General features: G+C 46.9%; 1 protein-coding gene across 1 annotated transcript; it reads right to left on the reverse strand.

The window, feature by feature from the left end:
• Positions 1-2970: 2970 nt before the first annotated feature.
• ADAMTS15 (ADAM metallopeptidase with thrombospondin type 1 motif 15) lies at positions 2971-93609 on the reverse strand. Its single transcript, XM_063943630.1, has 8 exons — positions 91874-93609; positions 48142-48274; positions 39010-39177; positions 27018-27301; positions 13023-13200; positions 11881-12056; positions 11073-11248; positions 2971-8246 (listed from the first exon to the last, which is right to left on the reverse strand). The coding sequence occupies exons 1-8, from the start codon at positions 92834-92836 to the stop codon at positions 7505-7507; spliced, it is 2820 nt and encodes a 939-aa protein (XP_063799700.1). The 5' UTR covers positions 92837-93609; the 3' UTR covers positions 2971-7504.
• Between the last annotated feature and the right edge of the window lie 50570 nt (positions 93610-144179).

Genomic DNA, 144179 nt, shown 5'->3' on the forward strand with positions numbered 1-144179 from the left:
GGCACAGTATCCTAACTGAGGCTTGGAGGAGGGTCATGGGGGGAGGAGCCAGTGCACACCAGGTAGTTCTAAAGCTTTACTTTTGTGCCCAGTCTCCTGCGGAGCCGCTATCCCCCATGGTCCTTACGGAGTCCCCAGCATCCACTACGGACTACGAGAAATAGAATTATCGGTAAGTAAATTCTTATTTTACTTAATTGAATATTGGGCCTAATTCAGATCTGATCGCTAGCAGGCGATTTTTGCACTGCTGCGATCAGATAGTCGCCGGGAGTGTATTTTTGCTGTGTGCGAACGCCTGCGAAGCAGAGCTGTACAAACAGCGCAACCCAGGACTCGCTCAGCCGCTGCGATCACATCAGCCTGTCTGGGACCGGAAACAGACGTCAGAAACCCTCCCTGCAAACGCTTGGACACGCGTGCGTTTTTCCAACCACTCCCTAAAAACGGTCAGTTGACACCCACAAACGCCCTCTTCTTGTCAATCTCCTTGCAAACGCCTGTGCGAATGGATTCTTCGCACAAACCCATCGCTGAGCGGCGATCCGCTTTGTACGCGTGTGACACGCCTGCGCATTGCGGTGCATACGCATGCGCATTTCTGACCTGATCGCAGGCTGTATGAAAACGCAGCCTAGCGATCAGGTCTGTATTAGCCACATTGTTTCCTGAATTTCTCAATAATAAACTTTTGGTCTAGGGGCGCCGTGAAAACAATTCTGACAGTCTAGGGCGCTGTGATTGAAGAATGTTTGGGAACCACTGGAGAATCCCTTTAAACATCTACTTAGAATCTTCTTTCCTGTGGTAATGCAGATGGCAATGTGAATAAGTAACCAACATACATGTCTGCAGCATGTCCCAGCCTATAGGGTAACGGATGAAGTACCATCTTCTCTTACCCCGTGCCAACAGTGGCACTGAATTGTCTGTCTTAACCGGTGCTACCTTGTGGGTATGATGACTGTATATGCGGGTGTGCTATATTATGTCATCATTCACAGTGTTGACACTGACGATTTAGACATTGCCAGAATATCAACATTGTGAATACCGACAGAATGTCATCAATGGGATTTTAAATGTAAGCCAAACCCTAAGCGTAATCCTAACCCTAATTGCAGCCTAACCCTAAAATAAAGTGTTGACATTTTAACTGTAAACATGTCACTGTCGACATTCTGAATGTCGACGTGATGACTGTATACTGTAGATGCAGCAATGATTATATAACTTGTATCCTCCCATGCCCTGCGCTGTTTAGAACTGCAAGTCCTTAGCACGGTGTAGTATGGTATGCCAGCGGCCAGGATACCAGCGGCCAGCATACCGGCACCGGGATCCTGACCGCCGGCATACCGGCAGCTGGGTAAGCGCAAATGAGCCCCTTGCGGGCTCGCTGCGCTCACCATGCTGCGGGCATGGTGGTGCACTGAGCGCGCCATGCTATTTATTCTACTTCCAGGGGGGGTCGTGGACACCCAAGAGGGAGAATAGGTGTCGGTATACCGGGTGTCTGGATTCCGGCACCAGTATACTGAGCGCCGGGAACCCAACAGCCGGCATACCGAATACCACTCCTTAGCACTGTATCTGTTTCTGCACTGTGTAAGGCGCTACGGACCTCTTGTGGCACCATATAAAAGAAGAATGGGTGTGGTTCATCAAATCGACAGTGTCTAGGTCGACAATGTTTAGGTCGACCACTATAGGTCGAAAGTCACTAGGTCGACATGGATGGAAGGTCGACAGGGTTTCTAGGTCGACATGTGCTAGGTCGACAGGTCTAAAGGTCGACATGAGGTGTGTTTTTTGTGTCGTTTTCTTCGTAGAGTGACCGGGATCCCAAATTAGTGCACCGCGTCCCCTCGCATGGCTCGCTTCGCTCGCCATGCTTCGGGCAATGGTGCCTTTGCTCCGCTACCGCTTCGCTCGGCACACTTTACCGTTCCAATCGTAGTCCACGTGGATCATTAAGTATGAAAAAATTCAAAAAAAGAAAAAAAATTCAAAAACTCATGTCGACCTTTAGACCTGTCGACCTAGCACATGTCGACCTAGAAAGTGAAACCCTGTCGACCTTCCATCCATGTCGACCTAGTGACTGTCGACCTATAGTGGTCGACCTAAACATTGTCGACCTAGACACTGTCGATCTTCAGACCGGATCCCAAGAAGAATACCTGTAAAATTATGGACACAACGATGTCACTAATACCCCTTCCACACAAAAAATGAAATTCCCAGGTGAAGAAGTTCTACCCGGTAATTTAATGAAAAACACGGGTCCTTTATCTGTGTGAAAGGGTCACCCTGCGCTGATATTCCCGGGACTTCAACCCAGGACTTTACCAGGGTTGAAGGCCTGGGATTTTCGACCTGGGTTGACCCTTTCACACAGACGAAATACCCGTTTTGATCCGCAAATTACAGGGTACAAATTCTTGACCCGGTAATTTGCTTCTCTGTGTGAAAGGGGGGGGGACAATGTTTAGGTTGACCACTATAGGTCGACAGTCACTAGGTCGACATGTTTTCAAGGTCAACAGGGTTTCTAGGTCGACATGTTCTAGGTCGACAGGTCAAAATTAGTTTTTCACATTTTTTTTCAACTTTTTCATACTTAACGATCCACGCGGACTACGATTGAGAACGGTAACCTGCTTCGCTCGCCTTGCCCGGGGACACGGTGCACTAATTGGGGTTCCCCGTCACTGTACGGAGAAAACGACACCAAAAAAACGTGAAAAACTCATGTCGACCTTTTGACCTGTCGACCTAGAAACCCTGTCGACCTAGGGACTGTCGACCTATAGTGGTCGATCTAAACATTGTCGACCTAGACACTGTTGATCTAATGATCCACACCCAATAGGCATCCTAGCATAGTAATCACAAATCATGTTTTATATAGCAGAAATGGTCATTTTTGGTCAAAGTAACAACAGAAAGAAATAAAGTAACAGAGACTTTGTGCAGTGCATACACCAAGGCTTTACTTGGGTCTGTACGTGTTTATTTCTCCTCACACATGCCTATAGAGAGTATACACAGTATACATATTTATATACATACAGCCTGTACCTTGGCTTGTCTGTGTCATTTGTTGTATCAAAATAATAAAAAATAAATGTACAAAAACATATAATACAGAGGAACACAGCAGTCCCATGTGGGATTAATCAGCCCTTCTCTGCCTTCCAACATCAGTCAGTCAGTGATTGTTTTATCCATAGCAGGTGATATCTCCAAATGTCATCAGTGTCTATTGTCCAGGTTGAATGAAGACTCGCTGCAGATCTGGGTGATCTGACATTCCGTAGGTTTTGGGAAGAGTAGAAAACATGTATAATGCAGGGTTGTCCATCTAGGTGCTCTAGAATTCTTCTTGTCAACACATAGTTATCAAGCCCTAGACGGCCGTTTTTGATAGAACTTGAAAGACCTTTTTTTTTTTAACACCATAATAGTAATTTTTTTGCTCGTAAATAAATTCTCAATCTTGCTCCTTATATGTTAGATTCGCTTTCTCCGAGCGTGCATGTCATAACATATGTAATATATATATATATATATATATATATATATATACATATAGCATGTAATAATAACGTGTTTGCTTTTGCTCTCCTTTTCATTGCTAGCCTAAAATAAATGACTGTACATTACAGGCCTCACCCTGCATCAGTTTGTCCCAGAGTAAACGCTTTCTATCCTGGGGAAAGCTGACGGACTTGGGGAAAAATGGAGCGCGTGTCGGCTGGGCCTGTGTGCATTGTAAATCAAATTTCAACTGGTAAAGAATCTGCAGATAAACATGCTGTCCGCTATAAAGACTTCTAGGATCAGGTGTGCTGGTAAATGATTAATTAAGAGGAAGTTCTGTAGGGGGGTATTCAATAAGAGGTGTAGAGACTTCTAGGATCAGGTGTGCTGGGAAATGATTAATTAAGAGGAAGTTCTTTAGGGGGGTATTCAATTAGAGGTGAAGCAATATCGGGTGTGAAAAACTGCCATTTTTCTAATTTTTTCCCGATGTTTCACCAATATTTTTTTTACAGGCTATCCAATTTGGTCGTCTATAAAAAAAAATTAAAAATCTCCCGAAAACACATGGGTTACGTGAAACCTGTGTGTTTTTTCGGTTGAAGCAGCATCTGTTTCCAGGGATTTGGAATCCCCGATAACCACGACGACCTGCAGTGTCCCATGCCCGCCACATCAGCAGCAGGCTGGGACTGCAGGGAGGGTGGCACTTGGCGCTGTGACCCGTGGATGAAAAGCCGGGGCAGCGGTCATGTGACCAGGGGAGCTGGAGGTGCAGTGCTGCATCGGGAGCTGTCAGGAGCGAGTACTCGATGCAGCAACCCCCAATAAACCAAACGCTCATGCCGGCTTATCGGGGCTTATAGGATATCCCTGGGCGATATCATTACCCGCGGTAATGTACTGTGGGTAATTGGATATCCCCCTAAGCCTGTATTATACCACAAAGGTAGGTTTACCATTCTATCCCTTTAAACTGGGGCACTCATGATGTACACTGGTTCTGTGGCTGGCTGACTTCATACCTTCATTTCACCTGGTTTTAAGCAGCCATATTACCTGTGTAATTCATGAGTGTTCCGGTTTAAAGAGCTAATATGCAAAAAAATGTGACCTGACAGAGATGCCTTCAGTCAACCATATATCGTGCACAGAAAAATAACTGTTTATGAAAATGTTCTGTATCTGTATATAAGATATAGATATAAATGACTGATAAGTTATCTCCTGGATGTTTTTAGTACAATCATTATACAGTAGCTCTTGTTACAATGTTATATTTGTGCCTGACAATGGAAAGCCTGAATAAAACATGCAAGACACTAACGGGGGAATCCAATTAGCCTTGTTTCACACCCAGACCTATTCAATAAAACAGCCTTTTCCCCACATGGAAAACACAGTATTAGCACGCGTTAACACGTACATATGGTGTAAAATGTGATATGTGTGGGTTTCCCTGTGCGTTAAAGCCCCAGGTATGCTTTCTCGCAGGCTTTTCCCAGCTCCTGAGGCTGCAAGGAAAAGTTTTCCATTGGTTCTTTATGTGCAGGGTAAACCCCGCTAATTGAATTGCCCGCCACTAGTAATTAGCTGTGGGGTAAAACCCTTGGCTAATGGGATTCCCCCCTTAGTAGCCTATTTATCAATTAATATTTGCGGGATATACCCCGCAAATATTAAGTGTCCTCAGCATTTATGTACAGGGGACTGAAGCCCCCTTAGGGTCTATGGGGGCTTTTTTTGCCAAATGTCCCAATCTCCCTTGGCCCAGGTTGCTAACACCATCTCCAAATGGCATTAGCCATTGGAGCCTGTGAGCTACATTACTGAGAGAGGGATCTGTCGGATCCCTCCCCGGCACTCTCCACTGACCGTGCATGCGCAATAGTACACATGCCTCCTGAAGGAGATGTGAAGGGATCACATTAGCAATTGGCCCCTGTCACTGCGGGTTCTTCCCAGTGATCTTTAATGTCATGAATAGCGGCGGTAAGAAATTAGAATTATTGAGTCTAGGACTTTCAACATTTATCAACATGGTCAAAGATTAATACCAAATACCTGACTATGTAACGTTACCAAATGCCTGCTTATGTAATACAGTATATACAACTGTTTAAAGTCCTAATGCAGAGGTTCCCAAACTGTGTGCCGTGGCTCCCTGGGGTACCTCGGGACACTTGCAGGGGTGCCCTGGGTTGGTGGTACAGGACCAATTCAAATTATTCATGGTCAATATAATAGGCAAAACCAGTGCTGGTGGCTGCCAGTCATAAAATATGTGGCCAAACAGAAGCAAATCTTGTCTCTCACCACACAACTGACCCTAAGGATGACATATAAACGCAATCTACTTAATGTAATATTTCTTTCTAAATTTCTCAATAAGAAATATTTGGCCTAGGGGTGCCGTGAAAAAAATTCTGATATTCTAGGGCGCCGTGATTCAAAAAAGTTTGGAAACCACTGTCCTAATGAATTTTGCTATATATTAATGTCATGACCCGGATCCCAGTGCTCTTAGCAGTCAGTATGTTCACTAAACACAACTGTCTAGTAGAGGCTCAAGTAGTTTAAGCTATTTACATTTCTATGAACTACAAGCAACAGCAAACTTTGAAATATCAGAGAGCCACTCATGTAAAGTAAGTCTGATCTGATTTATGTAGGTTGACTAATGTCTAGAGGAACCTAGCTGGACAACTCTGTTTTAGCACCTTTTAAAGTAAGAAACAGTACGATCAACAGAAACTCTTCATCCCTGTAATTTCATTGAGTGAAACGCGTCAGCTGATTATGGCTCATTATCGAATGTGAATGAGAGACTTACTTCCATGCCAATCCCAGGACCCATACATACCAATATCTAAAGCCCCTCGCCTCTCCATCATCCCATAGAGGAGATACATAGAGGTAGATTATCTCGGAGGATTGTTTAACCCCATAATTGCCACACAGCCCTGCTGAAACTCGAAAGTAGATCTAAAAACATATTTTTTGTAGAAATCTTTGACAATGTTGCTCAAGTGACAATTCTAAATATAAAACTTCAACACAAAGGTTTTAGGGCTGAATCGCAATTTGGGGATATGTGTGGCTCAATATAATAAAAGATCCCTGCAATTTTTTTAATCATTTTTTTTCCACTTAAATGACTCCCTATATTTATGCTTGTTTTGATCATATATGACCAGTCGTCCAAAGAGTGAAACATGCCATAATAGTAAATAGCTGCATTGGCTGAATGTCAGAGTATAACCAAAGTATTGTGCCTCCTCCTCACCCTTTCTTCTGCTTTATTCTCCTTCATATCTGAATGACCTCACCTTAGTTTCTACAAGGCCTCTCCAACCCTCCTGCTACATTAAGCTGCATTAAGCTCTCATCCATTGACCGAAGTTCCCATTTTTTTTGGAAGGATGGTGCAGTACACAGTGCACTGCAACGAATAAAGAACATCATGGAGCTACTGAAATATGGCTAGTACGTGAGGCATAGTACGTGAGGCACGTTATCAAAGTCCCGATGTCCAAAACTCAAGTGGCAAAAACGTAAAGCGACAAGACAAACAGTGACGTAACTTTTTCACAAACCCATTGGCAAACTTTCCACTACCAAAGAGTTGCACCATACAACTGACCTTAGGAAAAGCCAACTCCGCTTTGCAGCGAGTGTCATATAAACACTGCCAGATTATCCTTTCTTGACACTAATAAAAACATTAGACACTAACTAACACAAGAAAACACGCTAATAAAAAGTGCAAAGCATTAGCCTTCAAATGTCCCTTTGTTTGAAACCGTTGCGATCATTACTCTGGTTTCAGACGTAAACTTTTTGGTCCTTAAAAGGGTCCACTGGTTTATAGCACATCTCCATAGTTCAGTGCTGGATGTAGACATGAGTGCTGCTCTATACAGTACTTGTCACCCGTTCATATTCCTGATTCCATGAGTTAACATGGCCGAAGGATGCAAAAGTCCAGTTCCTGAGGCTTTTTCTTCAACTTGCAGTGCTCTCTAGGTAGAGTGGCTTTCCCACCCGCAGTGCACCGCACCGGCCGCCTTTTAAATCCCCTGCCGCAGGTCTTAGAGCAACCTGTCCATTCTCCAGCCTCCCACATCGGACATGGGTCACCACAGGTCCTTATCTCTGGTGGCCTCAGGGCTGCTTGGCAGTCTGACGCCAGTTGTTCCCAAGGGTCGCGACATTCCACTAGCCGGGTCTGCTGTCCATTACCACAGCTAACGGAGCACTGTCCCCAATTTCCTGGCGTCCAGTGAGACTGGTGTCTGGACCGGGGAGGAGGAGGTGGCAGGGCAGCAAGGCTATTACTTATCACTTCCCCGGCTTTACCATCCTTCTTTTCCCGTGGGATGTAAAATGAGTACCTGAGCCGTGGAGGAGTCATTTTTCCAACACATAGCACCTCTACAGTCAGCGGCTCTTGAATCACACTGACAGCCTGTAGTGCCTCAACTGCGGTCCCTGTTCCGGTATACTTCAGGAGACTCCCACGTACCGGAATATCACGCTCCACTGCAGACACAATGTAATTCCCGTTCAACAGGTAACGTCCTTGGCCATTCTTTACTGCTAGGTAGTTGTCATCATTAATCAGACCTTTATACCCACGTTGCCTCACATCCAAATTACTGGCACCAGAGGGAACCGTAACGACAAAATTATATCCATGTCTGTAAAGAAGGAGGAATAGAGGAGTTAAAGAAATAATAGGAATATGAAAAATTCTAAATCTTATTTTAAAAACCAGCACACGTGATAAGCCCTGACACAAGCAAATAACCCATATTCTGTACTTATTGTCACGCCTTTGTGCAAAATAAACCTAAGCCGACCGAGCCAGACCAGCTGAGACAATACAACATGAATCCTGGCCTTCATGGCACTAGACTGGGGTAGGGAGAAGTAATAGAGTTGAGAGAACCAGGAAGTGCGGGACTTTGGCCAAGTTCTCACATATTTTTAAAGCGGCAATCCGGTACACAGCAAAACCAACCTTGTTTTAGCGTGTAACTGATTGCTGCTTTAAATCGGACACATCCCCCCGGATCTCCTGACACTCTTATAAGGGTATGCAATTAGCTCCGTTTTTTTCACCTAGGCGAAAAAACTGAGCTTTTCACTATTTTTAGGGCGAATGGGGATTTGCCCTATGCAATAGCAGGGCCAGATTTTCACCTGGGCAAAAAATGAGACAGGGTCGGAATACATGTTGATTGGCCAATCCACATGTTTTCCGTCGAAAACGTGGGCCATTTTTGACGATTTTGAGGCATTTTTCGCCAATGCCTTTTCACTTAAAAAAAAAAAAGGTGAAAAGGCATTTGCAAAATTGCCTTCAAAATGGACAAAAACAACCCTAAACTAATACTTAGTGGGGCGAATTCATTAGCTCCGAAATGATCGGAGCTAATTGCATACCCCCTTAGTCAATTACATCACTGTAGGAAAGAGCCTCAGTATACCCTCAATTGTATCACTATTAACTGCTCCAGTTGCCTTTAGCCTATATAATCTGGTGTACTGAGAGGTACATCCACAGCAAGCCCACAGAGTCAGAAGAAGGCGGAGAACCTTCAGTTGCATCCTGCAGGTGCTGTAATATCAATTATAGAAGGCGGAGAACCTTCAGTTGCATGGTACAGGTGCTGTAATATCAATTATAGAAGGCGGATAACCTTCAGTTGCATGGTACAGGTGCTGTAATATCAATTATAGAAGGCGGATAACCTTCAGTTGCATCGTACAGGTGCTGTAATATCAAATATAGAAGGTGGATAACCTTCAGTTGCATGGTACAGGTGCTGTAATATCAATTAGAGAAGGCGGATAACCTTCAGTTGCATGGTACAGGTGCTGTAATATCAATTATAGAAGGCGGATAACCTTCAGTTGCATGGTAGAGGTGCTGTAATATCAATTATAGAAGGCGGATAACCTTCAGTTGCATGGTACAGGTGCTGTAATATCAATTATAGAAGGCGGATAACCTTCAGTTGCATGGTACAGGTGCTGTAATATCAATTATAGAAGGCGGATAACCTTCAGTTGCATGGTACAGGTGCTGTAATATCAATTATAGAAGGTGGATAACCTTCAGTTGCATGGTACAGGTGCTGTAATATCAATTATAGAAGGCGGATAACCTTCAGTTGCATGGTACAGGTGCTGTAATATCAATTATAGAAGGCGGATAACCTTCAGTTGCATGGTAGAGGTGCTGTAATATCAATTATAGAAGGCGGATAACCTTCAGTTGCATGGTACAGGTGCTGTAATATCAATTATAGAAGGCGGATAACCTTCAGTTGCATGGTACAGGTGCTGTAATATCAAATATAGAAGGCGGATAACCTTCAGTTGCATGGTACAGGTGCTGTAATATCAATTATAGAAGGCGGATAACCTTCAGTTGCATGGTACAGGTGCTGTAATATCAAATATAGAAGGCGGATAACCTTCAGTTGCATGGTACAGGTGCTGTAATATCAATTATAGAAGGCGGATAACCTTCAGTTGCATGGTACAGGTGCTGTAATATCAATTATAGAAGGCGGATAACCTTCAGTTGCGTCCTGCAGGTGCTGTAATATCAATTCTTTTCTGCAATGTGTTGGTAACACAAATAAGTGGTAAAGTATTTTGCTCATACTCGGCTCTTTAGTGTAGAGTGTGACATATGGTTTCCCGAATTTGTGGGATCTGCAGTTTACTCTTCCATATTTTCCTGGCCTAACATAAATGCATTTATCTGCAAGTCAAACCTGCACACCCCCCAGTTTTCCTATCACCTCATACATAGCCGCAATGGTGGGGAGGACCACCTACTCCATTTATAGGCAGTTCTAAGGCTAGAATCCAGAAATGAAAGAATTTGTTATGAAACATGTGGCACGAAACGCGCCAGGTGGACTCAGGCCATTACAGCCATTGTAGCATGACGTTACACATTTCCACAAGGCCAACATTTGCTGGGTGTCCCTTACTCCATCTATATTTCTCCTTACCAATGCTTCCAAATACTAAGCAAAAAGGGGCTACTGCGTCAATTTGACAGAATGTAAATATAACGGGCACTAGTTCCTTAGAGCACAGGTTCTCAAACTCGGTCCTCAGGACCCCACACAGTGCATGTTTTCCAGGTCTCCTCACAAAATCACAAGTGAAATAATTAGCTCCACCTGTGGACCTTTTCAAATGTATCAGTGAGTAATTAATACACCTGTGCACTCGCTGGGTTACCTGCAAAACATGCACTGTGTGGGGTCCTGAGGACCGAGTTTGAGAACCACTGCCTTAGAGGGTATGTAATATTCACAATATTCATTATACATTACCCCAACAGATGTAGTCATAAGCAATAAAAGTCGGAATCATTTTATCAGCAGAGATTTGGCTAATACGATGGAAGATACTGTATGGCAGAACTTTCCATGGAATGCTGAGCTCTTGTGCGCGGCAGCTTCAGCACTCCATTCCATTCATAGCTGGAGACTCACATAGGCTTAGTGAAAAGACCAGAGATCTTCTTGCAGCTTTTATTGTCTCCACCACACACTCGGCACTTGTCAAACTTCTTCTTGGACCCCAGTTGGCCATCACACCCAGCTTTAATGCACTTGCCCTGCACACACACGGACGTGGAGTCGGGAGCACATGGGGTGCCATCCACCACCTGTGTGGTACGGAAATCACAGTGTCATACTTTGCTGCAGCTGTAAGCACACTCACGCTCATAATGCATGGTGTAAAAACAGTCAGAAAATGCGGTAGAGCATGCGTTTACAGAAGGACCCAGGAGTAAGTAAAGCATCACATGCGTTAAATGCGATAACCAGCATAACAGAGGATGGTTCACTTTTGCGCCAAAATAACATCGCATTTTCATATCTAAAAGCCATGCAGTTTGTTCATTCATGTTTATAAGTAAAGCAAAATAGGCAAGCAACTGGGCAAAGCCATGCTGCACTGCAGGTGGGGCAGATGTAACATGTGCAGAGAGAGTTAGATTTGGGCGGGGCGTGTTCAAACTGAAATCTAAGTTGCAGTGTAAAAATAAAGCAGCCAGTATTTACCCTGCACAGAAACAATATAACCCACCCAAATAGAAATCTCTCTGCACATGTTACAACTGCCTAACTGCAGTGCAGCATGCTTTTGCCCAGTTGCTTGATCATTTGCTTTACTTACAAACATGAATTAGACCCACATTGTTGTTGATATATTATATTATAAAGTAGTGCTCAGGATCTCTTGGGAATGCATGTCTGGCTGATGGTGGCAGTGCCTGGCAAGTACCATACTAACCTTTCGTGCCAGCACGTAAAAGTAGCCCGTTCCATTTGCTCTGCAGATCAACTTGCATTTGTCTCTTGGTGACACCCCTGAGTATTTAGGGACCCACCCCACAGTGGAGGTTAGTCGATTTGTGCTCTGGTTGAAACCATTGAATGCTTCACACTGCTCTTCCCGAAAACCTTTACCTGCAACACAGAACAAGAGGACTTTCTCTGTAAGTAATTCTATATAATACACATAGTATATATAATATATAGATATGTAAGCTCTCTCACAGACATAGGGGATCATTCAGACCTGATTGCTCGCTAGCTATTTTTTGCAGCGCTGCAATCAGATAGTCGCCGCCTATAGGGGAGTGTATTTTCGTTTTGCAAGTGTGCGATCGCATGTGCAGCCGAGCGCTAGAAAATAGTTTGTGCAGTTTCTGAGTAGGTCTGAACTTACTCAGCCGCTGCGATCACTTCAGCCTGTATGGTCCCGGAATTGACGTCAGGAATCCGCCCTGCAAACGCTTGGACACGTCTGTGTTTTTCCAACCACTCCCTGAAAACGGTCAGTTGCCACCCACACACGCCCTCTTCCTGTCACTCTCCTTGCGATCGGCTGTGTGAATGGATTCTTCGTTAAATCCATCGCACAGCAATGATTCGCTTTGCACCCATACGACGCGCCTGCGCATTGCGGTGCATACACATGCGCAGTTCAGACCTAATCGCAGCACATCAAAAAAACCTAGCGTGCTATCAGGTCTGAATGACCCCCATAGGGTGGGATGTAATGGCGTCCAAGATCACCGGTGGTGCAAGATGATGGCCGATCACTTACAAGGCAAGTTGCTAGTTGCTGCTATACTCTGGTCCTGATCACATATACTGTACTTACTGCCCTTATGGCATCTCACTTACATGCTACAGTGCACGTCCTGTACCCCACTGTCATCTGGTGACTCACTAGTATTGGGGCAGGATCAGTGTAATATACACAGCACTGTACACCACTGTGATCTGCTCACTCACTAGTATTGGGGCAGGATCAGTGTAATATACACAGCACTGTACACCAGTGGGATGTGGTCACTCACCGGTATCGGGGCAGGAGGTCAGTGTAATATACACAGCACTGTACACCAGAGGGATCAGGTCACTCACCGGTATCGGGGCAGGAGGTCAGTGAGCAGGATCGGTACTTCACCCGCAGCCCCTCACAGTAGGTTCCTCCATGTGACGGCTCTGGATTGTTACATTCGCGTTTGGCCAGCTGAACGCCCCCACCACAGGTCCTGGAGCATTGTCCATATGGACTCCACTTTCCCCAGGAACCATCCACCTGCAGACAGGATGTGAGAGACAAATAATAAAGTGAGATTTGCACCAATTATATTGTTTACATTTAGCATTAAACATAATTGTATCTGTCCATCAACAAGTGACTATTCTATACCCGCTGTACAGCGCTGCAGTGTATGTGTGTGCCACGCAGGGACATTCCGCAGTGCACGGGGCAGACAGCCGGTTACAATAGGATCACTGTGTAATAACGGAGAGAGAGTGGCTGTTGCTCCTCAGACATTCTGAATGAACCTGAGAACAAGTGCGAGCAGATCCACAGGAGGAAGTGTTACAGGAAGACGGCTCAGGCATTTACTCTCAGAGGTGCCAAGGACTTCGCTATGGAACGCGCTAATCTGGCATCTCTAGCTCAGACTGAGTAATACATCCTATTTATACCTGGAGTTTAATTTACCTTACATGGGCAGTGATTTATACAGACATATCCTTTCATTTATACCTATATACACGCAATGTCCTTGGCATTGGGGATAGATTTGGCCAAAGCAAAAGACCTGAAAACAACTTCTGTCTGTAAATAAAGGGGGTCATTCCGAGTTGATCGCTCGCTAGCTAGTTTTAGCAGCCGTGCAAACGCTATGCCGCCGCCCTCTGGGGAGTGTATTTTAGCTTAGCAGAAGTGCGAACGCTTGTGCAGCCGAGCTCTGCAAAAACAGTTTGTGCAGTTTCTGAGTAGCTCTGAACCTACTCAGTGCTTGCGATCACTTCAGCCTATTCGTGTCCGGATTTGACGTCATACACCCGCCCAGCCACGCCTGCGTTTTTTCAGACACGCCTGTGTTTTTGCAAACACTCCCTGAAAATGGTCAGTTGACACCCAGAAACGCCCCCTTCCTGTCAATCTTCTTGCGGTTGTCAGTGCGACTGAAAACTTCGCTAGAACCTGTGCACAACCACAAAGGGCTTTGTACCTGTACGTCGTGCGTGCGCATTGCGGAGCATACGCATGTGCAGAAGTGCCATTTTTTAGCCTGATTGCTGCGCTGCGAACAACGGCCGCTAGCAATCAACTCGGAATGACCCCCAATGTACTAGCCATGTGTGCACACCCACTATCCACCTCGTCTCACCACCTGCCCTGAACTAAAGGAACAGGTGAGAACAGAGGTGTCTCTGGGTCCGCAGATCGTGACCTAGGCCTGAGGTTAATTGGTGATCTCAGATGGTAGGCTCTAAAAACGGGTTGGGTATGCGTGACCGGCCATCAGGAGACGGCCGGTCGACATACCGACGCCGGGATCCCGGCTTTTAGATGCAAAGCCCCTTGCAGGCTCGCTGCGCTTGCCACAGGTTATATTCCCACTCTATAGGTGTTGTGGACACCCACGAGTGGGAATAGTCCCTGTCAGTACGGCATGCCACGTCCGGACTGTAAGGGGGTGGGATTCAGGAGTCGGTATTGTGACCGCCGGCCACGTAACTACCTCCCACCAAAAACGTGTGTATATTATACTTGCCTAGCCTACTTTCCGAGGAGAAGATGCAGGTGGGTGGTGATGGGGGCAGTGGTGGGCTATTTGTGTCATTTGCCCCCACCACCGTGGCAAAATGTCTTGAATACCACATATTTGCATAGGAGGTGGGGCCAAATTAACACGATTACCATAGAAACGTGTCATCAGGCCACGCATCCTCCTCAGTGATCGCAGATTTCTGTTATCATTCTTACCAATCTGCCCACTACACTAGGAGTGCCTACACTTCCGGGGGGTGCGGGGGATTACCAGAGAAATTTGGAGTCTCCCGCATGCTCATGGAGACTAGAGTAGGCAAATAAGGTGTATATTTGCCCGTACACATAGTTGTGCATAAGTGTAGATACAACTTTGCATCACCTGTAGTTGTGGACGTCTGCCCCAGAGCACGCGCATTTCCAGTACACGCAAAATACAGACCTAGTTCAGCTCAGCATTAAGACTCTATAGATTTTCATATACACAACAATTCTGCATATAGGGGTTTTGATTATACTGTAGGTTCCCAGATTATGCTCTGTGACACAAGATAGCACTGTATCTGTAGCTCCAGGGTCTTGGTTCTCCTCTGTGACACAAGCTGCTCTGTGACACAAGTCTACAGCCATCTCACTAGCTACCTCTCTGACAACTCCATCCTTTATCCACTTCAATCTGGCTTTCACCCACTCCACTCCACCGAGACTGCCCTGGTGAAAGTCACCAATGACCTGCTTTCGGCCAAATCCAAGGGCCACTTCTCTCTGCTCATCCTTCTGGACCTCTCTGCTGCCTTTGACACCGTGGATCATCCTCTCCTCCTCCGCACACTCCAAAATGTTGGCCTCTCTTGCACTGTCATTGACTGGTTTACCTCATACCTCACTAACCGCTCCTTCTCTGTGTCTGCCTCCGGAACCACCTCACAACCTTCCATCCTTCCTGTTGGTGTCCCTCAGGGTTCTGTCCTAGGCCCCCTTCTGTTCTCCATGTACACCTCTTCCCTGGGTGTGCTCATTAACTCCTTTGGCCTTCAATACGACCTCTATGCTGATGACACACAACTCTACCTCTCCTCTCCTGATCTGTCCCCCTCTGTCCTCTCTCAGGTCTCCAGCTGCCTCTCTTCCATCTCCTCCTGGATGTCTGAGCACTCTCTGAAGCTCAACATGGACAAAACTGAACTCATTATCTTACCCCCAGCCAGAGCAACACCCCCTACAAATATCTCTATCACTGTTGACAACACAATCATCTCCCCGGTTCCCCAACTCAGCTGCCTGGGCGTCATTCTTGACTCCTCCCTTTCCTTTGCACCCTACATCCAAGCTCTGGCGCAATCTTGTCGGTTCCAGCTACGCAACATTGCTCGCATCAGGCCATTTCTCTCCCAGAGTGCAACTAAACTTATCATCCACTCACTGGTCATCTCACGACTCAACTACTGCAATGTTCTCCTCACTGGCCTCCGTGCTCCCACCTCGCTCCCCTCCAATCTGTCCTCAACTCCGCAGCTAGGCTCATCTTCCTCTCCACTTCTGCCACTCCCCTACGACAAAATCTACACCGGCTCCCATTCCCCTACAGAATCCTCTTCAAACTCCTCACCCTCACATACAAGGCCATCTCTAATTCCACTGCTCCCTACATCTCCAACCTTCTCTCCCTTCATACTCCCTCCCGCCCACTATGGTCGGCTGATGACCGCTGCCCTTCCTCTACCCTGGTCACTGCTTCCCATGCACAAGTTCAAGATTTTGCCCGTGCTGCACCCCTTCAGTGGAACGCGCTCCCTCGATCCATTAGACTCTCCCCAACCTTGCAAAGCTTCAAACGGCACCTGAAAACCCACCTATTTATCAAAGCGTATCCCCCCGATGCATAACCTAGTCCTTAGGCTGCTCCTCCATCCCCCTGCCCCATGCCTTGAACATCTCTGCTTTGCCTGCATACTGCCATCAGTCTTCCTCCTGCTTGCTTGGACCTCATGTCATCTGTCTGTCGCCCCTCCACACTAGATTGTTAGCTCTTCAGAGCAGGGCCCTCTTTCCTCTTGTTGTCTAAGCCCTCTTCTCAACACATTTCACTCAGCGACCATCTTTACCTGCTTTTTCTCCTACTGGTAAAGTCTCCTCTCTATCTATGGCCGTCAGCCCCAAGTAGTACAATGATTACTCCCTCGCCACTTACATATAAGCTGTATTATGTTTTGAGAATTGTGGTGCTCTTTATTACCGGCACTCTATTTTTTATGTATTAACTGTTATGCTAAGTTTTGACTCCCTGTACTGTCCTTTGTACGGCGCTGCGAAACACTTGTGGCGCCCTATAAATAAAATGTAATAATAATAATAATAATAATAATAGCACTGTATCTGTACCGCCGGGGTCTGGGTTCTACTCTGTGACCTAAGATAGCACTGTATCTGTACCTCCGGGGTCTGGGTTCTGCTCTGTGACACAAGCTAGCACTGTATCTGTACCTCCAGGGTCTGGGTTCTGCTCTGTGACACAAGCTAGCACTGTATCTGTACCTCCGGGGTCTGGGTTCTGCTGTGTGACACAAGCTAGCACTGTATCTGTACCTCCGGGGACTGGGTTCTGCTGTGTGACACAAGCTAGCACTGTATCTGTACCTCCACGGTCTGGGTTCTGCTGTGTGACACAAGCTTGCACTGTATCTGTAAGAGTGTGGGTTCTGCTGTGTGACACAAGCTAGCACTGTATCTGTACCTCCGGGGTCTGGGTTCTGCTCTGTGACAAAAGCTAGCACTGTATCTGTACCTCCAGGGTCTGGGTTCTGCTCTGTGACACAAGCTAGCACTGTATCTGTACCTCCAGGGTCTGGGTTCTGCTCTGTGTTACAAGCTAGCACTGTATCTGTACCTCCAGGGTCTGGGTTCTGCTGTGTGACACAAGCTAGCACTGTTTCTGTACCTCCGCTGTCTGGGTTCTGCTCTGTGACACAAGCTAGCACTGTATCTGTACCTCCAGGGTCTGGGTTCTGCTCTGTGACACAAGCTAGCACTGTATCTGTACCTCCAGGGTCTGGGTTCTGCTCTGTGACAAAAGCTAGCACTGTATCTGTAGATCCAGGGTCTTGGTTCTGCTCGGTTACACAAGCTAGCACTGTATCTGTACCTCCAGGGTCTGGGTTCTGCTCTGTGACACAAGCTAGCACTGTATCTGTACCTCCAGGGTCTGGGTTCTGCTCTGTGACACAAGCTAGCACTGTATCTGTAACTCCAGGGTCTTGGTTCTGCTGTGTGACACAAGCTAGCACTGTATCTGTACCTCCGGGGTCTGGGTTCTGCTCTGTGACACAAGCTAGCACTGTATCTGTACCTCCAGGGTCTGGGTTCTGCTGTGTGACACAAGCTAGCACTGTATCTGTACCTCCGGGGTCTGGGTTCTGCTCTGTGACACAAGCTAGCACTGTATCTGTACCTTCAGGGTCTGGGTTCTGCTCTGTGTTACAAGCTAGCACTGTATCTGTACCTCCAGGGTCTGGGTTCTGCTGTGTGACACAAGCTAGCACTGTAGCTGTACCTCCGGGGTCTGGGTTCTGCTCTGTGACACAAGCTAGCACTGTATCTGTACCTCCAGGGTCTGGGTTCTGCTCTGTGACACAAGCTAGCACTGTATCTGTACCTCCAGGGTCTGGGTTCTGCTCTGTGACAAAAGCTAGCACTGTATCTGTAGTCCAGTGTCTTGGTTCTGCTCGGTTACACAAGCTAGCACTGTATCTGTACCTCCAGGGTCTGGGTTCTGCTGTGTGACACAAGCTAGCACTGTATCTGTTCCTCCAGGGTCTGGGTTCTGCTCTGTGACAAAAGCTAGCACTGTATCTGTAGCTCCAGGGTCTGGGTTCTGCTCGGTTACACAAGCTAGCACTGTATCTGTACCTCCAGGGTCTGGGTTCTGCTGTGTGACACAAGCTAGCACTGTATCTGTACCTCCGGGGTCTGGGTTCTGCTCTGTGACACAAGCTAGCACTGTATCTGTACCTCCAGGGTCTGGGTTCTGCTCTGTGACACAAGATGGCCCTGTATCTGTACCTCCGGGGTCTGGGTTCTGCTCTGTGACACAAGCTAGCACTGTATCTGTACCTCCAGGGTCTGGGTTCTGCTCTGTGACACAAGCTAGCACTGTATCTGTACCTCCAGGGTCTGGGTTCTGCTCTGTGACAAAAGCTAGCACTGTATCTGTACCTCCAGGGTCTGGGTTCTGCTCTGTGACACAAGCTAGCACTGTATCTGTACCTCCAGGGTCTGGGTTCTGCTGTGTGACACAAGCTAGCACTGTATCTGTACCTCCAGGGTCTGGGTTCTGCTCTGTGACACAAGCTAGCACTGTATCTGTACCTCCAGGGTCTGGGTTCTGCTCTGTGACAAAAGCTAGCACTGTATCTGTACCTCCAGGGTCTGGGTTCTGCTCTGTGACACAAGCTAGCACTGTATCTGTACCTCCAGGGTCTGGGTTCTGCTCTGTGACACAAGCTAGCACTGTATCTGTACCTCCAGGGTCTGGGTTCTGCTCTGTGTTACAAGCTAGCACTGTATCTGTACCTCCAGGGTCTGGGTTCTGCTGTGTGACACAAGCTAGCACTGTATCTGTACCTCCGCTGTCTGGGTTCTGCTCTGTGACACAAGCTAGCACTGTATCTGTACCTCCAGGGTCTGGGTTCTGCTCTGTGACACAAGCTAGCACTGTATCTGTACCTCCAGGGTCTGGGTTCTGCTCTGTGACAAAAGCTAGCACTGTATCTGTAGCTCCAGGGTCTTGGTTCTGCTCGGTTACACAAGCTAGCACTGTATCTGTACCTCCAGGGCCTGGGTTCTGCTCTGTGACACAAGCTAGCACTGTATCTGTACCTCCAGGGCCTGGGTTCTGCTCTGTGACACAAGCTAGCACTGTATCTGTAACTCCAGGGTCTTGGTTCTGCTGTGTGACACAAGCTAGCACTATATCTGTACCTCCGGGGTCTGGGTTCTGCTCTGTGACACAAGCTAGCACTGTATCTGTACCTCCAGGGTCTGGGTTCTGCTGTGTGACACAAGCTAGCACTGTATCTGTACCTCCGGGGTCTGGGTTCTGATTTGTGACACAAGCTAGCACTGTATCTGTACCTCCAGGGTCTGGGTTCTGCTCTGTGTTACAAGCTAGCACTCTATCTGTAGCTCCAGGGTCTTGGTTCTGCTGTGTGACACAAGCTAGCACTGTATCTGTAAGAGTCTGGGTTCTGCTGTGTGATACAAGCTAGCACTGTATCTGTAGCTCCGGGGTCTGGGTTCTGCTGTGTGACACAAGCTAGCACTGTATCTGTACCTCCAGGGTCTGGGTTCTGCTCTGTGACACAAGCTAGCACTGTATCTGTACCTCCGGGGTCTGGGTTCTGCTGTGTGACACAAGCTAGCACTGTATCTGTACCTCCAGGGTCTGGGTTCTGCTCTGTGACACAAGCTAGCACTGTATCTGTACCTCCGGGGTCTGGGTTCTGCTGTGTGACACAAGCTAGCACTGTATCTGTACCTCCAGGGTCTGGGTTCTGCTCTGTGACACAAGCTAGCACTGTATCTGTACCTCCAGGGTCTGGGTTCTGCTGTGTGACACAAGCTAGCACTGTAGCTGTACCTCCGGGGTCTGGGTTCTGCTCTGTGACACAAGCTAGCACTGTATCTGTACCTCCAGGGTCTGGGTTCTGCTCTGTGACACAAGCTAGCACTGTATCTGTACCTCCAGGGTCTGGGTTCTGCTCTGTGACAAAAGCTAGCACTGTATCTGTAGCTCCAGTGTCTTGGTTCTGCTCGGTTACAGAAGCTAGCACTGTATCTGTACCTCCAGGGTCTGGGTTCTGCTCTGTGACACAAGCTAGCACTGTATCTGTACCTCCAGGGTCTGGGTTCTGCTCTGTGACAAAAGCTAGCACTGTATCTGTAGCTCCAGGGTCTGGGTTCTGCTCGGTTACACAAGCTAGCACTGTATCTGTACCTCCAGGGTCTGGGTTCTGCTGTGTGACACAAGCTAGCACTGTATCTGTACCTCCGGGGTCTGGGTTCTGCTCTGTGACACAAGCTAGCACTGTATCTGTACCTCCAGGGTCTGGGTTCTGCTCTGTGACACAAGATGGCCCTGTATCTGTACCTCCGGGGTCTGGGTTCTGCTCTGTGACACAAGCTAGCACTGTATCTGTACCTCCAGGGTCTGGGTTCTGCTCTGTGACACAAGCTAGCACTGTGTCTGTACCTCCAGGGTCTGGGTTCTGCTCTGTGACACAAGATGGCCCTGTATCTGTACCTCCGGGGTCTGGGTTCTGCTCTGTGACACAAGCTAGCACTGTATCTGTACCTCCAGGGTCTGGGTTCTGCTCTGTGACACAAGCTAGCACTGTATCTGTACCTCCAGGGTCTGGGTTCTGCTCTGTGACAAAAGCTAGCACTGTATCTGTACCTCCAGGGTCTGGGTTCTGCTCTGTGACACAAGCTAGCACTGTATCTGTACCTCCAGGGTCTGGGTTCTGCTGTGTGACACAAGCTAGCACTGTATCTGTACCTCCTGGGTCTGGGTTCTGCTCTGTGACACAAGCTAGCACTGTATCTGTACCTCCAGGGTCTGGGTTCTGCTCTGTGACAAAAGCTAGCACTGTATCTGTACCTCCAGGGTCTGGGTTCTGCTCTGTGACACAAGCTAGCACTGTATCTGTACCTCCAGGGTCTGGGTTCTGCTGTGTGACACAAGCTAGCACTGTATCTGTACCTCCTGGGTCTGGGTTCTGCTCTGTGACACAAGCTAGCACTGTATCTGTACCTCCAGGGTCTGGGTTCTGCTCTGTGACAAAAGCTAGCACTGTATCTGTACCTCCAGGGTCTGGGTTCTGCTCTGTGACACAAGCTAGCACTGTATCTGTACCTCCAGGGTCTGGGTTCTGCTCTGTGACACAAGCTAGCACTGTATCTGTACCTCCAGGGTCTGGGTTCTGCTCTGTGTTACAAGCTAGCACTGTATCTGTACCTCCAGGGTCTGGGTTCTGCTGTGTGACACAAGCTAGCACTGTATCTGTACCTCCGCTGTCTGGGTTCTGCTCTGTGACACAAGCTAGCACTGTATCTGTACCTCCAGGGTCTGGGTTCTGCTCTGTGACACAAGCTAGCACTGTATCTGTACCTCCAGGGTCTGGGTTCTGCTCTGTGACAAAAGCTAGCACTGTATCTGTAGCTCCAGGGTCTTGGTTCTGCTCGGTTACACAAGCTAGCACTGTATCTGTACCTCCAGGGCCTGGGTTCTGCTCTGTGACACAAGCTAGCACTGTATCTGTACCTCCAGGGCCTGGGTTCTGCTCTGTGACACAAGCTAGCACTGTATCTGTAACTCCAGGGTCTTGGTTCTGCTGTGTGACACAAGCTAGCACTATATCTGTACCTCCGGGGTCTGGGTTCTGCTCTGTGACACAAGCTAGCACTGTATCTGTACCTCCAGGGTCTGGGTTCTGCTGTGTGACACAAGCTAGCACTGTATCTGTACCTCCGGGGTCTGGGTTCTGATTTGTGACACAAGCTAGCACTGTATCTGTACCTCCAGGGTCTGGGTTCTGCTCTGTGTTACAAGCTAGCACTCTATCTGTAGCTCCAGGGTCTTGGTTCTGCTGTGTGACACAAGCTAGCACTGTATCTGTAAGAGTCTGGGTTCTGCTGTGTGATACAAGCTAGCACTGTATCTGTAGCTCCGGGGTCTGGGTTCTGCTGTGTGACACAAGCTAGCACTGTATCTGTACCTCCAGGGTCTGGGTTCTGCTCTGTGACACAAGCTAGCACTGTATCTGTACCTCCGGGGTCTGGGTTCTGCTGTGTGACACAAGCTAGCACTGTATCTGTACCTCCAGGGTCTGGGTTCTGCTCTGTGACACAAGCTAGCACTGTATCTGTACCTCCGGGGTCTGGGTTCTGCTGTGTGACACAAGCTAGCACTGTATCTGTACCTCCAGGGTCTGGGTTCTGCTCTGTGACACAAGCTAGCACTGTATCTGTACCTCCAGGGTCTGGGTTCTGCTGTGTGACACAAGCTAGCACTGTAGCTGTACCTCCGGGGTCTGGGTTCTGCTCTGTGACACAAGCTAGCACTGTATCTGTACCTCCAGGGTCTGGGTTCTGCTCTGTGACACAAGCTAGCACTGTATCTGTACCTCCAGGGTCTGGGTTCTGCTCTGTGACAAAAGCTAGCACTGTATCTGTAGCTCCAGTGTCTTGGTTCTGCTCGGTTACAGAAGCTAGCACTGTATCTGTACCTCCAGGGTCTGGGTTCAGCTCTGTGACACAAGCTAGCACTGTATCTGTACCTCCAGGGTCTGGGTTCTGCTCTGTGACAAAAGCTAGCACTGTATCTGTAGCTCCAGGGTCTGGGTTCTGCTCGGTTACACAAGCTAGCACTGTATCTGTACCTCCAGGGTCTGGGTTCTGCTGTGTGACACAAGCTAGCACTGTATCTGTACCTCCGGGGTCTGGGTTCTGCTCTGTGACACAAGCTAGCACTGTATCTGTACCTCCAGGGTCTGGGTTCTGCTCTGTGACACAAGATGGCCCTGTATCTGTACCTCCGGGGTCTGGGTTCTGCTCTGTGACACAAGCTAGCACTGTATCTGTACCTCCAGGGTCTGGGTTCTGCTCTGTGACACAAGCTAGCACTGTGTCTGTACCTCCAGGGTCTGGGTTCTGCTCTGTGACACAAGATGGCCCTGTATCTGTACCTCCGGGGTCTGGGTTCTGCTCTGTGACACAAGCTAGCACTGTATCTGTACCTCCAGGGTCTGGGTTCTGCTCTGTGACACAAGCTAGCACTGTATCTGTACCTCCAGGGTCTGGGTTCTGCTCTGTGACAAAAGCTAGCACTGTATCTGTACCTCCAGGGTCTGGGTTCTGCTCTGTGACACAAGCTAGCACTGTATCTGTACCTCCAGGGTCTGGGTTCTGCTGTGTGACACAAGCTAGCACTGTATCTGTACCTCCTGGGTCTGGGTTCTGCTCTGTGACACAAGCTAGCACTGTATCTGTACCTCCAGGGTCTGGGTTCTGCTGTGTGATACAAGCTACCACTGTATCTGTAAGAGTGTGGGTTCTGCTGTATGATACAAGCTAGCACTGTATCTGTACCTCCGGGGTCTCGGTTCTGCTCTGTGACACAAGCTAGCACTGTATCTGTACCTCCGGGGTCTGGGTTCTGCTCTGTGACACAAGCTAGCACTGTATCTGTACCTCCAGGGTCTGGGTTCTGCTCTGTGACACAAGATGGCCCTGTATCTGTACCTCCGGGGTCTGGGTTCTGCTCTGAGACACAAGCTAGCACTGTATCTGTACCTCCAGGGTCTGGGTTTTGCTCTGTGACACAAGCTAGCACTGTATCTGTACCTCCAGGGTCTGGGTTCTGCTCTGTGACAAAAGCTAGCACTGTATCTGTACCTCCAGGGTCTGGGTTCTGCTCTGTGACACAAGCTAGCACTGTATCTGTACCTCCAGGGTCTGGGTTCTGCTGTGTGACACAAGCTAGCACTGTATCTGTAAGAGTCTGGGTTCTGCTCTGTGACACAAGCTAGCACTGTATCTGTACCTCCAGGGTCTGGGTTCTGCTGTGTGACACAAGCTAGCACTGTATCTGTACCTCCGGGGTCTGGGTTCTGCTGTGTGACACAAGCTAGCACTGTATCTGTACCTCCGGGGTCTGGGTTCTGCTGTGTGACACAAGCTAGCACTGTATCTGTACCTCCGGGGTCTGGGTTCTGCTGTGTGACACAAGCTAGCACTGTATCTGTACCTACAGGGTCTGGGTTCTGCTGTGTGACACAAGCTAGCACTGTATCTGTACCTCCAGGGTCTGGATTCTGCTGTGTGACACAAGCTAGCACTGTAGCTGTACCTCCGGGGTCTGGATTCTGCTGTGTGACACAAGCTAGCACTGTATCTGTACCTACAGGGTCTGGGTTCTGCTGTGTGACACAAGCTAGCACTGTATCTGTACCTCCAGGGTCTGGATTCTGCTGTGTGACACAAGCTAGCACTGTATCTGTACCTCCGGGGTCTTGGTTCTGCTGTGTGACACAAGCTAGCACTGTATCTGTACCTCCAGGGTCTGGGTTCTGCTGTGTGACACAAGCTAGCACTGTATCTGTACCTCCAGGGTCTGGGTTCTGCTCTGTGACACAAGCTAGCACTGTATCTGTACCTCCAGGGTCTGGGTTCTGCTCTGTGACACAAGCTAGCACTGTATCTGTAGCTCCGGGGTCTGGGTTCTGCTGTGTGACACAAGCTAGCACTGTATCTGTACCTCCGGGGTCTGGGTTCTGCTGTGTGACACAAGCTAGCACTGTATCTGTACCTCCGGGGTCTGGGTTCTGCTCTGTGACACAAGCTAGCACTGTATCTGTACCTCCAGGGTCTGGGTTCTGCTGTGTGACACAAGCTAGCACTGTATCTGTACCTCCAGGAAGTCCTGACGAGCATGTAAATCAGCATGTAGTGAACATTAGTAAATACTTTGATGTTATAGACTGAGAGTGTGATGGACATCTGAGTGCAATACTGTAGGAATTACGCAACTCTCATCATCGATCATAACTCATCTTAATGACTGTGACAGCGAATACAACCAGATGTGAGGCTGCAGACCACTTCTGATGGGTGTGCATAATGCAGGTTTGTATACAGTGACACTCATAGGCTGCCCGACCCACAGATAGTAACATACAATTACAATCTCAATCCTTCATACAGATCTGATTTTGCAACATACGGAATGTATAATCCTGTTATTCTCAATAGCAGACTACATGTTTTCTGGTTTGGTCTGTATGACATCTAATTATCATGGTGCTGTGGTAATTAACATTCTGTATCTCCACTTATTGCAGAAATACAAAATGTCCCATCACAGCAATTTACAACGCTCCCAGGCAGATGTGTTCTCCCTCTCACTGGCTGCCTAATGCTGCCGGCAAAGGGGTCAACAGTATGCACATCAGTGAAGAGTTGGGTTTTGAGAGAGTGCTTGGAAGACAGAAGGATGTTTGAGAGTCTAGTCCAAAAGTGTGGAGAAGCACAGAAGAGAGGTGGCCAGCCTTGAGTACATCATTGGTCAAGGTGATCAGTTCTGGCAGTCTTGATGGGGTGTATAGGGCAGATGCCTGATTGCAAGAGGGTAGAGAACAGAGTGAGTAGAGAAAATGTGGGTCAGGCAATTGTAGACACGGAAGTATTTTGGAAGCAAACTTTGCTCCCTTCCCACCACTGAACTCCCGCCTCTAAAGTAGCTCACCTCTTCAAGCGGTCTCTCCACTGGCACATTTCCATCATTTAAATACATGCGTATCTCACCAGTTCTAGTATGGCCAAGCTATTGCACTCTTCTCTGCTTACCCTGACTTAAGGTCATGGTCAGATACGGTCGCTTGGCCTGATCATGGAAAGACCAGATATCTTCACTTTTTCATGGACGCATGGGGGGTTATTCAATTGCTTGAAAATTCAGTTGGGTGAACTGAATTTTCAAACAATTGAATATCCCCCATGGAATGTCCTTGCCACGAACAGTTGGCAACACCAAACATGCGTCATTGGCCAACTGGATTCTCCATATCAAATGATCCAATCTTGGTCAGACACAATGGTCACCTGACTGACTATACATCCTATTAACCTAATTTGCTGGTTGGTCAATCTTTATATACCTTAAAGACAGAAAAGATATATAAATCTCCTCTCATAGTTCTGATAAGCTGCGGGGACGTTACATTACCTTTCATGTTATGTTTAGCTAAGCTTTCTATACGTAGATGTATGTGTTACAGTAACTGAATGCACTCTGTAATGGTTACGTTATGGATCCCTCTCTTTTCCAGTAATTAGCACGGTGCACCCAGCCATAATGTGCTGGACGTTTCACACTTCCCTGTGGTATTTTCTGGATTAGCCGGTTCTGTGTTTCTCACAATATAAATCACACAAACTGGCACAGTATGCCTGCTAGTATCCAGCGCTATCACACCGTGCGTCATCCGGAGAGCACAGAGCTCATTGTTTTCATTTGACACACTGTTGCACAGTCCTGACGGGGAAAGAAATGTTCCGATTAGTCAGACACATGAAGGGAGTTATGTGGCCGGTGCGAGAACTGCGACTCCCCAGCTACCTCTCTTGTCACTGACTCTGCTTAGGAAAGGGGAATGTAAGTCCTGACCAATAACATTCTTACATTTTACAATAGGGGAAGATTGTCCAATACCTTAATGCAAGTTACAGGTTGAAGGGTGGACACATACTGTCTATGGAACCACGTAGCAGGCACCGTCCGTTCTCACCTTATACCGCTTGGTGTTGTGCTTCTCCACACACGCCCCATTCAGGCAGAACTTTCCATCGCTGCAGCTTGTGCCATCCGCCCAAGGAAAGTGTCGCGTCTGGCACACAAGTTGCCCCCGAGCTCTGCCCGTGCACCACAGTTTGGTGCAATACTGCATGTAAGGGCACGGCTTGGATCCCAGGCCAAATGCCAACTCGCACTGTCGGTTCAGGCCGTAAACCGCACCGGGCAACTCATCAGGCAAAGAGATAGGCTTCGCTGGCTCATCCAAGAGGCACTCACCTAAACACAATATGCAACAGAGCACAGGGTTAGACAATTCCAACAAACCTGACAACTACTGTACAAAGCTGGCTGATCCAGGGCACAGCAACCTCCTGTCCTGTGGGTGCATGAAATAGTCAACTGAGTATGTTGCAGCTTTCTGCATTGTCACCAGATGGCATTCCATTGTGTCACACATTGCAACCGGTACAGTAACTGTCATTGATGACAGCGTTAAACACACTGGGGGAGATTCAATTCTTTTCACCCCTTTTCACACCCATTCTGTTTCTGCCCTCAGGGGCGTGGTATCATTGGGGGTCATTCCGAGTTGTTCGCTCGGTAAAAATCTTCGCATCGCAGCGATTTTCCGCTTAATGCGCATGCGCAATGTCCGCACTGCGCCAAGTAAATTTGCTATACAGTTAGGATTTTTACTCACGGCTTTTTCTTCGTTCTGGCGATCGTAATGTGATTGACAGGAAATGGGTGTTACTGGGCGGAAACAGGCCGTTTTATGGGCGTGTGGGAAAAAACGCTACCGTTTCCGGAAAAAACGCAGGAGTGGCCGGAGAAACGGGGGAGTGTCTGGGCGAACGCTGGGTGTGTTTGTGACGTCAAACCAGGAACGACAAGCAGTGAAATGATCGCAGATGCCGAGTAAGTCTGGAGCTACTCAGAAACTGCTACGAGGTGTGTAATCGCAATATTGCGAATACATCGTTCGCAATTTTAAGATGCTAAGATTCACTCCCAGTAGGCGGCGGCTTAGCATGAGCAAATCTGCTAAAATCCGCTTGCGAGCGAACAACTCGGAATGACCCCCATTATTTCAGCTTGCTACCTCCGGAGTATGGAGGCACCCAACCCTTTACACAGCTAAACCTGATCACTATGGGCGCAATATGGGCAATAACGGAGATCGTTTTAGAAGGAAATTGGGCGTGATATGTCATTTGAATCTCACCCATAATGTATACACTGCAGTTTGCACCTATTTTTTTTATACAGGTGTTGCCAGGTGTGCACACCTTTGCATCTTCTTATAGTATATCATGCCTGTCTATGTTGGCGGTGAGTAAATCTAAAGACTTTACATTTCCTGATCATGGAGGTAGTGCGTTATCTGCTTCCAGTCCCCGTCCTATAACCCTTTAACTCCTGGTACACACACGGCACCCATCCACTGCTGGTCTGCACTGCTGGTGACTGGGACAATGCAATAGCGAATGTGACAGCAGGACAGAACTCTCAGATCAGGAACGTCCTGCAGAAATGCTGCTCGTGTGTGAATGCACCTAGCTATACAAAAGATGACAGGTCACATTTTTAGGGAAAGGTAATTTCAGTGAAATTGGAGGGGTGGGATAGGTGGAGAGTATGGTTGCTCCCTGTTTAGTGGGGAGGGGGTGGCAGCATTTTATCCCACAAGGGGTGGAAGCCAGATTCCTGCTAATGCTTTTAATGACACTTTTTTGTTGAGATCAGTGTACACAGTATATAGGAGCATATTGATCAATGTAATACTCTCATTGCGGTCAGCGCATAGCCAGCCTGTAAGTGCACGCGTGGCAGAGAAACAGGTGCATTTCTTTGTCACATGCTATAAAAAGTTTGGCACGCCTGCATGTTTTGTGCTTTTCCCACTCACATTAGTTGAGTTTGAATTGAGTATTTTGCAGCAAATCACTTGGCACAGACAGTGGCATCCTCAGCCACGCAAGTCACATGACACAAATGGCAATTCCTCATGTTGGGGCTTATTCAGTGTTGTACAGGTTTGCAGACTGAACATACCTAGGGGGTCATTCCGAGTTGTTCGCTCGCAAGCTGCTTTTAGCAGCTTTGCACACGCTAAGCCGCCGCCTACTGGGAGTGAATCTTAGCTTATCAAAATTGCGAACGAAAGATTCGCAATATTGCGAAAAGACTTCTCTGTGCAGTTTCTGAGTAGCTCGAGACTTACTCTTCCAGTGCGATCAGTTCAGTGCTTGTCGTTCCTGGTTTGACGTCACAAACACACCCAGCGTTCGCCCAGACACTCCTCCGTTTCTCCAGCAACTCCCGCGTTTTTCCCAGAAACTGTAGCGTTTTTTCGCACACTCCCATAAAACGGCCAGTTTCCGCCCAGAAACACCCACTTCCTGTCAATCACATTACGATCACCAGAACGAAGAAAAAACCTCGTAATGCCGTGAGTAAAATACCTAACTGCATAGCAAATTTACTTGGCGCAGTCGCACTGCGGACATTGCGCATGCGCATTAGCGACTAATCACTCCGTTGCGAGAAAAAAATAACGAGCGAACAACTCGTAATGACCCCCCTAGTAAATATCTATGCTAGAAAAAGTGTATTTCCTTCCAAACGCTTCTCCAGACGCAACACAGTAACATTGGTTCAGGACAGCTTATCCACGCTGCGCTCACAACGCTGCATTTTCTATCCCCAGTCCATGGGTGTCGCGGACACCCACGAGTGGGAATAGCCCTGGCGCAGCTGTCGGGATCCCGGCGTCGGTATTCTGACCGCTGGGATATTAAATGCATCCCGGATTTAATGTATACATGTGTAATATACAGATAAAAATAAATAAAAAACTGTGTATACATATCCAATGATAATATGTACATACAATCAGGACACTGTACAGATGTGTCCTCTTACATCTTTGCTCCATGCGCTAAAAGTTGCGTTACACATAACACGTGAGTGCCGTGTGACTCGGTAGCGCAGAGTGGGGTTTTTTGCATTTTTCTGCAATAATAAGTTTTAGATGCAAAATAATGTAATAGGCCGCACGGGCAGCTTAACTTCTGCTGATTAAAATGATATGCGGCATGCCTATATTCTGTGTGTGATTTGCATACAAAATGCTATGCTAGTGTTTTTATAGAAAACACTGTAACGTGGCATTTCGGATGCAGATACAGCCGCAATTACACACAGAATATAGGCATGCCGCATATCATTTTAATCAGAAGAAGCGACTTCAAGGGCTGTTTAGCGTGACTGCAGCAAGTACAGTATGTAAGAGGACACGTATGTTATACACACACTGACATGCATTGCACACATAATCATACATACGAGTACAGACACAGTGACACATAAACAGACTAACCAATGTATACACAGACACACTGCCACCTATATACAGAGGTCAGTGCCCTGACATAAGCTGGCATTGGGCAGACTCACTACGACACTCTGGAGGAAAGGGGTTTGGGAAATGCTCTAGACCTTCTTTAAATACTGAAGACTAATTATGTTCCAAGGGATAATCTGTAATTAACGTCGGATTCGCCAGTAACAATATATGCTGTAATAATCAGAACAACCCACTTACTAGTAAATGTAAAGTCAAGAATACAGCATTAGTTAGATTTATCCTAGACAAACATTTAGGAGACTATTTAATATCACCTATTATGTGACTTCGTACATTAATGACAGCAATCTGCTCTGGTTTACCTAAACTGTCAACAGAGAGCCTTGTCACCGACACATCAGATATCCAAGTGATAATCTGCTGACATGAATTCTGTACCGTCCCCAGATATCCTGCCCTTAAGGCAACAAACATCTGTAGTCACCTATCCCCTCCACACAGTCCTATTTGACAGCACATAAAAGCCAGATTTCATGTTAAGTTTACAAATGCAACCGGATGCCAAGAATAAACTGTTTAAAGAGGCGTCACAACTAAGCCAACAATTGGGCTAAAGCATTCAGCTGTGGAAATCATTAGAGGCTGCAGACAGCTGTCAGTGTGCCCCTGATGTATCAAACTAGGAGCATCCATCCCACAGCTGTCAGTGTACCCCTGATGTATCAAACTAGGAGCATCCATACCACAGCTGTCAGTGTACCCCTGATGTATCAAACTAGGAGCATCCATCCCACAGCTGTCAGTGTACCCCTGATGTATCAAACTAGGAGCATCCATTCCACAGCTGTCAGTGTACCCCTGATGTATCAAACTAGGAGCATCCATACCACAGCTGTCAGTGTGCCCCTGATGTATCAAACTAGGAGCATCCATCCCACAGCTGTCAGTGTACCCCTGATGTATCAAACTAGGAGCATCCATTCCACAGCTGTCAGTGTGCACCTGATGTATCAAACTAGGAGCATCCATACCACAGCTGTCAGTGTACCCCTGATGTATCAAACTAGGAGCATCCATTCCACAGCTGTCAGTGTACCCCTGATGTATCAAACTAGGAGCATCCATACCACAGCTGTCAGTGTACACCTGATGTATCAAACTAGTAGCATCCATTCCACAGCTGTCAGTGTACCCCTGATGTATCAAACTAGGAGCATCCATTCCACAGCTGTCAGTGTACCCCTGATGTATCAAACTAGGAGCATTCATTCCACAGCTGTCAGTGTACCCCTGATGTATCAAACTAGGAGCATCCATTCCACCGCTGTCAGTGTACTCCTGATGTATCAAACTAGGAGCATCCATTCCACAGCTGTCAGTGTTCCCCTGATGTATCAAACTAGGAGCATCCATCCCACAGCTGTCAGTGTACCCCTGATGTATCATACTAGGAGCATCCATTCACAGCTGTCAGTGTACCCCTGATGTATCAAACTAGGAGCATCCATACCACAGCTGTCAGTATACCCCTGATGTATCATACTAGGAGCATCTATACCACAGCTGTCAGTGTACCCCTGATGTATCAAACCAGGAGCATCCATTCCACAGCTGTCAGTGTACTCCTGATGTATCAAACTAGGAGCATCCATGCCATAGCTGTCAGTGTGCCCCTGATGTATCAAACTAGTAGCATCCATTCCACAGCTGTCAGTGTACCCCTGATGTATCAAACTAGGAGCATCCATTCCACAGCTGTCAGTGTACCCCTGATGTATCAAACTAGGAGCATCCATTCCACAGCTGTCAGTGTACCCCTGATGTATCAAACTAGGAGCATCCATTCCACAGCTGTCAGTGTACCCCTGATGTATCAAACTAGGAGCATCCATTCCACAGCTGTCAGTGTACCCCTGATGTATCAAACTAGGAGCATACATTCCACAGCTGTCAGTGTACCCCTGATGTATCATACTAGGAGCATCCATTCCACACCTGTCAGTGTACCCCTGATGTATCATACTAGGAGCATCCATTCCACAGCTGTCAGTGTACCCCTTATGTATCAAACTAGGAGCATCCATTCCACAGCTGTCAGTGTACCCCTGATGTATCAAACTAGGAGCATACATTCCACACCTGTCAGTGTACCCCTGATGTATCAAACTAGGAACATACATTCCACAGCTGTCAGTGTACCCCTGATGTATCAAACTAGGAACATACATTCCACAGCTGTCAGTGTACCCCTGATGTATCATACTAGGAGTATCCATTCACAGCTGTCAGTGTACTCCTGATGTATCAAACTAGGAGTATCCATTCCACAGCTGTCAGTGTACTCCTGATGTATCAAACTAGGAGCATCCATTCCACAGCTGTTGGTGTACCCCTGATGTATCAAACTAGGAGCATCCATACCACAGCTGTCAGTGTACCCCTGATGTATCAAACTAGGAGCATCTATACCACAGCTGTCAGTGTACCCCTGATGTATCAAACTAGGAGCATCTATACCACAGCTGTCAGTGTACCCCTGATGTATCAAACTAGGAGCATCCATACCACAGCTGTCAGTGTACCCCTGATGTATCATACTAGGAGCATCCATTCACAGCTGTCAGTGTACCCCTGATGTATCAAACTAGGAGCATCCATTCCACAGCTGTCAGTGTGCACCTGATGTATCAAACTAGGAGCATCCATTCCACAGCTGTCAGTGTTCCCCTGATGTATCAAACTAGGAGCATCCATACCACAGCTGTCAGTGTACCCCTGATGTATCATACTAGGAGCATCCATTCACAGCTGTCAGTGTACTCCTGATGTATCAAACTAGGAGTATCCATTCCACAGCTGTCAGTGTACTCCTGATGTATCAAACTAGGAGCATCCATTCCACAGCTGTTGGTGTACCCCTGATGTATCAAACTAGGAGCATCCATACCACAGCTGTCAGTGTACCCCTGATGTATCATACTAGGAGCATCCATTCACAGCTGTCAGTGTACCCCTGATGTATCAAACTAGGAGCATCTATACCACAGCTGTCAGTGTACCCCTGATGTATCAAACTAGGAGCATCTATACCACAGCTGTCAGTGTGCCCCTGATGTATCATACTAGGAGCATCCATTCACAGCTGTCAGTGTTCCCCTGATGTATCAAACTAGGAGCATCCATACCACACCTGTCAGTGTTCCCCTGATGTATCAAACTAGGAGCATCCATACCACAGCTGTCAGTGTGCCCCTGATGTATCATACTAGGAGCATCCATTCACAGCTGTCAGTGTTCTCCTGATGTATCAAACTAGGAGCATCCATTCCATAGCTGTCAGTGTGCCCCTGATGTATCAAACTAGGAGCATCCATTCCACAGCTGTCAGTGTGCCCCTGATGTATCATACTAGGAGCATCCATACCACAGCTGTCTGTGTGCCCCTGATGTATCATACTAGGAGCATCTATACCACAGCTGTCAGTGTACCCCTGATGTACCAGACTAGGAACATCCATACCAGAGCTGTCAGTGTACCCCTGATGTATCAAACCAGGAGCATCCATTCCACAGCTGTCAGTGTACTCCTGATGTATCAAACTAGGAGCATCCATGCCATAGCTGTCAGTGTGCCCCTGATGTATCAAACTAGGAGCATCCATTCCACAGCTGTCAGTGTACCCCTGATGTATCAAACTAGGAGCATACATTCCACAGATGTCAGTGTACCCCTGATGTATCATACTAGGAGCATCCATTCCACACCTGTCAGTGTACCCCTGATGTATCATACTAGGAGCATCCATTCCACAGCTGTCAGTGTACCCCTTATGTATCAAACTAGGAGCATCCATTCCACAGCTGTCAGTGTACCCCTGATGTATCAAACTAGGAGCATACATTCCACACCTGTCAGTGTACCCCTGATGTATCAAACTAGGAACATACATTCCACAGCTGTCAGTGTACCCCTGATGTATCAAACTAGGAACATCCATTCCACAGCTGTCAGTGTACCCCTGATGTATCATACTAGGAGCATCCATTCACAGCTGTCAGTGTACTCCTGATGTATCAAACTAGGAGTATCCATTCCACAGCTGTCAGTGTACTCCTGATGTATCAAACTAGGAGCATCCATTCCACAGCTGTTGGTGTACCCCTGATGTATCAAACTAGGAGCATCCATACCACAGCTGTCAGTGTACCCCTGATGTATCAAACTAGGAGCATCTATACCACAGCTGTCAGTGTACCCCTGATGTATCAAACTAGGAGCATCCATACCACAGCTGTCAGTGTACCCCTGATGTATCATACTAGGAGCATCCATTCACAGCTGTCAGTGTACTACTGGTGTATCAAACTAGGAGTATCCATTCCACAGCTGTCAGTGTACTCCTGATGTATCAAACTAGGAGCATCCATTCCACAGCTGTTGGTGTACCCCTGATGTATCAAACTAGGAGCATCCATACCACAGCTGTCAGTGTACCCCTGATGTATCATACTAGGAGCATCCATTCACAGCTGTCAGTGTACCCCTGATGTATCAAACTAGGAGCATCTATACCACAGCTGTCAGTGTACCTCTGATGTATCAAACTAGGAGCATCTATACCACAGCTGTCAGTGTACCCCTGATGTATCATACTAGGAGCATCCATTCACAGCTTTCAGTGTACTCCTGATGTATCAAACTAGGAGCATCCATTCCACAGCTGTCAGTGTACTCCTGACTTACCAGACTAGGAACATCCATACCAGAGCTGTTGGTGTACCCCTGATGTATCAAACTAGGAGCATCCATTCCACAGCTGTCAGTGTACCCCTGATGTATCATACTAGGAGCATCCATTCCACAGCTGTCAGTGTGCCCCTGATGTATCATACTAGGAGCATCCATACCACAGCTGTCAGTGTGCCCCTGATGTATCAAACTAGGAGCATACATTCCACAGCTGTCAGTGTGCCCCTGATGTATCATACTAGGAGCATCCATTCCACAGCTGTCAGTGTTCCCCTGATGTATCAAACTAGGAGCATCCATACCACAGCTGTCAGTGTACCCCTGATGTATCAAACTAGGAGCATCCATTCCACAGCTGTCAGTGTTCCCCTGATGTATCAAACTAGGAGCATCCATTCCACAGCTGTCAGTGTACCCCTGATGTATCATACTAGGAGCATCCATACCACAGCTGTCAGTGTTCCCCTGATGTATCAAACTAGGAGCATCCATTCCACAGCTGTCAGTGTGCCCCTGATGTATCATACTAGGAGCATCCATACCACAGCTGTCAGTGTTCCCCTGATGTATCAAACTAGGAGCATCCATACCACAGCTGTCAGTGTACCCCTGATGTATCAAACTAGGAGCATACATTCCACACCTGTCAGTGTTCCCCTGATGTATCAAACTAGGAGCATTCATACCACAGCTGTCAGTGTGCCCCTGATGTATCAAACTAGGAGCATCCATTCCACACCTGTCAGTGTTCCCCTGATGTATCAAACTAGGAGCATCCATACCACAGCTGTCAGTGTACCCCTGATGTATCAAACTAGGAGCATACATTCCACACCTGTCAGTGTTCCCCTGATGTATCAAACTAGGAGCATCCATACCACAGCTGTCAGTGTGCCCCTGATGTATCAAACTAGGAGCATCCATACCACAGCTGTCAGTGTGCCCCTGATGTATCATACTAGGAGCATCCATTCACAGCTGTCAGTGTTCTCCTGATGTATCAAACTAGGAGCATCCATTCCATAGCTGTCAGTGTGCCCCTGATGTATCAAACTAGGAGCATCCATTCCACAGCTGTCAGTGTTCCCCTGATGTATCAAACTAGGAGCATCCATACCACAGCTGTCAGTGTGCCCCTGATGTATCATACTAGGAGCATCCATTCACAGCTGTCAGTGTTCTCCTGATGTATCAAACTAGGAGCATCCATTCCATAGCTGTCAGTGTGCCCCTGATGTATCAAACTAGGAGCATCCATTCCACAGCGGTCAGTGTGCCCCTGATGTATCATACTAGGAGCATCCATCCCACAGCTGTCAGTGTACCCCTGATGTATCATACTAGGAGCATCTATACCACAGCTGTCAGTGTACCCCTGATGTACCAGACTAGGAACATCCATACCAGAGCTGTCGGTGTATCCCTGATGTATCAAACTAAGAACATCAGTATCAGTAAGGAACTTCAGCTGTACAGCTGTCAGTGTACCCCTATTGCATCAGCCAGGAACCTCCGCTGCACAGCTGTCAGTGTACCCCTGTTGTATCAGTCAGGAACTTCCGCTGCACAGCGGTCAGTGTACACCTCTTGTATCAACCAGGAACCTCCGCTGCACAGCTGTCAGTGTACACCTCTTGTATCAACCAGGAACCTCCGCTGCACAGCTGTCAGTGTACCCCTGATGTATCATACTAGGAGCATCCATTCACAGCTGTCAGTGTACCCCTGATGTATCAAACTAGGAGCATCTATACCACAGCTGTCAGTGTACCTCTGATGTATCAAACTAGGAGCATCTATACCACAGCTGTCAGTGTACCCCTGATGTATCATACTAGGAGCATCCATTCACAGCTTTCAGTGTACTCCTGATGTATCAAACTAGGAGCATCCATTCCACAGCTGTCAGTGTACTCCTGACTTACCAGACTAGGAACATCCATACCAGAGCTGTTGGTGTACCCCTGATGTATCAAACTAGGAGCATCCATTCCACAGCTGTCAGTGTACCCCTGATGTATCATACTAGGAGCATCCATTCCACAGCTGTCAGTGTGCCCCTGATGTATCATACTAGGAGCATCCATACCACAGCTGTCAGTGTGCCCCTGATGTATCAAACTAGGAGCATACATTCCACAGCTGTCAGTGTGCCCCTGATGTATCATACTAGGAGCATCCATTCCACAGCTGTCAGTGTTCCCCTGATGTATCAAACTAGGAGCATCCATACCACAGCTGTCAGTGTACCCCTGATGTATCAAACTAGGAGCATCCATTCCACAGCTGTCAGTGTTCCCCTGATGTATCAAACTAGGAGCATCCATTCCACAGCTGTCAGTGTACCCCTGATGTATCATACTAGGAGCATCCATACCACAGCTGTCAGTGTTCCCCTGATGTATCAAACTAGGAGCATCCATTCCACAGCTGTCAGTGTGCCCCTGATGTATCATACTAGGAGCATCCATACCACAGCTGTCAGTGTTCCCCTGATGTATCAAACTAGGAGCATCCATACCACAGCTGTCAGTGTACCCCTGATGTATCAAACTAGGAGCATACATTCCACACCTGTCAGTGTTCCCCTGATGTATCAAACTAGGAGCATTCATACCACAGCTGTCAGTGTGCCCCTGATGTATCAAACTAGGAGCATCCATTCCACACCTGTCAGTGTTCCCCTGATGTATCAAACTAGGAGCATCCATACCACAGCTGTCAGTGTACCCCTGATGTATCAAACTAGGAGCATACATTCCACACCTGTCAGTGTTCCCCTGATGTATCAAACTAGGAGCATCCATACCACAGCTGTCAGTGTGCCCCTGATGTATCAAACTAGGAGCATCCATACCACAGCTGTCAGTGTGCCCCTGATGTATCATACTAGGAGCATCCATTCACAGCTGTCAGTGTTCTCCTGATGTATCAAACTAGGAGCATCCATTCCATAGCTGTCAGTGTGCCCCTGATGTATCAAACTAGGAGCATCCATTCCACAGCTGTCAGTGTTCCCCTGATGTATCAAACTAGGAGCATCCATACCACAGCTGTCAGTGTGCCCCTGATGTATCATACTAGGAGCATCCATTCACAGCTGTCAGTGTTCTCCTGATGTATCAAACTAGGAGCATCCATTCCATAGCTGTCAGTGTGCCCCTGATGTATCAAACTAGGAGCATCCATTCCACAGCGGTCAGTGTGCCCCTGATGTATCATACTAGGAGCATCCATCCCACAGCTGTCAGTGTACCCCTGATGTATCATACTAGGAGCATCTATACCACAGCTGTCAGTGTACCCCTGATGTACCAGACTAGGAACATCCATACCAGAGCTGTCGGTGTATCCCTGATGTATCAAACTAAGAACATCAGTATCAGTAAGGAACTTCAGCTGTACAGCTGTCAGTGTACCCCTATTGCATCAGCCAGGAACCTCCGCTGCACAGCTGTCAGTGTACCCCTGTTGTATCAGTCAGGAACTTCCGCTGCACAGCGGTCAGTGTACACCTCTTGTATCAACCAGGAACCTCCGCTGCACAGCTGTCAGTGTACACCTCTTGTATCAACCAGGAACCTCCGCTGCACAGCTGTCAGTGTACACCTCTTGTATCAACCAGGAACCTTCGCTGCACAGCTGTCAGTGTACCCTGTTGCATCAGCCAGAACCTCTGCTGCACAGCTGTCAGTGTACCCCTATCGTATCAGTCAGGAGGTTCTTGCTCCTTGCATAATATCTGGACGACCATTGTATTTTATCTTTATGGTATTATTGATAAATATGATAGTATAATTAGGGTCCCATTGTCCTGTGATTTATGGGGGGGGGGGGGGGGGGAGACTTTTCTGTTATCCTCACCATGTCCACTGTCCAAAAAGTCTGTAATGATGGCGGCACTGCAGCCAGACCACGGGTTGGCTCGGTCAATCTGTATCAGTGTCGGCGACATCATGTGATTCTCCTTGAGCTTCCCAAACACCTCTTCACAGGCCTTCACATTGTCGTGGGGCATATTGAATACGTGACCTGCAGGAGAGAAGGAAACAGATGAGGGAGGAGACTCCATGACAGTAACCTTTGGAAATGTCACAAGCTGTAACATTGGTCAATGTGATTTACTCCCTGCATCCCCAGGGTTATACTGCAAATTGCACAAATTATTAGAAAGCATTGAGATGCAGATTTATTAAGCCTGGTGAAGTGATAAAGTGGAAGGTGATAACCAGGGCCGGTTCCGGGGCGTCTGGCGCCCCGGGCGGCATTAGGGGGCGTGGCTTCGTGCAGGGGGCTTGGTCATTTACGCCCCCTGTACAGACTGGAATGATGCGCGGTGCGCGATGACGTCATCGCGCACCGCACATCAAAGGTCCTCTCTACGAAGGGAAACTAGACGCGTAGCGTCTAGTTCCCTTCGTGGAGAGGACCTTGGCTGTGCGGTGCGCGATGACATCATCGCGCACCGCACAGTAAAGGACCTCTCCATGAAGGGAAACTAGACGCGTACGCGTCTAGTTTCCCTTCCCAGCGGCCAGCGGCAGCAGGGGGACAGCGGGGGCCGGGGGGCACACACTGCAGCAGCGGATCTTGCCCTGGTGCGGCGCCCTCCGGATGGCGCCCTGCGCCCTCCGGAAGGCAGCGCCCCGGGCAAAAGTCCTGCTTGCCCGTGGCAAGATCCGCTACTGGTGATAACGCATCAGCCAGTCAGCTCCTAACTTCCATGTTACAGGCTGGGTTTGAAATAAAGGAGCTGTTTGGCTGTTGCATTATCACCTTCCACTTTATCACTTCACCAGGCTTAATAAATCTGCATCTCAATGAGGTAGGGGGGGGGGGGGTTTAACTAATCTTTGGGTGATATGACAAACATCTGTATGTTAGAGGATATTGACATCTGTAAAATATCTCATCAGACACTACACCACAAATCAAAGATGACAGAGGTTTTTTAAGTACTGAAATGTCCTTCTATAGCTCACTCAGGGTTCCCTAGGAGATAGATGCAAAACGTACAGTGTGTACAGCCCCTTTCTGCTATTGTGAGGTCACATGACCTCTTATTACGCTGGGTGTGTTGTGCATTTAGCCATTCTGCACAGATGTATGCAGCACAATGGTGTGTTGTGCACAGGAGCATTCTGAATAATGAAATGATCGTGGTAGCCCTATAGATATTACACCTGCCCCAGGTATGAATTGGTCTTTCCTCCAGAAATCCCCATAAGGGGTGGGAGTTGTGCCAACTTGAGTGTTGAGCACAGGTGACTTCATTAGTGCCTCATTTATTTTGATTTAACCATCTGCGCTGGAGGCTGGACATCACTAAAACCTGCATTTTTAGTGCGCCTTAAGGGACGCAGTTGGGAATGCCTGCCTTACACAGTGGACCTGTTTTTGAGCTGGATGTAGTGGAGCATTCTTGTCTTCTCCGCATGCATCCAGATAATGTGCACACAGAGCCGGAGTTGCAACCTGAGGGGCATGGGACATGCGCGGTCTCAGAAATGTTTTGAAAATGTATTGGGCGGTGACAGGGAGGTGGCTTAGCGGACGCAGGTGCAAGTTTTGATGGTGCACCAAACGGTATTTTAGCGTATCCGATGCAGAAAGTGGGTGTCTCAGTGCTTCACATTCGGACTTATGGCTGTACACCAGGGTAGGACTTAGTAGCGGGATTTGCATAAAGTCGCAGACATGAGAACGACAAAAGACCGATACACGTACACAGCTGCTCCCGACTCAGAATAAGGCCCGGTGTGTTAAGGGTCTATTTACTAAGCCTTGCAGAGAGATAAAGTACCAGCCAATCAGCTCCTGACTGTCATGTTACAGGCTGTGTTTGAAAAATGGCAGTTAGGAGCTGGTTGGTTGGTACTTTATCTCCCTTCAAGGATTAGTAAATAGACCCTTAGGGGTAAATTTACTAAAGCTTCTAAAACAGAGAAGATGTCTAGCAACCAATCAAATGCTGTCTATCATTTCTCTATTGAATTTTAGAAAATGATAGACAGCATCTGATTGGTTGCAACTTGCTATGGGCAACAACACCAATTCTCTGTTTTAGAAGCTTTAGTAATTTATCCCTTAGGGTCTGACCCTTCCATCATGTACCACAGCATAACCTAACCAGGCTATATACAATATACTTTATACCTTACTGCTTTCCATAATACAGTATATACCTCACTGCTTTTCCAGAATACAGTATATATCTCACTGCTTTCCACAATACAGTATATACCTCACTGCTTTCCAGAATACAGTATACACCTCACTGTTTTTCCAGAATACAGTATACACCTGACTGCTTTTTCATAATACAGTATATACCTAACTGCTTTTCCATAATACAGTATACACCTCACTGCTTTTCCATAATACAGTATATACCTCACTGCTTTTCCATAATACAGTATACACCTCACTGCTTTTCCAGAATACAGTATACACCTCACTGCTTTTCCAGAATACAGTATACACCTCACTGCTTTTCCAGAATACAGTATACACCTCACTGCTTTTCCAGAATACAGTATACACCTCACTGCTTTTCCATAATACAGTATACACCTCACTGCTTTTCCAGAATACAGTATACACCTCACTGCTTTTCCAGAATACAGTATATATATTTCACTGCTTTCCACAATACAGTATATACCTCACTGCTTTTCCAGAATACAGTATATACCTCACTGCATTTCCAGAGTATAGTATATACCTCACTGCTTTTCCAGAACACAGTATATACCTCATTGCTTTCGACAATACAGTATATAACTCACTGTTTTTCCAGAATACAGTATATACAGTACCTCAATGCTTTTCCAGAATACAGTAAATACCTCACTGCTTTCCACAATACAGTACATACCTCACTGCTTTTCCAGAATACAGTTTATACCTCACTGCTTTTCCAGAATACAGTATATACCGCACTGCTTTTCCAGAGTACAGTATATACCTCACTGCTTTTTCCAGAATACAGTATATACGTTACTGCTTTTCCAGAATACAGTATATACCTCATTGCTTTCCACAATACAGTATATACCTCACTGATTTTCCAGAATACAGTATATACCTCACTGCTTTTCCAGAATACAGTATATACCTCACTGCTTTCCACAATACAGTATATACCTCACTGCTTTTCCAGAATACAGTTTATACCTCACTGCTTTTCCAGAATACAGTTTATACCTCACTGCTTTTCCTGAATACAGTTTATACCTCACTGCTTTTCCACAATACAGTATATACCTCACTGCTTTTCCAGAATACAGTTTATACCTCACTGCTTTTCCAGAATACAGTTTATACCTCACTGCTTTTCACGATACACTATACTGTATATCTCACTGCTTTTCCATAAAATTACTTTGTGAGCACCTCAAGTAACGTAACTATTCAAATGGAGTCATGATTTACAGCGGAGTGGTGATTGAGGGGCCTTCCAAAAATATGTGTTAAGTATATGGATGAAAGCACACGTTGTTGTTTTTTTTATTAAGTTGTTTATATAGCACACACAGGACCAAATTCATGTTTGTACGCAATGACCGATTATCACGCAATGGAGCAATAATCGTCAGACTGCGTATGTGCTGCGATCACAATGTGTATGCACATTGCACTGAGTATTTCATGGAGAAGTGACTGACAGGAGGTGACCGTTTGGAGGTGTTAATGTGGAGATTACAGGGAATTATTGGAAAAATGCAGGCGTGTCATGGAGATTTTCAGGGCGTGTATCTGCTGACGGCTGTGAGCTCGTATGTGCAAAAACATGGCTCCTGCATTGCTACTGCTGTGTCCAATCTACATAGCCGTAGACCAACCCTCAGCTCTGATGTTCCTCATCTTATGTGTACTGTAGGCATTGAATGTGTACTCAGTTGCGATTGAGCTTGTGATTTCTCTGGTGGGCGTCTCTATTAACTTCAGGGTGGCAGCTTCACTTGCTAATATCAACTGTTCCGTAACCTAGAAAATCTCAATTTCAGTTGCTTTTGCGCACAAACACGAATCAGGCCCTATAATACGCAGCACATACACGTTTCAGCCATGCACTTGAAATGCATTTACAATTGCACCTTTTACGCATACAATCTTTGTTGTACTGATAGTGCAGTTATTATAACACATAAAAAATAGATTGTCCTAAGTTCTAAAAATGTCAGTGTGGTGTTAACATGTAGAATTCAATGGTGAGAGAACCCTATGAGACCATTTATCCTATATTCAGTGTTCTTTTGCTCGCGCTGGATGGATGTGAGAGAGCCCTTATACTTTCAGAAATCCAAACAGCACAAAGTGGCAGTAAACTGGCCTAGCCCTGCTACAGCATCCGAACAGGAATGTAACTATGTAAACAGTAACATTCGCGGAAACATTCTGCCTAAAATTATTACTAACTGGAAATACAATGAACCACACCCGCCCGCGTGGGTGACGTTATTGATCTGACCCATCGTGCTAGCCTAAACAGCTGCTGCAGTATAGAGCGCTGCAGCTGCTGCAGAACCTGATGGCAGTCCAACAGTGCACTTTCTGATTACTTATTAATAGGTATAGAGGTGATTATTGAAACCCAGACAGCAAATCACTAATTAGTGTGCCTCGTATTATTCTGTTACACCTGGTTGTCACATTTATCTTTTTTGCGCAATTGCTTTTGTACAACTATTGAGCCTCAATGGTCGATTACTTGGGGATTGTCCTGAAAAACTCTGGTGAAAGTGCAGTTATATATTTATGTTCCGTACCTAAGGACGCGTGCTACAGCCTCACAGGCTGGTTCTTCTTAGCCTGTCCTTAGGCCTGGGCACCCTGCATAAGCAGAATTCTCTATAACTGAATGGGGATGATTATTTGTGTTCCTATTATTTAGCATATGACTAAATACCAGGTAGCTAAGAGTTGCCTGGTAGGGGGTTGTGGCATGACAGCCTAATGTATAAGCACGTTGGTATTGGGAGACCAGCAGCCGGAATTTTTAACAAATCCAAAGAAAGAATCTCTAATCTTATACCCCATACCTAAGTTTCAAAGGCCACACTCTCAGAGCCACTTGGAGCTTTGGGCCTGACCGAGAAACCAAATTCAGAAGGGGGAAAATATAAAATCAACGCTATCAGGGGGATCCAGTCTGAAGATCGACAGTGCCTAGGTCGACAATGTTTAGGTCGACCACTATAGGTCGACAGTCACTACGTCGACATGTTTTCAAGGTCGACAGGGTTTCTAGGTCGACAGGTCAAAAGGTCGACATGAGGTTTTCACATTTTTTTCTTTTTTTTAACTTTTTCATACTTAACGATCCACGCAGACTACAATTGGGAATAGTAACCTGTGCCGAGCGCACCTTGCCTGAAGCATGGTGAGCGAAGCGAGCCATGCGAGGGGATACGGTGCACTAATTGGGCTTCCCGGTCACTGTACAGAGAAAACGACACCAAAAAAACATGAAAAACTCATGTCGACCTTTTGACCTGCCGACCTAGAGCATGTCGACCTAGAAACCCTGTCGACCTTCAAAACCCTGTCGACCTATAGTGGTCAACCTAAACATTGTCGACCTAGACACTGCCGATCTAATGATCCACACCTGGCAGGCCGCTACTCGCTGTGTCCCGGGTCGCAATGGCTGCGTGTGACATCACGCAGCTGCCGCGACCCGCCCCCGCAATGGTCCGGACACGCCTCCGTTGTCTGGACCGTGTCCCGCCAACGGCGTTCCAACTGCGTTGGCACGGCCCCTCGACCACCTCTGCCTGTCAATCAGGCAGAGGCGATTGCAGCCCTGAGATCACGGGGTGCGCACTCGTACTCCACATAGGGCTTCAGACTACGATCATTGCCGCTGCAGCCATCCAGTCTGAAATAGGCCCTTTGGCCAGTCCGCCAACAAAAGCCTGTGTCCAGATATTCTGGAGTGCACAATGTATGAATACCATGCAGCAGAGCCCTGAATACCCGGTCTGGCTTCATTGTTGAGACCCATGATTCCGTACATAATATATAATGAAATCATATTTCTGCCAATACCCAGTACAGCATGCCCCAATATAAGTCCTCAGCAGGTCACCCGTCCATGTGCTGTGATCTTATAGAGACCTACAGTCTCATCTATAGCCGCCTGAGGCCTTTGCAGCACTGTCTTCCACACATCTTACTCATTGGAACCATAATCCTTCTACTGTGATTCTTGTCTATAGCCCCACAACGATGTTTTAACTGCATCTGAGCATGCACCAGCTGTGATTAGTTGGCCTGTATATTATTGGCAACAGCCCCAAGGCATTAGAAGGTAGCATGGGTGGAGTGGGGAAGGGGGGTATCCAGACTCTGTTAATACTGTTGAAGAGGGTGTTCCATCTTTCCTTTCCTCCACTGTTATATACAGGGCCGTTTCTTGCAGCGGGCGAGCCGTGCAACTTCACGGGGCGCCCGCCGCAGCACTTCTGATGCTCTTCAATTCCCCCCTCCTCCCGAGTACCCAGCTAGAGGGCGGAGTTTCGCTGAATGACGCGGGTGCGTCGTGACGTCACGACGCAATCGCGTCATTCCGCGACACTACGCCCCCCGAGCTGGGTACTCGGGAGAAGGGAGGAGGGGGAGCCAAGCTGCAGTAAGGGCCAGCGCGGCGAAGACGAGGGAGAGGCGGCCGAAGAGCGTGAAGAACCGCTTCAAAAGTAAGTCAGTCTCTCTCTCTCTCTCTCTCTCTCTCTCTCTTCCCCCCCTTCCCTTGACACTTGCCGGAATGTGTAAAATGGGGACTCTTGCCTGCCGTAATGTGTAAAATGGGGACTCTTGCCTGCCATCATGTGTAAAAGGGGAACTCTTGCCTGCCGTAATGTGTAAAATGGGGACTCTTGCCTGCCGTAATGTGTAAAATGGGGACACTTGCCTGTCGTATTGTGTAAAATGGGGACAATTGCCTGCCGTAATGTGTAAAATGGGGACTCTTGCCTGCCGTAATGTGTAAAATGGGGACACTTGCCTGCCGTATTGTGTAACATGGGGACTCTTGCCTGCCGTATTGTGTAAAATGGGGACACTTGCCTGCCGTAATGTGTAAAAGGGAGACACTTGCCTGCCGTATTGTGTTAAATGGGGACACTTGTCTGTCGTAATGTGTAAAATGGGGACACTTGCCTACCATATTGTGTAAAATGGGGACTCCTGCCTGCCGTAATGTGTAAAATGGGGACACTTGCCTGCCGTATTGTATAAAATGGGGACTCTTGCCTGCCGTATTGTATAAAATGGGGACACTTGCCTGCCGTATTGTGGAAAACGGGGACTCTTGCCTGCCGTATTGTGGAAAATGGGGACTCTTGCCTGCCGTATTGTGGAAAAGGCGGACTCTTGCCTGCCGTATTGTGGAAAAGGCGGACTCTTGCCTGCCGTATTGTGGAAAATGGGGACTCTTGCCTGCCGTATTGTGGAAAATAGGGACTCTTGCCTGGTGTATTGTGGAAAATGGGGACTCTTGCCTGCCGTAATGTGTAAAATGGGGACTCTTGCCTGCCGTAATGTGTAAAATGGGGACACTTGCCTGCCGTATTGTGGAAAATGGGGACACTTGCCTGCTGTATTGTGGAAAATGGGGACTCTTGCCTGCCGTATTGTGGAAAATGGGGACTCTTGCCTGCCGTATTGTGGAAAATGGGGACTCTTGCCTGCCGTATTGTGGAAAATGGGGACACTTTCCTGCTGTAATGTGGAAAATGGGGACTCTTGCCCGGCGTAATGTGTAAAATGGGGATTTAATGTATCAAGGGTATTGCGGTGTTTGGCATAATATATATTTTTTATTTTTTTCCTGTGGTCGCCGTGATCTGTCGGTGCAAGGTCAAAAACTGTGGTGTAAGGTAGTCTATTTAGATGAGGCCACGCACATTTTAATGAGACCACGGCCATTTTATCGAGGCCACGCCCCCTTCGCCGGGAAGGCGCGTACATACCTTTTGCTTTTTATATCTATGGGGGCGCGCATTTTTTTGCTATGTCAATGGGGGGGGGGGGGCATATTTTTTAATCTCGCACAGGGATCCAAATTGGCTAGAAACAGCCCTGGTTATATAAGCAGCATGTTAAGTTTGCAGCATGTGTTTCATCTGTTTGTGCTGAAATCAAGAGATCCTGTTTGATTGTACTTTCTGCTGCAAACATATAGCGTATCTGCGAACAGTAGACAATAAGCCAAATGTAACAACCTACCTACTGCAGTGTTGCCTAAACTTTCTTTTTTTAAATGACAGATTTGAATTGCACGGTTAAATTGCCGAAATATCTGCACTCTCCGCATACAGCGATTAGATTTGGCCAAATGTCCTTGTGGCACAGGCAGTTCCGGACCTAAATTTATTTACACCCACCATGTAGCCCTACAGATGTGTCCACATACATCTTTGCTATATCCCGCCATGTATGGCACGGTTTTGCATGCCATAGACTCAGAGATTTAGCCATGCCTTGTGATTTTTCTAAATTTGCTTCTTTAATATGTTACTTTATACATATTCTATTTCTATTATGTATTTACTGGATCTCAGACAATACCAACAGCTCTCATCACAATGGAGCAAAACTTTCTAGATCACAGGTTCTCAAACTCTGTCCTCAGGACCCCACACGGTTCATGTTTTGCAGGTCACCTGTAGATTTTGGAAAAGTGACAGTTGGTGATACACAGTGCAGCTGCTGGGTGACATGGAAAACGTGAACCGTGTGGGGTCCTGAGGACCGAGTTTGAGAACCGCTCTTCTAGATGATTGTGTCCCTTCCCAGCTAACTTGTAGCGGTATCTGTGCTTTATCCAGCATTTTTCCTACAAATGTTTATGTCCCACGTTCATTTCTATAATCATCAGGGAGCTCTGTGAGACAAATGCGGGCCATTCTCTGCTGGGTCACTGACCATTAAAGTGTTCCGCTTCTGGTCATGAAATCATTACCCCCATTATCTATGTTCCCGGAAACTCACCGAGTTCATGAGCCGTAGTGAAGGCTGATGGAAGCCCGTCGTCCTCTATCACAGAGCAGCTGCGCTTAGGATCACACATTGTTCCCACATCCGCCATTCCCAGCGTGTCACAGGTGGAAGCGCCGCACAGATCCTGCAGGGAGGGGAAATAAATGTTACTCTCCAGTCTCCGTAGATTTTCCTCACATTTTTTACCCGACAGTGACACAACATCACAACCTTTCTTTTAACAGTTTTCTCATCATGACAGCAGCGAATTACTGATGCCCTGGGGTATATAAAGTGCAATGTCTGGCCACGCGGGAACAGTAATGGGAACAAATATGGCACACACCGTTCCGTACTACGCTATCCTCCAGTTTCTCATGCAGGCAGACAGCTGCACAGTGCAGCTCAGACAGTACCGAAGCGGAGTGATCATTGTGTTTGTACATTACCCACCTTTGCCAGGCATTCCTCTCCAGATGATGTTCCTGGCACCTTACATCCAGTGTTCCTTTGTGTTTGGGTAGCTTTATGTAATAGTTCATAAGTACACATAAAAGAGTTGGTCTGGCAGGCAGGGAAGGCTATGGAATTACTCATTTTCATTTGTGCCAGTTTAAGAACAATTTTGATTGTTTGAATAGTCACATTCGTTGGCAGAACCTCTCTTATTTATGGCCAGGGTCCAGTTTTTGTTCGAGGTTTCTGTTAGGGAGCATGCCTTTGCATCGTATTGGGGCACCCTGTACCCTCTTTCCTTTGCGTTAAAGGGGGATTCAGCACTTGTAAAGTGACATTCATCCACTGAAATTTCAGTGGGTGACATCCCATATAAATGTGTTATCAGTCACTCACAAGATTCACAGTATATCAGTAACAGTCAGCGATGAGGTTCCTGGGACACCTGTACAATTGCATGATGTGACAAAAAAACTGGTATATGCAAATATTGGTATTATTTCTTTATTATTATGTTAATGACTGATCCACTTCGTTATTCATAAACCTGGGGGTATTTCTTATCCTGGTTGTATGACACCTGTATGTATTTACTATTCAGTTGTATTGCCACACCTGCCTGTTATTATATTACTTCCTAACGCTCTCCTTTACCTGAGGCCCCAGGTATTATACAGTACCTGTGCCTTACCCCACCCACACTACTGACATTTGTCCTTCGTTTCACCTTCCTGACCTACTTTGCTGCACTTTCCCTGTACATTCCTGTATGAGTGCAGACAGCATATCCTGGCACCCTCCCTATATAAACACGACGGGACACGGCTGGTTACCCCACCTGTGTGGACTGGGGGCCATTGTTTCTTAAAGGTAGAACTAGTCTCAGGATTTAAAGAACCAAGACCAGGAGCAGTATTCCTGTACACATTTTAACAAGTCACTTGTGTTTTTAATGCTGTGAATTGTTGCCTTCAGTTGGCTATCTGTAATTATTGATGGACTCTGTATCTGAATGAACGTGCTGGAATGGGTTATTCTAGTTAACAGAGCATAAGAAATAGGATAAAACTTACAGTAAGTTTTGATTTTACTTCATATAACTGTGCTGACTGCTGTTGAAGACAGCACGGGGCTGTTTAATGTAGAAAGTAGAAACGTCCATTTTTTTACTTGTTTTCTCAGTTTACAGAGAGTGTTGTATTTGTGTTTAGCCCCTCCGACGTGAGGTAGTTACGTGACTGGCGGTCAGGAGCCAGTCACAATACAGACGCCGGAATCCCGCCCCCTTACAGTCCTGACAGTCAGCATGCCGACTGACAGGGACTATTCCCACTCGTGGGTGGTGTCCACGCCACCCACAGAGCACACCTCCTAATTGTCCCGATTTTCGCGGGACAATCCCGTTTTTTTTTGGAACTGTCCCGCTGTCCCTCCCACGGGCCACAGTCTCCCACGGTGGGGGGGGGGGGGGGGTAGTTGGGCGGCTCTGTCACTCGCTGCTTAGCAGAGCAGCGGTGAATAGCATGCGCACAGCGTCTATTCACTAGAGTCGGACGGAGAGGGAGCATGCCAGCAGCTCATAGAGCGCTGGGCATGCCCCCTCAATGACGAAAACCGGGGGCATGTCTCCCTAAGGCCACGTCCTCTTCCTAAGGCCACGTCCTCTTTTCCGGGCGGGCTACGGCTACACCGTGCCAAAGCCCCCCTTTCTGCAGCCAAGAAGTTGGGAAGTATGCATAGAGTGCACTCGCCACCGAGCCCGCAAATGGCTTCGTTCCACCCCCCCTTCCCCCCACTGGGCATCTCAAAGCCGGGATCCTGGCGTTGGTATGGTGACCGGCTGTCTCCTGACTGCCAGTCGCGCAAACCCAACACCCCCCAACGTAGTGTATGCACGTTAGCATAGCACGACGCGGCATGTATCCAATGTTTCATTATTCCGGATGGAATTTCTATAGTACTGTTTCCATACATTGACTCACTCAATTGCAGCTATGTGCGCTGAACAAACATTACTTTAAGAGATGAATACAGAAAGAGAACTCACACTTAAATTATACATTTCACCTTTGTCCCCTGTCTTGCACAAGTTAATTATGAATCTGACCTCAAACCTCAAACAATCATTGATTGTCTGTACTAAACTCCTGATGAATTATTGAGGGGAGTGGAACAAAGGGTAGGTAGAAATGCTATTATCTTTACAGTGTGAATGAAAAAAATATACAGGTCCAGTTTGGCCTCACGGAGGAGGGGAGATTATTACTCACTGACCCCAGAAATGGCAAATTGTCTGGATCCGTCATTCCCACAACAGTAATCTGTTTTCAGATTGTATTAGTGAATTGCCATCACACCCCATGCGGTAAGGAATTCCACTGCCTGCCACCCATAAAGAACTAATTCCTATGTCTTTCTTCCAGTCACAGTTGATGACCTCTGGGCCATGGGCATGATAAGTGCATTGTATTGACTTCAAATATGTTTATACTTATTACTTCTTCCACTACGTTTTTTTTCTTCCAAAGTGAGCACACAGTAGCTCGTTTTTCTTCACTTTACTGTATATTTAAACTGTCCATTATCGAGGTCTCCTGTGTCCTCCTTACAATGAAGATGTGGTCTTACTAGTGGTGTACACAGTGGTAATACTATGCTTCCAGTGCATTTATCCTTCATATAATGCATCTCAGGATTTTATTAACCCATGCAGACGCTGCCTGCGCCGGGACCTGAGCTGGTATTCCAGCTCAGATTTCCCAGTTGTTTTCCAAGGGATGCAGAAAAATCAGGATTCATACAGATTGATAAAGACTCTGGGCCTCACTTATAGTGGAAATTGTGTTTTCTCATTTGCATTTCAGTTACACGCATCTCAAAATACGGACAGCCTTGGATATACAACAGTCATCATCATCAACTCAAAGCAGCGGTCAGTGGCCTCTACTTGTAATCCTATATGTCGGTCTGTAGTGAGTGGAGAAGGCCTCTTTCATGTTGTCCCCACTTATACTATATGATACTGTAGGATCATATTTTTCTGTGTACTGTGTTATTATGCTGTCATCACAATGTAAGAATAACATCCTGGCAGAACGGAGATCTTTCTTATTAAATGTCTCAACAAGGATTTCTCCCTGGCGGCTCCTTTGATGGGGCCCGAGATACATTTAAAGGTGGGGTCATAAATCTGACTTCCAAATTGCAAGCTAAAGAGAAATATGTAATTGTCAATCCCTGAAGGATGTTTTCAGCAGTGCTCAAATGATAGCAATCTCCCTGGGTGACAGAACCTCGTGCAATCAGTAGAGATGAGCGGGTTCGGTTTCTCTGAAACCGAACCCGCACGAACTTCATGTTTTTTTCACGGGTCCGAGCAGACTCGGATCCTCCCGCCTTGCTCGGTTAACCCGAGCGCGCCCGAACGTCATCATGACGCTGTCGGATTCTCGCGAGACTCGGATTCTATATAAGGAGCCGCGCGTCGCCGCCATTTTCACACGTGCATTGAGATTGATAGGGAGAGGACGTGGCTGGCGTCCTCTCCATTAGAAATTAGATTAGAAGAGAGAGAGAGATTGTGCAGAGTCAGACAGAGTTTACCACAGTGACCAGTGCAGTTGTTGTTAGTTAACTTTTATTTATTTTAATATAATATATCCGTTCTCTGCTATATCCGTTCTCTGCCTGAAAAAAAATGATACACAGCAGCAGCCAGTCACACAGTGTGACTCAGTCTGTGTGCACTCAGCTCAGCCCAGTGTGCTGCACATCAATGTATAAAAGGCAAAGCTTATAATAATTGTGGGGGAGACTGGGGAGCACTGCAGGTTGTTATAGCAGGAGCCCCCAGGAGTACATAATATTATATTAATTTAAAATTAAACAGTGCACACTTTTGCTGCAGGAGTGCCACTGCCAGTGTGACTAGTGGTGACCAGTGCCTGACCACCAGTATAGTAGTATATTGTTGTATGTATTGTATACTATCTCTTTATCAACCAGTCTATATTAGCAGCAGACACAGTACAGTGCGGTAGTTCACGGCTGTGGCTACCTCTGTGTCGGCAGTCGGAACTCGGCAGGCAGTCCGTCCATCCATAATTGTATTACAATATATACCACCTAACCGTGGTATTTTTTTTTCTTTCTTTATACCGTCGTCATAGTGTCATACTTGTTACGAGTATACTACTATCTCTTTATCAACCAGTGTACAGTGCGGTAGTTCACGGCTGTGGCTACCTCTGTGTCGGCAGTCGGCAGGCAGTCCGTCCATCCATAATTGTATTATTATTATAATATATACCACCTAACCGTGGTTTTTTTTTCATTCTTTATACCGTCATAGTGTCATACTAGTTGTTACGAGTATACTACTATCTCTTTATCAACCAGTGTACAGTGCGGTAGTTCACGGCTGTGGCTACCTCTGTGTCGGCAGTCGGCAGGCAGTCCGTCCATCCATAATTGTATTATTATTATAATATATACCACCTAACTGTGGTATTTTTTTTTCTTTCTTTATACCGTCGTCATAGTGTCATACTAGTTGTTACGAGTATACTACTATCTCTTTATCAACCAGTGTACAGTGCGGTAGTTCACGGCTGTGGCTACCTCTGTGTCGGCAGTCGGCAGGCAGTCCGTCCATCCATAATTGTATTATTATTATAATATATACCACCTAACCGTGGTTTTTTTTTCATTCTTTATACCGTCGTCATAGTGTCATACTAGTTGTTACGAGTATACTACTATCTCTTTATCAACCAGTGTACAGTGCGGTAGTTCACGGCTGTGGCTACCTCTGTGTCGGCAGTCGGCAGGCAGTCCGTCCATCCATAATTGTATTATTATTATAATATATACCACCTAACCGTGGTTTTTTTTTCATTCTTTATACCGTCGTCATAGTGTCATACTAGTTGTTACGAGTATACTACTATCTCTTTATCAACCAGTGTACAGTGCGGTAGTTCACGGCTGTGGCTACCTCTGTGTCGGCAGTCGGCAGGCAGTCCGTCCATCCATAATTGTATTATTATTATAATATATACCACCTAACCGTGGTTTTTTTTTCATTCTTTATACCGTCGTCATAGTGTCATACTAGTTGTTACGAGTATACTACTATCTCTTTATCAACCAGTGTACAGTGCGGTAGTTCACGGCTGTGGCTACCTCTGTGTCGGCAGTCGGCAGGCAGTCCGTCCATCCATAATTGTATTATTATTATAATATATACCACCTAACCGTGGTTTTTTTTTCATTCTTTATACCGTCGTCATAGTGTCATACTAGTTGTTACGAGTATACTACTATCTCTTTATCAACCAGTGTACAGTGCGGTAGTTCACGGCTGTGGCTACCTCTGTGTCGGAACTCGGCAGGCAGTCCGTCCATCCATAATTGTATTATTATTATAATATATACCACCTAACCGTGGTTTTTTTTTCATTCTTTATACCGTCGTCATAGTGTCATACTAGTTGTTACGAGTATACTACTATCTCTTTATCAACCAGTGTACAGTGCGGTAGTTCACGGCTGTGGCTACCTCTGTGTCGGAACTCGGCAGGCAGTCCGTCCATCCATAATTGTATTATTATTATAATATATACCACCTAACCGTGGTTTTTTTTTCATTCTTTATACCGTCGTCATAGTGTCATACTAGTTGTTACGAGTATACTACTATCTCTTTATCAACCAGTGTACAGTGCGGTAGTTCACGGCTGTGGCTACCTCTGTGTCGGAACTCGGCAGGCAGTCCGTCCATCCATAATTGTATTATATACCACCTAACCGTGGTTTTTTTATACCACCTAACCGTGGCAGTCCGTCCATAATTGTATACTAGTATCCAATCCATCCATCTCCATTGTTTACCTGAGGTGCCTTTTAGTTCTGCCTATAAAATATGGAGAACAAAAAAGTTGAGGTTCCAAAATTAGGGAAAGATCAAGATCCACTTCCACCTCGTGCTGAAGCTGCTGCCACTAGTCATGGCCGAGACGATGAAATGCCAGCAACGTCGTCTGCCAAGGCCGATGCCCAATGTCATAGTACAGAGCATGTCAAATCCAAAACACCAAATATCAGAAAAAAAAGGACTCCAAAACCTAAAATAAAATTGTCGGAGGAGAAGCGTAAACTTGCCAATATGCCATTTACCACACGGAGTGGCAAGGAACGGCTGAGGCCCTGGCCTATGTTCATGGCTAGTGGTTCAGCTTCACATGAGGATGGAAGCACTCAGCCTCTCGCTAGAAAAATGAAAAGACTCAAGCTGGCAAAAGCAGCACAGCAAAGAACTGTGCATTCTTCGAAATCCCAAATCCGAATTCCGAGCCCACCCGCTGGCGGTGATGCAGGGCAGTCTGGAGCGACTGCTGATGCTGACATCTGGTCCGGACTGAAGGACCTGACAACCATTACGGACATGTCGTCTACTGTCACTGCATATGATTCTCTCACCATTGATAGAATGGTGGAGGATTATATGAGTGACCGCATCCAAGTAGGCACGTCACACAGTCCGTACTTATACTGGCAGGAAAAAGAGGCAATTTGGAGGCCCTTGCACAAACTGGCTTTATTCTACCTAAGTTGCCCTCCCACAAGTGTGTACTCCGAAAGAGTGTTTAGTGCCGCCGCTCACCTTGTCAGCAATCGGCGTACGAGGTTACATCCAGAAAATGTGGAGAAGATGATGTTCATTAAAATGAATTATAATCAATTCCTCCGCGGAGACATTGACCAGCAGCAATTGCCTCCACAAAGTACACAGGGAGCTGACATGGTGGATTCCAGTGGGGACGAATTGATAATCTGTGAGGAGGGGGATGTACACGGTGATATATCGGAGGATGATGATGAGGTGGACATCTTGCCTCTGTAGAGCCAGTTTGTGCAAGGAGAGATTAATTGCTTCTTTTTTGGTGGGGGTCCAAACCAACCCGTCATTTCAGTCACAGTCGTGTGGCAGACCCTGTCACTGAAATGATGGGTTGGTTAAAGTGTGCATGTCCTGTTTTGTTTATACAACATAAGGGTGGGTGGGAAGGGCCCAAGGACAATTCCATCTTGCACCTCTTTTTTTCTTTTCTTTTTCTTTGCGTCATGTGCTGTTTGGGGAGGGTTTTTTGGAAGGGACATCCTGCGTGACACTGCAGTGCCACTCCTAGATGGGCCCGGTGTTTGTGTCGGCCACTAGGGTCGCTAATCTTACTCACACAGCTACCTCATTGCGCCTCTTTTTTTCTTTGCGTCATGTGCTGTTTGGGGAGGGTTTTTTGGAAGGGACATCCTGCGTGACACTGCAGTGCCACTCCTAGATGGGCCCGGTGTTTGTGTCGGCCACTAGGGTCGCTGAGCTTAGTCATCCAGCGACCTCGGTGCAAATTTTAGGACTAAAAATAATATTGTGAGGTGTAAGGTGTTCAGAATAGACTGAAAATGATTATGGTTATTGAGGTTAATAATACTATGGGATCAAAATGACCCCCAAATTCAATGTTTTAAGATGTTTTTTAGGGTTTTTTGAAAAAACCACCCGAATCCAAAACACACCCGAATCCGACAAAAAAAATTCGGTGAGGTTTTGCCAAAACGCGGTCGAACCCAAAACACGGCCGCGGAACCGAACCCAAAACCAAAACACAAAACCCGAAAAATTTCAGGCGCTCATCTCTAGCAATCAGTACATGCATATCTTATTACAGAAGGATTTCATGCAGTTAGTACATACAGTACATCATCAGGAGGAGAGTGAAGGATTGTGGGTGAGATTCAAGGTTATTAAATGGATAAATCTGGATTTAGATGATGCTCATCTTGTCCAGCTGAACCTACCACCTGCACACAGTGGAGGCAGCAGCTCTATCTGCTGAACCTATCACCTGCACACAGTAGAGGCAGCCGCTCTGTGGGCTGAACCTGTCACCTGCACACAGTGGAGGCAGCCGCTCTATGGGCTGAACCTGTCACCTGCACACAGTGGAGGCAGCCGCTCTGTCTGCTGGACCTACCACCTGCACACAGTGGAGGCAGCCGCTCTGTGGGCTGAACCTGTCACCTGCACACAGTGGAGGCAGCTGCTCTGTCTGCTGAACCTGTCACCTGCACACAGTGGAGGCAGCTGCTCTGTCTGCTGAACCTGTCACCTGCACACAGTGGAGGCAGCCGCTCTGAACCTATCACCTGCGCACAGTGGAGGCAGCCGCACTATTGGCTTAACCTGTCACCTGCACACAGTGGAGGCAGCTACTCTGTCTGTTGAACCTGTCACCTGCACACAGTGGAGGCAGCTGCTCTGTCTGCTGAACCTGTCACCTGCACACAGTGGAGGCAGCCGCTTTGAACCTATCACCTGCGCACAGTGGAGGCAGCCGCACTATTGGCTTAACCTGTCACCTGCACAAAGTGGAGGCAGCCGCTCTATGGGCTGAGCCTGTCACCTGTACACAGTGGAGGCAGCCGCTCTGTCTGCTGAACCTATCACCTGTACACAGTGGAGGCAGCCGCTCTGTCTGCTGAACCTGTCACCTGTACACAGTGGAGGCAGCCGCTCTATCTGCTGAACCTGTCACCTGCACACAGCAGAGGCAGCCGCTCTGTCCGCTGAACCTGTCACCTGCTGTGATCCCTCCATTCCCACCGGCAGCTACATCCGCCATAGATTTCTATGGGGAATGCGATGCTGCCAGACTTACCAATATCTGGAATGCCAAGCATTACGGATATACTGGCCCACCCACAGCTACCGCCACCTGAATATGGCGGTAGCTCATTGTAGCCTATGGGCTACAGATAACGTTCTGAATATGCGATCATTGATAAATGGGCCCCTTTATGTATAAGTGGCTACACTGTCGCCTGTCTCTCCTCCTATGGCAGTACATTACACTGCTTTACCTAATGTATTCCCGTAACCCCTTGCAATTGATGTATGAGTAGGAACTGACCGCACTGCTGTATTATTCCATTCAGCTGTAATTTGTCGTGGGGCCGGTACATTGGGTGTGAGGCTTTTGGGTGGCACACGGATGTATATTCTGCCAGCTGGGAACTGTCTCTATCAGAAAGGAAGGTTTCTTTACTCACTGACAACTCTGACTCGTCTTACACACATCACTGCGTATTCCGGATGCTATCAATCCATACATACACTGAATAACACTATAGGAGGATGAGGGGGGATGCATAGTGTTTGTATCAGATGATGGATGAGGCTTGTGATCGTTGGATGCCTGAAATCTGCGCTCAGCATATATTTTTCTTTATAACACGGCCAAGTCTGAAATACAGTACAATGCTTTGGCTACAGCCCAGCGTCAGATGGACGAAGCTGTTTCTCAGGTTATAGATTAGACAGACACAGAGGAGGATGGCCTATATGAAACTCAGGACGCTCGAGGTGCAGTTAAAAATCTTTTGGGGTGTTGCTGCGCACCTCTTGGCGGTGTTCGTGCAGCAGCTGAAGTTCGTCTCACAGTTTACACAGTCAGACAAGCTTGTGTGTACCAGGGAAGGGGTTAGTAGGTTGTAGCAGTAGTAGTAAATATTGCTGAGTACTTTTCATACATACAGAGGTGTTATTGAAGTGTACTGTACCTACTGTAGAAGAGCTTTGTCTACGTTGCAGCCAATGGCTGTCTTGCGTTCTAGCTCTCCTGAGATCCTTTAGCTTCAATATCATCTGAACACATTGACTGTATTTATTCATAGGAAATATGCAAGCGTTTTCCACGAGTAACTTGGGCAGCCTGAGGATAGTCTCTCCGCTCACTAACCGCGGACAGCGGTGACTGAGTCATTGGTCACATGATCCCACACTACTGCTTACAGAGCCGGATAAATATAGAACACTAAGCACTCATCTACCTGTATTTACTATGTGATTCATACTAGGGAAGAAGCCACAGTATTCTACCAAACCCACATCCAGCAACAGGCTGGATACAAGGTGGATACCTCTGGAAGTCTGACTCCAGTTTGGGATCATGGCTACATTGCACACTGGGGGTCATACCGAGTTGATCGTTTGATAGCTACTTTTAGCAGCCGTGCAAATGCATAGTCGCCGCCCACGGGGGAGTGTATTTTCACTTTGCAAGTGTGCGATCGCATGTGCAGCCGAGCGGGGCGAAAACATTTTTGCAGTTTCTGAGTAGCTCTGGACTTACTTCACTTCAGTCTTTTTGGTCCCGGAATTGAAGTCAGACACCCGCCCTGCAAACGCCTGGACACACCTGCGTTTTTCCAAACACTCCCTGAAAATGGTCAGTTGACACCCATAAACGCCCTCTTCCTGTCAATCTCCTTACGAATGGATTCTTCGTCAAATCCATCGCCCAACAACGATTTGCTTTGTACCCGTACGACACGCCTGCGCATTGCGGTGCATATGCATGCGCAGTAGTAACCTGTTTGATGCGCTGTGAAAAATGGCAGCGAGCGATCAACTCGGAATGACCCCCACTAAGCAGTTGGGACTCACACATAAAGAGCCTAATTCTGAGTTGATCGCAGCAGCAAATTTGTTAGCAGTTGGGCAAAACCATGTGCACTGCAGGGGGGCAGATGTAACATGTGCAGAGAGAGTTAGATTTGGGTGGGGTGTGTTCATACTGAAATCTAAATTGCAGTGTAAAAATAAAGCAGCCAGTATTTACCCTGCACAGAAACAAAATAACCCACCCAATCTAACTCTCTCTGCACATGTTATATCTCCCCCCCCCCCCCCTCCTGCAGCGCGCATAGGGGGTCATTCTGACCCGACCCGTTCGCATGCTGCAGTTTTTCGCAGTGGTGCGAACGGGTCAGAACTGCACATGCGCAGCAGCCGCAATGCGCAGGTGCGTTGCTGCCAGGCGATGGGGAACGCCAGGCAGCGACTGATCTTACGAGGATTTCAATGGCAACGGCGATCGCAAAGTGACTGACAGCAGGAAGGCGTTCCGGGGTGGCAACTGACCGTTTTCTGAGAGTGGAGTGGAAAACGCAGGCGTGTCCAGGTGTTTGCAGGGCGGGTGTCTGACGTCAATTCCGGGACCTGACAGGCTGAAGTGATCGCAGTGGCTGAGTAAGTTCAGAGCTACTCAGAAACTGCGCAGAATGTTTTTGTACAGCTCCCCTGCACATGCGATCGCACACTTGCACAGCTAGAATACACTCCCCCATAGGCGGCGACTATCTGATCGCACGGCTGCAAAAAGCTGCAGCGTGCGATCAACTCGGAATGACCCCCATGGTTTTGCCCAACTGCTAACAAATTTGCTGCTGCGATCAACTCTGAATTATCTGTATTCTTTTATAGCAGGCCTGGCCAACCTGTGGCTCTTCAGCTGTTGCTAAACTACACATCCCAGCATGCTCTGCTACAGTTTTAGTATCCCTTGATAGCAAAACTGTGGCAAGGCATGCTGGGATTTGTAGTTTCACAACAGCTGGAGAGCCATTTGGTCGGCAGTGCCGGCGTATTGGGATCGTGTCCGCAGATGTATGGGCGCGCTTAATTCTCATCAGTCTACTTACAGTACTTGTCCTTCTTACCTAAGAGGCATACTCACCTACTCTCCCGGAAGCTGCGGGTGGCTCCCGTTTTTTGGGGTAGCCCCCCGCACCCCTGGAAGAGTAGGCAGGTCTCCCGCATCCTGCTCGCACCCTAGTGATGCGGGCAGAATGGAGAGATAATCTCACGTATTCGCGGGTCCGTGGGGTGGGGAAGGGGTTAAAATGATGCAAATCGCGGCATTTTAGCCCCGCCCCTTCCCGCGGACCCGCAAATTGGGGCGTTTCCCGGTGTGGGGCGGGGCTTGATGATGTCACAGCATGGCCCCACCTCTCAAAGTCTCCTGCAGCGTCTCCTCTCCGGGTTTCTCCCGGAGTAAAGAAATCTGAAGTAGGTACAGTAAGTATGCTAAGAGGCCTCTCTGGCAGTGAAACTTAGGGTGAGATGTAACTATCAATCCTTATAAAGAGTGCAGGAGTTGCCCGTAGCAACCAGTCAGGGTCTATGGTAGTCACTCCGAGTTATTCGCTCACTAGCAGTTTTTAGCAGCCATGCAAACGCTATGCCGCCTCCCACTGGGAGTGTATATTAGCTGAGCAGAAGTGCGAACGAAAGGATCGCAGAGCGGCGGCATAATTTTTTGTGTGCAGTTTTAGAGTAGCTCAAAACCTACTCAGCGCTTGCGATGACTTCAGACTGTTTAGTTCCTGTTTTGACATCACAAACACGTCCTGCGTTCGGCCAGCCACGCCTGCGTTTTTCCTGGCACACCTGCGTTTTTTCGAACACTACCTGAAAACGGTCAGTTGACACCCAGAAACGTCCACTTCATGTCAATCACTCTGCGGCCAGCAGTGCGATTGAAAAGCTTCGCTAGACCCTGTGTAAAACTACATTGTTCATTGTAATAATACGTTGCGCGTGCGCATTGCGACACATACGCATGTGCAGAAATGCCGTTTTTTTGCCTCATCGCTGCGCTGCGAACGAATGCAGCTAGCGATCAACTCGGAATGACCCCCACTGTTTTTTCAGATGTTAGTAAAACCTTAGAGGGTTGGAAGAAACTAATAGGCCCTACACACTGGCCGACATGACTGCACGATATGAACGATCTCGTTCATTAATGAACGAGATAACGTTCATATCGGGCAGTGTGGAGGCACCAGCGATGAACGATGCGCGGCCCCGCACTCATTCATCGCTGGTGCCCCGTCGGCTGTGCATGCAGGCCAATATGGACGATCTCGTCCATATTTGCCTACAGGTCTATGGAGCCGTGTGACGCGGGGAGTGAAGTAACTGCCCCCCGCCGCCGGGTCGCCCGTCGGCCGTATCCGCCGTCGGGCAGCTCGGCGGCGGGTCGGCCATTGTGTAGGGCCCATAATAGTAACAAAGTGATTAATGGCTCCCCTGACAGATTGGTAAATTACTGCATGACCGTATCGGTCTCTTAAAGGAATCACTAATGGATCTAAGCAACACATGACGAACAGCCGAGGTCATAGGCTACAACTGGAAAGTGCACTCTGCAATCTGTAATTACCCCTCACACATCATTAATATTCTACCAATTGTTCAAGCATAAAAAAATATATAGATCTAAAACAGTAGCACGAGAATACGTTTCATGGATTTCAAACTAAAGCTGCCAAGTTATACTCTACACAGGCGTTTGACGGAATCGGAGGTAAATTGCAATGTGGACGGACTGAGCGGATTTCAACTAACCGGGCATGCACCAAAGGCGAACGGAGTCCGCTAGTGGCACAGGCGTATGACGGAATCGGAGGTAAATTGCAATGTGGACGGACTGAGCGGATTTCAACTAACCGGGCATGCACCAAAGGCGAACGGAGTCCGCTAGTGCCACGGATTGATCCATCTGTCGGCGAACCACACTATCCGGGAAATGGGTTGTTCAAGGCGGTGACCAAGATCCTGATACAGACGTGGTTGGAGTTAGTATTGCTGTTGCTTACATAGAAGCAGCAGCCATTGCACTAATATGATGATGCAGCAGGGGGCGTCACGCCTGCCTGAATTACTGGGCTCAGCTGCATAACAGGACGCAGCATCGGATCATTTGCGCCACCATCGGCCGGCTGTGTGACCTATCGGGTCACGCAAGCCGACAGCCGCAGCAACGGCAAAGGCCAGGAAATCTCCGTCTGTTTGGCCACGCCACTCCACCGCAAAGGCGGATAGACGCCTCCGTTTTGAGAAACAGAACCCGTTGTTGCTCCCAAGCGGCAATAGACTGTCAGTTACTGACAATCTGATGCCGCAGTGCGACCGACAGCGCAGACCCATGTACAGAACTGATCTGTCTTATGTTAGTGTCTTAGGAGTGGCAACTTCAGTGCTCATTCGCAGTGATGGAAATGGAACCTAGTCAGCTGGATCTCCTGTACCAGGCAAGGGCTGATGTTAATCCCACTGCTAATGATGACAGCTGCGGGCGTAAGAACAGTGGGCGGGACTTCCACACAGGGTCGGAATGGCCCACAGGGGAACAGGGGAAACCACCGGTGGGCCCCACTGCCTGTGGGCCCTCCCCTTCCTCTAGGGATCAAGTTCCAGACTATCCTAGTGCACTGGATTTATGCATTATACATATGTTACATTATACTTCACAATAATTTGGTTTATTATATATTTACCAAGGGGCACAGAACATGTAATGTTTAGTCAAACCTGTGTGGTGGCTGGCCACGCCCCAGTGGAACCTGGCTACACCTTTAAGCATGGGCTCCTACAGAGGCTGATTGGCCACAGGGCTTACAGGGAAGATCCCCGGTGGGCCGACGCACCCGTGGGGCCTGTTTTGTTTGAGGACATGTGGTCCTTTTTATAGACATAATGAATAAGATGCAAAATAATTTGCATATATGAAAATGACTTTGCCACTTAGCCTGTGATTGCAGATGATCTAGTGTATGTTCTGCCTGCCTGCTTGGCTGACATATAAGATTGAGTGAATATAGTGAGTGACTGAGATACGGTTTGTGTAATAAGCAAGAAAATATATATTTCTAAAGAATTATATAGTTTCCTAAATTCTGAAGGTGTATCATATAATGTGCTCATAATATTTAATTTTATTTCTTTTTAACTTCCCCCTTGATGCTGGACATGCCCACTATCTGGAAAGTCTTGGGGGGAGGGTGCTGCTGCCATGGCCTATGGCTAGACCTTACACCTCTGGTGCTGCCCACTAGTACAAATTTTTCCAGGGACGCTTTTTGTTCCCAATCCGCCCCTGGGCTCCTATAGCAGCATTCCCCCGGTGGTCCCTTCATGCCCCAGTCCGACACTGCTTCCACATGCAGTCGCACAGATTTAGAATATACACCGCCGGATTCTCACATTAGGATAAAGTAGTAAGCAGGCTGCAGCAGCCAAATGCGTTCGGCTCAATCAGATGCACAGTCATTTTACAGTCTATAGACGCACAGTCATTTTACAGTCTATAGACGCTCAGTCATTTTACAGTCTATAGACGCTCAGTCATTTTACAGTCTTTAGACGCTCAGTCATTTTACAGTCTTTAGACGCACAGTCATTTTACAGTCTATAGACGCTCAGTCATTTTACAGTCTATAGACGCTCAGTCATTTTACAGTCTTTAGACGCTCAGTCATTTAACAGTCTTTAGACGCACAGTCATTTTACAGTCTATAGACACTCAGTCATTTTACAGTCTATAGACGCTCAGTCATTTTACAGTCTATAGACGCACAGTCATTTTACAGTCTATAGACGCAGTCATTTTACAGTCTATAAACGCACAGTAATTTTACAGTCTATATACGCACAGTCATTTTACAGTCTATAGACTTCCTTTATTAAAATGATTGATAGTTATTCCCTGTATAAATGAGGTAACATAAATCACTAGGGTTACCTGAAAGTAGACACATTCGGGCAGGGACGTGCGGTGAGCTAAATGGCTCAGGAGGCACTGTCTAGCACCAGAGACAGATTTAAATGCAATATATGAGCTAAAGGATACAGGAAAGGCTCTGCCTCACCTGCCTCACCCCACCGCACGTCACTGCATTCGGGGTATATGTAACAGGGTCAGAGTTTGCCGGAGGTGCGGGATGCCGGCAAGAATGGTGTACTTCAGGTTTGTGTATAATACTTGCAGTCCATACTTGCCTACTTTTGAAAACTAAAATCAGGGAGATTACAGTAGCATGTGCCGTGCAAAGCGCGGCGTGCCGCCATGGGGGCGTGTCAAACTCTACCCAAAGGGCGTGTCTAGTTCCACAAATAGGCGTGCCTATGCTTAAATGCTTGTTGTTGCAAGATTTTTCTATATAACATTAGTAACAATATATTTTGGGAAGTTTTGCAAGTATTGATACTAACATTACTGACTGAAATACAGGGTTTCTTATTTGCAATATGTTTTCGCTGTGATATTTCTTTTCTTCTCACTCAGCACAATATACATGGTAAATGTGATGCCTACTGTATGCAATAAATTCCAAATGCAAGTTGACCGCGTGTGAATTCATGCCTAAACATATAATGATTATTTTGGTGTTATAAATGTTATTTTTATTGGGAACTCTGGATTGTCTGCATCTTGTAGGCACGACCTATATTTATTGGATGTGCTATTTTCCATTCCATTGCAGCATTAACCAAATCATTACAGATACCAGCTGCTCTAATTAAACAAATGTGTTTAACTACAGAAAGATTATACTAACAACAATTCTTACACCACCACCAGCAGCAGCAGCAGCAGCAGCAGCAGAGGCATGCTATGGGTCAGTGCACACCAGCACAGATAAGAGGAGTGTGTGATCAGGTACTGCTATCTCTCTCTCTCTCTCTCAGGGGATACACAAGGGGGGTAATGAGAGCCGTCAGCAGTGATTCCTGAGCAACTACAGCAACTCACTGTTCTTGCAAAGAAACTCCTTAGTGTCACCCCTGACAGAATCTGAAGAATCCGGGAGAATTGACCTATAAAGCAGGGGATCAGGAGATTTATGGCTGAAACGGGAGGCTCCCGCAGGATACGGGAGGCTCCCGCAGGATGCGGGAGGGTAGGCAACTATGACTTGCACTATAAGACATTGGGGGCCAAATGTAATAGAGTGAGAGTTTCAAAAAGTGAGAGATTTGGTAAGGTTTTGCAGGGTTTTTTTTAAAGTGGCAATCATTTACACAGCAAGATCAACCTGGCTTTGCTGTGTAAATGATTGCCACTTTAAAAAAAAACTGCAAAACCATACCAAATCTCTCACTTTCTGAAACTCTCACTCTATTACATTTGGCCCTATATCTGAGAAATGGGAGGATTTCCTGACACGTAGGTAATTTATATCATTCTTCATGTGTTCTGGCTGCAGGCAGTCTTACCTATGTAATGTAACCACTGCTGGAAACACATATCTGTGGTGAACTGGAAGCTGAACACGAGCCTGTAATCATCTTTAATTTCTTCTTGCGGCTTCACACAGGAGTATCACATGAGAAATCACATCAGTAGTGACAGAAACAAGACACCATAGAGGAAAAGCAATCCTAGGTGAACGTGGCCACGGCTGTATACTAGTAACTGCACAGTCTTTACGCCTCGGATGTGGTGCAAGTCTCTGTATTATCTAACAGGGCTTTGGGCCTAAATCAGATCTGATCACTGGGGGTAATTCCAAGTTGATCGCAGCAGGAAATTTTTTAGCAATTGGGCAAAACCATGTGCACTGCAGGGGGGGCAGATATAACATGTGCAGAGAGAGTTAGATTTGGGTGGGTTATTTTGTTTCTGTGCAGGGTAAATACTGGCTGCTTTATTTTTACACTGCAAATTAGATTGCAGTTTGAACACACCACACCCAAATCTAACTCTCTCTGCACATGTTATATCTGCCTCCCCTGCAGTGCACATGGTTTTGCCCAACTGCTAACAAAATTCCTGCTGCGATCAACTTGGAATTACCCCCACTGTTGTGTTAAATCACACAGCGGCCGATTATCGACTGACTGCGCATGTGTATGCACCGCAATGTTCAGGCGTGAGCCGAAACAGCGACAGGATGGGCGAAAATTTTGATCGCTAGGCGCACGCAAGGCAATTGACAGGAAGCGGACGTTTGTGGGTGGTAACTGGACGTTTTCTGGGCGTGTCAGGAAAAACGCAGGCGTTCCCAAGTGTTTTCAGGGAGGGTGTGTGACGTCAGCTCCGGCCCCGATCAGCCTGTTTGTATTGCACTGTAGGAGTAAGTCCTGGGATACGCACACACTGCACAGACTGGAAAAATCATTCCATGGTGAGTTGAGATCGGATTTACAGCTGTCCGCTGTCTGGCAAAGTTTTCGCATGGCGTACACATGCATTCGCACACTTGCATGGGGGGGATCAGGTCTGAATTAGGCCCTTGATAGGGACTGGGAATGTGCCTATGGGATTGTACAGCATGGGTGAGGCACATGCTGTGACTTCGTCATTGTTCATAAGGGTTAAATAGGTGTCATGGTAACCCACAGAGCGGGGAGAAGATGCTGTGACCCCTGACTGACATAGGGGGGCATTTATATGTTTTAATCTTGAGAGCTTTACAGGGCAAAACACAGGCTGACAGGCAGCCTTGCAGGGGGCATGCTCAGACGCATCCCTGTGCGGACATGTCACTCAGCCGGCACAGCGCTCATCCAGGTCTGTCAGCGCCTTCACAGATGCCTGTCAGCACTTCTTATCCATCATGATCTGCACTGCGCGATGCTCTGCAGATCACAGCAGGATATGTGGAAGCAGGCTTTACACTAGAGTAATTAATGCACTATTATACTAGAGCATTTCACTTTACTGTACGCTACACTACATCACTTACATGCACTCTCCAGGACACAGCCGGGGGGTCATTCTGATCTGACTACTGCTGTGCGTTTTCTCACAGCGGGCGATCAGGTCTGAACTGCGCATGCATATGCACCGCAATGCGCAAGTGCGTCTGTCTGCAGCAACGGGGAGCGCCGGGCATCACCGGGATGGTGCGAACAAAGCGATCGCGCGGGTCGAACGCAAGGTGACTGACAGGAAGAGGCCGTTTGTGGGTGGCAACTGACCGTTTTAGAGGAGTGTCCGGTAAAACACAGGAGGATCCAGGCGTTTGGAAGGAGGGTTTCTGACGTCAGCTCCGGCCCCGATCATCGGAGCGGCTGAGTAAGTCCTGGGCTGTGCAGAGACTGCACAAACTTATGTTTGTGCAGTTCTGCTACATATGCGATCGCACCCCTGCACAGCAATTTCCCCTCCCCCTGTAGGGTGCAAAAAATGCACCCTAGTGATCAGGTCTGAATTAGGCCCCAGGTCTCCACACTTGCCGCCCATTATAAAGTGTTACAGTCCTGTCCAGGGATGACTGTATAGGGCAGGCCTCGCCAACCTGTGGCTCTCCAGCTGTTGTAAAACTACAAGTCCCAGCATGCCCTGCCCAGGGAATGCTAAAACTGTGCCAGGGCATGCTGGGATGTGTAGTTTCAAAACAGCTGGAGAGACACAGGCTGGCCAGGCCTGCTGTAGGGGATAGTGCAGGGTACCCAACCATGCCCCAAATCATGATTTACATGTAATCTGGAGGCAAATAAAATGTCTCAACTATCTTAAAAGGAACAGGTCGCCCCTTTGATCTGTTTTTAACTTCTTCCCTGAGAAAGTCTTCACTGGAATGAAACGCGTCAGCTCCAATAGTTTCACACATCCGTATCAGGCTAATGGAAGACTGGAGCTCCTTCAACCTGCACACACAGCATCACAATCCGGCAAGCAAGCGCTGCCAGTACCTGGAAGTCATTTTACATGAACATCATAACGTTTAAAACTTTCGTGTTCCCCACAACAGAATGTAGCAACAAATATCACCCCCACCTGAACAAATCGTTCATAGTACAAAGGACCAGAACTGTAACATACCAAGTGCAGACAGTATTCCTATCTACCTGATCACTGTACTGCTGTATCGATAGGAGGATGCCCCATAGCAGGCAAGTCACGTCTCTTAGGTCAAAAGCATAGATGCAATTAAAATGCACCACCCATACACGAATGTGCCAAGTCCCGGAGCATGCACAGTGCGAAACACGTAGTATGCGCTCCGCAAACATGTTCAGCTCAGCACCTCTAAGTCAGTGTATCAGAGAACAGCTATGGACAGTGATATTCTCCAGTAGCCTACCATAATATTCTACTTGCCCACAATGCACCTTACTCATGCACTGCTGTGTAACCCGGCATCTAGCTCTTTGCATCACTGACCCTGTGCCATAACACTCAGCACTGAGCTTTGATGTGTCCAAAATTACATTTCTAAATCGCCCAAGAATTACAAATGTCCAATTTGCAGGGGACACCCTGCAGCTCTTCATTGTGCTGTAATCACAAGCGGTTTCTGTCCCTGATGACAGGGTAATGGCTTGGCGCCCAACACCTGCACCGACACACTGACCCCAGTCTGGCTGACACAGTGAATAAAATGGACGTATGCCAGGTTACGGTGTAGTGGGACATAGAGGCTTATGGCAGGGTAGAAGAGCTCTGAAGAATATGTTGCCACATTATAATAGTCCTTAGTACTACATCTTGCTGACATAGTCATAATATATATAACATGCTGACTCCTCACCACAGACTGCTGCCTATTAAACACAGTAAAAGTGTGGGGTTTGTGCATAGTGTAATTATAAATACCAGCTCATAATGCTTGTAAAACATAATAAAATATCAAGTTGCATCATACTATTCACAGGCATCACCCTGCCCTATGTTTTGCCAGATGAGATACCGGATACTACTACTTCTGTTCACTACCAGCCTCTAGTTTCTATTGTCTCAGCATTATCCTCTTCCTCTAGACTGTAAGCTCAGGTAAGCAGGGCCCTCTCTACCCCGTCTCATGTCTGTACTTTTCCCGTCTACCATAAATGTCTTTGCTTGTTGGTGCCTTATAAAGAAACATCTTGTATACTGTGCAAAATTATGGGCACCATATTACAAAAAGTATATCCTGGAACTAGACATGGTTCAGAGATGGGAGACCAAATTGATTAAGGGGATGGCCCGCTAGAATACGAGGAAAGGCTTGCTAGGCTAGGCATGTTAACACTGGAAAAAAAGGAGATTAAGAGGGGACATGATTAACATTTACAAATATATAAGGGGTCAATACACAGAGCTAGCGGGGGAATGTTTTTGGTAAGATCATCACAAAGGACACATGGACACCCACTTTTAAGAATGGGCTAGACAAATTCCTAATGGATAAGGATATACAGGGTTATGGTGGGTAAATCATGCAGTATAGTATTAAAATAAAATAAAAAAATATAAAATGTAAAAAAAAAAGGAATTGACATTCTAAACATTCACAACAGTTAAATTAGTCTTAAAAAAATTTCAGTGTAGGAGATCACAGGTTGAACTCGATGGACAAATTGTCTTTTTTCAACCTTAGAAACTATGTTACTAAGGGGGTAATTCCAAGTTGATCGCAGCAGGAATTTTGTTAGCAGTTGGGAAAAACCATGTGCACTGCAGGGGAGGCAGATATAACATGTGCAAAGAGAGTTAGATTTGGGTGTGGTGTGTTCAATCTGAAATCTAATTTGCAGTGTAGAAATAAAGCAGCCAGTATTTACCCTGCACAGAAACAAAATAACCCACCCAAATCTAACTCTTTCTGCACGTTATATCTGCCTCCCCTGCAGTGCACATGGTTTTGCCCAACTGCTAACAAAATTCCTGCTGCGATCAACTTGGAATTACCCCCTATGCTACTTTGATAATGGTGATATAGAAACCTGTATAACATATGAACCAGCATTACGAGGACAGAGAATTGTATGTCCACTTACCATTATTTATCATTACATAGCAAGGGTTGTACAAAAGGAAACATGGTACAGTGACAGGGCATACATAGGAGGGGATGTGGTCAGGGTCTAGACCAGACCTGGCCAACCTGTGGCTCTCCAGATGTTTTGAAACTAAACATCCCAGCATGCCCTGCCACACTTTTAGCATTCCCTAATAGCAAAACTGTGGCATAGCATGATGGGACTTGTAGTTTTACAACAGCTGGAGAGCCACAGGTTGGCCAGGCCTGGTCTAGATGGTCCTAATCCTGATACCGAAATCCCGCAGCTGAGAATCCCCAAAGTGAGTATGAGGGATAGGGTTAGGTACTAGGGGGAGGTTAGGGTGAGGGGGGTGGTTAGGGTTAGGCTGCGGGAGGAGTGGGTTAGTGGTAGGGGCATAATACTTACCAGGAAGCTGTCAGCATTCTCTGCGCCTGGATTTGACCGCTGGGATACCAATCTCATACCCAGCCCCATAGGAGGCAGGGACTAGTGTTGGCGATAGTTCACACTCTGCTCTCCTCTATAACCCCACATTCCCACAGTTTGCAGCACCTCACTACAACTCATGGCAAATACACTAATCAGCTGTTGAGTATACACTGGTCCAATCCATTTAATAGAAAATACCTGTTTAAATCTATTTACGCACAAAAAACAAGGATAGTGGGCATATGCGTCACATAGAAGTCTAATAATATACATAGGCCTGAAACACAATGCAGACATATGTTTAACAGCACTGGAAAGCGCTGCAGTAAAAGATTGAATTTACTAGGCTGAAACTTTCAATGAGAAGCAGACTAGAGTCACACCTAAAAGAAATCCAGGGCCACCTTTTGAGTGGGGCCAAGCGCAACTGCTGGTTGGCCAGGTAGCACTCTCCTAGAGTAAGGGTCCAGGGAGGAGGACGCCGTCCAACTGACTCATGTCGGCGTAGGCCATCTGCAAATAACCCCAGCTTTGTCTTTTGCTACGAGCAGTTGACTCTGGGCTCTGTCGCAGAGCCTCCATGACGTTATGGTCCAGAAGTGACACAGCTGAGTAGAAGTTTTAGTTAGTCAAGTCCTTCACTTTGCCACTGGCGCCTAGACACCTAAATGCAGTACTGGGGCCAATACGCAAAACTCTGTGCATAAGCGGGGCCCAGTCTGTGTCCTGGCTTTCTTTATTGAGCTGCTCCTCCCCTTAGCGAAGTTTCTGGAACAGAAAACGGAGGAAGAGCTTCCCATGGATTCCAGTGTTGCTGTAGTTTATGTGAGTGTGACTGTTGCAACCGGTAGGAAGCTGGTCGCACAAAGATTGTGGCTCCCTATTGGTCCATTGAGTCACACCCTTGTCTGAGAGGTGAGCAGTTACATAACAGAAGATGAGTCTTGTGCAAAACCACCTGAGTGTGCAATTTCCAAGGCTTAGCTAAGAACGTATCAATAAGATAAACTATATCAGGGACCCATTATTGTACAGGTCCCTGCTTTCACAAAGGCAGGCACTGCAGAAATCATTAGGAAGTGTGGCCTGCTGACCAAATACAAAAGCCTAGTTTATTTTATTCAATGACTTTAGTGGTCAAACAGCAAGGAGCTCATAACAGTTCCCAGAGTAGATACAAGACAGCCTCCGTATAGACTAATTATTACCATACATAATGTAAGAGGTGATTGAGCCTAAAACGCTTCTTTATTCAGTTTAATTGGATTTAAAACAAAAAAAAAATAACTAGATAAATGAAGATAAATCTCCCTTACAGAATTAAAAGCCTCAATGCGTTTTTTACAAGAGGCCCGTTCAATAAACACTGCATAAATGAATGTGGAAAGATTGGACCAGTGTATGGGTAGCAGCACTGAGGTGGACATGTACAGTATGAAGCAGTGAAAAAAGTGGATAAGTGCATGGACAAGGGAAGAAGTTACCCACAGTAACCAATCAGCCTCTACCTATCATTTTCTAGAATGTACTTGATAGATGTTACATCGTAGCTGGTTAGTTACCATAGGCAGCTTCTCCACCGGTCCACTTCACGGCTCTTTTCACTGTTTGATACATCACCACATTTATGAGAAATGGGAGTGACAGATCTTCCCAGTGTATGGGTAAGGGCACTGAATGAGGTATGGGAGTGACAGATTTACCCAGTGTATGAGTAAGGGCACTGAATGAGATATGGGAGTGACAGATCTCCCCAGTGTATGGGTAAGGGGAATGAATGAGATATGGGAGTGGCAGATCTCCCCAGTGTATGGGTAAGGACACTGAATGAGATATGGGAGTGACAGATCTCCCCAGTGTATGAGTAAGGGCACTGAATGAGGTATGGGAGTGACAGATCTCCCCAGTGTATGAGTAAGGGCACTGAATGAGATATGGGAGTGACAGAACTCCCCAGTGTATGGGTAAGGGGAATGAATGAGATATGGGAGTGGCAGATCTCCCCAGTGTATGGGTAAGGACACTGAATGAGATATGGGAGTGACAGATCTCCACAGTGTATGAGTAAGGGCACTGAATGAGGTATGGGAGTGACAGATCTCCCCAGTGTATGGGTTAAGGCACTGAATGAGATATGGGAGTGACAGAACTCCCCATTGTATGGGTAAGGGCACTGAATGAGGTATGGGAGTGACAGATCTCCCCAGTGTATGAGTAAGGGCACTGAATGAGATATGGGAGTGACAGATCTCCCCAGTGTATGAGTAAGGGCACTGAATGAGGTATGGGAGTGACAGATCTCCCCAGTGTATGAGTAAGGGCACTGAATGATATATGGGAGTGACAGATCTCCCCAGTGTATGAGTAAGGGTACTGAATGAGGTATGGGAGTGACAGATCTCCCCAGTGTATTGGTAAGGGCACTGAATGAGATATGGGAGTGACAGATCTCCCCAGTGTATTGGTAAGGGCACTGAATGAGATATGGGAGTGACAGATCTACCCAGTGTATGGGTAAGGGCACTGAATGAGGTATGGGAGTGACAGATCTCCCCAGTGTATGAGTAAGGGCACTGAATGAGGTATGGGAGTGACAGATCTCCCCAGTGTATGAGTAAGGGCACTGAATGAGATATGGAAGTGACAGATCTCCCCAGTGTATGAGTAAGGGCACTGAATGAGATATGGAAGTGACAGATCTCCCCAGTGTATGAGTAAGGGCACCGAATGAGGTATGGGAGTGACAGATCTCCCCAGTGTATGAGTAAGGGCACTGAATGAGATATGGAAGTGACAGATCTCCACAGTGTATGAGTAAGGGCACTGAATGAGATATGGAAGTGACAGATCTCCCCAGTGTATGAGTAAGGGCACTGAATGAGGTATGGGAGTGACAGATCTCCCCAGTGTATGAGTAAGGGCACTGAATGAGATATGGGAGTGACAGATCTCCCCAGTGTATGGGTAAGGGCACTGAATGAGATATGGGAGTGACAGATCTCCCCAGTGTATGAGTAAGGGCACTGAATGAGATATGGGAGTGACAGATCTCCCCATGACAGTTAGCCTTGGATGCAGGACTGATGGAATTGGTGACATTGATAGGACTTGCTGGCATGATGTGGCCTTATGGCGATGATGAAGATGTATTGGGATTGGGGCACTCATGGGGCTATAAATCACCTTTACTTATGCTACATGCTGGCATGAGGAGGCTACTATGTGGTACTAATGAGACTATGTAATGTGAATTTGATATAACAGGACATTGAGATCTAGAGTATAGTAGTGTTAGTGATGATATGAGGGGTATGCCCACAGTAATAATGGGGCATTGTTCATACCATTCATTATTGACATTATAGAGCTTTTCATACCAGGCAATATTTGGCACTTTTCTTAAATATATCAAATAGAATCATTCACTGGTAAAGGGATGACGGTATAAACACAATGAGAACTAAGAGGACCCCCGTGTAGGCTTTGTATTGCGTTCCCATGCGCTGAAGCCCTGACTGCTGCCACATTGTATGGACATGCCACAGGCTGCTGACATGACACTTCCCAGAACTAATGAGAATAACCCAGAGCACCTCACTGACATGACGCAGGTTCATCCTATTTCTCCTGTGGGGATTCTTAACATTCCTGATTCATGGTGCACTGGCTGCCTGCAGCTATTTGGAGAACAAGATCATTTGTTATCTTTCCTCCCCAAGTTCCCAGAAGTCTGACACAAACGCTTCAACTAATAGTTATTGTGCAGAAAAAAGAGAATGTAAAGACTGCTTTAGCTTAAAGGTGCATGCTTCTCCTGTATGATTTACTGCCCCTATTCACCACCGCCAGCTGCATGAGGACATCCACCTCTGGACAATAGATACATGACGTCTCTGGCTACAGGCAGCGCCCTGCGTCTCTGACTACTACAGGCAGCACGCTGCATCTCTGGCTACAGGCAGCGCCCTGCGTCTCTGGCTACAGGCAGCGCCCTGCGTCTCTGGCTACAGGCAGCGCCCTGCGTCTCTGGCTACAGGCAGCGCCCTGCGTCTCTGACTACTACAGGCAGCACGCTGCGTCTCTGGCTACAGGCAGCGCCCTGCGTCTCTGGCTACAGGCAGCGCCCTGCGTCTCTGGCTACAGGCAGCGCCCTGCGTCTCTGGCTACAGGCAGCGCCCTGCGTCTCTGGCTACAGGCAGCGCCCTGCGCCTCTGGCTACAGGCAGCGCTCTGCGTCTCTGGCTACAGGCAGCGCCCTGCGCCTCTGGCTACAGGCAGCGCCCTGCGTCTCTGGCTACAGGCAGCGCCCTGCGTCTCTGGCTACAGGCAGCGCCCTGCGTCTCTGGCTACAGGCAGCCCCCTGCGCCTCTGGCTACAGGCAGCCCCCTGCGCCTCTGGCTACACTACATAGGTGCTACGTATGTCTAGTTAGTCACTACATAGGTGCCACGTATGTCTAGTTAGTCACTACATAGGTGCCACGTATATCTAGTTTTCAGAAGCAAGAGCTGCTGCCCCCTCCTGGCTACTCCGCTGGTTGGGAGAAACGCTTAACACGCCACCGCAAGCAGGAAACCACAGGACTATCAGGTCCAACTGATCTCCACCATTATTCACATGGCACAGGACGCATTGCGAGTTTGGCAGACTATTATAACAACCGCAGACTTAGGTATAACAGCAGCCAGTTAGCACAGATCTGCCATGGAGATGAGAGTATATGAAGGTGCTGTGGGTGAGTTCCATCAATAATGGACAATTATATAGACTTTTGTCAGCATGGTAATTATTGCTTGGCACAACATGTCTTGCCGAATTAGGAGATGGAATTTTGTGGTTGTGTCCTGATTCGGGATGTCTGACTCCAATGAAACATACTAATAAAGGGGGTCATTCCGAGTTGATCGCACGTAGCAACTTTTTGCTGCCCGTGCGATCAACTAGACGCCGCCTATGGGGGAGTGTATTTCTGCAGGGCTGCGAACGCTTGTGCAGCCCTGCTATGCTAAAAATGTTTCCTGTAAAAGAAGACCAGGGTAAGAGTTACTTACCCTGTGCGATCGATCCAGCGATGCAGGTCCCGGAATTGACGTCAGACATCCGCCCTCCAAACGCCAAGACACCCCTGCATTGGACTCACCACTCCCCGAAAACGGTGAGTTGCCGCCCGGATCCGTCTTCCTCCTGTCAATCTTCTTGCGGTCGCCGCTGCGACCGCTTTCTTCGTTCGTGGCGTCGCTGCCTGGCTGCGAGGAAGTGCAGCGTGCGATCGGGTCGGAATGACCCCCAAAAATGTATGTAAGTTACATCCACTCTTAAGAGCAGTATAAGCAGCGCTGTGCAATCAGAAAGCGAAGAAAGACTAATTCAGAGCCAGAGTGTAAATCTTAGGCAGATATACAGTAGATTATGGATTATTTATGTGTCAGGGATGTTTTCCTTATATTACTGGCAAACAAATGCATGAATTAGTGTGGAAGTGAACACAGTAGCAATAAATAACAATGAACCATTCTTATTCGGCAAGATCTACCTAACACCCACAAATATACGGGTGTAGTAGTGTATGTCGGCGGCCGGGCTCCCGGCAACCAGCATACCGGCGCCGGAATCCCGACCGCCGGCATACCGACAGCTGGGCGAGCGCAAATTAGCCCCTTGCAGGCTCACTGCGCGCGCCACACTATTTATTCTCCCTCTAGGGGGGTCGTGGACCCCCAAGAGGGAGAATAAATGTCGGTATGCCGGCGGTCGGGATTCCGGCGCCGGGATGCTGGACGTCGAGAGGCCGGCCGCCGGCATACAGAGGACCACCCAAATATACAAGAGGCCTCACTGCTACACGAATGCCTGCCACTTTTTTCACACATAAGTCTTATTTCATCATCATCATCATCATCATCATCAAGCAATGCTGTTATCATGTTGGAAATTGAACCATTCCTTAGTTGAACAGTCAGTTTTTCCAAGCCTTAACCCACTATATCCCCATAAGTTCTCAATGGGGTGTAAATTAGGCGAGTCCCCAAGCCCAGTAAAGCATGTTTATTTTCAGTTCTTTAATAAAGTTCTGTACTTGCCGTATAAGAATGTCATGCTGAGAAATTCCATCACAGTTATACAGTGTCGGACTGGGGTGTGAAGGGCCCACCAGGGGGGGGATGCAGTGGCAGGGGCCCATACTTAGGGGTGTGACCAGCCTACAAAGGGGTGTGGCCAGCCTCCACAGAGGCTTGAAATGCACAATAGTCTTGTGCAGTGTAATGCAACATATCTACCATGTATAATACAAGTGCATAGTCTGGAACCTGATCCCTAGAGGAAGGAGTGGGCCCCCAGGCAGCGGGGCCCACCGGTGGTTTCCCCTGTACCCCTGTGGGCCAGTCCGACCCTGCAGTTATAGAAGCTCTTCCCCATAGCCTCATAGCTGTTATCTAGAATATTACAGCATTTTTGTGAATCAAGGCTCTGTACACTAATAGCTAGATGGTGCTGCTGGTTTCATCATGGTCATGTTTCATTACATCAGGGCTTTAGCGCCCATAAATGGCGCACTGATACGTACACACTCACTGTACTCCAAACTTGCCCAGTCCTAACTCGCATTCAGCTTCTAATGAGTCTCCCCCCATAGTGCAGAACGAGTCTCAGGATACAACAGAGCATAAAGAGCATTACCCTACTGGTTACTCCACGGATGATGAGGCCGCTGACCCAGGCATGGAAATAGGAGCAGAGAAGACTGACGTATGGGGCAATAGCACCCCATGCACCATAATATAATATTTCCATGCATCTGTATTGTAGCTCCGATCGCAGTATACTGACTTTTGTTTCCAGTGTCCCGGCCAAGTCTGTCGTGCTGCTGTTTTTAGGGACTGTTATCTTTAGAGAGAGTGAACTCAAGTTCAGTAAAGTTTGGGAAAAGTACATGGACGAGATCTGGTACAGAGAGTCCACATTCCCAAACAATCAGCTGTTCTCCCACAGAGATATAACATGACAATAACGTGTTATTCTAAGGGGAGATGAACAGATGTCAGATCCTGAGGGGATGCTCTGTGCTCGGCGCAGAGGCCTATCAGTGCCATGAAGTCCAATGACACACTGGATAAATAACTGAGCAGATGTAAGGAGGAAGAAGGGTCAATCGCTTATACAGTATACTGTATATATAAAGAAGTAATACAATTAGTAGAGGATCCGGCACGTCCCCTCGGATCGCTCTCCCACAGTGAGCCCAGACACTCCCTGTAACCATCGCCTTATTACTAGGGACAGCTAACTAGCAGCCTAAGAGCCTTTTCCACGTCCAAATAAAAGAAATAGATGACACAGGGTTACACAAATAGCCCGCACACCTACTTCATGCTGTTATCACTGCAGCATTGATGAGGAAAGTGTATTATGTGGAGATATGCACTCTCTGCTGAGGTGTTACAGAGTCGGACGCAGCAGCGACGTCCGCGTTGGTGTTTTCTACCATCCGTATGCCTGCGGCTTTATGCCAGATAGCGCTGCAAGTACTTCCATGGTGTACAGGCGTGCGTCTAAATGTGCACGGGCTAAGACGCCCTATTTGTCTTTAGACGAATTCATCTGTAGCCAGCGGTGAATTTACCATTAGGCATGTGAGGCAGGTGCCTAGGGAGCGGCATTTGTTTGGGGGGCGGCACTTGGATGCTTGTGTTGGTACTGTCAGCCCAAAAAATACCAGTAACTGCAAAATATTTCCGCTGTACTGTACAATATGCCATCTTGAATGGAGTGTAAATGTAGGACGTGCCCATACTGCCCCTCTAAGCAGACCTACTTAGTAAATATGTACACATAATTAAAAATAAAAACATGTAATAGTGGCTTTTCATTATTAAATTGGCTTACAAATAAAATGGCTCTCAAAATATATAAACAATAAAAATAATACAATTAGGCAGACAGGAGGGGGCGGGGGGGGGGGGGGCGGCTGTTACTGCTGTGCCTAGGGGCTCCCTCAGCCCTGATGGCAGGTGCAGAGTATCCGTCAGAGTTCCGCCTCCAGTGTGAGTGATGAAGCACCTGAGGTCACAACCACTGCAGCGACACCCACATAAGATGGAGATGCGTCCAAAACTCTGAAAACTGAATTTTTGGAGCTTTGGCCGCATTTTCGACTTTAGTACATCCCGGCCATGTAACTTTATAGAAGTGTGTGCGTCGTCCTCTGACTGTGGATTTATAGTGTTGTTGTATAGGGTGTACGCCACTTCTGTGTGCAGTAGGATAGATACTGCCTCTTATATGTGACTCCCTGATTGTCCCTCCACAGGACCCTTACTGCTGTTACCACACAGTGAGGGAAATGTATTGCCCTTCTAAAGAGTGGACAAGTTGGCAACCAATCAGCTTGCAGCTAGCATTTATCAAGTATTCTATAAAATGACCGGTAAAAGCTGAGAGCAATGTCTCCACTTGTCTACTACTCCCCCTTCAGAAGGTTTGATAAATCTCCCCAGTATCCTTCTGCCAGGGCATGTTTATATATTAGGAAAATGGATGCAATACGCTGCTTTTTGCGTTAATGTGTCCATATACAGCATCTGTAATAGAGCAGCGCAGATTGCTGACCATTGCGATAATGGATGATTTTACTGCATACACACATAAGCTCAGCACACGTCCATCCGTCACAAGGAAGCGCAGAGCAATCTGGCACCAGTAACGTGGCTTATCTTGCAGGACAGAACTAGACAGCGCATGTTATATTCGCTTACAGTAGAGCTGTGTAACTAGCCTGGAAACAGAACACGCTGTCTGCCAGGGGAAGCGTAGAGGAAGAGGAGGAAATGAAATGACATGTAATTTTGCTAGAATGTGTATTTATGTGGCCAGCGGTGCAAACGAGGACAGGAGTAGACAGAGGTATGGAGTTCTGTGCGAGATGAACTCTTCTGAACCCCGGGGAGCCCTGAAACGTAGCTGGGAAATGTTTCCTACAGCAGGAAGCAGCACAGAGTCAGGAGATGTGGGATGAGAGTGGCTGACTGTGCCAGATGAGAGAAAGCGCCTCAGCCAATCCCAGCGGCACATTGGGCCTCGCTTAGACTGCGCAGGCTGCATTGTTGCACTGAAGGGGGGCTAGTGTAAAATGCGGGAACATATTTAACGTTGGGGAAGGGCTCATCCTTGCTAAACTCTGAATTGCAGTGTCAAAATAAAGCAGCCACTACTTTCCCTACATGTGCCCCAGTTGCATTGTAACACTGTTTTCCCTGCAGCAAAGTTGCACCTTATTTTCTTTTTTTAGCTCTGATCTTAACGGTAAATGAGACTTTACACCTCATCATACACCTCATTAACCTCTTCATCCCTAGGCAGCAGTGAAGAATGTTGGAGGAGACATCACAGTTTTCTCTCTATAAAACTATTGTAAATAGATACAGTATAATGGGGACGGCATGTAAAATACTTTCAAAGCCTCTTACAAGCAAGAACATACTGCAGTCATGATGGGTTGTTTGGGGCACAGTATAGTTGCTTCGGTTGGACATGAGCCTCTGGGCCTGATACTGCATCAGACAGATCTCTGGGAACGGGCGCAAACAGGTTTTTTTTCCCGTGCAGCTCATGCGCAAATGTGAATTTAGACATTTTTGTCTATATCTCCATCTTATTCGGAGTCTGAAAGAATGTGGTTGGAAAATCAGTGAGCGCCGCAGGTTACCGCTTGCAGGCGCACAACCCTCCGCATCAGCCCTACAGATTCTCACATTACTACAAGGCAGTAAATCAGGCTTACGCATCTGCCCCCAACTACAGCCACTGTGCATGTGACTCAGAATCAACTGTGTGTGTGTATCGGGATCCGGTCTGAAGATCGACAGTATCTAGGTCGACAATGTTTAGGTCGACCACTATAGGTCGACAGTCACTAGGTCGACATGGATGGAAGGTCGACAGGGTTACTTTCTAGGTCGACATGTGCTAGGTCGACAGGTCTAAAGGTCGACATGAGTTTTTTTTTTTTTTTGAATTTTTTCATACTTAACGATCCAATCGTGGACTACGATTGGAACGGTAATCTGTGCCGAGCGAAGCGAAGGCACCATGCCCGAAGCATGGCGAGCGAAGTGAGCCATGTGAGGGGACGCGGTGCACTAATTTGAGATCCCGGTCACTCTACGAAGAAAACGACACAAAAAAAAAATCCTCATGTCGACCTTTAGACCTGTCGACCTAGAAACCCTGTCGACCTAGAAACCCTGTCTACCTTCCATCCATGTCGACCTAGTGACTGTCGACCTATAGTGGTCGACCTAAACATTGTCGACCTAGATACTGTCGATTTGATGAACCACACCCGTGTGTATCATGTATCAGACAGAACCTGATAGTGCTGATAGAACCTGATAGTGCTAGTCTCTTCATGATAGTGCTAGTCTCTTCCTGATAGTGCTAGTCTCTACCTGATAGCGCTAGACTCTTCCTGATAGTGCTAGTTTCTTTCTGTTAGTGCTAGTCTCTTTCTGATAGTGCTAGTCTCTTTTGTGATAGCGCTAGTCTCTTTCTGATAGTGCTAAGCCTCTTTCTTTACAATGCAGTACATTCCTGGGTAAGTGGCACAGCCTGCACTGACATAGTTGTCATTTGTAACTTTTCCTCCAGACCAATTAATTTCAACATTAAAAAGGGGTTCACATACTATATGGGAAATAAGATGTACATTCACTTTGCAAGGGGTTCACATACTATATGGGAAATAAGATGTACATTCAGTTTGCAAGAAAAGCAGGAATGAGGATCCAATCAGTAACGCTGCCGGAGGCTTAGACTTCACTGAAGGTGGCAGCGTAGCATTTGGGGCAGAGTGGTCCTGGGGCAGTAAGGTATACTGGGCATGATTGGGCTACTAGGGTCCAAGAGGCATGATGTGGGTTACAGTGTGCACTGTGCATACTAAACACTGGCCTGAGTAATACTGGGTATGGCAGATCTTTCCTGTGTACTGGGCATGTGGACTGTCCTGTATTCTAGGCACACAGGTTGTACTGATCCTGGACAAAGGGCTATATTATATACTGGAATTTAATAAACATCATGTTGCATGCTGTACAAGGGGACTGTACTGTATACTAGGCAGCAGTCTGTATTGCATGCTATATAAAGTGCTGCACCGTTTGCTATACATGATAAGGATGTGTAATAGAGCTATATAACATGTAATACATGGGGACTGCACTGTATACTGGTCATGGTGCTGGAATACATACATGCCATTCATGGGGCTGCACTCTGTACTGGGCAGCAATCTGCTTTATATGCTACATATATAGGGGTGTATTCAATACCTGTAGGAAACTGCCGTCTTGTCGGAAAGACGGCAGTTTCCGACAGGTAGGTCAGAAGGGGCTCCGACCTATTCAATGCCGGGCCATTTTTTTTCCCGACAAGTCTGGAATTCCCGACTTGTCGGAAACCACGTGGATTGTCAGATTAGCCACGGATCCACGTGTTCCGCGGCCAAATACGACAGGTTTTGGCCCAGGTTCCGACAATGTCAATCTGACTTTTCTTAAAGTCAGATTGACATAGGGGGTCATTCCGAGTTGATCGCTCGCTGACGTTTTTCGCAGCGCAGCGATCAGGTCACTACTGTGCAGGCGTATGCACCGCAATGCACAGTCGCGTCGTACGGGTACAAAGCGGATCGTTGCTGAGCGATGGATTTGACGAAGAATCCATTCGCACAGCCGATCGCAAGGAGATTGACAGGAAGAGGGCGTTTATGGGTGTCAACTGACCGTTTTCTGGGAGTGGTTGGAAAAACACAGGGCGGTGTCTGACGTCAATTCCGGGACCAGACAGGCTGAAGTGATCGCAGCGGCTGAGTAAGTTCAGACCTACTCAGAAACTGCACAAACTGTTTTTGCAGAGCTCGGCTGCACATGCGTTCGCACACTTGCAAAGCAAAAATCCACTCCCCTATAGGTGGCGACTATCTGATTGCAGCGCTGCAAAAAGTAGCTAGCGAGCGATCAACTCGGAATGACCCCCATTGTCGGATCCGGGGAGATGAGATGGGGGAGTGGGACACGTCGAGGAGCGGGGACGGGTGACCTGTTTCTGAGATGAGGAGATGAAACAGCAGCAGGTATGGACACAGCAGCAGGGATGGAGACAGCAGCACGGACGGACACAGCAGCATGGACGGACACAGCAGCAGGGAGGGAGACAGCAGCACAGACGGACACAGCAGCAGGGAGGACCCGCCCACCGGAAGTGACAGCACAGGGTTCGTTTGAGCGGCGTCTAGCACCCCAGCCTACCCAGGTACAGTTGTCGGGAGCGGCCATTCGTATTGAATAATGACCTGTCGGATCCTTTCCGTCAGAAAGGATCCTACAGGAATTGAATAGTGCTGCACTATTTGTTGTACCTAAGGATTTGTAATGCTAATAGAGCTATATAACAGGTAGTGCATGGAATTCTGGAATATTTACTTGTTTAGGGATTTGGAATGAATGCTCAGGTGCGGCAGCATTAAGCTGTGTGTGAGTCGCTGGCCTGCCGGCTGTAAGCATCTTGTATTTAGCAGCTAGTGCAGGAGGGAAAGGGGGATGAATGAGACAAGGAAGGTCGAAGCACCTGGAGAGGGTTCCTCCTGCATGTAAATGGACATCAAGCCATGAAATACAGACTCCAATGACGAGGAAATAGTTAATACCAGGGGTATGATATATGTAGATGTGTAACTCCATTATTTTCCAGCCGGCCAGATGCAGTGCTGACAGGAGTAAGGGGACGTGACCAGGCATATGTGTCTGCATTATCAAATTGCCATTCCTGTAAAACATGTGCGGAAAATGAGTAGTTTCATGCATGAGCACAGGTGTGAGGGATGGTAGCGTGGGTTACAGGCAGGGTATTAGCGCCATACACTTATACCACTCAGAGTACAATATAGGTCTACTTATGTCCTTATTACTTCTACAATTGTACAAGTCTCAGCTTTATTACACAGCATACTGTATGTTTATTATCTGTCACACCTTCCCAGCAGCCTCCATAGAAGCATTGTGGTCACTGTTACGGTGGAACCTCTCATAGGGCGTGATTCAGAGGTGCACGCACAATAATCGGCAAACTGATGTGTTATTGTTATTGTGGCCGCAGCTGCGTGTGACATCACTATTGCTTGAGACGGCTTCTGTGATACTTGTGCAGTTCAGGGCGGAGGCTGGGAGGTGACCTTAAGTCTTTGCAAAAAGAGGAGGTGTTATGGGAGTGGCATGGGCGTGTTATGTAAGTGACATGTGTTATAGGAGTGACATGGGCGTGTTATGTAAGTGACATGGGCGTGTTATGTAAGTGACATGGGCGTGTTATGTAAGTGACATGTGTTATAGGAGTGACATGGGCGTGTTATGTAAGTGACATGGGCGTGTTATGTAAGTGACATGGGAGTGTTATGTAAGTGACATGTGTTATAGGAGTGACATGGGCGTGTTATGTAAGTGACATGGGCGTGTTATGTAAGTGACATGGGCGTGTTATGTAAGTGACATGTGTTATAGGAGTGACATGGGCGTGTTATGTAAGTGACATGGGCGTGTTATGTAAGTGACATGGGCGTGTTATGTAAGTGACATGTGACATGGGCGTGTTATGTAAGTTACATGGGCGTGTTATGTAAGTGACATGTGTTATGGGAGTGACATGGGCGTGTTATGTAAGTGACATGGGCGTGTTATGTAAGTGACATGGGCGTGTTATGGGAGTGACATGGGCGTGTTATGTAAGTGACATGGGAGTGTTATGTAAGTGACATGGGAGTGTTATGTAAGTGACATGGGCGTGTTATGGGAGTGACATGGGCGTGTTATGTAAGTGACATGGGCGTGTTATGTAAGTGACATGGGCGTGTTATGGGAGTGACATGGGCGTGTTATGTAAGTGACATGGGCGTGTTATGTAAGTGACATGGGAGTGTTATGTAAGTGACATGGGCGTGTTATGGGAGTGACATGGGCGTGTTATGTAAGTGACATGTGTTATGGGAGTGACATGGGCGTGTTATGTAAGTGACATGGGCGTGTTATGTAAGTGACATGGGCGTGTTATGGGAGTGACATGGGCGTGTTATGTAAGTGACATGGGAGTGTTATGTAAGTGACATGGGCGTGTTATGTAAGTGACATGTGTTATGGGAGTGACATGGGCGTGTTATGTAAGTGACATGGGCGTGTTATGTAAGTGACATGTGTTATGGGAGTGACATGGGCGTGTTATGTAAGTGACATGGGCGTGTTATGTAAGTGACATGGGCGTGTTATGGGAATGACATGGGCGTGTTATGTAAGTGACATGGGAGTGTTATGTAAGTGACATGGGCGTGTTATGGGAGTGACATGGGCGTGTTATGTAAGTGACATGTGTTATGGGAGTGACATGGGCGTGTTATGTAAGTGACATGGGCGTGTTATGTAAGTGACATGGGCGTGTTATGGGAGTGACATGGGCGTGTTATGTAAGTGACATGTGTTATGGGAGTGACATGGGCGTGTTATGTAAGTGACATGTGTTATGGGAGTGACATGGGCGTGTTATGTAAGTGACATGGGAGTGTTATGTAAGTGGCATGGAGAGTGTTCGGAAGTGACATGGGCGTGTTATGGGAGTGACATGGGCGTGTTATGTAAGTGACATGTGTTATGGGAGTGACATGGGCGTGTTATGTAAGTGACATGGGCGTGTTATGTAAGTGACATGGGCGTGTTATGGGAGTGACATGGGCGTGTTATGTAAGTGACATGGGAGTGTTATGTAAGTGACATGTGTTATGGGAGTGACATGGGCGTGTTATGTAAGTGACATGTGTTATGGGAGTGACATGGGCGTGTTATGTAAGTGACATGGGAGTGTTATGTAAGTGGCATGGAGAGTGTTCGGAAGTGACATGGGCGTGTTATGGGAGTGACATGGGCGTGTTATGTAAGTGACATGGGCGTGTTATGTAAGTGACATGGGAGTGTTATGTAAGTGACATGGGCGTGTTATGTAAGTGACATGTGTTATGGGAGTGACATGGGCGTGTTATGTAAGTGGCATGGAGAGTGTTCGGAAGTGACATGGGCGTGTTATGTAAGTGGCATGGGCGTGTTATGTAAGTGGCATGGGGAGTGATATGGGCGTGTTAAGGAAGTGGCATGGCGGTGTTATGGGAGTGGTATTGGCGTGTTATGGGAGTGGCAAGGGCATGTTATGGGAGTGGCATGGGCATGTTATAGGAGTGGCATGGGCATGTTATGGGAGTGGCATGGGCATGTTATAGAAGTGGCATGGTCGTGTTATGGGAGTGGCATGGGCATGTTATTGGAGTGGCATGGGTGTGTTATGGGAGTGGCATGGGCATGTTATAGGAGTGGCATGGGTGTGTTATGGGATTGGTGTGGGGTGTTGTGGGGAGTGACATGGGTATATTATGGGAGTGGCCTGGGGATGTTATGGGATCGGTCTGGGGATGTTATGGGAGTGGCATGGGCATGTTATAGAAGTGGCATGGGCGTGTTATGGGAGTGGCATGGGCATGTTATTGGAGTGGCATGGGTGTGTTATGGGAGTGGCATGGGCATGTTATAGGAGGGCTTGGGTGTGTTATGGGATTGGTGTGGGGTGTTATGGGAGTGACATGGGTATATTATGGGAGTGGCCTGGGGATGTTATGGGATCGGTGTGGGGATGTTATGGGAGTTGCATGGGCATGTTATAGAAGTGGCATGGGCGTGTTATGGGAGTGGCATGGGCATGTTATGGGAGTGGCATGGGTGTGTTATGGGAGTGGCATGGGCGTGTTATAGGAGTGGCATGGGCATGTTATAGGCGTGGCATGGGTGTGTTATGGGATTGGTGTGGGGTGTTGTGGGAGTGACATGGGTATATTATGGGAGTGGCCTGGGGATGTTATGGGATCGGTGTGGGGATGTTATGGGAGTGACATGGGTATATTATGGGAGTGGCCTGGGGATGTTATGGGAGTGGCATGGGCATGCTTCAGCATGAGGCTGAGATTGCATTCGCAGCACCTCATCCACAGTGGCCATAGCGTAATAAAGTCACTGGGGAATCTGCACCAGGCAGGGGCTGCTGAAGGAGTTGATTTTGTGACTGATGGTGAGTTGATGGTGGAGAGAGCGGATCCCCGGCGCACTTGAGCAATGCTCAGATAAGAAGAGTGGGTATAGCAGGGAGTGCTCGGTCCATCACACGGAAGCACACAGGGGGAACACTTACTTTTGCATTTGCATATTTTTGCACTTGAGACTCTATGAGTAATCGCAGCCGCACATGATCTGCCTGCACCAAGCCCAAAGTTATCCCAGTCAGTACTTCTGGAGGGGCAGACACCTCTTTATGTCCTGTGTCCTGCCCCTGCATCATACTTGCCTACTTTCAATTTCTCTGCTCCGGGAGAAGCCCGGAGAGGAGACGCTGCAGGAGACTGGGTCGTGACATTGACGCGATTTGCATCATTTTAACTAATTCCCCACCCCACGGACCCGCGAATACGGGGGATTATCTCTCCATCCTGCCCGCATCACTAGGGTGCGAGCAAGATGCGGGAGACCTGCCTACTCTTCCGGGGGTGCGGGGGGGGGGGGGGGGCTACCCCAAAAAATGGGAGCCTCCCGCAGCTTCCGGGAGAGTAGGCAAGTATGCGCCTGCATGTACTCATTAAGTGGGGTGCATCTCCCTGGGGTCCCACCCTCCTGAGAGAATGATTACCAGTGACTTTCTGACATAGTAACAAATATATTGATATAGCCTTAGTTTCTGGAGTCCTACTGTCACACATTCAGCAGGACAGTCCCATTTCTCTAGAACGGTCTCGTTATCCCACCTGTGGTCCGCAGTGTCCCTCAGGAGGGCACCGTCACCACAGCACAGCATCTTAGGGAGTGCTGGGCACGCCACCACACTGATGCGAATGGGGGTGCTTTGAGGCTCCTCCCCCTTAGGGTGCGCACACAGGTTCCCGTATCTCGAGGCACCACAGTTAGGAGATATACCTTCCTATGGGGAGGAGATCTTTGTTGTGAACAGGGATCTGTTTGGATCCCTCTCCCCCCTCCTCCCTGCATCCTCTGCGCACTGCATGCATCATTTCTGTTCACACATGTACACTAACAATGCAAAGTCAGCAGTCATAAGTATTGTGGGGACGGACGTTTCTCAGGACAGCCGTTCCCACACCGGAGAGAGAACTTGCAGTGAGTTGGATACTTATCGGGGGTCCTTCATGATGACCCCCATGTCCCAGGTTACTGCAGTGTTGGGACATAAATAATGCATACTTGCCTACTTTTGAAAAAGCATTTCAGGGAGACTGTGAAAGTAACACCTATCAGCGTGGACGCGTACCGCTACACCGGAGAGGTGAGTCATGAATATGACTTACATCCAAATGTAAATGAGCCCCAAAGTTAGTAAGATCTGTTTGTTGAAGAAAAGACACTGATATTTTGCGGAATTTGCTCGGGTATTGTGTTTTACAAGAGGTTCCATATACTATAAGTGGCCATAGGGATCATTGTGCCTTATAACCAATGCAGGGAAATGGCGCTGATGATCCCATTTGAATGTATGTATTTCTGATTTATTTTTCCCTCCAAGAATGTAACGGCTGCATAATGGAGTTAAGGTGCAATCAGGGAGATTGCTGGTCTATTCAGGGAGTGAGGGAGATTACTTCTATTTCAGGGAGTCTCCTGCAGAATGAGGGAGGGTAGGCAACTGTGAAATAGTGTCATACTGTATACTGGTGGAGTGTAGTAACTGATCATTGCCAATGTAATGACTCAGGTAATATATCTGCATCTGTGCTGAAGTAGTGACCTCATCAAATAATGTGCAGGTCAGAAACAGAACGCTGGATTATGAGGTGTAAGTAACTCATATCTAAATTGCAGTGTAACCATAAAGCCGTCCAGCATGTGTGGGCTACATGCAGAAGCAACCAATATATTATATACCCTGCATGAAGAAGCAATACGTTTATTTGCACCCCTTGCACTGCAGCATAGTGTGATCCAGATACAAAGATACAGTACTAGCTTTTTTAGCTTTACTTCCAACTCAGAGAGGGTAATTCTGAGTTGATCGCAGCAGGAATTTTGTTAGCAGTTGGGCAAAACCATGGCCCTCATTCCGAGTTGATCGCTCGCAAGGCGAATGTAGCAGAGTTACACACGCTAAGCCGCCGCCTACTGGGAGTGAATCTTAGCTTCTTAAATGTGCGACCGATGTATGCGCAATATTGCGATTACAAACGAGTTAGCAGTTTTTGAGTAGCTTCAGACTTACTCTGCCTGTGCGATCAGTTCAGTGCTTTTCGGTCCTGGCTGACGTCATAAACACACCCAGCGTTCGCCCAGGCACACCCACCGTTTCCCCGGCCACTCCTGCGTTTTCTCCGGAAACGGTAGCGTTTCCAGCCACACGCCCCTAAAACGCCGTGCATCCGCCCAGTAACACCCATTTCCTGTCAATCACAATGCGAACGTCGGAGCGATGAAAAAGCCGTGAGTAAACTTACTTTCTTCATAGTAAAGTTACTTGGCGCAGTCGCAGTGCGAACATTGCGCATGCGCACTAAGAGAATTCTCACTGCGATGCGATGAAAATCTCCGAGCGAACAACTCGGAATGAGGGCCCATGTGCACTGCAGGGTGGGCAGATATAACATGTGCAGAGAGAGTTAGATTTGGGTGGGGTGTGTTCAATCTGCAATCTAAATTGCAGTGTAAAAATAAAGCAGCCAGTATTTACCCTGCACAGAAACAAAATAACCCACTCAAATCTAACTCTCTCTGCAGATGTTATATCCACCTCCCCTGCAGAGCACATGGTTTTGCCCAACTGCTAAAAAATTTCCTGCTGCGATCAACTCAGAATTACCCCCCGAGTCTCTTAATATGAGGAACTTTGTGCAGCAGAAGAGTCACGAGTACTTAGTGATCAGATCTGCTGAATAATCGTTCTAATCATCAATATTGTGCAGCCAACGAGCCGCCAGTCTCCTCCGCTGTGTGCTGGGGACAGGTGCACTTATACAGCTCATTCAGGCACAACATGCAGCACTTTCATTATAGTGTTGTTGTTTTTTTCCTTACATTGGTGAAAGATTACTTATACATTCAGAAATGTATCTGGAGTCCCAGCCCTTTAGCAGGGAGGGGGTAGGATGTGTTGCTACTACCTGTAAAATGGGGACCACTTCCATTACAAGCTCATTCAGTGTATCCCATCCACAAAATGAAATCTACTTTGTCACTTAAATCCACTGAGTCTGCACCTAGGGGCAACCAATATGTCTAACTCTCCCTAGCAGGCAGCGCAAACATTTGTCGCTGTGCCAATGCCGCCATCTTGGCTGGCGAATCCATGTGTTTAGCCATAAATATAGTTACATTTGCATACCGTATTATTGCGCTTATCACTATCAATCCATCAATGGATACAGATCACACACACATTGCTGACATAGGGCCTACTTCAGACCACTGCTGCGATCAGATTGTCGCTGCACACAGGGGAGTGTGCGATCGCCAGTGTAGCAGAGCGGTACAAAACAGATTTTGTGCAGTCTCTGAGTTGCCCACAACTTACTCAGCCGCTGCCATCACTTCAGCCTGTCCGGGAGCGGAACTGACGTCAGACACCCTCCCTGCAAACGCTTGGACACACTCCCAGAAAATGTTGCCACCCACAAACGCCTTCTCCCTGTCAATCTCCATGCGAATGCCCGTGCGAATGGATCCTTCGCACAAACCTATCGCTGAGCGGCGATCTGCTTTGTACCCGTGCGACGCGCCTACGCATTGCGCTGCATACGCATGCGCAGTTTAGACCTGATCGTCCGCTGTACGAAAACGCAGCCTAGCGATCAGTTCTGAATTACTCCCATAATGCTATAGCAGAAACAAGAATAACTTTATTTAATGCCAGTTCAGTTTCACAAGTCGGCTTGTGCTCTGCATTCTCAGCCCTGCATGGTGAGCAGCCATTGGGTGCTGGTGATGCCATGTTATAACGCTCTGGCATGTGTCAGCACTTTATGAATAAATATCCCTGTCCCGGCCTGAACATCAGCCAGGATAAACATGCTACAAGTCCTGGATCCTGTTACAGAAGGTTCCTAAAGCGTCTCTATATCGCCTTGCTAGATAACACCAGACTGCGTCTCCAATGCTCACGTGGGTCTTAAAATAAAGATTCTACTCTGTCTTCCTTATGTAAACCTGCTAAATGCGGGGTTGGCAGCAGCCTCTATGTCAGTGAGATGAAAGTGTAATGTGTCATTAGCTGCCTGACACACGGCTCTGCCTCCACCTGCTGAAATACCGGCATGTGACAGCGAGCGGGGAGCAACCCTCTATGTTTTGTTACGGAGTTTACAGTATAATCATCCTGTGGTCTATCCCTGTGTCCTGATCCTACCCAGCTGCCGCAAACTTACATTCATTCATCTCTACTACACACACTACCTTTCACTACAGTAAACCTATATCTGTGTCTGTCTTGTTTTTTTCTCTGTGAAGTGAACAAGACTGACTCATATAAAACACATCTTGACAAAGTGTTTGTCAAATGTTATAGAAAGGATTCTCAGCAGGGAGGAAAATGGTCAGATCTGCAGCTTTACATCAATCATACCCCTTTTCCACTTGTAGCACGGGTCGCAGCTGGGAGCCTGACACGGCTGCGACCCGTGATACAGCCCCCTTCTATACTAGCTCACCAACCCGGCATATTGCCGGGTTGGTGATGCTGCTGCTGACGCGGCAGGGGCGGTGCTGGGAGATCACATGATCTCCCAGCGCCGCCCTTCCATACACTGTGAACGGGAGCGCGATACGGCTTCCGTTTACACTACACAGCTTACCGGGTTGAACACGTGTTCAACCCGGCAAGCTACCCGGGTAGGATTCCTGGATCACTTGATCCGGGAATTAGCAGGGGGGGCAGTTTCCACTAGGAAAAAAAAACGGGTAAATGTGCGCCCCCGCGCATTTAGCTGTGTTTTTAGAGCTAGTGGAAAAGGGGTATCAGTCAACCCCCCTCCCTCCCTCTTCACCAATTCACTCATTATTATGCTGCTGGAATAATGACATGAAGTGACAGTAACATTTATATATAGTAGATATGGTAACCCTTTTATAGAGCATATGCTGTCTTGATGGACCACGGTCTCTGCGGCAGACCAGCAACTTCTACTTAAACATACAACATTGTGTAATGCTTACAACCTGCACAACTTTTATAGAGATAAATGTGTTTTGCGGGGATTCACATTACATAGGGCAGCGAATTCTGCTTGGTACAAATCTATGTTATAGTAGCGGATGGCATAACATGAACAGACCTCACACACACTCCCTGAACCCTGGAAAGTGACACAGGTCATGGCTTGCTCTTTGGGGCTCACCTGTTTGGTGAAGAGGATAGCGGTGTCCCAGTATTCGGGGTGCTTGTCACTCACTTTGTTCCATTTCTTCTGCCAGGCACAGAAGCTTCTCAGTGTCATGGCAGCATTGGTGGTAACTTTGGGACCTTTCCCATCATCGGTGAGAACCATAAACTTTACCACGACAATATTGATGGGGTTCTGGATGCTCGGGTGGCGGTACAGACGAGCTGCCGTGGCCATTAAGGTGAGCAAATAGTGCTGAAGGTCATCTCCGTGGAACTTGAGCATTGTCTCATCGGCCACAATCAAGGTCTCCACGTACCGGGTGATAGATGCAAACCGTCTGGAGCGCTGACTGCCCCTGGCCCTGGTGCCATTGGATTGGCTTTTGTTGTGCTTTGAGCCTTTGTATCTCTCTAGAGCCTCCATGATGCCGTGGTTCAAGCCAGAGCCAACCCCACACCTGGAGGTGGTGTCCACAGATTGATGCTGAGCTCTCCTTCGCTGCAGCAGGTGCGGCCCCTGCTGGCTTCTTTGAAATTGATCCCACGTGCCGTTTTTCAAAGGGCTGATTAAATATTCCACCCCTTGGTAGCCGAAAGCCCCCCGAAGTCCCCCACAGAGACTCAGAGCAGCAAAGGAATCCCGGTCGGAATTGACGTCTCCAGAGTAGAAGCAACGTCTCAGGCTTTGTGATGGTTTGGGGAGGGCACCAGGGAAGTGCATGGTAAAGGCTGGAGCAAGAAACTGAGAATCGGGGCTCAGATTTAGGTAGAAATCCTCCTGGAAAGCCGAGATCTGGAAGATGACTCCCATGTCTTTAGCCTGTTCATTGCCTTCTCTAAAATACTGCCTTCCATTTATGTCAGACTCAAGCTTTTTGGGGGTGACCAGAACTCCTTCCAGAGAGGAACACAACGAAGGGCTGAGAAAGAAGAAATCTAAAGCCAGCAACGAGGTGACAGCCAGATGTGTGTTCATGGTGTTCCTGACTCAGCCACAAATTGGCCAAAAACTGGAAACAAAAATATATATATACACTTTATGCAGAAAGAGGAAAAAACGACGACAGCAGCAGGGTAAATCTATCTCCAGAAAACATTGCAAGAAATAAAAACGAAATGTATCCACCGCTTAAAGGTTGCTGCAAATTTAATGACAAAAATGCTGCAAAGAACTGGAAAGAAACAATTGCAAAGTAAAATAAGAGATGTCCATAAGACTGAATTGTAGTCAGCTGCCCCATTTACTAGTAGAGCCTGAGCTGGTCCTTCAGCCAGTAATCCAGATGTTCATGTTGCTGTGCGTCCCACTGGTAGAGTCCTATAGTATATGCAGCTACTCCTCTACCTGTCGGCTCATAGGCAGCCTCAGCCTCTTGTAGGGCTATATATACATCCCTGTCCTGTGCATAGATTTTTTTTTTCTTTTTCTGGGAGGTGCTGTGAAGGCTTATTGGACTTGTAGCTCATTATCAGTCACACACACAGCCTCCCTCTCCTTCCATTGCCGGCAGGGTTTAAAGAGCCAGCAAATCTCATCATCTGTTAGAAGCAGCTGTTTTCTCCCTGCCTCAGCCAGCTCTCCTCTGCACAATGCTGTAACGTGGAGGCAGCCAGTGGCCTGACAGATTATGTTGTGTTCAGCAGGACAGTTACCAGAATGAAACCAGGATGCTCCCCTGTGACCAGAATGTAGGAACTGGTCCAGATGTCCCCGGTGTACATGTATATAACAGCACTCTGCCTCTCTATGCTGGGTTATGGAATGCTGGAAAGAAGTGACTGTACTTTCTAAAACTTTTTTTTTCCCTCCAGGGATTTCCTTTTTTTTAAAGATGCAATAGAAAGACCGCCGTGCAGCTAGTGTCCAGCAGAACAGCTGGGAACCATTATTATTACTTAGCTGATTGCTTTACTTACTACAAGTATTATAATGAGGACAGAAATCTCCTCCCCCAGCTCGTTACACGATGATCAGATGTTGGCATTACTTCAGTCCAGTGATAATCCTGGCAGCTCAGTGCTGTCACTGTCTATCTGTACCCTGCAGCACCACTCCTGCAGGAAGAATACCAACCTTGTTTTTATAAACGGTTCTTTATTTGTCACAGCAGAGATGATACACAGGGCTTGGACTATACCTAGTTTCTATGACTTTGCTCAGAATCTCAATGCATAGTACAGCCCTGTTGACATGAGTTTTTAAAAAAAAAAATCATTTTTAGAACTTTTTCTTACTTTACGATCCACGTGGATACAATTGGGAATGGTAACCTGCCCGAAGCATGGTGAGCAAAGTGAGCCATGCGAGGGGATACGGTGCGCTAATTGGGGTTCCCGGTCACTGTACGGAGAAAACGACACCCAAAAAAGTAAAAAAACTCATGTCGACCTTTTGTCATGTCAACCTAGTACATGTCGACCTAGAGTCCCTGTCGACCTAGAAACCATCTTGATCTACTTACTGTCGACCAATAGTAGTCGATCTAGTTGACCCTACATACCCCTCCCTTCTGACCCACCCGTCCACCCCTGTCCCCTAACCGTCAGGGGTGGTGGCTGTGGCTAACCCTCCGGGGGTGTTGGCTGCGGTTAACCCTTGAGGGTGGCTGCTAGGGCTAACCACCCCCCATAGTGCCTAACCCTACCCTAGTGCCTAACCACCCCCCCCCCCACCCCCAGGCGCTACCACTAAACTCTGATATCTTCATGATGTCGACTGCTATGATCCGGCACCGGTTTCTTGAGTGGTATTGGGAATCCAACAGCCGGGATACATCACAGCGCTACCACAGAAGACACAGAGCTCCACAAGCGAGGCCTAGATGTGCATATCCGTGTGGAAAGGTCAGGTTCCTCCGTGTGCAGCTGCTTCGTTCTCCCAACACTATAACAAGTATAAAGGGGAAATGTATCAAAACTTCTAAAGGATGTTGAAGTTACCAATTAGCTCCTTCATATATTTTTTTTAGAATTCAAAACACAATTATATATATATATATATATATATATATATATATATAGTACTGTGCAAAAGTTTTAGGCAGGTGTGGAAACAATGCTGCAAGTAAGAATGATTTCAAAAATGGAAGTATTAATAGTTTATTTTTATCCATTAACAAGATGCAAAGTGAATGAACAGAAGGGAATTCTAAATCAATTCTTCTAGGTACACTTGCACACAATTTTTGAAGGAACTCAACAGTTAGGTTGTTCCTTCAAGCAAAACCTAGATCTTCTGTGGATGTAGGTTTGCTCAAATCCTTCTGTCTCTTCATGTAATCCTGAGATCAGGGCTCTGTGGGAGCCATATCGTCACTTCAAGGACTCCTTGTTCTTCTTTACGCTAAAGATAGTTCTTAATGACATTGGCTGTATGTTTGTGGTCGTTGTCCTGCTGCAGAATAAATTTGGAGCCAATCAGACGCCTCCCTGATGGTATTGCATGATTGAAATTCAGGTGCAAACCATTCATATGGCTCAAGTATAGAAAGGCCAGATTAGACTTTGCCCCGAAAAAAGCCATCCCAGTTCTGGAACAGCATTTTTTGGACAGATGAAACTAAGATCAACCTGTACCAGAATGATGGGGAGAAAAAAAGTATGCTGAAGGCATGGAAAAGCTCATGATCTGAAGCATACCTCCCAACATGACCCTCTCAAGGAGGGACACAATGATCTGCTCCTGGACTTCCCTCTTAATTTATGATTGCAGCACCTGTGCTGAAACACCTTTCTTATCCATTCACCTGTTCAACACAGGTGTCTGCAATCATAAATTAAGAGGCAAGTCCAGGAGCAGAGCACGGTGTCCCTCCTGGAGAGGGTCATGTTGGGAGGTGTGTCTGAAGCATACTACATCATCTGTAAAACACGATGAAGGCAGAGTGATGGCATTGGCATGCATAGCTTCCAATGGAACGGGGTCACTAGTGTTTATTGATGATGTGACAGAAGATAGCTGCAATCGGATTAATTCGGAAGTGTATCGGTGTATACTGTCTGCTCAGATTCAGACAAATTTTAGCAAAGCCGATTGAACAATACAGATCAACAATGACAAAAAAACATTCTGCCAAAGCAACCCAGATTTTTAAGGCAAAGAAGTGGAATATTCTGCAATGTCCAAGGCTACCCCCTTTGTAACCATATTGTAACCTCAAACCCTATTTGATCTGAAGACAAAGCAAGCAACTGCTGAAGTAAAGGCATGTCAAAGCATACCAAAGGTGGAAACCCAGGATTCAGTGATGTCCGTGGGTTCCAGACATCAGGCAGTCATTGCCTGCAAATGTTTCTCAATAAAGTATTAAAAATGAAAATTTTATTTAATTATAATTATGTTAATTTGTCCGATAACATTTGAGCCCCGTAAAATAGGGGACTATGGGGCTAATTCAATAAGGATCGTAAAAAGTACAAATTAGCAAAAACTGCGACCAATCGCCAAACTGCGAAAGCACGCCCAAACGGAAAATCTGCAACACTAATTTAATGTTACCAAAAAAAAGGTGGACTTGTTAAATTTGCTAATTTTGCGATGAGATTTAAAATTCCGCATTTTTTTGCAAAAAAACTTACACTTAGTCGCATTTTTTGCGTAAAGGTTTCTGATGTCACAATTTAACATCAGCCACACATAACACTGAACCAACCATGCCTACTGACAGGATGCGTCGAACAACTAGACGAGCTACTTCCGCTGGTGAATCCACAAACGCAGGCAGAAAAAGGAAAAATATTTGTTTTTTTTATGTTGAAAGTTTACATACATGACATATTAATGTTTCTTTGTTATTATTAACATTCCTTATGTTATTGTTTAATGTGAAAATATTTGGGGGAAAAAGTGGTGCATAATTAAAATGTCCACAAAATCACAATTATTGTGGTGATGTTATTGAACATACTGTATGTTTCTTTGTCAAGGGGACAAAAAATAACACACAAAAACTTGAACATGTATGTGGGTATGATTTTCGAAGATAATAATTGTTTGTTGCTTTAAATCATAAAAAAAAACTCAGCTTTTAAACAAAAAGCCATTAACCAAACAATAAAAAAAAAACTTGCTTGTAAATGTTATTGTACATGTTTGTAGGAAAACAAGTGTGTTCTTGACAAACCTGCATTGTTATTAACTTTTATTAGGTTACTAACATATATTTTAGAGTAATACAAATTTCAATGCAGCTGAATAAAGTGAATTGTGGTCGGCAGTGTGAGGTGCTTCAGCGGGGTGTAATGAAGCAATGATTGCAGTATACATCCAACATTCTACAACTGAGGTCAGCTTGTGCAGATTTTAAGGTTGACCTGTAGTCACTCGGAAACTGCACACCAGAAATGTGCGTTCAGTTGCAATAAATGCGTATGCCCTGCCTATCTAAAGTCTGCATACACCCACAACACGCCCCTGCTCGTAGTTTTTGCGAGTCCAGCCCTTTAGTACGCCCCCTACACGCCTAGTTTTCGTAGTGCATACGCAGTTTTTGCTAAGTCTCAGTAGTTGTATTTTTTGTCTCAGATTTTGGATTTTTTGTCTCAGATTTTACGTATTTTCGCAATTTTTGCAGTTTTGCGTTCCTTGTTGAATTAGCCCCAGTATATAAAAATGGTTGCAATTCCTACAAATATTTTTGTTCAGTCCCTTGAATTAAAGCTGAAAGTCTACACCTCAATTGCAAATCCATTGTGGTTGCGAGCAGAGCCAAAATTGTATCAGTGTTAAATATATATGGACTTACCTGTATACTACTGTTCTATCCATATGCTGATGTTCTCTCCAGGATTAATACAGATGCATATATGACTGGTCTCTCCTAGTGTAACCAGGTACATCCTATATAATAAAAGGCTAAGGCTGCTCCTCACCTCTGTTATGTGCGCCGGGGGCCACTAGAGGCTGGGGTCGGTGCTGGGGCTGCAGACGATGCGGTGAGGAGGAGGTAGATAACTGGCTCAGCTGCTTTATGTATACTGCACGCTGGCGGAGGGGCGAGTTCCTGGGCTCGCCCCGCCCACACCCTGAACAGGCCATGCCCAGACCCCTTCGGTCAGCTGGTGGTCGCTACTCACTGGCGTTTCTATAATGGGTGCAGTGTGTGCGGTGCACACGGGCCCCTGAGTCCAGAGGGGGCCTGCACCGCACATGCTGCACCCATTTTTATAAATACTCACCCCTCTGGAGTCCAGTGCCGACATCCGCAGCGCTGTTAAAACACCATGAAAATGGCTCAGCGGCCATTTTCACAGAGTCCTGTGCATGCGCAGTAGAGAAAACTCAGAGAAAATGGCCGCCCTCTAATGCTCAGACTCTCAGCGCTGCCGGCAGAGAGGAGGGGGCCCGAACGGAGGAGTCTGGACACGGGGCTCCTCCTCTCTTAAAGTGCCCCTGTGGCTACTGGTGTCTTCTACCTCCAGACTGGCCAGGAGCTGCGTGGGGACTGGTGAGCATAAGCGTGCTGGTACTGGTGTACATAGTGCAGCATCATTATAGTCTGCCCATTGCAGATATACAGCATATATATATATATATAGGGCCGTATTCAATTAAAGTCGGAAACTGCCGTCTTGTTGGAAAGACGGCAGTTTCCGACTGGAGTAGGTCAAAAGGGGTTCTGACCTATTCAATCCGGGCATAGTTTTTCCGACAAGTTTGGATACTCAACTTGTCGGAATGCTGTCGGCATACACTCAGATCAGCGGCTTCAGCCGCGAGCCGTGTGTATTGTCGGAAGCAGGGCCAAACCCGACAGGTTTTAGCTCCATTTCCGACAATGTCAATCCAACTTTTAAAAAAGTCGGATTGACACTGTCGTGACAAGGCCAAACCTGTCGGGTTTGGTCTGGTATTGATTAGAGTGCTGTCAGCTATTGAATACGGCCCTAACGCTACACTCACACACACTCAGCATGACAGAGCCCCGGCTCCCAGCAGCAGGACTTCCAGGAACCCAGCATCTGAAAGGGATGATAAGGCCCCACAGAGCCCTGATCTCAACATCATCAAGTCTGTCTGGGATTACATGACAAGACAGAAAAATTTGAGCCAGCTACATCCACAGAATATCTGTGGTTAGTTCTCCAAGATGTTTGGAGGCACTGCTGAGTACAGTGAGGGCACAGACGAGGACAATGAGGGCACTGCTGAGGACAGTGGGCAGTGCTGAGGACAGTGAGGGCACTGCTAGGTACAGGGAGGGCACTGCTGAGTACAGGGAGGGCACTGCTAAGTACAGGGAGGGCACTGCTGAGTACAGGGAGGGCACTGCTGAGTACAGGGAGGGCACTGCTTAAGTTACTGTTGAGTATAGCAAGGGCACTGCTGAGTACTGTGAGGTGCTGCTGAGAACAGTGAGGGCTCTGCTGAGGACAATGTGGGCACTGCTGAGCACAGTGTGGGCACTGCCGTGGTACAATGAATTAGAAGACACTAGTGTTGGGTTTTGCTCCATATACAATACTGGGAGCTGGTGGGCACAGTAACCTGCGCTGATCACTGTTTCTTCAGATGTAGGAAAAAGGTGCATATACAGTATACTGTAGTGATATGAGCAGGCGATACCCTTCATCTCTACCTATCCGGCAATAGACTCCACATGCACCTGGACCAGTGCTTTTAAATATCTCTATTAGTGAAAGTGCAAATGGCATTAAAGGGAAAGTATGCCTTTTTGAAGCTGACACAAAGGTATGTAACAGGGTAGACACACCAGGAGGGGTAAAACAAATGATTGAGGATCTAGGTAGACTAGAGGAATGGGAACGAGCGTGGCAATTACAGTTTAATGCAAAAAAATGCAAAATCATGCACTTGGGTCTCAAAAATCCAAAGTCTAAATATAGTATTACTGGCACTATACTGGGAACTACTGAGGAGGAACGGGATCTAGGAGTCACTATTTCAGGTGACTTAAAGGCAGGTAAGCAATGTAACAAGGCAATGAGGAAGGCTAGTCAGATGCTTGGCTGCATTGGGAGAGGAATCAGCAGCAGAAAGAAAGAAGTAATAATGCCACTGTATAGGTCATTGGTACGGCCTCATCTAGAATACTGTGTTCCATTCTGGAGGCCAAATATTCAAAAGGATATTAATACATTAGAGACTGTACAAAGCAGGCCAACTAAAATGGTGGATGGTTAACATCACAAATCTTACCCAGAAAGGCTAAAAAATCTCAGTATGTATTGTTTGTAGCAGAGAAGTGAAAGGGGGGACGTGATAGAACTATCAAGGGTTTTAACAAGGTACAGGAGGGAAACATTCTTCAAAGGAAGAGAAGTATTAGAACACGAGGACATACACTGACACTGAAGGGAGGGAGGTTCAAGGGAAACTTGAGGAAAAACTACTTCACAGAAAGGGTAGTGGACAAGTGGAATAGCCTCCCATCAGAGGTGGTAGAGGATAAGACAGTAGAGCAATATGAACATGCATGGGATAGACATAGGGATATCCTTACAAAGAAATAAGGCTCAAATAGGGTTTGAGGTAACAATTTGGTAAAATAGGGGCAGACTACTGTAGATGATGCTCCAAGTGGTTCTTATCTGGCGTCACATTCTATGTTTCTATTTACACTATGGGAAGGTTTATTCATCCTTTTATTGCTACAGTATTGCCATTTCAGAAGGATTGGACCTATCTTATATATGAAGAGACGTAGGAAGACCAGAGACACTGGAATAATCTTACCACCTGCATCACTAAGTAGGGAGCCCCTTTGCTGGGCCCACGAGAGACCTGTCAGCCCCGGATAATGGAAGGGGGGGGGGGGGGACAGGCCAGGTTGTGAATACCGGGGCCATGTGCACAAACTGCATGCAGATGTGCCCCTCACTGGCAGGCCTGCTAGGACACTTTGTACCCACCACCCTCCCTGTTTGCGCCTTTTTATCCCTGTTCATTATGGGGAACAGAGAGTGAAAGTGAAATAAGTCCTGTGCGTATAGTCAGAGACCTGTCCTGATGTACAGTACAGCACATTCCTTTATTGCACAGCTGTGCACATTACCCTGCTGGAAACAAGTGGGATTCAGGAGATGTGATAGGTGTAACTCAGGCGTGAAGGTTCATTGTTACAGCAGCTATAAATCTGTAACATGGCCTATTCCCCTCTGATTTACAGGTCATGTATAGAACACATGGCCCAGCCGGAAGTACATTTTAATTACTGATAGAAATATCCAGGAACATTCCGGAAATAGCGCACATTTCCCAGATGTACTACAAACTGATATGTGTGTTATTTCCAATTCATCTTCATCCCACAACTGCTCCAAACAAGCAGGGCCTGAGGAATGATCACATATAGTGACACAGAGGAGCTGTCACCAGGGCCGGCGCCACCATTAGGCAGCTGCCTATGGGCGCCAGCACCTGTAGGGCGGTTCGGAGTAGAATTAAAAATTTTTAATCAGACAGAATGTGCGCTGCGCGCGGCGCACCTCTCGCTGTGAGGGAAGTGAGGCACCCGCTTCCTGGTCACCCCATATCGGAGCCGCATGTACGGAGCCTTCCCCCGCCTCCCCCTTCTGTGTCGCTCTGCCCCCCTTTCCCCCGTGTCGCCCCGACGAGCAGGTAGAAGAGCCGCTCCTTCCACCGCCAAGCCATGGAGCCGCTCCTTCCGCCGCCAAGATAAGGAGCTGCTGGAGGCTGAAGTGACAGTAACACGAGCGGCCAACAACACTGGCTGATCCGCATCCCCCTTCCAGCAGACACTGAATGGCGGGGACAGGAAGCAGCACTGAAGAATGTGTCTGTGTGGCTGTTCTCCCCTTCATCCACCATAGCATCAGCCAGCAGGACACCACCGTCGGTGTCTCGCAGGAGGTTCTGCAGCAGCTGCACCTCCCTGGTTCTGAATATGAATATCTTTTTTTTGACTTTGGAAAAATATCCAGGGATATACTAAAACTATGTATGTATGTATATATATATATATATATATATATATACACACACACATATATATACATATATACACATATATATATATATATATATATATATGTATACACACACACACATATATATATATATATATGTAGCTATACAGTATATATATATATATATATATATATATATGAAATTATTATTTTTTTCTTTTCAATTTAAGATAGATTCTTTCATATGCATTCTTTTAATATAGTGATCTAAGATTGTGTTGGATCACTGGTTTCTAATATATTGGGTGGGATGTACTAACGTTGCGGTGTATATCCCGCCACATATTGCATCAATACTAATCACATATGTACTAACATATGCGATTAGTGTTGCAAATGACAGCTCTTCCGATAAAAGCTGCCCTTTGCTATGTGCTCTGGTCCCTGGACCTCCGGGTTCATGACCCAGGAGTCCGTCTGCGCATGCACAGGACGCGGGGGTATGCTGGGAGGGATCCAATCGGATTTCTCACACAGCACGATGTGATAAGAAGCCCATACGCTTCTATAGGGTAAATGATGTTACCCTCCACATCGGAGCCCCGATATTGGGGCTTTAGTACCCTTGTAAATGCAGTAAAAACCCAAAAAACAGGGATTTTACCGCATTTCTGCTTTAGTACATTCCACCCATTGTATGTTACTTAATCTTTGGTTGGCTGTAGGTTAATCTATGTTTACATTTTCAGTGATATATTGTTAGGATTGGCAAAAACCTGTCACCAGATACATTTGCCTGTATGTATTTTGTGGAATGGGTCATATGTAAATGTTGGTGGTATTTTTTAATATATGTAGAAAAAAAAAGTAGTGTATTCAGAGGTAGGCGACTTATACCCCTTTTCCACCACTGTACCACGGCTCGCAGCCGCGTCGCCTGACACAGCTGCGACCCGTGCTACAGCCCCCTTCAGACAGCGCTCACCAACCCGGCAATTGCCGGGTTGGTGACACTGCTAGTGACGCGGCAGGGGCGGCGCTGGGAGATCACATGATCTTTCAGCGCCGCTCTCTCATACACTGTGAACGGGAGCCGTGTCGCCTCAACACGCCTCCCGTTCACACTAGACAGCCAGCCGTGTTGAACACGTGTTCAACCAGGCTAGCTACCCGGGTAGGATTCCCGGATCACTTGATCCGGTAATTTGCCGTCGGACCTTTTTTCCACTAGGAAAAAACATGGGTAAATGCGCGCCCTCGCACATTTACCCGTGTTTTAAAAGCTAGTGAAAAAGGGGTATTAGAGTACATTTGAATACTTGGCCAGTATAGTCTGTTAATTGGCCGCTTGTATATATGTGATTGCATTCCACTGCAGACTATGAAACGCAGCCGCCAGTGATTATGAAAGCCTGAGGTGTCCAGATCTGTGGGGCTGCTGTTTGTGGATTGAGCAGCATGAATAATACCCTAGCAACGGTGGTGAGTGAATATGGCCACTGTATGTTATAAAAATAATGAGTTGCCTATTTATAAAAATTAAGTGAGTTATTATTATTATGATCTTTTATTTATATGGCGCCACAAGGGATCCGCAGCGCCCATTACACAGTACATAAACAGTAGAGTTTTCTACTAAAGCTTCTTAAACATGTGGGGTGGGGGGTGCACCGAAGATTTGCCTAGGGTGCTGAGAATCCTTGCACCGGTCCTGGCTGTCACTGCACAGAGGCACCAACTAAATGCTTATCTTATTATTCTGTCACATAGGAAACAGAACTTCCATTGCTTTGGTTAGAGCTTTGCCCTGCGTTACAGTAATGCTGTCTGCTTGGATATCTGTGTGTATTACTGATTAATTTAATTACTGTTTTTGTTTAATAACAATAGGGACACCTACTGGCCATGACAGGGTATTACCGAAATTACAGAAGGATGGCCAGCACAAACAGGGCTTATCAATGGGCTCCTTTTGTTATTAAAGAACCACAAGTTACCAAAAGAATATCACCAGTATTTCTTTTCCAGATGGGCCTGGAAATAAGGATATGGTGGGCATGAGTATACTGGCACATCTATAAGTGCAGGTAGGTCCAGTGAGAAGACGGGGGACCCATGCTCAGTGACCCTGAGGGGGAGCGGGAACAAATTACCCGGGCCCGGATTTGCCGGAGGGGCCTTGCACAGCAGTCTCCTAGCACTGGTTCTGACCCTGGCTGAGGGGCGCACCGTGCCCCCTGTGCTGGTCACGGTGCAGCTTTGTGGCGCTTACACAATACTTTGTTCATGATTTATTTTAAAGGGGGCATGGCCACACTAATGTGATTTTGCCACACCCCCTTTACTACCCGGGCCCCACCAATCGCTCTACGGCCCTGCCCACACTATTCTTCCCCCTGACTATTGGCACTACTACAAGGCTATGAGTGCCGGAATTCACTTTTTATGCATAAAGATGCCATCAAGTCTGTGATAATGAATGGCGTATTCAGTTTGCCGCTGCATAAAGATATGTTTAAGATGAATAAAAAGAATGTGTTCTAGAGGTATCTTCATGAGGAAGCATCTACATGTTTATTTGGACTTGCACACAATTTACTTTACACCTGCACTTGTGGCACCAAAGCGTCCAGCTTTAAATGAGTCTGCAAGTCATGAGACATTTACTACAGTATTACTGGAGAAGCCTCATTGTGCTGATTACATATCGCCATTGGGGAACACATTTGCAGTACTCACAGAACCTTTATACAAAGGAGATGCCAGCAGCATTCAATGCCACGTGCCTGTACTATAATTGCCAATGTTTTCAGTCAGTTATGGTCACCACAGTATTGGGCCATATATGTGCATTACATAATTAACTGGTAATCGTGGACCATGAGTTGTGTCTGGTTTCTTGTGCCATGTGGGCAAGAAGGTGGGCACAGCTATGCACACTGTGCCACATCTCTGAGGATACCACTGTGCAATGCACAGTGGTATCCTCAGAGATGCGGCACAGTTATGGTTAAATTCCAGCCATTTTTTTATGTAAAATAAACATTTTCATTTATGTTATGAGCTGCAGATCTACGACTGCAATAGTTAAGTCCTGCACCAGGACTAGTGGGTTCATTAATTCCTCGGCTACAGTGTAGTACAGTCCGACATTAGGCACTGGGCATCATGTAATATATACTGTACACTGCAGAGGACCTGGAGAGTTAGCATCCGGTACTGGCCAGGTGGGGAAAATGTGTTATAATAAATTTATATAAGGCATGAAATTTATTATTTGTACAAATAGTGCATTCATCACCAGGCTGAAGTGCACGGAATGTCTAAAGTTGGGCTGCTGAAATTATGCTGCAGAAATATATATATATATATATATATATATATAGTAAATGAATGTTTATGGCAGTGGTTCCCAAACTTTTTTTGAATCATGGCTCCCTAGAGTATCAGATTTTTTTTCACGGCATCCCTAGGCCAAAAGTTTCTTATTGAGAAATTTAGAAAGAAATATGAAATTAAGTAAATTGTGTTTATATGTCATCTTTAGGTTCTGTTGTGTGGTGAGGGACAGGATTGTCTTCTGTTTGTCCACATATCTTATGATTGGCGGCCACCAGTACTGGTTTAGCCTTTTACATTTGACCATAAATAATTTGAATTGATCCTGGACCACCAGTCCAAGGCACCCCTGCAAGTGTCCTGAGGAACCCCAGGGTGCCACGGCACACAGTTTGAGATATAGTGTATTTATATTTCACTAAGGGGCATGTTAATTATCAGGTCTTACACCCAATAATTATAATTATTGCTAATAAGAAATGTAAATTTGCTGGGATGTATTAAAAATCACATCTAGGGACACATCCCTGCAATGTGATAGATATGAAGGGATCCCTTAACTTCGCTATCGGAATGCTGCGACGCTTCTGCAAATGCATGGTCTCCTGACCACACATGCGTAGGCGGCTATTGACGGGCAGGATGTTAGCTGCCGTGACCAAACTCGAGAATAAATTGCTCTCCAGGGTTTGGTAAATTTGACAATTAAGCAGCCCCCTATGGGGTGGATGAAGTACTGCAGCACGTATCTCCAATATTGGATGCAACCCCCTGTACATTAATGCCAAGGATACTTAATATTTGCGAGTACCCGCATAAATGTGTGTTTTCATTGATAAATGGGCCCCTAAAACTGTATTTAAATAAATGTACCCACCCTGGTGATCCAGTAGTGTCTGAGGCACCCCTCCCTGTGGTGCTCTGGCACCTATTCATGGAGAACAGGGCTCTGTAGTGCCTGAAGGGGGGGTCCCACATCCTAGTCATCTAGTGGAGGCTCAGAGAGTCCCCTACAGCCAGTGAGATGGATAGACTTACCATGCAACCCCTAGGGTTTGCATTTATTCAGGAGGTGCAGGACAGCCTGGAAATCCTAGCCTGCTAATTGCCATATTAGAGCATTGAGTGCTCTAAAAACAAAAACTGAGAAAGTTGTGTCCTAGAATCTGGCCACTCCGTCTCTCAAGCCCAGAATCAGCCAGATGAGGTAGGTCTTCTCACAGAGCCCTGGAGGAAGATATACACGGGAGATGTATATCTTCCTCCAGGAACCCCCTCTCCTAGACTTCCAGATGGCAAGGACTGTAAATAGGCTGTGCCCCTTTTTCCTGGTTGCTGGAAATCCGCAGGTCATGGCCTTCTAGCTTCCACTTGGAGATGACAGTGTGGGAGTATAACAGAAGCGAGTTACATAATCGGCAGGCAATAAAGCCAGGAAGTCTGAGGTCAGGGTCACACGTATAGTAGCAATACAGTGAGACAAGCTGAGGCATTGGGCACATGCAGGTAGCAGAACCATGAAACAAGTCAAGGTCAGTAACATACTGTAGGTATCAGAATTGTAGTTGGGAGAAACAGGGTCCATCCGGTACACAAGCAGGAAACCCAACATGTGCTTGAGCAAGGTAAGTGACCTAATTTTCTGGTACTAAGCAATGCTCAGAGCCTTCCTTAAATAGGGAGAAGATTAAAATTTGGCACCAATGTGATAATACATTCACACACACCGGTGCCTATAACTTAAGGCTGAGAAGGAGCGGCCTGTGTGTCCCTTATGAGAGACAATGCCACTGGAGTTAGCAAGCCAGAGCCCATCTTCATGCCAGCTGCAGAGGGACGATGCTGGTCAGGGAGGGCTGCCCGAAGATCCTGCTGGTCCTGGTAAGTGCTGATTTCTGATATAACACTCCCGCCCCGCCATCTTAGTGATGGGCACAAAATATCTGAAGCTTTTACCCATGAACTTTCCTCTAGCCCAAAATACTTTCAATTCACCAAGAAATAAATCGTGCCATAGAAAATTTGGGAATCCAGTAATTCTTCCTGTTCATGTGCTAGAACTGGATCAGTGAAGGGAGTTGAAGAAGAAAAACGGTTGATTGCCACAGGTTTTAAGAAGGAGATATGGAAGGTGTTTGGAATCTGTAGTGAAATCTGGAGCTTCAGCCAGAATGCTACTGGGTTGACTATTTGGGAAATCTGGAAGGGACCAAAAAGGTCAGGAGCAAGCTTCTTATTGCGGACTTTCAACCATAGATAACAAGTGAACAGCCAAATCCAGTCTCATGGAAGGTACCACCTTCCTTTATTTATCTATGGAAATGTTGTATGAACGAGAGGCCTTAAAAAGATTACACTTCACTCAAATCCATATAGACATGAACTCCCAAAAAATGAGAATTTGCAGATGGTACTTCAGAATATGAAAAGTTTGAAGGGACTGGTATAGAGGGATGAGTTCCATACACAATGGGGGTAATTCCAAGTTGATCGCAGCAGGAATTTAGTTAGCAATTGGGCAAAACCATGTGCACTGTGGGGAGGCAGATTTAACATGTGCAGAGAGAGTTAGATTTGGGTGGGATGTGTTCAATCTGCAATCTAATTTGCAGTGTAAAAATAAAGCAGCCAGTATTTACCCTGCACAGAAATAAAATAACCCACCCAAATCTAACTCTCTCTGCACATGTTAAATCTGCCTCCCCTACAGTGCACATGGTTTTGCCCAATTGCTAACTAAATTCCTGCTGCGATCAACTTGGAATTACCCCCAATGTGAGCTAATTCTGCCCACTGGAGAAGGCGAACCCAATCATCCTGAAAAACCCAAGTATAGATGTTTAGGATTTTCTACAGTTCCTGATTCACTCTCTCGGTTTGACCTTTAGATTGTGGATGCTATGCCATGGAGCAATTCAATTGTATACCCAATTCTTTTACCAAACATAACATATTTTCCTGGAAGAAGTTTTAAATCCTATAAAGTATTACTGACTAATATTATACTTTCAGGTTTCTATATAATAATAATAATAATAATACAAAGGGTGTGGCAGCCATTTTGAGTCATCAATTGCAGGGATTCATCCTACCAGTGAAAGGATCCAAGGGTGGCAGCCATTTTGGGTGCACTATATAGGATTACACTGGGCAGAACAGGAATGCCCATAATTGATGGCATACAATGATTAGATAGGATTAAAAGAACAATGCGCCAACAGAGTCGGATGTAGTTACATTGCCGGCAGTCAGAATCCCGGAGGTCAGGATACCGACGCCGGAATCCCGACCACTGACAATGCTCTCAGCCGAAATCACGGCTAACAGCGACTATTCCCATTCGTGGGTGTCCATGACACCCATAGAGTGGGAATAGCACCTGTGACAAACCACCGAGCCCGCAAGGGGTTTGGTTGCGCTCACCCCCTCTACCGGCATTCTAGGCGTAGATATGCTGACCGCCGGGATCCCATGCCCAACGCAACAGAGTACCCACTGTGTACGTTTGCCCAATCCTACCCATGAAATTACCAGGCAAGGCAGCCATTTAGGGTGCTGTACCTAGATTATAGTGGGCAGGAATTGCCAGTCCATAGAAGTACACCACACAGAGAGAAAGAGCTGTTGGAGTGTGTGTGGGGGGGGGGAGACAGTAGGCGGCACAAGGAGAGCAAAAGTATAACCGAATGTAGGCAGAAGTAAAAGATGGCCCTGAGTTAGTATATTGCAAATCCCACAAAGCAGGGTGTTACCTGGGCAAGCGGCCATAGGTAAGTCCAGCCATATTAGGTTTGTAGTGGTAAAGTCCAAAGATTCTGGCAGTGCGGAAATATAAAAAGGGGTGGGGTACAGTGGAATTAAAAATATGTTTATCAAACAAAATATAAAGCAAAATAACATAAAATAGTCTTCTGTGAACCTAGTGATGAGGCTGCTGGTCCGTTGTCAATGGGTTCCACCACAGAGCCTCATCAGCCTGCGCTGCCCGATGCAGAGAGGGCCCGTCGTAATCCGGGTATGTAACTGATGTTTCCTCAAGAGCAGCCCCAGGTGTGGCCAGTGGCAGAAGCAAGGGTGGTCTTTCATCTCATGGAGCCAGGCATATGGCAAGATGGCAGCCTCAACCTGGTCCTGGTGCTCTCTCTCCTTTATTCCCCACTCACCTGGTGGTTTGACTGTGGATGTTCCTGGATGTATCGGGAGAGAGGAGGTGAAGAAAGTTACTGCGGGAGTGAGGAGGCGATGGAGGCCCCAGCACGTGTAAGTAGATGGCGGATCCCGCTGGTCTCCATGTTCCTGGGGGCATCTCTTGGAGATACCGAGTCCCCTGGTGGGAGTAAGAAGGCGTTGGAGGCCACGGAGGGTGTAAGGAGACGGCGGATCCTTTGGGTCTGCATGTTTCTGGGGGCATACAGAGTCCCCAGTATGTGAGAGGAGGCAATGGTAGTTCCAGCAGAAATGAGGAGGTGATGGAGGCCCTGGCGTGTGTACAGAGACGGTGGATCTTGCAGTGGTGAGGTCTGATCCCAGGTACCATTTTGCTGCCTTGGGCCTGTGGGGATTTTCTAGGTTTTAACTCTGAAAAATCTACTTTATCAGTAGATTTAAAATAACTATTGAGAATGTCCATTTTCATATGAGATTAGAATAGGCAAAGAAAAGTGATCACCATGTCTGAGAAGGACTTAGTCAGTGAGCATTTTGCAGGTGGGACAGAGTTTTGAGGTCAGTTTTGTGGTCAGTAAAGAAGGTCATAGGGTGTACCGTTCCCTCAACAAGTGGTGCTGCTCCTCCATTGCTAATGTAATATCCAGAAGCTTCTTCTCACCAATTCCGTAGTTCTTTTCAGTTACTGACATTTGGGGGGGGAAAAAACCAAAAAGGGTGAAGTTTCCCTCATTCCTCTCTGGGAAAAAACTGTTCCTACCCTGAAAGAGGAAGCATGTACCTCAAAGAAAAAGGCTTAGTTAGTAGTGTCCAGCTGCTTCAGGATGGGAGCAGAGGTGAAAGCTTTCGTATATGTATTGACTTTAACTGCTTAGGAGGCCAGGTCTCACAGAAGATTATCCCTTGATGAATTGTATATAATAGTTGGGGAAGCCAAGCAACTACTGGGTAGCCTTAAGGCCAGGGGCGTTTTAAGAGAGGAGGGGGCCCGTGTGCCGACTCTGGGTGGGCCCCCTCCTCTTCATGGCGCCATAGGCTCTGGCAATATGCCGGAGTCTACTGCATATGCACAGGTCTTCTGAAACATGGCGCCCGCCATGTTTCGGAGACAAAAGTCGTACTGTGCATGCTCGGCGGCCATTTTTGAAGTGTTTCTTTGCCACGACGGCTGCCGCTGCAGCGCCCGGTGGTGGACTTTGGAGAGGTGAGTATGAAAATATGGGTGCAACGTGTGCGGTGTGGGCCCCCCCTGGACCCAGGGGCCCATGTGCACCGCACACATTGCACCCATGATAGAAATGCCAATGCTTAAGGACTAAACTTTGAAACCAATCCAGAGTGGGTTTTACCTTCTCCAAATCCATCTGAAGTCCCTGAACAGATGTAATATACCCCATAAAGGAATGAGTCTTTCTTTGAAGGAGCATTTTTCCAGTTTACAGTAGAGGTGATTCTGCGGAAGCTCTTCTCTCGCTCTATGCCGGGTGCCTGAGCTGCTGTAACTCTGCCTGCACTGGTCTGCTTGAACAGCTGGTTAGCTTGGCGTATCGGTGGCAGATCTACAAATGGGACTGAGAGGATTGCGGCACACTGAAACCGGGTGCATACTGGGACATACAAAAAGCAGCCAACAAGGGACCAGTATCGAGTGGTGTCCACATGAGCAATTTGTTGTATGGCTGCTTCTGCTAATACAGCTCCACGTCACCGCATTGGGAACCACTACCGATGATAGCATTTGTAAATGGCGAACTGCATTATTGCGGACATACAAAGACACCCGATAAGGTGAGAATTGCTTTATTTATTTATGGGAGTTCCTCACAAATGCTCTGTTAACACATGAGAAAAGTTGGGGCCCAGGACACCAGTCCCCACAGTCCCCCCCTGGTGACTGCCCTGCTAATACATTATCCACAGCATATATCTGTAGTGCAATACTAACAGACTGCTTATAGCATTTACCGGACTGATTGCTATTTGACTGAATAGAAATCTGTGGAGAGGCTGCACTAACCTAACAGCTGTTTTTCATTGGACTGATTTACCAGGTTTCATATTGTGCTGATTTATATTCTCTGAGTATGGTTTATGTCTGAGGTCTCCAGGGTACCATTGACCCTAGAAGATTAAACACAGTCATTACTATATTATATTATTTTATTATGGAATACATGTTATCTTGTTATAATTGTATTAATAACATTTGGGGATATATCCTTCCCTGTGACTGGACGGTGCTGTCTTATTCTATATTGTTTCCTGAGGTTTTTATAACTTTGAGGGTCAGCTCCTCAATACTTGGGAGCAGCAGTCCTGTGACAGTGAAATCGTATGTTTGATGACTGAATAAAGAATTATAGAACTTTTCCATTAGCGCGTTGACTATTTTGGTTTTGGACTTCGTAGATGTCCATGATGGGGTGCAAGCAGTGTTGGACTGGGGCATGTAGGGCCCACCGGGGGAATGCAGTGGTAGGGGCCCATGTTTAGGGGGTGGCCAGTCTGCAGAGGGGGTGTGGCCTGCCACCTCATTGGTTTGACTAACCATTAGAGAGTGCAACGTCTGGGCCCCTTCATACATATATAAAGTAAATTCAGCTGCTGCATGCATGATAATGTACCAGATTAATCAGGGCCGTAACTAGGTGTGTGCCGATGGTGCCTTGCCCACAGCACAAATGCACTGAGGGTGCACCATCTGGCAGCAACCCCCCCCCCCCCTTCCACTGCATGGTCGCTATCTCTGGTGGGAGGGAGGGGGGTATAGAGGACACAATAGTCACTGAGCACGCAGAAGGGTGGTATGCCCCAGTGAGGGTCTCCCAGCAGTAACGGGGTGGGCAGCACACCAGGGGAGAGCTGAGCGGACAGGTACCCAGGGTGCAGGGCGCTGGCAGTCGCCTCGATTGAGGGTAAGGCACCGCACGCACAGCCGCTCAATGAAGACCCGCACTCTCTCACCGGCATTCTCCGTTAACTTTCGCAGGCCGCAGCTGCCGCTGATCCTCAGGGCAGGCTAAAGACCCTGATAGGGTCATGTGACTAGGAGAGGAGAGCAGCAGCCACTCATAGCGGAGTCTTTACTTTACCAGCCAATGAGACGGCGGAGAGACGACAGCCGGTCCGATGGATCCGCCTCTTCATCCTGCGGCATTAGTGCTGGGATCTCCACATGTGTGGCAGCTGCTGCCCCGTGCTCACTGCCGTACTTTGCTTGAGCTGTACTTGAGCTGTGGGCTGGGCATGCTGAGTTCCACAACATCTTCACTGTAGCATTTACCATTACTTTCTACTTTTTTCTTTCGCCCCCCTGCAACTCGGGAGAGACATGCTGATGTCAAACGTCTTTCCCAGCTTACTCACACACTGCCCTGCGCCCTGCCCTGCGACACGAGGAGCTGCAAGCTGCGGGAAGACTCGGGCAGGAAGGAGAAGAGGAGATGCCTGCCAGCTGCTTCACAGGTAAGTATAATACTTACTCTCTCTCATGTAAAAATGGGGACTCTGCCTGCTTAATGTGTAAAAGGGGACTCTGCTGTTGTAATGTGTAAAAAATTGGGACTCTGCTTGCCTAAAGTGTAAAAAGGGGACTCTGCCTGCTTAATGTGTAAAAAGGGGGACTCAGCTGTTGTAATGTGTAAAAAAGGGGGACTCTGCCTGCCTAATGTGTTAAAAAAGGCCACTCTGCTGCCTAATGTGTAAAAAAGGGACTCTGTCTGCTTACTGTGTAAAAAGGGGGGCTCTGCCTGCTTAATGTATAAAAAGGGGGACTCTGCTGCTGTAATGTATAAAAAGGGGGGACTGCTGCCTAATGTGTAAAAAAGGGGACTCTACTTAATGTGTAAAAAGGGGGACTCTGCCTGCTTAATGTGTAAAAAGGGGGACTCTGTCTGCTTAATGTGTAAAAAGGGGGACTCTGCCTGCCTAATGTGTAAAAAAGATGGACCCTGCCTGCCGTACTGTGTAAAAAAGGGGGATCTGCTGCCATAATGTGTAAATGGGAGCTCTGTGGCCATGCCCCTTCCCAAAGAAGCCACGCCCCTATATTTTTTGGCACACGCACTGGCCCTGTTTTGTATATGGGGGAGGAGGGGGGGGCGCTGATGCCGTTTCTTGCACACAGCGCTAAAATGTCTAGTTACAGCACTGAGATTAATAACAGCAATGCACTGTAGAAAATACACCATAGTCCAGTATAAGGTAACATACAGTATGTATGTATAATGTATAAAAGTGCACAGTCTGGAACCTGATCCTTAGAGCAGGAGGTGGGCCCCCAGGCAGTGGGGCCCACCGGTGGTTTCCCCTGTACCCCTGTGGGCCAGTCCAAGTCTGGGAGCAAGAGTCTTAGAAAAGATAAAGAAATTGTCAACATATACAATTTATAGAGCAGATTGCAAAATATTTTGTTCATAAAGCTCTGGAAAACCGCGGGAACATTGCTGAGTCCAAACGACATAACCAGATATCTTTGGTGTTGAATGCAAATTCCATTATTCAGTTCATGAATATGTAATTAAAATGGCTACTATTATATAAAACAACTATGTAAAAGTCAATAGAGAACACTAATATTTCTGACATTTTTAATATAGTTCTTTTTTAATCCATCATTTTTGGAGACTGTTCTCACGGAATGAACATTTCCAAGTTTCAAAATAAACCAAAGCACCATATTATAGTTATTATAGCTGTTTGCTCCAGAAATGTTTAACGTCAAAGGCAACGGGGAAGGCAGAGTGCCAGGAGAGAGAGAGCTCACTAAATTAACTGCTGCAAAATTTTGTTAGAACAAAAAGTTGGAGACAAAGCAGAGAATAAAGCAAGTACAGTAACTGTGCACCTGGACAAACCATGCAAGGGATGCACATACACTATTTTTTACATGCAGGATAAATACCATCTACTTTTGCATGTAGCCCACAAATTCTGGACGGCTTTATTGTTACACTGCATTTTAGATTTGAGTTTGGACACGCCACTTGCAAAACTGAATCTGTCTGCACGTTATGGGTCTGACTGTACACAGTTACTTGTTCTTTCTCACTACTCTACCTCCACCTGCTTTGCAACATGGTTTTAGAATCAGTCACATACTGTATTAGGCAGAATATTGTAATGAGTTGCAGCAGCAACTCATTTCTGTTTGCTGTTCTGGCTGTCTCCTAGCAACCTGGAGACTGGTGTCTGTGTGTAGCAGCACACCTGTTTGGAGTTCCTCGTTGCCTGTCTCCAACCTGATGTTTCCTGTGAAAGTCAGGAGGCTGGTGGACGTGCTGCAGCACAGCTGCAGAGAGTTGGTAATTAGGGGAGGCTGGCTGTGCTGTGGCTCTCATTGGCTCTTGTCTCCTACATACCATATGTGTTTCTTGTCCCTCACTCTCTACTGGTCATAGATCCTAGTTGCCGTGGAAGCCTTTGTCTCAAGGTTCTAGTTCTAGCCGTGGATACCTTTGTCTGGATTCATTTCTACTGTCCTTTGCATTACTTCTGTGTCCACTTCAGTATCTGCTATGTAATTATCAGCTTCCAACTCAGTTATACCTGTGTTCAGTTCTGTGTCAGTTATGTAATCATCTGCATCCTACTCAGTTATACCTGTGTTCAGTTCTGTGTCACTTATATAGTTACCAGCATCTAACTCTGTATTCCTGTGTCCAGCCCAGTGGTTAGTACTTAATCTTCAGCATCTTACTCTGTGTCAGTCGCATTATCTGTCTTGATTGCTTTAGTTATTTCTGCTTATAGTACTATTCGTCTTCTTTCTATACAGTCTTGTGTTTTCTCTGTTATTAATCTATTCTGCATACCTGAAGTACTTCCTCTGTCAGTGGCTTGCAGAGCCGTCCATAGGCATAGGCAAACTGGGCAATTGCCTAGGGCATTTGGTATACCTAGGGGCATCAGCAGCTTCTGCTGATTAAAATGATATGCGACATGCCTATATTCTGTGTGTAGCATTTCATATGCAGATACAGCCACAGTCTCACACAGTATATAGGCATGCTGCATATAATTTTAATCAGCAGAAGCTGCTTGTGCATCCTAGCCACATAGCAATGCAAATAAGATGCATTTTCATTATTAAAAAGGTGCCCGACGTTCGCATTGAGGCAAGATTTATGAGGACACATCTGTATCCAAGCAGAGGCAGAGGTCACAGTGTGAGTGCTGTGTGCATGTGAGAGGGTTGGTTGTGCAGTAGTGTTCAGAATATGTGTAAGGAGCATTGTGTGTCATGTAAAAATGTATTAATAATGTGCAACATATGTGTAAGGGGCACTATGTGTGTCATTATGTGTATAAGGGAATTAATAATGAGCGGCATATGTGTAACATGGTACTACTGTATGTGTGTCATTATGTGTAAAGGGGCACTAATAATGTGCAGCAAAAGTGGAGGTGGCACTATGTGTGTCATTATGTGTTAAGGGGCATTAATAAAGGTTGTCATAATGTGTAAGGTGCATTATGTTTATAAGGACATTAATAAGGTGTCTCATGTGTAAGGGGCATTACTGTGGAATTGTGTATAAATGCATTACTAATGTGTGGCATTATGTGTATAAGGTGCTCTACTATGTGGCGTTGCGTATAGAAAGGGCACTACTGTGTCGTCTAATGTGAATAAAGCGCAATAGGGTGTGGTGTAATGTGAACAAGGAGCAATTCAGTGTGATGTAATGTGAATAAGGGGCTCTACTGTGAGTAGTAATGTTTATAAGGTAAAGTGATACTACTGTGGGATGTAATATGAATTATGGACACTATCGCATGATCAAATGTGAATAAAGTTGCAATACTGTGTGGCGTAATTGGAATTGGGGTTACTATTGTGTGGCCATGGCCCTTGCCAGCAAAAACACACCCCTTTTTGGGCTGTGCGCCAAATGTGCGAGCTGTTCCTATTTAAAGTATAGGGGGTACAAACACCAAAATAAGGACTGCTATGGGTGAGGGGTGATGGTGCTGGGAAAGAGGTGCAAGGTCAGAGGGGGAACCAGCGGTGGTGCTAGGGGGCACCAGCCAAAATCTTGCCTAGGGCATCATGTTGGTTAGGGCCGGCTCTGGTGGCTTGGTCTCTGTAGTTTTGTCTAACTCATTTCTCTATAGTATTCTCTGTTTGTTTGCCTTATGTACTCTCCTTGCCAGAGAGTTGTCCAGAGTTTGGGAGAGTTCCGTGTTAAAATGTTTATTGTTTGCCCACCTTCTCTTCAGTGATATCCTCTTCCTTATTTCACTCTGCCACCACATTTGCTGCTACACCTCTGTCCCTTTCCACCATATCCCCTCTTCTCTGCTGCCTCTTTCCATTTACATTAACACAGCCCTATTTGTCTGCCCTCAGTTCCTTTACTGGGTTTAGTCTTCTCTTTTTGTCTTGTCTTTTCTATTGACTGATAACTCTGGTCGGTAGGGGGGTAAGCTCGTACTGTCACCAGTGGCGTAAGTCCTGGTGGGCATCCCAGTACCAGTAGATGTATAGGGGGATATTCAATTGTTTATAAAGTCAGTTGGGTGTCCTGTTTTTTCCTATCTAATAGACAGGAAAAAACAGACACCCAACCGTCTTTTCAAACATTTGAATTCCCCCCATAAAGTCTTATGGAAAAAGCGGCTCTTATAGGCAAGAAGACCTGCTGAGTGTTACTCTACGAGTCTTACACCCAGGCATCCGAGGGTTATCGTCAGAAGATCGACTATGTGTCAAGTTCGTCATCACTCATTCAGTTCCCCGCATTATTCAGCCCAGGTTTATCCCTCAGTTCATAATAGGCACGGGTTGAATCAGCAGTTAGTGTCCTCCAACTGCCTGCGGAAGTCAGCTCACACTAAAACACCTCTGAATCAGGCACAAAGTCCACTGTAATTAATTTTAGAGGGACTGTAGCCTATTTTTTGTTTCCCTTTGTGTTTGCCTGTTGTAAACATATATGAATATACGAGGTTGGTGCAATAAGTAAGGGAACAAGACCTCTCACATATGGAATGTTCTCCATTTCGTTCTAATTTCCTACTGAACCAGAGCAGTCAGACCACTGCTTTGCCTTCACGGCAATTACTGCGCCTCATGTTAGTCATACTGTCCCAACATCAGGTGTAAGATGGTGGGGCTGGTGGAAACATGGTCCCTTACTGAGGTGCATGGTGTGATCAGATTTCTGCTTCTAAAGGGCACATCAGCAGCTGAAAAAATAAGAATTTACTTACCGATAATTCTATTTCTCATAGTCCGTAGTGGATGCTGGGACTCCGTAAGGACCATGGGGAATAGCGGCTCCGCAGGAGACTGGGCACAAAAGTAAAAGCTTGAACTAGCTGGTGTGCACTGGCTCCTCCCCCTATGACCCTCCTCCAAGCCTCAGTTAGGATACTGTGCCCGGACGAGCGTACATAATAAGGAAGGATATTGAATCCCGGGTAAGACTCATACCAGCCACACCAATCACACCGTACAACCTGTGATCTGAACCCAGTTAACAGTATGATAAACGAAGGAGCCTCTGAAAAAGATGGCTCACAACAATAATAACCCGAATTTTGTAACAATAACTATATACAAGTATTGCAGACCATTCGCACTTGGGATGGGCGCCCAGCATCCACTACGGACTATGAGAAATAGAATTATCGGTAAGTAAATTCTTATTTTCTCTAACGTCCTAAGTGGATGCTGGGACTCCGTAAGGACCATGGGGATTATACCAAAGCTCCCAAACGGGCGGGAGAGTGCGGATGACTCTGCAGCACCGAATGAGAGAACTCCAGGTCCTCCTCAGCCAGGGTATCAAATTTGTAGAATTTAGCAAACGTGTTTGCCCCTAACCAAGTAGCTGCTCGGCAAAGTTGTAAAGCCGAGACCCCTCGGGCAGCCGCCCAAGATGAGCCCACCTTCCTTGTGGAATGGGCTTTTACAGATTTTGGCTGTGGCAGGCCTGCCACAGAATGTGCAAGCTGAATTGTACTACAAATCCAACGAGCAATCGTCTGCTTAGAAGCAGGAGCACCCAGCTTGTTGGGTGCATACAGGATAAACAGCGAGTCAGATTTCCTGACTCCAGCCGTCCTGGAAATATATATTTTCAGGGCCCTGACTACGTCCAGTAACTTGGAGTCCTCCAAGTCCCTAGTAGCCGCAGGCACCACAATAGGCTGGTTCACGTGAAACGCTGAAACCACCTTTGGGAGAAATTGAGGACGAGTCCTCAATTCTGCCCTATCCGTGTGAAAAATCAGGTAAGGGCTTTTATAAGATAAAGCCGCCAATTCTGAGACATGCCTGGCTGAAGCCAGGGCTAACAGCATTACCACCTTCCATGTGAGATATTTTAATTCCACAGTGGTGAGTGGTTCAAACCAATGTGATTTTAGGAACCCCAAAACCACATTGAGATCCCAAGGTGCCACCGGGGGCACAAAAGGAGGCTGTATATGCAGTACCCCTTTGACAAACGTCTGGACTTCAGGCACAGAAGCCAGTTCTTTTTGGAAGAAAATCGACAGGGCCGAAATTTGAACCTTAATGGACCCTAATTTTAGGCCCATAGACAGTCCTGTTTGCAGGAAATGTAGGAAGCGACCCAGTTGAAATTCCTCTGTAGGGGCCTCTTTGGCCTCACACCACGCAACATATTTTCGCCAAATGCGGTGATAATGTTTCGCGGTTACATCCTTCCTGGCCTTTATCAGGGTAGGGATGACTTCTTCTGGAATGCCTTTTTCCTTCAGGATCCGGCATTCAACCGCCATGCCGTCAAACGCAGCCGCGGTAAGTCTTGGAACAGACAAGGTCCCTGCTGGAGCAGGTCCTTTCTTAGAGGTAGAGGCCACGGGTCCTCCGTGAGCATCTCTTGAAGTTCCGGGTACCAAGTCCTTCTTGGCCAATCCGGAACCACGAGTATAGTTCTTACTCCTCTCCTTTTTATGATTCTCAGTACTTTTGGTATGAGAGGCAGAGGAGGGAACACATACACTGACTGGTACACCCATGGTGTTACCAGAGCGTCCACCGCTATTGCCTGAGGGTCCCTTGACCTGGCGCAATATCTGTCTAGTTTTTTGTTGAGACGGGACGCCATCATGTCCACCTTTGGTTTTTCCCAACGGTTTACCATCTCTTGGAAGACTTCTGGATGAAGTCCCCACTCCCCCGGGTGAAGGTCGTGTCTGCTGAGGAAGTCCGCTTCCCAGTTGTCCACTCCCGGAATGAACACTGCTGACAGTGCTATCACATGATTCTCCGCCCAGCGAAGAATCCTTGCAGCTTCTGCCATCGCCCTCCTGCTTCTCGTGCCGCCCTGTCTGTTTACGTGGGCAACTGACGTGATGTTGTCCGATTGGATCAATACCGCCTGACCCTGAAGCAGGGGTTTTGCTTGAGTTAGGGCATTGTAAATGGCCCTTAGTTCCAGAATGTTTATATGAAGAGATGTTTCCATGCTTGACCACAAGCCCTGGAAATTTTGTCCCTGTGTGACTGCTCCCCAGCCTCTCCGGCTGGCATCTGTGGTCACCAGGATCCAATCCTGAATGCCGAATCTGCGGCCCTCTAGTAGATGAGCACTCTGCAGCCACCACAGAAGAGACACCCTTGTCCTTGGCGACAGGGTTATCCGCTGATGCATCTGAAGATGCGATCCGGACCATTTGTCCAGAAGATCCCACTGAAACGTTCTTGCATGGAATCTTCCGAATGGAATCGCTTCGTAAGAAGCCACCATTTTTCCCAGGACCCTCGTGCACTGATGCACTGACACCTGGCCTGGTTTTAGGAGATTCCTGACTAGCTCGGATAACTCCCTGGCCTTCTCCTCTGGGAGAAACACCTTTTTCTGGACTGTGTCCAGAATCATTCCTAGGAACAGGAGACGTGTCGTTGGAATCAGCTGCGATTTTGGAATATTTAGAATCCACCCGTGCTGACGTAACACTAACTGAGATAGTGCTACTCCGACTTCTAACTGTTCCCTGGACCTTGCCCTTATCAGGAGATCGTCCAAGTAAGGGATAATTAAAACGCCTTTTCTTCGAAGAAGAATCATCATTTCGGCCATTACCTTGGTAAAGACCCGAGGTGCCGTGGACAATCCAAACGGCAGCGTCTGAAACTGATAATGACAGTTTTGTACTACAAACCTGAGGTACCCTTGGTGAGAAGGGTAGATTGGGACGTGGAGATAAGCATCTTTGATGTCCAGAGACACCATATAGTCCCCTTCTTCCAGGTTTGCTATCACTGCTCTGAGTGACTCCATCTTGAATTTGAACCTCTTTATGTAAGTGTTCAAGGATTTTAGATTTAAAATTGGTCTCACCGAGCCGTCCGGCTTCGGTACCACAAACAGCATGGAATAATACCCCTTTCCCTGTTGTAGGAGAGGTACCTTGATTATCACCTGCTGGGAATACAGCTTGTGAATGGCTTCCAAAACTGCCTCCCTGTCGGAGGGAGACTTTGGTAGAGCAGACTTCAGGAACCGGCGAGGGGGAGACGTCTCGAATTCCAGTTTGTACCCCTGTGATACTACCTGCAGAATCCAGGGGTCCACTTGCGAGTGAGCCCACTGCGCGTTGAAATTTTTGAGACGGGCCCCCACCGTGTCAGAGTCTGCTTGTAAAGCCCCAGCGTCACGCTGAAGACTTGGCAGAAGCAGAGGAGGGCTTCTGCTCCTGTGAAGAGGCTGCCTGGTGCAGTCTTTTTCCTCTTCCTCTGCCCCGGGGCAGAAATGAGTGGCCTTTTGCCCGCCTGTACTTATGGGGACGAAAGGACTGAGTTTGAAAAGACGGTGTCTTTTTCTGCTGAGAGGTGACCTGGGGTAAAAAGGTGGACTTTCCGGCCGTTGCCGTGGCCACCAGGTCCGATAGACCGGCCCCAAATAACTCCTCCCCTTTAAACGGCAATACTTCCATATGTCGTTTGGAATCCGCATCCCCTGACCACTGTCGCGTCCATAACGCTCTTCTGGCAGAAATGGACATAGCACTCACTCTTGATGCCAGGGTGCAAATATCCCTCTGTGCATCACGCATATATAGTAATGCATCCTTCAAATGCTCTATAGTTAGTAATATACTGTCCCTATCCAGGGTGCAATAAGTAAGGGAACAAGAACTCTCACATATGGAATGTTCTCCATTTCGTTCTAATTTCCTACTGAACCAGAGCAGTCAGACCACTGCTTTGCCTTCACGGCCATTACTGCGCCTCATGTCAGTCATACTGTCCCAACATCAGGTGTAAGATGGTGGGGCTGGTGGAAACATGGTCACTTACTGAGGTGCATGGTGTGATCAGATTTCTGCTTCTAAAGGACACATCAGCAGCTGAAAAACACTGCTATCTTGTCGAGATGTACGGTGATTACATCCAGGCATAACATAAGGACAAATGTGCAAATTGAACTACAGTATGCCTATATTGGCTAGATTAAACCTGAAACAGATTCAAGACGATTCTCAAATATCATCTTCCTACAAAAACATGCATTTGCATAAACTTAAGGCCCCCGTCATGTTCCCTTACCTGCAGTGTCAGACTGGGGCATGATGGGCCAACAGAGGTTTGGCCAACCTTTAGAAAGGACATATTGCCTGATTCAGAATTGTACGCTATTTGCATCTCTGCTGCATCCAAAGAAGGGGTCTGACATAAAAAAAGACGCCAACATTGCATCTTTGAGCGCAGCACTCGTATCTGCAATGTTGGATCATCACCTGGCAGCTAAAAGCCATCTAAGTAGGCTAACCAGTATGCCAGAACTCTGCAACCGAGGTCAGTAAATCTGCGTCGAAAGACTCAGACACTGGCCTTGGCTAGCCCCCGTTTTGATTAGTGGGAGGGCAAATCTTGGTGTAGTTTTTATAAAGCCAAGAATCATATTCCTCGCCTAATCATGGACCTCACCTAATAGAGTAACAATCTGTAATCCCACTGCATGGTATGGAACCTGAGATTAGAGGAGGAGGCAGGGTCCTCAGACAGTGGGGCAAATCCAGAATTACCCCTGTGGGCCAGTTGACCAGGTGCTGATTTTAGTTATAACTCTCTTAAACTTTGCAGGACTGTTGAGATGCAGAGGGAGAGCCTCCTAACCCAGCATTAAATATCAGGTTAATAATATAGGTCACAGAGCATAGGCACAGCTTTTGGCTACACCCACTTTTTCCCATGCTGCACCCCCAGGCTGGGACAGGGGGATTTAAAAGTAGGCAGTATAATTAAATGCGAATGTTAGGAACAATTCCCCTTTGGTGTGTCTGGTTTTTTTAGCATTGTGGGGCAGATGTATTAAGCCTGGAGAAGTGACAAAGAAGTGATAAGTGGAAGGTGATAACGCACCAGCCAATCAGCTCCTAACCTCCATTTTTAAAACCCGAAATGATTGGCTGGTGCGTTATCACCTTCCACTTATCCCTGCTTTATCACTTCTCCAGGCTTAATACATCTGCCCCATAATGTGAGTTGTGTCAGTTGTAACAAAATGTTAAATTCTGTCCAGTACCACCAGCTGGCTTAGTATTGAAATCCCGGCAGTCACCATCCTGACTGTGATAATGGTGACAGCAGTATCCCAATGGTCAAAGTCCCAATGAGATCCTGGTATTTTAACTCTACCCCATACCCACCTCTCCCACAGTCTAACATGATCCGTCCCCTTCTGCAGCCTAACCCTAACCATCCCCTCCCGCAGCCTAACCCTAACCGCCTCCTCCCGCAGCCTAACCCAAACCGTTCCCACCTCACAGCCTAACTCTAACCCTTGCCCCCCTCCCGTAGTCTAAACCTTCTGCAGCATAACCCTAACCGCCCCCTCCCGCAGCCTAACCCAAACCATCCCCACCCTGCAGCCTAACTCTAACCCTTCCCCCCCTCCCGTAGTCTAAACCTCCTGCAGGATAAAACCTAACTGCCACCTCCTGCAGCCTAACCCAAACCATCCCCACCCCGCAGCCTAACTCAAACCGCCCCACCCTGTTTTGTTCATAAGTTTGTAAATCCAGTCATCAGGACACAGAGACATGTGAGTTCACTGCTGTGCTGTTTATTCCATCCAACTCCAGGCACACTGGACCACCCACTTCCCAGCATTCCCCTGGTCCCAGGGACCATCACTAAAGATTCAGGCTTACACCTATCAGTAAGGGAGTGTCTACAAATATTAATACTCTGTGGGGCTGGTCTCTTCCAAGTGCTGCTGGGATTTCTAAGTGTGAGTTGGAAACAGTAAAAAGGTGAGTTTATTATACAGAAAAAGGTGAGTTTTATAATACACAATCACGAACACACATTTACAGTACCATTAAACTTCTGGTGAGGCTGCAAGGGGCTGACCTTGTGAGTGAGTGAGAGGGTCTCTTACTTGGAGTAGCAGAGGGGCTGTGATTGTGCGGGTGTGAGGGGCATTTTTTTTTTTTTCTTCTTAGCAGGAGCTGGAAGCCGAGTGAAAAGGAGGCGCAGTGAGCTGGAACAACTGCAACTGCTAAGTGGAGTATAGGTGCCGCAGGAGAGAGTACTACGGCTGCATAAAAGTGAAGGAGCAAGAACCGCACAAAGAAAGATAAGTATAAGCCAGCTTAATTATTGTATAAGTGATATTACTTGTCTTCTATTTTTTATTTTTGCTGCTTTTTCTTTGAGTGTAACAGGGAGTTAGACCTTGCAAACAATATGGGAGGGGCTGTGATTGAGGACCTCGCTCAGTGCATGTCATGCAAGATGTATGCACACCTGGAGCTACCGGCCCAGTGTGAATACATCTGCACGAGGTGTGTACGAACGGTTGCCCTGGAAGCCCAGGTAACTGATCTAGAGCAAACCGTTACGCGACTGAGGGAGATTCACAATCTCGAGCGTAGTTTAGACAGAACGGTGGAGGAGTTGCGGGAGGGGTCACTGGTAGAAGAGGATGATGATCAGGTAGCCAGTTGGGTCACAGTTAGAAGGAAGAAAAAGAGGGGGAGGCACGACATCTCCGAACTATCAAACCCGAACAAATTTGCCCGATTGGACGAGGAATCGGAGGATGATAGTGAAGAAATGACGGTGCCGGAGGAGACTGCTCCCTCTAGCATCCAGAGGTGCGGTCCCTCTGGCACGGTTGGGATAAAAGATAGAGAGGTACCTAGTCAAATGGTGGTGGTAGGGGATTCTATCATCAGGAAGGCAGATAGGGCAATCTGCTACCGGGACCGTGATCGCCGTACAGTCTGTTGTCTCCCGGGTGCTCGGGTACGGCACATCGCGGACCGGGTAGATAGATTGTTGGGAGGGGCTGGCAAAGACCCGGCGGTCTTGGTGCACGTTGGCACCAATGACAAAGTTAGCGGAAGGTGGGATGTCCTTAAGAAAGACTATAGGGACTTAGGAAAGAAACTGAAGGCAAGGACATCTAAGGTAATATTCTCGGAATTATTACCCGTGCCACGCGCTAGTCCAGGGAGGCAGAGGGAGATTAGGGAGGTAAATGTGTGGCTTAGGGATTGGTGCAGGAAAGAGGGGTTTGTGTTCCTGGAACACTGGGCGGACTTCTCAGTCAGGCGCCATCTCTTTTGTCGTGACGGATTGCACCTGACTGAGGAGGGGGCAGCGGTGCTGGGGGGAAGGATGGTTAGAAGGTTGGAGGAGATTTTAAACTAGGAGCCTGGGGGGAGGGTTTAGCTAGAAACTACGGGTCATGCAGTGAGAATAGTGGGGATGGCGGTAGTAAACGAAATGGGGGAGAAGTTGGGGGGAGGGTAAGAGCAGGCAGTAAGGTTACTAACATGGGTACTAAAAGGGATTTTACCAAAGCACTAACCAATGACGATTACAGGTCATCCTTGCCACATAAGGTGAAAGATGTCCCTAACGCAAGGGAAAATACTTATCTTAGTTGTATGTATGTAAACGCCAGAAGCATTACTGGTAAAAAGGGTGAACTAGAAATACTTGCAGCAAGCAAACAGTATGATATTATAGGCATTACTGAAACTTGGTGGGATGAATCTCATGATTGGACAGTCAATCTAGAGGGCTATACACTGTTTAGGAGAGACAGACTAAATAAAAAGGGTGGAGGGGTGTGTCTGTACGTAAAGCCGTTTTTAAAACCTAATATATGGGAAGATATTCAGGAGGGGACTGTAGACACTGTTGAGACATTATGGGTAGAAATTGCATGCGGGGAAAAAGGAACAAAAAAGTTAGTATTGGGTGTATGCTATAGGCCGCCTGGTATCAACGCATCTGATGATGAATTGTTACTAAAGCAAATTGAAAAAGCAGCAGGAGTAGGAGACATAGTAGTGATGGGAGATTTTAACTATCCAGAGATAAACTGGAAAAACGATTCATGTGATACTGCTAGGGGCAGTATGTTTTTAAACACACTAAATGATAACTACCTAGTCCAACTAATTGAGGAACCAACTAGGTACAATGCAATCTTAGACCTGGTATTAACAAACAATCAGGATTTGGTATCGGGTATTATAGTAGGGGAACCCATAGGAAACGGCGACCACAATATGGTCACATTCAATATCAGTTTCTACAAACAGCCCTATACTGGCTCAACTAGGACTTTAAACTTTAGCAAAGCAAATTTTAAAAAGATGAGGGTATTTTTCAGGGATATTGAATGGGAAGGTTTGTTTTTAGGAAAAAATACTACGGAGAAATGGGAGGTACTAAAATTCCTGCTAGCTAAAAATACACTCAAATATATTCCTATGAGTAGCAAAAAAGGGAATAAAAATCATAAACCGATGTGGCTTAACAAAAAGATTAAGGAACTTATGGGCAAGAAAAGGCGAGCATTTAAAAAATACAAATCTGACGGGGAAGCAGAGTCATTTAAGCACTATAAGGAATGTAACAAAAATTGCAAAAAGGAAATAAGAGCGGCTAAAGTAGAAACTGAAAAACTAGTAGCAAAGAAAAGCAAAGCGAATCCCAAAAAATTATTTAAATACATTAATAGCAAGAGATTAAAAAAGGAGAGTATAGGCCCTTTGAAAGACAAGTTGGGAGTCTTAAGCAAAAATGATAATGACATAGCGGACACACTAAATGAGTTTTTTTCAACAGTATTCACTAGAGAGGACCCAATTCAGGGACTGACACACAATCTCAATAATGACCATATCACACTGATAGGTACTTATTTAAGCGAGGAAGTAGTCTGTGACCGATTAAAACATTTAAAGATTAATAAATCACCAGGGCCCGATGGTATTCATCCAAGGGTTCTAATGGAGCTTCACTCTGAACTGGCAAAACCGCTATCTTTGATCTTTGAGGATTCAGTTATATCAGGTACTAGGTGATTCATCGCGCCCTACGGGCGCTCTTCACACCGTCGTTAGGGGCTAAGCCCCGTTAACCTCTGCACGCCTTTGAACATACGCAGGGCGGTAGATAACAGAATCAGAAACGCAGGGCAGTATAGAGGGCATACAGAAATGGGTTCCGGTTGAGATAAGATAGAGAGGCGTAGGGGGAGAGAAAGGGAATGTACAGAAACGCTGTGCGATCGGTAAAGGATAGGGAGAGGCAGGGTGGTAGGGAGAGGATAAAGAGAGGGAAGGTGTTAGACAGAAAATACCGTTGCAAGGAGCTACGATCCATTATCCCCTGCACGGGCTTCAGCTGTGCTATAATTGTTATTATATAGAGTATTACCTGTTTTTTTTTTTTATGGCAGTGGGTAAATAGTGTAAGGGGGGAGGGCGTGCGATTGTCAAGGAGGCGTAGGCCTTTGTGAGGGCGTGCAGAGTGGCCGCAGGGCACAATGAATAACATAGTGTAGAGTGTAGTATATATTGCTAGTGTCTGCATTATGAAGTACCAGATGAGTAACAGCAATGCACTGTAGATAAGATACGAAGGTGCTGTGGCCACAGGTAGCAGAGCCGCTTATACACACAATGGCCACAGGTAGCAGAGCCGCTTATACACTTAATACCCACAGGTAGCAGAACCGCTTATACACACAATGGCCACAGGTAGCAGAGCCGCTTATACACACAGTGGCCACAGGTAGCAGAGCCGCTTATACACACAATACCCACAGGGGGCAGAGGCGCTTATACACACAGTGCCCACAGATAGCAGAGCCGCTTATACACACAATACTCACAGGTAGCAGAACCGCTTATACACAGAATACCCACAGGTAGCAGAACCGCTTATACACACAATACCCACAGGGGGCAGAGGCGCTTATACACACAGTGCCCACAGATAGCAGAGCCGCTTATACCCACAATACCCACAGGTAGCAGAACCGCTTATACCCACAATACCCACAGGTAGCAGAACCGCTTATACACACAATACCCACAGGGGGCAGAGGCGCTTATACACACAGTGCCCACAGGTAGCAGAGGCGCTTATACACACAATACCTACAGGTAGCAGAGCCGCTTATACACACAATGGCCACAGGTAGCAGAGCCGCTTATACACACAATACCCACAGGTAGCAGAGGCGCTTATACACACAGTGGCCACAGGTAGCAGAGCCGCTTATGCACACAATGCCCACAGGTAGCAGAGCCGCTTATACACACAATACCCACAGGTAGCAGAACCGCTTATACACACAATACCCACAGGTAGCAGAGCCACTTATACACACATTACCCACAGGTAGCAGAACCGCTTATACACACAATACCCACAGGGGCAGAGGCGCTTATACACACAGTGACCACAGGTAGCAGAGGGGCTTATACACACAATGGGCACAGGTAGCAGAGCCACATGTACACACATTACCCACAGGTAGCAGAACCGCTTATACACACAATACCCACAGGGGGCAGAGACGCTTATACACACAGTGCCCACAGCTAGCTGAGCCGCTTATACTCACAATACCCCCAGGTAGCAGAGGCGCTTATACACAGTGCCCACAGGTAGCAGAGGTGCTTATACACACAATGGGCACAGGTAGCAGAGCCACGTGTACACACAATACCCACAGGTAGCAGAGCGGCTTATACACACAATACCCACAGGTAGCAAAGCCGCTTATACACACAGTGACCACAGGTAGCAGAGCCGCTTATACACACAGTGTGCACAGGTAGCAGCGCCACTTATACACAATGGGCACAGGTAGCAGTGTTGCTTATACACATAATGGCCACAGTATTAGTGTTTCTAATTAATCCAATGTCCATTGCTAGCAACTATACTCACAAAAGTTTGGGGGGTTTGGAAAGGGGGTGGGTTCAGTGAGGTTCCTATCCGTGGGAATCACTTGTAGCGGCTGTGGATGGTGATTCGAGGTGCTACGTGTGGTGGAGGGTTGGGTGTGGGAGGGGGTCCAGAGGTGTTGTGGGTGGCGGAGGGGTGGGTGCAGGGGCATGGATGGCATAAAGGGTGCAGAGGTCCTGTGGGTGGGGGAGGTGTAGAGGGGGCGCGGATGGGGAGTGTAGTTGCTGTTGGTGGGGGAGGGGGACTGTGGATGAAGGAGGGGGTATGGAGGTGATGTGTGTGTGTGTGTGTGGGAGGGGCGATGTAGGGGTGTGCGTTTGGAGGTGCAGGGGGGCTGAGGTTAGGTGATGGGTTCCAGAAGTGCTGTGCTTGGGGGAGGTGTGGGATGGCACGGATGGGGGATGTAGATGTTGTGGATGGGGGAGGGGTGGATGCGGGGGAGCTGTGGATGGGGGAGGAAGTCCGGAGGTGGTTCGGGTGGTGGTCCAGAGGTGTTGCGGGTGGGGGAGGGGCAGGTGTGGGAGGTCCGCAGATGTGGAGGGTGCCTGTAGATAATGCGGGCGGGTAGGTGCTGTGGTTGTGGGAGTGGTGGGGGTGTTGCGGGTGGGGTACGTGATGTGGATGTGCGGTAGCTAGAGGAGGGGCGGGTGCAGGGATGGCACGGATGGGGGAGGGGGTCCGTGGGCGCTGTGGATGAGAGTGGTGGGTGTGGGGTTACGGCGGTTGTAGTGGGCCAGGTGTGCTGCTGCAGTGGGTGGGGGAGGGTGCCGGTGCAGGGATACCGCAGTTGGGGTAGGGCGGTTGGTGCAGCGGCGGGTAGGGGAGTGGCAGGGGAGGGGGTGCGGCGGTGGGGAAGGGGCGGGTGTGAGGATGCTGCGGGTGGGTTGGGGGGGGCGGGAGGGTGTGTGGATGGGGTCTGTAGATGCTGGTGGTGGAGGGGCAGGTGCAGGAGGCTGTGGATGAAGGAGGGGGTCTGGAGGTGCTGTGTGTGGGGGAGGGGCGATGTAGGGGGAGTTGGGGTTGCAGATGGGGAGGTTGGGTGATGGTTTGTAGAAGTGCTGGGGGTGGGGGAGGTGTCTGTAGATGGGGGTGGGGGAGGTGCTGTGGGTGGGGGACAGGTGCGGAGGGGGGGCAGGGGCTGGAGCAGTGGTGGTGCAGTTGGGTGGTGGGAGGCAGCTGCTGGGGTTCCGAGGGTTGGGGAGGTGGTGCGGGTGGGGGAGGGGTGGGTGCAGGATGGGGCAGTTGCGGTGGTGGTGCGGGTTGGGTGAAGGGTGCAGCAGGGGGGAGAGGTGGGTATGGGGGAGGGGCAGGGTTGCAGCGGGTGGGGCAGGGGGTGCTGCAGGTGTGGGAGCTACGGGTGGGGGCGTGAGTGCCGCGGGTGGGAGCGGATGTGGGGGATGCGTTGGGTGCCGCAGGGGGGGCCAGCGGGTGTTGGTGCTGTGGGTGGGGGAGGGGGCAGAGTGCCACGGGTGGTGCGGGTGTTGGTGCTGCGGGTGGGGGAGGGGGTGGAGTGCCACGGGTGGTGGGTGGATGCGGTGGGTGTCGCGGGTGTTGGTGGTGCGGGTGGGAGTGCCGCGGGTGGGGGGCGAATGCGGTTGGTTTGCCTCGGGTGTTGGTGCTACCGGTGGGGGAGGGGGCGGGGGTTCCGCGGGTGGGTGGCGCGGGTGTTTGTGCTCTGGGTGGGGGAGGGGACGGGAGTGCCGCGGGTGGTGGGTGGATGCGGCGGGTGTTTGTGCTACGGGTGGGGGCGGGAGCAGTGGCGCCACAACGTGGGTGCGGGCCGCACCCGGGTGTTACCCTCTGAGGGGTGACACCAAAGTGCCGGCTCCTGTCACAGTGCAGAAGCCAGCACTGCCCCGACCCACAATGTGCCGAAAACGGGGGGTCGGGACGCGAAACCACGCCCCCTTCCGCGAAGCCACGCCCCCTTTTCACCCGCGTCCGCGGGTAAGTGACGGGTGGATGCCGCGGGTGGGAGGCAGATGCGGGTGGTTGCCGCGGGTGGGAGGGGGGGCGAGTTGTGCCGAAAACGGGGGTCGGGACGTGAAGCCACGCCCCCTTCCACGAAGCCACGCCCCCTTTTCACCCGCGACTGCGGGTAAGTGACGGGTGGATGCCGCGGGTGGGAGAGGGAGCGAGAGCAGCTGTCAGTGTCAGCATGTCCCCCTGAACTCTGCAGCAGCCGCTAGTCTGTGAGGCGGGTAGTGTGAGTTCCGCTCAGTCAGCGGCTGCGGTGTCACCAGAGAGAGTGTACGGGGAGAAGGGAGACAGGGGACTGGGCGGAGAGAGGGAGGGGACTGTTCCTTGCCAGATCTGTGCCTGTGACTCCGCCCAGCATTACGGGCACAGAGTCACAGACTTGGGCAAATATATAGGAGATGGTTTCCAAAGACTGGCGTATAGCGGAAGTAGTGCCTATATTCAAAAAGGGAAGTAAAGCTGAACCAGGTAATTATAGACCAGTTAGTCTTACATCTATAGTGGGGAAAGTATTGGAAGGTATTCTAAGAGATAGTATTCAGAAGTTCCTTGAAACCAATAAGGTCATTAAAAGGAATCAACATGGGTTTATGAAGGACAGATCCTGTCAAACCAACTTACTTGGCTTTTATGAAACAGTAAGCGCAAACCTAGATCAGGGTAAAGACGTGGATGTAATCTTTTTAGACTTTGCCAAAGCGTTCGATACTGTACCACACATGAGACTTATATACAAGCTACAAGAATCAGGGCTAGGAAGCACAATATGCACTTGGGTCAAAAACTGGTTAGATAATAGGAAGCAGCGCGTTGTGGTTAATGGATCTTTTTCAACTTGGACTGAAGTGCTAAGTGGTGTGCCGCAAGGCTCAGTATTAGGACCGCTATTGTTCAATATTTTCATTAACGACCTAACAGAAGGTCTAGAGAGCATGGTGTCAATTTTTGCAGATGATACCAAATTGTGTAAGGCTATAAATACAGAGGAGGATGCCGAGTCTCTTCAGAACGACTTAGTTAAATTAGAAGCATGGGCAGCCAAATGGAGAATGCGCTTCAACACAGACAAGTGTAAGGTAATGCACTGTGGTAACAAGAACAAAAATTACACCTACCTACTAAATGGGGTAAAATTAGGCGATTCTGTACTGGAAAAGGACTTAGGTGTCCTCATAGATAGCAAGCTAAGCAGTAGTACCCAAAGTAGGACTGCAGCAAAGAAGGCTAATAAGATATTAGCATGCATAAAATGGGGTATTGATGCTAGGGACGAGAGTATTATACTCCCGTTATATAAATCACTAGTGAGGCCACACCTTGAATACTGTGTACAGTTCTGGGCACCGTACTACAAAAAGGATATCCTGGAGCTTGAAAAGGTACAGAGGAGGGCGACCAAACTAATTAAGGGCATGGAGACGATGGAATACAAGGAAAGGCTTGAAAGACTAGGCATGTTTACATTGGAAAAGCGGAGACTAAGAGGGGATATGATCAACATCTACAAATATATAAGGGGACAATACACAGAGCTTGCGCGGGACCTGTTTTTGGTTAGATCAACACAGAGGACTCGTGGACACTCGCTCAGGTTAGAGGAAAGCAGATTCCGCACAATACGGCGTAAAGGCTTTTTCACGGTAAGGACAATACGTGTTTGGAATTCCCTGCCCGAGGGAGTTGTAATGGCGGAATCTGTCAACACCTTTAAGAATGGGTTAGATAAATTCCTATTGGATAAGGATATCCAGGGGTATGGTGCATAGTCATGCATTATAGTTACTATAAATAGGGATAAAATGCAATGGCTGACAGCAGCATCAGTCAGAAATTTTAGTCAAATCATCATGCATAGGACACCACAAATAGGTTGAACTCGATGGACAATTGTCTTTTTTCAACCTCAGATACTATGTTACTATGTATGTTACTATCACATCCTCTTTTCTTTAAAGATAAGCCCTGTACGCTTCAATGCAATAATTAACAACGTCATATTAAGGTCTGCGTATTTCCCTTTTGGGTCTTTCACACACAGTCTGTGTTTCATCGACCATGTTGGACCTTTCTAGAATCGTGGTTGGTTCACCATTATCAGGATCATCATACATGTCAGATGAAGGGTATTCTTCAGTCATGTTGTCTTCATTGTGGTTAGGTTGAGATCTTAAATCCACCCGATTTCTTCTTACTTCCGTTCCATGCTCTGTACGTATAGTATAAGATCTTGGTGCTACTTGTGCTTGCACAATACCTTTCTGCACCCAAATACCTTTCTCGTGATCTCTGAGACGGACTTGGTCACCCGATTTTAGATCAGATAAGCGTTTTGTTCGTCTGTCATGGAACAGTTTCTGTTTCGCCTGTTGATGTTCTTTACTCAGTCTGACCAACGCTGAGTTATGTGTATTAAGCAGTTCATCATGTATCGGGAGATTTGCTCTAATCCTCCTTCCCATCAGCATTTGTGCAGGAGAAAGTCCATTCTGTAAAGGTGTACTGCGGTAGATAAAAAGAAATTTTGTAGAAATCTTCTTTACCTTCTTGAGCTTTTTTCATGAGACTCTTTACAGTTTTTTACTGAACTTTACACCAACCCATTTGAGCGTGGATAGTGGGGACTTGACGTAGTATGGACAAATTCCCACTCATCAGCAAATTGTCTAAATTCAGCACTGGAAAACTGAGGACCATTGTCAGTGAACACTTCCATAGGAACACCATGCCTTGCAAAGATTGACTTCATGCAATTGATTACGGCTTTACTAGTAGTTGTATGTAGTGTCTTCACCTCAGGGTAGTTAGAGTAATAATCAGTCACGACAATGTACATTTTCCCATTACAATCAAACAAATCTGCGCCAACTTTCTGGTACGGTCTCTCTGGCACTGCGTGAGGACTCAGTGGCTCGACTTGTTGTTTCGGTCTATACGTAAGACATAATTCACATGTAGCTGTAGTCTGTGCTATGTCTTGGTTCATTCTTGGCCAATACATAACTTCACGCGCTCTCCGCTTACATTTTTCTTCTCCTAAGTGGCCTTCATGTATCTTGCACAGCATAGTTTTTCTTAGTCGTGCAGGTTTTACAAACCTATTGCCTTTGTAAATAATACCATCGACAACTGTAAGGTCACTGCAGTACATCCAATAATCATGGATAGACAGCGGGCACGCATGTTTTTCTGCTGGCCAACCTTTCAGAATGATATCTTTCAACACTTTTTCATTGTGTCATCTGTCTCAGTTTCTTTCCTAATCTGTTCTTGTCTTGCAAGAGACACTGGTAGAGAAGCTACGATCAAATTAACATAGGCTTCTATCTCTTCATCCATCAGACTTTTGGAACCTTCACTTTTGTCCACAGCACGAGAAAGTGTATCAGCAATGTACATGTATTTGCCGGGACAGTACAGCAAGTGTACATCATATTTCTGTAGTCTGATAAGCATTCGTTGAATTCTCATGGGACAGTCATGTAATTATTTAGTCATGATAGCTATCAATGGCTTGTGGTCAGTTTCCACTGTAAATGTTTGACCATACACAAACTGATGAAATCGCTTACATGCATATGTGATCGCTAGAAGTTCTTTTTCTGTCTGAGCATACCTTGTTTCAGCACTTGTCAGTGCTCTTGATGCATAGATTACTGGTTGCCATGTATCCTCATGTTCTTGTAACAGCACTGAGCTTAGGCCAAATTGCGAAGCATCTGCTGAAATTCTTATTCTTTTCGCAGGATCAAAGAATTTTAGCACTGGTTGCTCTGTAATGATCTGTTTCAAGTTTTGCCAACTTTCTTCTTGTTCATGTGACCACATCCACTCGTTATCTTTGTCCAACAACCATCTAAGAGAGGCTGTTCGTTCAGAGAGTTGAGAAATAAACTTTCCTAAGTAAGTAATCATTCCTAGGAATCTTCTGACGTCGTCTTTGTTGTTAGGACGTTCCATGTTCACTATGGCTGATATTTTCCTTGGGTCTGGTTTTACACCTTGATCCGAGACCACGTCGCCCATAAAGGTAAGTGTATTCACGCCAAATTCACATTTGTCCTTGTTTAGCTTTAGATTCACTTTCTTGACAAGTTCCATTACTTGTCTCAATCTAGAATCATGTTCTTCCTTTGTAGATCCCCAGACAATAATGTCATCCATCATTGTTTCAACACCTGGAATATGTTCAAAAATCATGTGTATCTTTTTGTGATATACTTCTGGAGCAGACAGTATTCCATATGGTAGTCGAAGAAATCTGTATCGACCTTCTGGTGTATTAAATGTACAAAGCTTTGAGCTGGCCTCATCTAGCTTCATTTGCCAGAATCCTGAAGATGCGTCCAATTTACTGAACCATTTTGCTCCCGCAAATTGCGACATGATTTCATCTCTGGTTGGTAGTTTAAAATGTTCTCGTTTAATAGCTTTGTTTAAATCTCTGGGGTCTAGACATATTCTGAGTTGTCCATTTTTCTTTTCAACAATTACTAAGGAGCTTACCCATTCAGTAGGCTCATCAACTTTCTGTGTCACACCCAAGGCTTCCATGCGATTTAACTCTTGTTTCAGTTTTTCTCTCAGCGCAAACGGCACTTTTCTACAGGGGTGTATCACTGAAGAAACTTGCGTGTCTATATTTATTTTATGCTCTCCAGGTAAACAACCTAGACCTTCAAACAAGTCTCTGTATTCTGTAAAACATCGATTTGCAGTCATCTTCTACTTATGATGTCACCATAAAAACTTTCTTTAGCAAGCTTAGTTTCTCACAGGAACTTAATCCTAGAATCGGTTGCACATTTTTATCCACAATCAGTAGAGATGTTTTAAACTGTTGTCCCTTATATTTCAGTGTCACTAAGCATGTACCTTTCACAGGAATTTCCTCCCCAGTGTACCCTGTAACTTTCAATTTGGCTGGGTGAATTTTAGGTTTTACTCTAAAAGTCTTATAGTCTTGAAATGATATTAAATTCACCTGCGCACCAGTATCAAGCTTAAAGGGAATGACAATCTCCTTCACAGTTAAAGGGACAATTCATTCTTTCTTATCTGCACTGCAAAGTTCAATGCAATCCACAAAGAATTCATCTATTTGTTTAACAGCATGCACTTTGGTTTTTACTTTTAATTTTACAGCATTTGGCAAAGTGATTAAGTCTACCACATTTCATGCAGGTTTTACCATAAGCAGGGCACATTTTAGGATTGTGAGCATTTCCACATCTACTACACATTTCTTTATTAGACTGTGGATTAGACTGCTTCATTATTGATAATGGAGGTTTGCTTGGCTCTGTTTTCTGCACTACATGCACATCAGCATCAACTTCCTTGTGTAACTTTTTGGCTTGAATCTAGTTATTTCTGCAGATCTACACATAGTCACTGACTTTTCTAGTGTTAGGTCTTGCTCTCTCAGCAATCTCTCTCTGAGTCCATTATCAGGTATTCCACAGACAATACGAACTCTAATCAGTGAATCCTTTAAATCACCAAACTCACAGGTTTTACTGAGTGATTGCAGCTCTGTAACATACTGATCAAATCCATCTACAGACTTCTGATCACATGTGAAAAACTTATATCTTTCATATGTCACATTTTTCCTTGGCACAAAGTAATCTTCAAACATTTGCATTATAGAAGATAGCACCATATTCTGCCCCTCAGCAAACTGAAAACTATTATAAGTGTCCAGCACATCCTCTCCTATCACATGGAGGAAAATGGATGCCTTCGTTTTGTCAGTCTCTGAATCGGCTCCACATGCAGCAAGATATATATTAAACCATTGCTTAAATCTTTTCCAGTTTTCAGACAAGTTACCAGACATCAGCATGCCGGTTGGAGGAGCTAGTTTATCCATGGTTACTCACTGTTTGAAGATAGGAGCACACGGCAGGCTTTGCAGACACAGAGTATCCCAGCCACAGACTTCTGCAAGATTCTTTCACACTCTGAGAGCACTAGCAGTCCAAGTTAAACTTCTTCTGACACCATGTTTTGTTCATACGTTTGTAAATCCAGTCATCAGGACACAGAGACATGTGAGTTCACTGCTGTGCTGTTTATTCCATCCAACTCCAGGCACACTGCACACTGGACCACCCACTTCCCAGCATCCCCCTGGTCCCAGGGACCATCACTAAAGATTCAGGCTTACACCTATTAGTAAGGGAGTGTCTACAAATATTAATACACTAACATCACACACCCTGCAGCCTAACTCTAACCCTCCCCCCTCCCGTAGTCTAAACCTTCCGCAGCATAACCCTAACCGCCCCCTCCCGCAGACTAACCCAAACTATCCTCACCCCGCAGCCTAACTGAAACCGCCCCACCCTGCAGCCTAACTCTAACCCTAGTGCCTAATCCTAACCCTAGTACTTACCGCCAGGATTCTGACTGTCGGGATCCTGACCGTATGCCCACCAACTAGTTCATCTTAACAATGCTCTGCAATCAGCAATACAACCTCTCAAGCACAAAACTAATTAGCAAACGTGTCACGATATTAAGCCCCCGTCATGTTCCTATACCAGGTGCTCATTTTAGTTACGGCTTTCTTGAACTTTGCAGAACTGTTGAGATGCCGAGTAAGAGCCTCCTAACTTAGCATTAAATAACAGTTTAATAATATAGTTCACAGCCCTGTTCTCTTGAGGGTCTCATAAATCACAAATTAAATCCCTGTTTTGATAGAGAATAGCTATGCAGTACCCAAATTTTAGCCTATTAATCAAATCCACTGCACTCTGTCAGATACAATTAGTGCTGACATTATGCAAACCTCGTCATGCCGTACAGGCATCACTGCTAGGCGAATGTACTGGATGTGATTCTGTTTCATTACAGTTACAGGGATATAAAACTATATATCGTTGTGGGGGAAAGCCAGCTTATATTGCCAAGAGCGTCAGCTTATTTTCACTGTATTTATGACATTTTATCTGCAAACTTAATTTACAGATGTTGCATTAGAATATTACGGCATGCTAAGTTTTCTGCATAAATATATTGTTATTAATGTTTTTATAAAATAACATGGATATAGTGACCTATGGATATAGCGCTGCTTGCACAGAATCCAGGACATAGGTGATGTTGTAGTGGTTCCACACTTCCTAAATAGCCCCACTTGGGGACCTTGCGACGTAGCCGTGCCAAGCATTTTTCCTTTAATTCTTTCTATTCATAACACTAAAGCAATAAAACTACATTACTGGCGCACACTGACCGCTGGGGATGCCAGTACTTGTACTTCTGTGCGCGACTAAGTAGCAGATCTGTGTAAAAAAAAAGGTCTTGATACAGTCCGGGCAGCCGCGGCTATGCCACCATGTTTCGTTATTCTTAATCTGCATGTTATACCGATTCCTTTGCGACAAAACTCACAACCTACAGTCTTTGCTACACTGTGAGCGGATTTGTATGTGGATGTCATGTGACTAAGGGGGTCATTCTGAGTTGATCGCTCGTTAGCAGTTTTTGGCAGCTGTGCAAACGCTATGCCGCCGCCCACTGGGAGTGTATTTTAGCTTAGCAGAAGTGCGAACGTTTTTATCGCAGAGCGCCTGCAAAAAATTTTGTGTAGTTTCAGAGTAGCTCAAAACCTACTCGGCGCTTGCGATCACTTCAGACTATTCAGTTCCGGATTTGACGTCACAAACCCGCCCAGCATTCGCCCAGCCACGCCTGCGTTTTTCCTGGCACGCCTGCGTTTTTCCGCACACTCCCTGAAAACGGTCAGTTGCCACCCAGAAACGCCCACTTCATGTCAATCACTCTGTGGCAAACAGTGCGACTGAAATGCATCGCTAGACCCTGTGCAAAACTGCATAGTTCATTGTGCCCGTACGTCGTGCGTGCACATTGCGCCGCATACGCATGCGCAGAACTGCCGTTCTATAGCCTGATCACTGCGCTGTGAACAAATGCAGCTAGCAATCAACTCGGAATGACCGCCTAAGATACAATACATAAAAAGTATGAAAAAATACTAGGTGTAATTGAGAACACATCTGTGTCAACATGTATTAAATAGAAAATCATATAGAAGACAGTCTATTCCGTCCCGTCCCGTCAAGTAAGGAACATTTATGCTAATTTGCCACTACCTTAATTCCCTTTATATCAGTGTCCCAACAAGACTGCCAGAGGCTCTACCTCGTACATGCCTACTCCCTCAGAACCCCCGCACATCCCCGCCTAAAACCCCATCTCCCTCTCATGTGTTTGCTTGCTGCGCTGAATCACGTCATCGTAGCCCCGCCCCCCTGCTTTACAATGTTGCGATCTGGGCATTGTATAGGGGATGCATGGCTGAAATGATGCAATTGCACCTCCACAGCTCCGCACCACCCACCTATACCGATGCCCCCCCTCCTCCCCTCCAGTTGAGCCGACCTGGCTGCTTTCTCCTGGAGGAAATTCGGCAAGTATGCTCTACCTGAAGTATAAACAACATTGGAGGGGGCACAAATGTCACATCCATCTGATCCAAGCATAGGGTCAGATAGTTATCTTCAAAGAGAACTTTGGACTTCGTTGATATATTTTAAATGTCTTTCTGCCATGTAATCTTGGATGTTGTCTCGCCACCTCAAACGCAATTTTTCCAATACAGATATAATACATTTTCCCCCAGCAAATAGTAGATACAAGCCTGACATCTGTATCATTGTTGATAACTCTACAATCAACCTCCCCACTAGCTCGCTGACTTGGTGCCATCCTTGACTCTGAACTGTCCTATGTTTCCAACATCAGGGGTGTAGGTTTATACCAGAAGCCTGGAGACACGATAGTTGTCGGTGCCCCCCTCCATTCGCATTCACTATCAACACCCCAATCCCAGCAACACCCAGACACACACTACCCCAACCAACATTCACTATCAACACCCCAGCTGTGCCCAGTCACAGCCAAACCGATGTTCACTACTATTACCCCAGCAGCACCATTCATCCCTATCCTTTTCTCCCAATACCTCAGTAGCACACAGACATTCATCCCCCTTCCCTTTACTCCATTTACTTATTTACTCTGCTGGAACCTGCGGGAGACTCCTGATTGTTTGGGTAGGCCCCCAAGCTCCCCGGAAGAGTGGACACTCCTCCCGCATTCTGGGGGTCATTCCGACTCATTTGCACGCAGCGGTTTGTCGCTGCGGTGTGAACGGGTCTGGAATGCACATGCACAGCAGCCGCACTGCGCATGCGTGTTGTTGCCCGGCAACGGGGGTTGCAAGAAGATTGACAGAAAGTAGGCGTTCCTGGGCGGATCCGGACCGTTGGCTGGCGTTTTCGGGGAGTGGAGAAGAAAACGCAGGCGTGTCCAGGAGAACGGAGGGCGCACAAAGATCATCGCACAGGGTAAGTATGTCCGGTATCCGGACTCCAGGTCGACAGCACAAAGGTCGACACACCTTAGGTCGACACCAATTGGTCGACACACCTTAGGTCGACATGGACAAAAGGTCGACATGGACAAAAGGTCGACAGGAACAAGGTCGACATGGAAAAAGGTCGACATGAGTTTTTCACGATTTTTTTTCTTTTTTTGAACCTTTTCATACTTAACGATCCACGTGGACTACGATTGGAACGGTAAAGTGTGCCGAGCAAAGCGGTAGCGGAGCGAAGGCACCATTCGCGAGCCATGCGAGGGGACGCGGTGCACTAATTGGGGTTCCCGGTCACTCTACGAAGAAAACGACACCAAAAAAACAAAAAACTCATGTTGACCTTTTTCCATGTCGACCTTGTTCCGGTCGACCTTTTGCCCATGTCGACCTAAGGTGTGTCGACCAATTGGCGGCGACATAAGGTGTGTCGACCTTTGTGCTGTCGACCCTCAGTCCCAGACCCGTATGTCCAGGGCTAGTCATGTTTTGCTTGAAATTTTTTTAGCTTAGCAGGGCTGCACAAGCGATCGCAGCCCTGCAAAGCTAAAATACACTCCCCCATAGGCGTGGACTAGTTGATCGCAGCAGCAGCAAAAAGTTGCTGGCTGCGATCAACTCGGAATGACCACCTCTGCCCACTTCCCAAAGAAGGACTTCTTGAATTGAAGTCCATGAAGAGGGAGGTGGGGCTCAGTGCAGCAGAAGACACTGCTGTATCTGACTCAGAATCAGCCCCTAAATGTGAGAGGTGTACAGCCTGCACACATGTAACACAATAGTCTGCTTGACTAGTGGCTGTTAGTTCTTGTGGGATGACCAGTTTAACACTGAGTGACAGGAGGCATGATACAAAGTGGAATTAACAAGTGTAGATGAAGGAAACTGCAACAGAATTGCACACAAATTGAGTTATGTGGCAGATTAGCTGGCATGAGAAGCTCCAGTGATACAGTCTTCCAGCTTCATCATTCTGTACTGCAATTATAATATCCATTTTGCAGGATTTATAGTTCCCACAAGGGTAGGTCTGGAACTACTTACAGCCAAAGCATGCTAACTTTCACTTCCAAATGCAGTTTTTAGAATATCACTCAACTCTACACAGAATGTTCAGGGAGGGCTGCTGCCACCGACCAGGGTGCGGCTACCACTTCTGCTGCACTAGGTCCTACTCCCTCTTTATGGACCGTAATTCAAAATATTATTTTTACCCATAAGCACACTGTTCTACACACCCTGTAGTTTTGCCATTTTGGCAAATGTCTGCAAGGTGATAGGTGAGTAGCAGATGTGAACAAGGAGGTTAGTCCATACGTTGATTCCAAACCAGAGTAGGTTTTATTGAAGATAACAGGATACAGGTTATAGAAGCTAAACAGCAGTAAACATGATATCATCAATCTCTGGGCTAAGCGCCGTACTGCCGTACAGCACTGTGATGCTCCAGTGACAGGCTTGGGCATTTGCAGACCCTTTTATAGAGCCAAGTAAACAACATGCGCCTGCAGTCTAATCAGCCTGACCTTTAAGTCTGGTGACTCAAACATATGAGGTTATTGTGGCTGATGAGTCATGCACAATAACACTCAGTTAACAGACAGCTTGTAGTGTTTAACCATTTAACTACCTGTCAACATAAGTGTCAAGGCACAATCCAGTTGGTTTGCTGAGCTGTAGTCTTGTTCTTTGATGGTGAGCTCAGCTACACAGACATTTAATATTGTCTCAGTATTGGGTTCTAAGTAATTGGAGCAAAGGAAAAGTTAAAGTTGGATAACACTGGAGCCATGACATCTTTCACCTAGTGCTAAAAAGCAGAATTTGCAATCCGTTCTTCTGCATGCTGGGGGCCGCCCATCGCAGGGTAAGGCCACCCAGCATGCTACCCGCTGCCCACCAACTGTGACCACGCTCTAATTGAGAACGCACTGCAATTAGTGTGTGGTCGCAGAAACTAGGGAAGCCTCCTGCTGGTGCAGCCTGACTGCAAAGGCAAGAGTCCCGCCGCCATCTTTTTTGTTTGGAGTGGCTTCACGTTACGTCACGCAGCTGCCCCGAAAATTCCACCATCCCGATCTCGTTTTCACCGCAACGGTCCACAAACGCCTGTCCTGCCAATGCCTCTTTCTGCATGCAGACTAACTGTGCGTGCAGGACAGGGCCTGTGTGTGCATGCTGCTAGCCAATCTCAAAAATTGCAGTAGCATCGCGTTTGCAAATTTTAGTGATGTGCACCGGACATTTTTCGGGTTTTGTGTTTTGGTTTTGGATTCGGTTCCGCGGCCGTGTTTTGGATTCGGACGCGTTTTGGCAAAACCTCCCTGAAAATTTTTTGTCGGATTCGGGTGTTTTTTTCACAAAAAACCCTCAAAAACAGCTTAAATCATAGAATTTGGGGGTCATCTTGATCCCATAGTATTATTAACCTCAATAACCATAATTTCCACTCATTTCCAGTCTATTCTGAACACCTCACACCTCACAATATTATTTTTAGTCCTAAAATTTGCACCAAGGTCACTGGATGACTAAGCTAGGCGACCCAAGTGGCCGACACAAACACCTGGCCCATCTAGGAGTGGCAATGCAGTGTCAGACAGGATGGCAGATTTAAAAATAGTCCCCAAACAGCACATGATGCAAAGAAAAAAAGAGGTGCAATGAGGTAGCTGTGTGACTAAGCTAAGCGACCCAAGTGGCCGACACAAACACCTGGCCCATCTAGGAGTGGCACTGCAGTGTCAGACAGGATGGCAGATTTAAAAAATAGTCCCCAAACAGCACATAATGCAAAGAAAAAAAGAGGTGCACCAAGGTCGCTGGATGGCTAAGCTAAGCGACCCAAGTGGCCGACACAAACACCTGGCCCATCTAGGAGTGGCACTGCAGTGTCAGACAGGATGGCAGATTTAAAAAATAGTCCCCAAACAGCACATGATGCAAAGAAAAAAAGAGGTGCACCAAGGTCGCTGGATGGCTAAGCTAAGCGACCCAAGTGGCCGACACAAACACCTGGCCCATCTAGGAGTGGCACTGCAGTTTTCTAGCGAGAGGATGAGTGCTTCCATCCTCATGTGAATCTGAACCACTAGCCATGAACATAGGCCAGGGCCTCAGCCGTTCCTTGCCACTCCGTGTCGTAAATGGCATATTGGCAAGTTTACGCTTCTCATCAGACGCTTTTAATTTAGATTTTTTGGGTCATTTTACTGAACTTTTGTTTTTTTGATTTTACATGCTCTCTACTATGACATTGGGCATCGGCCTTGGCAGACGACGTTGATGGCATTTCATCGTCTCGGCCATGACTAGTGGCAGCAGCTTCAGCACGAGGTGGAAGTGGATCTTGATCTTTCCCTATTTTACCCTCCATATTTTTGTTCTCCATTTTTTAATGTGTGGAATTATATGCCAGTAATATATCAATAGCAATGGCCTACTGTACCGTACTGCTATATATTATATACTGGTGGTCAGCAAAATGATGCACTGTCCTCCTACTATATATACTGCGCACAACTTAAATGCACCACAGGTATGGATGGATAGTATACTTGACGACACAGAGGTAGGTAGAGCAGTGGACTACTGTACCGTACTGCTATATATTATATACTGGTGGTCAGCACAATTATGCACTGTCCTCCTACTATGTATACTGCGCACAACTTAAATGCACCACAAGTATGGATGGATAGTATACTTGACGACACAGAGGTAGGTAGAGCAGTGGACTACTGTACCGTACTGCTATATATTATATACTGGTGGTCAGCAAAATTATGCACTGTCCTCCTACTATATATACTGCGCACAACTAAAATGCACCACAGGTATGGATGGATAGTATACTTGACGACACAGAGGTAGGTTGAGCAGTGGACTACTGTACCATACTGATATAATACTGGTGGTCACTGGTCAGCAAAATTCTGCACTGTCCTCCTACTACAATGCAGCACAGATATGGAGCGTTTTTCAGGCAGAGAACGTAGATATTTTCAGCACACTGAGCACAGATATTTGCAAGCACACTGAGCGCAGATATTTGCAGCACACTGAGCACAGATATTTGCAGCACACTGAACACAACTGAGAGAACGCTGCACGTCCTCTCCCTATCATCTCCAATGCACGAGTGAAAATGGCGGCGAAGCGCGGCTCCTTATATAGAATACGAATCTCGCGAGAATACGACAGCGGGATGATGACGTTCGGGCGCGCTCGGGTTAACCGAGCAAGGCGGGAGGATCCGAGTCTGCCTCGGAACCGTGTAAAATGGGTGAAGTTCGGCGGGGTTCGGATTCCGAGGAACCGAACCCGCTC

This window comes from Pseudophryne corroboree, chromosome 10 (genome assembly GCF_028390025.1).
Source record: "Pseudophryne corroboree isolate aPseCor3 chromosome 10, aPseCor3.hap2, whole genome shotgun sequence".
NCBI classification, from domain to species: Eukaryota; Metazoa; Chordata; class Amphibia; order Anura; family Myobatrachidae; genus Pseudophryne; species Pseudophryne corroboree.

Coding starts and splice junctions, on each gene's coding strand:
- ADAMTS15 (XM_063943630.1), bottom strand. CDS start 92,836: ATGAACACACATCTGGCTGTCACCTCGTTGCTGGCTTTAGATTTCTTC. Junction 39,178..48,141: donor CACTACGGCTCATGAACTCG/GTGAGTTTCCGG, acceptor TCTCTCCTGCAG/GTCACGTATTCAATATGCCC. Junction 27,302..39,009: donor CTTTTTGGACAGTGGACATG/GTGAGGATAACA, acceptor TATTGTGTTTAG/GTGAGTGCCTCTTGGATGAG.